The 144,179-nt window shown below is 46.3% G+C and overlaps 1 long non-coding RNA gene across 1 annotated transcript; it reads right to left on the reverse strand.

Moving 5' to 3' along the window:
- Positions 1-989: 989 nt before the first annotated feature.
- On the reverse strand, positions 990-101,595 carry LOC138664876 (uncharacterized). The gene is made up of 3 exons (XR_011318398.1): positions 101,548-101,595; positions 2,808-2,896; positions 990-1,143 (listed from the first exon to the last, which is right to left on the reverse strand). It is a non-coding gene; the product is annotated as an uncharacterized lncRNA (long non-coding RNA).
- Positions 101,596-144,179: the final 42,584 nt, after the last annotated feature.

Genomic DNA, 144,179 nt, shown 5'->3' on the forward strand with positions numbered 1-144,179 from the left:
TCCATCAGATCTTTAACCATGATTTATTCAAGCCAATCATTCCTCCATAGTTTGAAAAATGGTGTTGTATAGATGGAGATCATGAGGTGATTGTCAAAGTCTACAGTGGGATTAGAAGTAAGCATGCACATGTTTTCTATAACTAGAGGATGACTTTCTGAATTATTTTCTTCAGTAATTAGAAGAGACTTACGGCTCTGACAAAAATTAAGAGACCACTGCAAAATTGTCAGTTTGTCTGATTTTTCTTTTAATAGGTATATTTTTGAGTAAAGTGTAAAGTGTTCTTTTAGTCTATAAAGTACTGACAACATGTCTCCGAATTTCCAAGCAAGACATTTTGTTTGCTTTTTTCAGAAAAGGAGAAATGGTCCAAATTTTAAAAAAATCTAGTGCTTTCAGACCTCAAATAATGCAAAGAAAACAACATAATCATTTAGAAACAACAATACTAATGTTTTAATGCAGGAAGAGTTCAGAAATCAATAGTTTGTGGAATAACCATGATTTTTAATCACAGTTTTCATGCATCTTGGCATGCTTTCCACCATTCTTTCACACTGCTCCTGGCGCAAAAATGTAAGCAGTTCTTCTTTGTTTGATGGCTTCTGACTATCCATCATCCTCTTAATTATATTTCAGAGGTTTTCAACGAGGTTCAGGTCTGAATATTGGGCTGCCCATGACAGGTTTTGAAATCAACTTGACTCTTTACATGGATTGATCTCTATGAACTTACAGTTAGGTCCATATATATTTGGACAGAGACAACATTTTTCTAATTTTGGTTATAGACATTACCACAATGAATTTTAAGCAAAACAATTCAGATCCAGTTGAAGTTCAGACTTTCAGCTTTCATTTGAGGGTATCCACATTAAAATTGGATGAAGGGTTTAGGAATTTCAGCTCCTTAACATGTGCCACCCTGTTTTTAAAGGGACCAAAAGTAATTGGACAATTGACTCCAAGGCTATTTCATGGACAGGTGTGGGTAACCCCTTTGTTATGTCATTCTCATTTAAGCAGATAAAAGCCCTGGAGTTGATTTGAGGTGTGGTGCTTGTATTTGGAAGGTTTTGCTGTGAAGTAAACATGCAGTCAAAGGAGCTCTCCATGCAGTTGAAACAAGCCATCCTTAAGCTGCGAAAACAGAAAAAACCCATCCGAGAAATTGCTACAATATTAGGAGTGGCAAAATGTACCGCTTGGTACATCCTGAGAAAGAAAGAAAGCACTGGTGAACTCATCAATGCAAAAAGACCTGGGCGCCCACAGAAGACAACATTGGTCGATGATCACAGAATAATCTCCATGGTGAAGAGAAACCCCTTCACAACAGCCAACCAAGTGAACAACACTCTCCAGGAAGTCGGCGTATCAATATCCAAATCTACCATAAAGAGAAGACTGCATGAACGTAAATACAGAGGGTTCACTGCACGGTGCAAGCCACTCATAAGCATCAAGAAAAAAAAGGCTAGACTGGACTTTGCTAAAAAACATCTAAAAAAGCCAGCACAGTTCTGGAAGAATATTCTTTGGACAGATGAAACCAAGACCAACCTCTACCAGAATGATGGAAAGAGAAAAGTATGGCGGAGGCGTGGTACAGCTCATGATCCAATGCATACCACATCATCTGTAAAACACGGCGGAGTCAGTGTGATGGCTTGGGCATGCATGGCTGCCAGTGGCACTGGGTCACTAGTGTTTATTGATGATGTGACACAGGACAGAAGCAGCCGAATGAATTCTGAGGTATTCAGAGACATACTGTGTGCTCAGATCCAGCCAAATGCAGCAAAACTGATTGGTCATCATTTCATACTACAGATGGACAATGACCCAAAACATAAAGCCAAAGCAACCCAGGAGTTTACTAAAGCAAAGAAGTGGAATATTCTTGAATGGCCCAGTCAGTCACCTGATCTCAACCCAATTGAGCATGCATTTCACTTGTTAAAGACTAAACTTCAGACAGAAAGGCCCACAAACAAACAGCAACTGAAAACCACCGCAGTGAAGGCCTGACAGAACATCAAAAAGGAGGAAACACAGCGTCTGGTGACGTCCGTGAGTTTAAGACTTCAGGCAGTCATTGCCAACAAAGGGTTTTCAACCAAGTACAAAAAATGAACATTTTATTTAAAATATTTAATCTGTCCAATTACTTTTGGTCCCTTTGAAAACAGGGTGGCACATGTTAAGGAGCTGAAACTCCTAAACCCTTCATCCAATTTTAATGTGGATACCCTCAAAAGAAAGCTGAAAGTCTGAATTTCAACTGCATCTGAATTGTTATGTTTAAAATTAATTGTGGTAATGTCTATAACCAAAATTAGAAAAATGTTGTCTTTGTCCAAATATATATGGACCTAACTGTATGTACTGTAATGAACATTTATATGATCCCATGCCTGTAGGTTGTTAGTTTTGCTGTTTGAAACTTGTTATTGAAAATGCAATGAAAAAAATACTGAAAGCTAAACTTATGTTTTGCAGCATTCACTAATATCTCACATCCTCTACACATAAAAACAACAATATAAATGCATTGTTTTCTTATTTCTTAAGCAAAATCTGCTGTTTCCATGGTACCCCATCTCTTTCCTTTATTGTGCAAAGCACAAATGGATCCAGGGACTTTTACCAAGCCAGAAGGCCAAAAATGCTCTTTGGGTATCTAGAGGCCCCTAGTTACTTAATTAAATAGTAAATAACTACTTTCATTATTTCCAGTTAAAGTGGTTGTCCACTACTTTCTATTTTAGAAAGTAATCTAGTAAGTGCAAAAAAATACTCACCTCTGAACTCCCAGTTCTTTTTTGTACCGCTGGCCACTTTTCCTTATCCACTGTAGCCTGTTACCACCTGCAGCCTGTCATCAGTCATCCTGCAAAAAGAGAAGAGAGTGGCAGTAGAGCAGCGGTACTGATGAGCAGATCGATAGAGAGTTCACTAGGCCTGTTTTCATAATAAAAAGAGATGGAGAACTGATTTAAAGCTCTCATCTTCCACCTTTGTAAAAACTGTGTGAGAAATTGTCAAAAATTCACCTTCACTCCTGAGGACTGACTTCACTCTTGTATTCTTCATTGACCACCATACCAAGGATATACAGGTGCTTCTCACAAAATTTGAATATCTTCAAAAAGTTAATTTATTTCAGTTCTTCAATGCAAAAAGGGAAACTCATATATTATATAGAGTGATGACAAACAGAGCGATCTATTCCTGTGTTTATTTCTGTTAATGTTGATGATTATGGCTTACAGCCAATAAAAACCCAAAAGTCATTATCTCAGTAAATGAGAATATATTATGTTATGGAAGCCCAAGTTGCTTTGATAGCAGCCTTCAGCTCGTCTGTATTGTTGGGTCTTGTGTCTCTCATCTTCCTCTTGACAATACCCCATAGATTCCCTATGGGGTTAAGGTCAGGTGAGTTTGCTGGCTAATCAAGCACAGTGATACTGTTGTTTTAAACCAGGTATTGGTACTTTTGTTAGCCTGGACAGGTGTCAAGTTCTGCTGTAGTATGAAATTTCCATCTCCAAAAATCTTACTGGCACAGGGATGCATGAAGTGGTCTAAAATTTCCTGGTAGACAGCTGTGCTGACTTTGGTCTCAATAAAACACAGTGAACCTACACCAGCAGATGACATGGCTCCCCAAACCATCACTGATTGTGGAAACTTCACACTAGACCTCAAGCAGCTTGGATTGTGTGCCTCTCCACTCTTCCTCCAGATTCTGGGATCGTGATTTCCAAATGAAATGGAAAATTTACTTTCCTTGTGGAGTGTGTCAGTGACTGCCTTCTGGACATCTGTCAAGCTAGCAGTCTTCACAGTGATTGTGGAGGATACTGAAACAGACTAAGGCACTTTTTTGAATGCTTAGGAAGCCTTTTCAGATGTTCTTTTATTATTTTTTCTAATTTACAGAGATAATTATTATTATTATTATTATTATTATTATTTATTTATATAGCACCATTGATTCCATGGTGCTGTACGAGAGAAGGGGTTACATACAAGTTACAGATATCACTTACAGTAAGCAAACTAACAATTACAGACTGATACAGAGGGGTGAGGACCCTGCCCTTGCGGGCTTAAATTCTACAGGATGGTGGGGAAGGAGACAATAGGTTGAGGGTTGCAGGAGCTCCGGTGTTGGTGAGGCGGTAGCTTTTGTAGTGGTGAGGAGGCAGCGGGGTCAGTGCAGGCTGTAGGCTTTCCTGAAGAGGTGAGTTTTCAGGTTCAGTTTGAAGGAACCGAATGTGGTTGATAGTCAGACATGTTGGGGCAAAGAATTCCATGGGATGGGGGATATTCGGGAGACGTCTTGGAGGCAGTTGGGTGAGGAGCGAATAAGTGTGGAGGAGAGAAGAAGGTCTTGGGAGGACCGGAGATTACGTGATGGAAGATATCAGGAGATTAGTTCAGAGATATATGGAGGAGACAGGTTGTGGATGGCTTTGAAGGTTAGTATTAGTAATTTGAACTGGATACTCTGAGGGAATGGGAGCCAGTGAAGAGATTTGCAGAGGAGGGAAGCGGAGGAGTAGCAAGTAGAGAGATGAATTAGTCGGGCAGCAGAGTTAAGGATCGACTGGAGAGGTGCAAGGGTGTTAGCAGGGAGGCCACAGAAAAAGATATTGCAGTAGTCAAGGCGGGAGATGATGAGGGCATGCAAAAACATTTTAGTAGATTGACGGTTGAGGAAAGGATGGATTCTGGAGATATTTTTGAGCTGAAGGTGACAGGAGGTGGAAAAAGCTTGGCTGTGTGGTTTGAAGGACAGGGCAGAGTCAAGGTTTACTCCGAGACAGCGGACTTCTGGTACGGGGGAAAGCGTGATGTTGTTAATTGCGATAGATAGGTCAGGCAAGAAAGATCTATGAGATGGAGGAAAGATGATGAGTTCAGATTTGTCCACATTGAGTTTGAAGAAGCGAAAGGAGAAGAAGGAGGATATGGCTGATAGACACTCCGGGATTCTGGACAGCAGAGAGGTGATGTCTGGGCCAGAAAGGTAGATCTGAGTATCATCAGCATAAAGGTGGTACTGGAATCCATGGGACTTTATGAGTTGTCCCAGGTCAAGTGTATAGATTGAGAAGGGTAGGGGTCCTAGAACAGAGCCTTGGGGGACTCCAATAGAGAGAGGGTGGGATGAGGAGGTAGTGTGGGAGTGGGAGACGCTGTATGTGCAGTTGGAAAGGTATGAGGAGATCCAGGATAGGGCGAGGTCTTTGATGCAAAAGGAGGAGAGAGTCTGTAGTAGGAGGCAGTAGTCAATTGTGTCGAACGCAGAGGACAGGTCTCGAAGGAGGAGTACAGAGTATTGTTTGTTAGCTTTGGCTGTAAGTAGGTCTTTAGTAATTTTGGTCAGGGCTGTCTCAGTTGAGTGATGGGGGCGGAAACCAGAAGATTGTAGATTGTCAAAGAGCAAGTTAGATGAGAGGTGGGAGGAAAGTTCAGCATGGACGTGCTGCTCCAGGATATTGGAAGCGAATGGGAGCAGCGATATCCGCTAAGTCTTCTGGGTAATTTCGCAATGCATCGCCAGGAACGGAAGATGGCGGCAGGTGCGAGCGGCTGGGGGGACTACGGAGGGTGAGAATAGCAGGTTTTTTGCAGCATCAATAGTAAAAAGTTGGGGACACACAGGGTTAACAGCAGCGGTTACGTAGTGCCAGCATTAACCCTGTGTGAGCGGTGACTGGAGGGGAGTATGCGGGCGCCGGGCACTGACTGCGGGGAGTAAGGAGCGGCCATTTTCTTCCGGACTGTGCACGTCGCTGACTGGTCGTGGCTGTTTTGCCTCAACCAATCAGCGACTTGGATTTCCATGACAGACAGAGGCCGCGACCAATGAATATCCATGACAGACAGACAGAAGGACAGACAGACAGAAACACGGAAGTGACCCTTATACAATTATATAGTAGATGAGTTTCACTTTTTGTATTGAAGAACTGAAATAAATTAACTGTTTGATTATATCATAATTTTGTGAGAAACACCTGTATATGAATATGCATTGGAAAAGGGATCAAATAAGTAACCAATTGGGCCAAAATGTTGTGCTAATGTTACCGATCTTAAATCTGCTATTTGGGTTTTCATCAGATTGTACCTGTGCATATAGCTCACTACGTTCCAGAATAGCCCCCTCTTGTGGCAGAGGATTGGGTGATTTCTGTTACATATTTGGTAGACCTGTTCCAAGATAGTTCAGTTTTGATCCCCTTTTTACTCCCTCTCTCCCTTCTCTCTGCCTTTTCTGTTACTGAGTGATATTTTTGACATCCACCACATCAGAGCATCTTTGATGTTATTGCCTTCTTTGGTTCTGTTAATGTCAAATGACAAGGTTATGTTGTTTTAAGTAAAAAGTTTACTTGTTATTTTAGGTCTGATGTTCCTTTTGTCAAGACGCTTTTCTTGTGTACTTATGCTGCATTGTTAGGAGGCTGCTGTTGCTCCATTTCTACTTTGTTCAAAATACGTGGATTTTTTTTAAAGTGACATAATAGATTGAAAAAGATATCACATCACATCACCAACATGGTATATGTTTCACATAAAAATATGATTAAAACAATAGGTTATTTCCTGATGACACATTCCCTTTAACCCCTTCATGACCCAGCCTATTTTGACCTTAATGACCTGGCCATTATTTGCAATTCTGACCAGTGTCCCTTTATGAGGTAATAACTCAGGAACGCTTCAATGGATCCTAGCGGTTCTGAGATTGTTTCTTCATAACATATTGGGCTTCATGCTGGGTGGTAAAATCAGGTCGATAATTTTTGCGTTTATTTGTGAAAAAAAATGAAAATTTGGTGAAAATTTTGAAAATTTTGCAATTTTCACATTTTTATTCTGTTAAACTAGAGAGTTATGTGACACAAAATAGTTAATAAGTAACATTACCCTCATGTCTACTTTACATCAGCATAATTTTGGAAACAATTTTTTTTGCTAGGAAGTTATAAGGGTTAAAATTTGACCAGCGATTTCTCATTTTTACAACAAAATTTACAAAACCTTTTATTTAGGGACCACCTCACATTTGAAGTCAGTATGAGGGGTCTATATGGCTGAAAATACCCAAAAGTGACACCATTCTAAAAGCTTCACCCCTCAAGGTGCTCAAAACCACATTCAAGAAGTATATTAACCCTTCAGGTGCTTCACAGTAGCAGAAGCAACATGGAAGGAAAAAATTAACATTTAACTTTTTAGTCACAAAAATGATCTTCTAGCAACAATTTTTTTATTTTCCCAAGGGTAAAAGGAGAAACTGAACCCTGAAAGTTATTGTACAATTTGTCCTGAGTACACCGATACACGATATGTGGGGGGACCACTGTTTGGGCACACAACAGGGCATGGAAGGGAAGGAGCGCCATTTGACTTTTGAATGAAAAATTCGCTCCCCCACAAGTGACCCCATTTTGGAAAATAGACCCCCAAGGAACTTATCTAGATGCATAGTGAGCACTTTGAACCCACAGGTGCTTCACAAATTGATCCGTAAAAATGAAAAAGTACTTTTTTTTCACAAAAAAATTATTTTAGGCTCAATTTTTTAATTTTCACATGGGCAACAGGATAAAATGGATCCTAAAATTTGTTGGGCAATTTCTCTTGAGTACACCGATACCTCAAATCTGGGGGTGAACCACTGTTTGGGCACACGGCAAGGCTCGAAAGGGAAGGAGCACCATTTGACTTTTGAATGAAAAATTAGCTCCAATCGTTAGCGGACACCATGTCGCGTTTGGAGAGCCCCTGTGTGCCTAAAGATTGGAGCTCCCCCACAAGTGACCCCGTTTTGGAAACTAGACCCCCCAAGGAACTTATCTAGGTGCATAGTGAGCACTTTGAACCCCCAGGTGCTTCACAAATTGATCCGTAAACAAGAAAAAGTACTTTTTTTCAGAAAAAAATTCTTTTAGCCTCAATTTTTTCATTTTTACATGGGCAACAGGATAAAATTGATCCTAAAATTTGTTTGGCAATTTCTTCTGAGTACATCGATACCTCACATGATTGGGTAAACCACTGTTTGGGCACATGGCAGGGCTCGGAAGGGAGGGAGCGCCATTTCACTATTTGAATGAAAAATTAGCTCCAATCGTTAGCGGACACGATGTCGCGTTTGGAGAGCCACTGTGTGCCTAAATATTGGAGCTCCCCCACAAGTGACCCCATTTTGGAAACTAGACCTTCAAAGGAACTAATCTAGATGTGCAGTGAGCACTTTGAACCGCCAAGTGCTTCACAGAAGTTTATAACACAGAGCCATGAAAATAAAAAATCATTTTTCCTTCCTCAAAAATTATATTTTAGCCCGCAATTTTTTATTTTCACAAGTGTAACAGGAGAAATTGGACCCAAAAGTTGTTGTCCAGTTTGTCCTGAGTTCGCTGATACCCCATATGTGGGGGAACCTGTTGTGGATTCTGTTTTCGGGCTCCCTCCTGTGGTCGTGAATGGTACTTCAGCTGGTTCTGTCCATGGACTTTCTCTGATGCCTGTGGGTGTTTCTGAGTTTCCTTCCACAGGTGACGAGGCTAATTCGTTAGTGGGCTGCTCTATTTAACTCCACTTGGATCCTTGTCCGATGCCAGCTGTCAATGTTGTAGCATTGGTCTAGTTCGCTCCTGGATCTTCCTGGTTTCCTGTTTTCTCCAGCAGAAGCTAAGTTTCGCTTTGCTTTTTTCTTGTTTGCTATTTTTTCTGTCCAGCATGCTTATGTGAATTTTGCCTTGCTTGCTGGAAGCTCTGGGACGCAGAGGGGCGCCTCCGCTCCGTTAGTCGGTGCGGATGGTATTTTTCCCTGCACTCTCTGTGTGGCTTTTGTAGGGTTTTGTGCTGACTGCAAAGTGACCTTTTCTATCCTCTGTCTGTTTAGTAAGTCGGGCCTCTCTTTGCTAAATCTATTTCATCTCTGTGTTTGTGATTTCATCTTACTCACAGTCAATATACTGTATGTGGGGGGCTGCCTTTTCCTTTGGGGAATTTTCTCTGAGGCAAGATAGGCTTATTTTTCCTATCTCTAGGGCTAGCTAGTTCTGAGGCTGTGACGAGGCGCCTAGGTCATGATAGGAGCGCTCCACGGCTATTTCTAGTGTACGTGATAGGATTAGGGATTGCGGTCAGCAGAGGTTCCACTTCCCAGAGCTTGTCCTGTATTAATGTGTTATCAGGTCTTTTCTGGTGCTCTAACTACCAGGTCCACTATTAGTTCTAACCACCAGATCATAACAGTACAGCTGGCCAAAAGTATTGATGCATCTCAATAGAGGGATAAGTGAAGCTCTGAGACCATTTTTTTTTCTTTGCAGCGTGTTCTGTCTCACTTTTCCCCTTTACCTCTGGGTGGTTCAGAACACAGGTGTAGACATGGACATTCAAAGTCTGTCCTCTTGGATGGATAATCTCACTACAAGGGTACAAAACATTCAAGATTTTGTGGTTCAGAATCCGATGTCAGAGCCTAGGATTCCAATTCCTGATTTATTTTTTGGTGATAGATCTAAGTTCTTGAATTTCAAAAATAATTATAAATTGTTTCTAGCTTTGAAACCTCGCTCCTCAGGTGATCCTGCTCAACAAGTAAGGATCATTATTTCTTTGTTACGTGGTGACCCTCAAGACTGGGCATTTTCCCTTGCGCCAGGAGATCCGGCATTGCGTGATGTGGATGCGTTTTTTCCTGGCGCTCGGATTGCTTTATGACGAACCTAACTCTGTAGAGCATGCTGAGAAAACACTGTTGGCTCTGTGTCAGGGTCAGGATGAAGCAGAGATATATTGTCAGAAGTTTAGAAAGTGGTCTGTGCTCACTCAGTGGAATGAATGTGCCCTGGCAGCAATCTTCAGAAAGGGTCTCTCTGAAGCCTTAAAGATGTCATGGTGGGATTTCCCATGCCTGCTGGTCTGAATGAGTCTATGTCCTTGGCCATCCAGATCGATCGGCGCTTGCATGAGCGTAAAACTGTGCACCATTTGGCGGTACTATCTGAGCATGGGCCTGAGCCTATGCAGTGTGATAGAACTTTGACCAGAGCTGAACGGCAGGAACACAGACGTCGGAATGGGCTGTGTTTTTACTGTGGTGATTCCACTCATGCTATCTCCGATTGTCCTAAGCGCACTAAGCGGTTCGCTAGGTCTGCCACCATTGGTACTGTACAGTCAAAATTTCTATTGTCCGTTACACTGATTTGTTCTTTGTCTTCCTACTCTGTTATGGCATTTGTGGATTCAGGCGCTGCCCTGAATTTGATGGACTTGGAGTATGCTAGGCGCTGTGGTTTTTTCTTGGAGCCCTTGCAGCATCCTATTCCATTGAGAGGAATTGATGCTACGCCTTTGGCCAAGAATAAGCCTCAGTACTGGACCCAGTTGACCATGTGCATGGCTCCTGCACATCAGGAGGATATCCGTTTTTTGGTGTTACATAATCTGCATGATGTGGTCGTTTTAGGGTTACCATGGCTACAGGTCCATAATCCAGTATTGGACTGGAAATCTATGTCTGTGTCCAGCTGGGGTTGCCAGGGGGTACATGGTGATGTTCCATTTTTGTCAATTTCGTCCTCTACTCCTTCTGAAGTTCCGGAGTTTTTGTCGGATTATCAGGATGTATTTGATGAGCCCAAAGCCAGTGCCCTACCTCCTCATAGGGATTGCGATTGTGCAATTAATATGATTCCAGGTAGTAAGTTTCCTAAGGGCCGATTGTTCAATTTATCTGTGCCAGAACACGCCGCGTTGCGGAGTTATATAAAGGAATCCTTGGAGAAAGGCCATATTCGCCCATCGTCATCACCGTTGGGAGCAGGGTTCTTTTTTGTGGCCAAGAAGGATGGTTCTTTGAGACCTTGTATTGATTACCGCCTTCTTAATAAAATTACTGCCAAATTTCAGTATCCTTTGCCGTTGCTGTCCGACTTGTTTGCTCGTATTAAAGGGGCTAGTTGGTTTACCAAGATAGACCTTCAAGGGGCGTATAATCTTGTGCGTATTAAACGGGGCGATGAATGGAAAACAGCATTTAATACGCCCGAGGGCCATTTTGAGTACCTGGTGATGCCATTCGGGCTTTCCAATGCTCCATCAGTATTTCACTCCTTTATGCATGACATCTTCCGAGAGTACCTGGATAAATTCCTGATTGTGTATTTGGATGATATTTTGGTCTTTTCGGATGATTGGGAGTCTCATGTGAAGCAGGTCAGAATGGTGTTCCAGGTCCTTCGTGCTAATTCTTTGTTTGTGAAGGGGTCAAAGTGTCTCTTTGGAGTTCAGAAGGTTTCATTTTTGGGGTTCATTTTTTCCCCTTCTACTGTCGAGATGGACCCTGTTAAAGTCCAGGCCATTCATGATTGGACTCAGCCGTCATCTGTGAAGAGCCTGCAAAAGTTCCTGGGCTTTGCTAATTTTTATCGTCGCTTCATCGCTAATTTTTCTAGTGTTGCTAAACCGTTGACTGATTTGACCAAGAAGGGTGCTGATGTGGTCAATTGGTCTTCTGCGGCCGTGGATGCTTTTCAGGAATTGAAGCGTCGTTTTTCTTCTGCCCCTGTGCTGTGCCAGCCAGATGTTTCGCTCCCGTTTCAGGTTGAGGTTGATGCCTCTGAGATTGGAGCAGGGGCTGTTTTGTCGCAAAGAAGTTCTGATGGCTTGGGAATGAAGCCATGTGTTTTCTTTTCTAGAAAGTTTTCGCCTGCTGAGCGCAATTATGATGTTGGTAATCGAGAATTGTTGGCCATGAAGTGGGCATTCGAGGAGTGGCGTCATTGGCTTGAAGGAGCCAAGCATCGCGTTGTGGTCTTGACAGATCACAAAAATTTGACTTATCTTGAGTCTGCCAAACGGTTGAATCCGAGACAGGCTCGATGGGCGTTATTTTTCTCCCGTTTTGATTTTGTGGTTTCGTACCTTCCGGGCTCTAAGAATGTGAAGGCTGATGCCCTGTCAAGGAGTTTTGTGCCTGACTCTCCGGGTGTTTCTGAGCCGGCAGGTATTCTCAAAGAGGGGATAATTTTGTCTGCCATCTCCCTTGATTTGCGGCGGGTGCTGCAAAAATTTCAGGCTGATAGACCTGACCGTTGCCCAGCAGAGAAACTGTTTGTCCCTGATAAATGGACTAGCAGAGTTATCTCTGAGCATCATTGTTCGGTGTTGGCTGGGCATCCTGGAATCTTTGGTACCAGAGATTTGGTGGCTAGATCCTTTTGGTGGCCTTCTTTGTCACGGGATGTGCGTTCTTTTGTGCAGTCCTGTGGGACTTGTGCTCGAGCTAAGCCCTGCTGTTCTCGTGCTAGTGGGTTGCTTTTGCCCTTGCCTGTCCAGAAGAGGCCCTGGACGCATATTTCTATGGATTTTATTTCGGATCTCCCCGTCTCTCAAAAGATATCGGTCATTTGGGTGGTTTGTGATCGCTTTTCTAAGATGGTCCATTTGGCACCCTTGTCTAAATTGCCTTCCTCCTCTGATTTGGTGCCATTGTTTTTCCAGCATGTGGTTCGTTTACATGGCATTCCGGAGAACATCATTTCGGACAGAGGTTCTCAGTTTGTTTCGAGGTTTTGGCGATCCTTTTGTGCTAGGATGGGCATTGATTTGTCTTTTTCCTCGGCTTTCCATCCTCAGACAAATGGCCAAACCGAACGAACTAATCAGACGTTGGAAACATATCTGAGATGCTTTGTTTCTGCTGATCAGGATGATTGGGTGTCCTTTTTGCCATTGGCTGAGTTTGCCCTTAATAATCGGGCCAGCTCGGCTACTTTGGTTTCGCCGTTTTTCTGCAATTCTGGTTTCCATCCACGTTTCTCTTCCGGGCAGGTTGAGTCTTCGGACTGTCCTGGTGTAGATACTGTGGTGAATAGGTTGCAGCAGATTTGGACTCATGTGGTGGACAATTTGACATTGTCCCAGGAGAAGGCTCAATGTTTCGCTAACCGCCGGCGCTGTGTGGGTCCCCGACTTCGTGTTGGGGATTTAGTTTGGTTGTCGTCTCGTTATGTTCCTATGAAGGTTTCCTCTCCTAAGTTTAAGCCTCGTTTTATTGGTCCGTATAAAATTTCTGAGGTTATCAATCCTGTGTCATTTCGTTTGGCCCTTCCAGATTCTTTTGCCATCCATAATGTGTTCCATAGGTCGTTGTTGCGGAGATATGTGGCGCCTGTGGTTCCATCCGTTGACCCTCCTGCTCCGGTGTTGGTTGAGGGGGAGTTGGAGTATGTGGTGGAGAAGATTTTGGATTCTCGTATTTCGAGACAGAAACTCCAGTACTTGGTCAAGTGGAAGGGTTATGGTCAGGAGGATAATTCCTGGGTTTTTGCCTCTGATGTTCATGCGGCCGATCTGGTTCGTGCCTTTCATTTGGCTCATCCTGGTCGGCCTGGGGGCTCTCGTGAGGGTTCGGTGACCCCTCCTCAAGGGGGGGTACTGTTGTGGATTCTGTTTTCGGGCTCCCTCCTGTGGTCGTGAATGGTACTTCAGCTGGTTCTGTCCATGGACTTTCTCTGATGCCTGTGGGTGTTTCTGAGTTTCCTTCCACAGGTGACGAGGCTAATTCATTAGTGGGCTGCTCTATTTAACTCCACTTGGATCCTTGTCCGATGCCAGCTGTCAATGTTGTAGCATTGGTCTAGTTCGCTCCTGGATCTTCCTGGTTTCCTGTTTTCTCCAGCAGAAGCTAAGTTTCGCTTTGCTTTTTTCTTGTTTGCTATTTTTTCTGTCCAGCATGCTTATGTGAATTTTGCCTTGCTTGCTAGAAGCTCTGGGACGCAGAGGGGCGCCTCCGCTCCGTTAGTCGGTGCGGATGATATTTTTCCCTGCACTCTCTGTGTGGCTTTTGTAGGGTTTTGTGCTGACTGCAAAGTGACCTTTTCTATCCTCTGTCTGTTTAGTAAGTCGGGCCTCTCTTTGCTAAATCTATTTCATCTCTGTGTTTGTGATTTCATCTTACTCACAGTCAATATATGTGGGGGGCTGCCTTTTCCTTTGGGGAATTTTCTCTGAGGCAAGATAGGCTTATTTTTCCTATCTCTAGGGCTGGCTAGTTCTGAGGCTGTGACGAGGCACCTAGGTCATGATAGGAGCGCTCCACGGCTATTTCTAGTGTACGTGATAGGATTAGGGATTGCGGTCAGCAGAGGTTCCACTTCCCAGAGCTTGTCCTGTATTAATGTGTTATCAGGTCTTTTCTGGTGCTCTAACTACCAGGTCCACTATTAGTTCTAACCACCAGATCATAACAGGAACCACTGTTTGGTCACACGTTGGGGCTCGGAAGGGAAGTAATGACGTTTTGGAAAGCAGACTTTGATGGAATGGTCTGCAGGCATCATGTTAGGTTTGCAGAGCCCCTGATGTGCCTAAACAGTAGACACCCCCCACAAGTGACCCCATTTTGGAAACTAGACCCCCCAAGGAACTTATCTAGAGGTGTGGTTAGCACTTTGAACCCCAAAGTGCTTCACAGAATTTTATAACCCAGAGCCGTGAAAATAAAAAATCATTTTGTCCCGCAAAAATAATTATTTTAGCCCACATTTTTTTATTTTCCCAAGGGTAACAGGAGAAATTAGACCCCCAAAGTTGTTGGTGGCGCCATGTCGCATCTGGAGACCCCTGATGTGCCTAAACAGTTAAAACCCCTTAATTCTAACTCCAACACTAACCCCAACACACCCCTAACCCTAATCCCAACTCTAGCCACAACCCTAATCACAACCCTAACCCCAACACACCCCTAACCACAACCCTAACCCCAACACACCCCTAACCACAACCCTAACCCCAACACACCCCTAACCTTAATCCCAACCCTAACCCTAACCACAACCCTAACCCCAACACACCCCTAACCCTAATCCCAACCCTAACCATAACCCTAACCACAAGCCTAACCCTAACCCCAACACACCCCTAATCCTAATCTTAACCCTATTTCCAACCCTAATCCTAATTCCAACCCTAACTCTAATTCCAACCCTAACCCTAAAGCTATGTGCCCACGTTGCAAATTCGTGTGAGGATTTTTCCGCATCGTTTTTTTTGAAAAATCTGAAGGTAAAAGGCACTGCATTTTACCTGTGAATTTACCGGGGATTTCTAGTGTTTTTTGTGCGGATTTTACCTGCGGATTCCTATTGATGAACAGGTGTAAATCGCTGCTGAATCCGCACAAAGAATTGACATGCTGTGGAAAATACAACGAGCATTTCCGCGCTGTATTTTCTGCACCATGGGCACAGCGGATTTGGTTTTCCATAGGTTTACATGGTACTGTAAACGTGATGGAAAACTGCTACAAATCCGCAGCGGCCAATACACTGCGGATCCACAGCCAAATTCGCACCATGTGCACATAGCCTAATTCTAACCCTAACCCTAATTCTAACCCTAATTTCAACCCTAACCCTAACCCTAATTGCAACCCTAACCCTAATTGCAACCCTAACCCTAGTTCTAACCCTAACCCTAGTGGACAAATAAAAGTAAATATATTTTCTTTATTTAATTATGTTCCCTACCTATGGGGGTGATGAAGGGGGGTTATTTACTATATTTTTTATTTTGATCACTGTGATAGGGTCTATGACAGTGATTAAACTGTACCTGGAATGAATCTGCCGGCTGCCATTTTGGAAGATGGCAGCGCCCATGGAGAAGACAGACGGTAACCGGGAGGGACACCGGAGCTCGGTAGGTAAGGAGGTTGAGATCGGACCATGGGGGGAGCGGATGGGAGGACGGAGGGGAGCAGAGGACAGCAGAGGACAGGACAGAGAACGGAGGGGAGGAGATCAATGGCGTGGCGGGGGAGATCGTGGTCTCCAGCCATAGCCAATGATATTGCAGCATCGGCCATGGCTGGATTGTAATATTTCCCCAATTTTCATTGGTGAAATATTACGATTGCGCTGATTGAATAGTGAAAGTGAAACAGTCACTTTCAACAGCCAATAAGAGCGATCGTAGGAAGTTGCGAAGCCACCCTCTGGGCTGAAGTACCACTCCCCTCGTCCCTGCAGGTCGGGTGAAATTACAGTTAACCCTTTCACCCGACCTGCAGGAATGCGATCATTCAGTCACACAGCATATGCGTCACAGGTCAGATTGGCACCGACTTTCATTACGCATACGCTGTGTCACAGGTCGGGAAGCGGTTAAAGGGCAAGTCATTTATTTGTTTATTATTTTATTTGCAATCATTCCATTACTCTCATTAGTGTCTCAGGGCTGCAGTTCATTGTTCTCAAGTCCCTAGTCCCATTATGTGGATGAGTATTGTAGACCCAGTGGAGCCGTCACCACAGGGGGTCTCACATGCAGTCCCAGGTGATGGGCTTGGCATCAGGAAAATACTTCCACCAATGCACAGTTAGCTTTAGAGGGGGGTGTCCTGAAGGCAGGGCTAAATTCTGGAGGGGCGGCTTGGAGTTTGAGGAACTGTCCTAAGAACTGTTGTTTCTGGCAGAAGCTAGACACAGGTGCTACCATGGGGTATCCGTAGTCTGGATTTGAGGAACTATCCTAAGGACTATTTTTTTCGGCTGGAGTTGAATTCATGGGCTGTGGTCGTGGTATTTGTTGTCTGGATTTGAGGAACTATCCTAAGGGTTGCTGTTGTTGGCTGGAGCTAGATACCTGTGCTACGGTCATGGTATCATCTGGAGGAGCATTGACTGTGACAACAGACTATACTGGCTGGGACATACAAAAGCTGTGGCCCAACCAAAAGTTGGTGAGACAGCAGGTATCTCCTGGTACAGGGGCAATGGAACTACTGCCCCAGGGGTGGGGATCTTGTGGACTGGGTGCATTGCTTTGTGGCCACCTCGGGGGCGGACACTGACAGCTTGGAGCCCCTGTGCTAGAAATGTCCTGGGTCCCCCTCCTTTTATGGCAAAAAAGCTATATATTTATATATATAGCCACACACACATACATGTATATATCTTGCAGTCTCCTTTAACCCCTTCAAGTCGCGGCCCTTTTTCGTTTTTGCGTTTTCATTTTTCACTTCCCTCCTTCCCAGAGCCATAACTTTTTTATTTTTCCATCAATATGGTCATGTGAGAGCTTATTTTTTGCGGGATGAGTTGTACTTTTGAACAACACCATTGGTTTTACCATGCCTTTTACTAGAAAACGGGAAAAAAATTCCAAGTGCGGTGAAATTGCAAAAAAAAGTGCAATCCCACACTTGTTTTTTGTTTGGCTTTTTTGCTAGGTTCATTAAATGCTAAAACTAACCTGCCATTGTGATTCTCTAGGTCATTACGAGTTCATAGACATCTAACATGTCTAGGTTATTTTTTATCCAAGTGGTGAAAAAAAATTCCAAAGTTTGATTTAAAAAAAAAAAAAAAGTGCCATTTTCCGATACCCGAAGCGTCTCCATTTTTCATGATCTGGGGTCAGGTGAGGGCTTATTTTTTGCGTGCCGAGCTGACGTTTTTAATGATACCATTTTGGTGCAGATAAGTTTTTTTGATCGCCCGTTATTGCATTTTAATGCAATGTCGCGGCGACCAAAAAAATGTAATTCTGGCGTTTCGGATTTTTTTCTCGCTACGCTGTTTAGCGATCAGGTTAATGCTTTTCTTTTATTGATAGATCGGGCGATTCTGAACATGGCGATACCAAATACATGTAGGTTTTTTTTTTTTATTGTTTTATTTAGGATGGGGCGAAAGGGGGGTGATTTAAACTTTTATATTTTTTTCATATTTTTAAAAACATTTTTTTTTTACTTGTGCCATGCTTCAATAGCCTCCATGGGAGGCTAGAAGCTGGCATAGCCTGATCGGCTCTGCTACATAGCAGCGATCATCAGATCGCTGCTATGTAGCAGAAATGCAGGTGTGCTGTGAGCGCCGACCACAGGGATGCGCTCACAGCAGGCCTGCATCAGTAACCATAGAGGTCTCAAGGACCTCTATGGTTACCTTCCTGATGCATCGCCGACCCCCGATCATGTGACGGGGTCGGCGATGACATCATTTCCGGCCGCCCAGCCGGAAGCACCGGTTAAATGCCGCTGTCTGCGTTTGACAGCGGCATTTAACAGGTTAATAGCGGCGGGTGAATAGCTTTTTCACCCGCCGCTATTGCGTGCACATGTCAGCTGTACAAAACAGCTGACATGTCGCGACTTTGATGTGGGCTCACCACCGGAGCCCACATCAAAGGGGGAGACACGACATGCGCCGTACTATTACTGCGCATGTCGTGAAAGTGTTAATAGGTATATTGCTGTCCCTTACTACATGGTGCCCTCACTTGTTATGTACAGCTCTGTCCCTTAAATATTGAATTATAAGGAGCCCTGTTTTTATTACACATCATCCTCTCTTGTTAAATATATAATGCATGACGGCTGATGGAGCATGGAAAGCTTCTTTTCTAATGGAGGAGCTGATGGACTGGTCGTCTGGTCACTGGCTTCTCCATCAGGAGTCATTTTATATTCTAACAAGAGAAAGTATATTATTGCGTTATTTAGTGTAAATAAGCCTCTGACAGCAATCCGGGCCTTCAGCAGGTTCCCTGCTGCCATATTAACCCATCTGTGCCCCGCGATCACGCTGTTGGAGATCAATCAGAGATTGACAGTAGAAACTGAATGGTTAACAGCAGCAATAGGAGCTCAACTCTGGTCCCTTCAGTTAGAGGCAGATGCCTGCTGTGGAACATAACCAGCAGCTGCCATGTGTGGAAGGAGCTCAGCTCCTGAGACTCCTCCACACATGATTACTATAGGTATATAATTTTGTTCTAAGGGGATAAGTATTTTTTTTCCCAAATTAGAAACAGACATCATCAAATGCTGAATTATTTGACTTTTTTTTAGAAAGTTTTTTTTTAGAAAGTTTTAGGACTGCCTATCCTTCACATGGAGTTGAGGTTCTATTTGCTTTGGTGCCTTGCATATCATTATAATATTAGAGACGCCATTTAAGTTTTGAGATTAAAATATGAAATAAAATACATATAAATAGTTAATTCCTATTCAGTCAGAGGAAAAGAATATTTTATTTCCTTATGCAAAGAAGCACTAATGAAATGATGTAAATGACCCGTTACTGTCAGGTGATCACTAAAAGTTGCAATTGTATCATCTCCCGACATTAACGTTTCCGCCATGCACATCCACCCTCATATTTTAATTATACCTATCAGTTTACCAATGACTGCTGGTTTGCTCCAAATCAGAGCTAAGGAACGACTGCAGTATTATCAGTTCTCTAACCAGCTGTAATGATCGCTTTAGGAAATGTCATGTATTTCATCACTTCTCTCTGAATGCTTCCGTTCTCATTTTATTGGTAGCTGAACTGATCTAGGTTTTAACACAAGTTTTCTCTCTCACTTGATTTCTCTTCTGAAAGTAGAAAGTTGAACCTTTTGGAAAGAGTTAAAAGGGAAACTATTATTGAAATTCATTTTTAAGACCTATACTAATGTATACATTTTATAGTAAGGTTTACAGTGCCGTGACTGTGACTGAAACGATTGACCTCTGATGGGCTTCATGTGGGCTCTTTTCATTTTTCCACCTGATTTCCATAAGACAAATGCTATGTGCTTCTTTATGATGGGGAAAGATAGCTTCTTCCTCCTGGAAGGCTCTTGTTGCCTTCTGAATCCACATTGCAGGAGGATAGGCAGATCTGCGTCGATTTATGTCAGTCTTGATCCAAAGAGCGCTGAATTAAGATGCACCAAATGCAATGTCAGGCGAGCATCACCATTCGTAGAACAGAACCGTGCCTCTGCAGGTGGTGACTATAAGGTTTTATTTTTATTCCCTATAGGTCACTCTATAGGGAATTGAGATGAAGTTGTCCAAGTAGTGAGCAACCCCTTTAAAATCTCTGTCATGGTATTGAGGGATATAAACTTATGTAAAGCTAAGAAGATTTATAGTAGGGAGATATAGAGGCTTATGCTATTATAATAGTGCACATGCATTAGCAAACACAAGAATATCCTGGGTACATGTATACAGTATGTACTGTATAATGTATCATTTTTATCTTCTAGTCATCCTACTAGTATCACCTAGCCATGGTCCTCATATACCTTAATAGATCAAGACTGCAAACTTCTTTCCATGTCTATAAGACGCTTTTAGTGTATATATTGGAATAGGTATATAAGATAAAATGGAAAAAAATATATATTGCATATAGTGTGACAGGGTCATGTGAAACCCATAAATTTATCTCCAGCATGTTATGTGCTGAGGAGTTAATCGGCCATGACAGGGTTGCGTTTTTTTGCGAGTAGTTGTAAGAGATCGGTGGGATGACTGCCCACCATATCTCCACATGGTTTGGCAAGTTAAATATCCGGCCACTGAAATTTTTGGCTGTCTGTGTGTCTAGAGGAGAGAGGGCTCCAGAGTACTGTTTATGTGACACTGTGCTGAATTGAATTGCTGTACCTTGAGCGGGCAGATCCTCGCAGGAATGTGGACTCAGCTCTACATTATAGTTTGTTTTCCCATTTTTGCCAAAAAGGGCCATGCTTATTTTGTTGAACTCCACACTGGTTTATGCTCTGTTTAAATAAATCAGCTGATGAAACTTTCCTGTGTCTACCTCTGTGAGCAGCCAAGTGAGTAGCATTACCACAGTAGATATAGACATCTATAATATAACGCTGGGAGCGTCACTCTGTCCGAAGCCTCTATAGACTGCGCAAGCGCCGGCGCAGTCTGGGCCTCACAGAGCGACGCTCCCGGGAGATCGCGGTGTGCGTTCACACTGAACGCACACCGCGATCTCCACCGCAGAAGCAGGGACCGCCAGTAGGGTGAGTATCGGCCTATATTCACCTGTCCCCGTTCCATCGCTGAGCGCCGCCATCTTCCCGGTCTTCGGCCTGTGACCTTCAGTTCAGAGGGCGCGATGACGCGCTTAATGCACGCCGGCGCCGCCCTCTGACTGAACAGTCACGGCCAGGAGACCGGTAAGATGGCGGCGCTCAGCGATGGAACGCCGGACAGGTGAATATAGTAAGTGCTGGGGGGGCCTGAGCTGGCGGCGATACCGGCACCTGACCCCCACAGCGCGCCGGTGTCCCCGCCTGCTCAGGCCCCCCAGCACTCGGCGCCGAGCGGGTCAGAGGCAGTATGGGGACGCAGGATGGAGCAGCACATAAGGATGGGGACGCAGGATGGAGCAGCACATAAGGATGGGGACGCAGGATGGAGCAGCACATAAGGATGGGGACGCAGGATGGAGCAGCACATAAGGATGGGGACGCAGGATGGAGCAGCACATAAGGATGGGGACGCAGGATGGGAGCAGCACATAAGGATGGGGACGCAGGATGGAGCAGCACATAAGGATGGGGACGCAGGATGGAGCAGCACATAAGGATGGGGACGCAGGATGGAGCAGCACATAAGGATGGGGACGCAGGATGGGAGCAGCACATAAGGATGGGGACGCAGGATGGAGCAGCACATAAGGATGGGGACGCAGGATGGAGCAGCACATAAGGATGGGGACGCAGGATGGAGCAGCACATAAGGATGGGGACGCAGGATGGAGCAGCACATAAGGATGGGGACGCAGGATGGAGCAGCACATAAGGATGGGGACGCAGGATGGGAGCAGCACATAAGGATGGGGACGCAGGATGGAGCAGCACATAAGGATGGGGACGCAGGATGGAGCAGCACATAAGGATGGGGACGCAGGATGGAGCAGCACATAAGGATGGGGACGCAGGATGGAGCAGCACATAAGGATGGGGACGCAAGATGGAGCAGCACATAAGGATGGGGACGCAGGATGGAGCAGCACATAAGGATGGGGACGCAGGATGGAGCAGCACATAAGGATGGGGATGCAGGATGGAGCAGCACATAAGGATGGGGACGCAGGATGGAGCAGCACATAACAGGATGGGGACGCAGGATGGAGCAGCACATAAGGATGGGGACGCAGGATGGAGCAGCACATAAGGATGGGGACGCAGGATGGAGCAGCACATAACAGGATGTGGACGCAGGATGGAGCAGCACATAAGGATGGGGACGCAGGATGGGAGCAGCACATAAGGATGGGGACGCAGGATGGAGCAGCACATAAGGATGGGGACGCAGGATGGAGCAGCACATAAGGATGGGGACGCAGGATGCAGCATGAACATAAGGATGGGGACGCAGGTTGCAGCATGAACATAAGGATGGGGATGCAGGATGCAGCATGAACATAAGGATGGGGACGCAGGATGCAGCAGCACATAAGGATGGGGACGCAGGATGCAGCATGAACATAAGGATGGGGACGCAGGATGGGAGCAGCACATAAGGATGGGGACGCAGGATGCAGCAGCACATAAGGATTGGGACGCAGGATGCAGCATGAACATAAGGATGGGGACGCAGGATGGGAGCAGCACATAAGAATGGGGATGCAGGATGCAGCAGCACATAAGGATGTGGACGCAGGATGCAGCAGCACATAAGGATGGGGACGCAGGATGCAGTATGAACATAAGGATGGGGACGCAGGATGCAGCAGCACATAAGGATGGGGACGCAGGATGCAGCAGTACATAAGGATGGGGACGCAGGATGGAGCAGCACATAAGGATGGGGACGCAGGATGCAGCAGCACATAAGGATGGGGACGCAGGATGCAGCAGCACATAAGGATGGGGACGCAGGATGCAGCAGCACATAAGGATGGGGACGCAGGATGCAGCAGCACATAAGGATGGGGACGCAGGATGGAGCAGCACATAAAGATGGGGACGCAGGATGGGAGCAGCACATAAGGATGGGGACGCAGGATGGAGCAGCACATAAGGATGGGGACGCAGGATGCAGCAGCACATAAGGATGGGGACGCAGGATGCAGCAGCACATAAGGATGGGGACGCAGGATGGAGCAGCGCATGACAGGATGGGGACGCATGATGGAGCAGCGCATGACAGGATGGGGACGCAGGATGGAGCAGCACATGACAGGATGGGGATGCAGGATGGGAGCAGCGCATCACAGGATGGGAGCAGCGCATCACAGGATGGGGACGCAGGATGGGAGCAGCACATAAGGATGGGGACGCAGGATGGAGCAGCACATGACAGGATGGGAACGCAGGATGGAGCAGCACATGACAGGATGGGGACGCAGGATGGGAGCAGCGCATCACAGGATGGGAGCAGCGCATCACAGGATGGGGACGCAGGATGGGAGCAGCGCATGACAGGATGAGGACGCAGGATGGGAGCAGCGCATGACAGGAAGGGGAACGCAGGATGGAGCAGCACATGACAGGATGGGAACGCAGGATGGAGCAGCGCATGACAGGATGGGGACGCAGGATGGAGCAGCACATGACAGGATGGGGACGCAGGATGGAGCAGCGCATGACAGGATGGGGACGCAGGATGGAGCAGCACATACCAGGATGGAGACAATATACCAATATAAATGCTCGCCACCCGGGCGTAGAACGGGTTCAATAGCTAGTAAATATATATATATATATATATATATATAAAAATTGGAACAGCATCCAGTATTACCTTAAAGTGTGCAACGCTTTCCTGACCACTGAACTAGTGATCTCCAAACATAAGAGCAAAAAAAGGAAAACAGCACAAAAAGTAACTGAAGAAAAAGTAAAATTTAATGCCTGAACGGCGTGGCGACGTTTCGGATATACTATCCTTTTCAGGCATTAAATTTCACTTTTTTCTTCAGTTACTTTTTGTGCTGTTTTCCTTTTTTTGCTCATATATATATATATATATATATATATATATATATATATATATATATAATGTATACAGTATATATACCTTCATTTATTTTCTTCACGATATTTTTTTAACTGATATACTTATTCCTCTGTCTATGACCTTACTTCATTTATGTAGTTTCATTTTTAACCCTTATTGTTTTTTTGCCAACCGATTTGAAGAGGATGTTCAGTATCAATGAGTAATCTGCCACTGGGTCCATGTATGGATGTGGACTATGGAAAAAAGAATGGCTCTTGTGATTACTTAACCGGTTTCTCATCAGGATGGGATTTAGAGCTTGGGTGGATCGGGCTATCTGTGATCTGGTTAGCAACATACTGCACAACAAAATTATTATAAACTTTGATTAAAAGTCTGTAATGATTATATGAATTTTTAATATTTATTTCTAGATCATGGCACAAGATACTGACCATTGGGTATGGAAGAGAGACAAGAAGGTCATTCACAACTGGGCAATTCTATGGTTCAGGAGCTATAATAATTAATATTGCTCTCTTTGTAACACCATTGTCCATCCATGTAAGAGGGAAGGGGCTGAGAGCATCCACAGCCAGACAAAGGATGACTATGTAGCAGATTAGCACATTGTTAAGTCATAGTAAAGAACAGACATAATGCCAAAAGTTCCAGCTGTGTAAAGAAGTTCATGGGTGGTTTTCTGCGAATGGCATACAGTTTGGGAGCAGAGAGATCACAGCACAGTTGCTGTTGTAAGAAAATTGTAAATGGCATTGCTTGTAAATTGGAAATCCAAGGGTAACAAATACTGAGAATCACAGTGACATGCTGTGAGCCATATTCTAGTCAATATTAAGGTACCCCAAAAAAGTTTTTTTGTTGTGTCAATGTCCTGTTCATCAATTTTCTTCACACATATAACATTGCAATGTCCACCTCGTTATTACCTTTGGAAGGCAGAGTTGATATCTACTGGCCCAGTTGCTGGGGTACACAGAAACACCTTCTGCCCATTATTCTGAGTACTCAGTTATTTTTCTTTTTTTTTTAAATCCGTCATACATTTCCAGAGATATGGTCCTTTTTATTTAGTGCTATTAGTTATAGAGGTCACTAAAAGGGCATGGCTTAATAATACAAAGCGCATGCTAGAAATCCTGTGAACCATGCCTCGTGATTAAAAAAAATTAAATCACTAAATAAAAAGGCCCACATCTCTGGAACTGTATGGCATAGTGAAAAAAGCAAAGCGGAATACTCTAGGGAGAAACGGGAATGAAATAGGACTAAAGTTGGTCACTTTTGACCTGGTAACTGGTCCTCTTTAAGTGGCCCTTATTGTATATTAAATATTTAGAACTGACTTCTTGAAGCATGCCATTTTATTTTGCACCTTGCTCATACTTGAAACTCTGCACAAATCAGAACTATTCTAACTTTTTCTTTGTCTCTGATATAAATGCGGTGAACGTCTTGAAAATTTTCGATTGTGATTGGGACTAATCAAAATAAGCCAAACACAGGGCATTGTTATTAGATGTCAACACATCTACTACACTGTTCTTAACTGATTAGTGTTTTGGGAACTTTCTTTCTTAGAAAATCTTACCATTTGTGGTGCAGCTTTATTCCCGAACTAATGGGATCATAATTGTCCTAAGACACACCTGGTTATAGTAATAGTATCCGACTGCTTCTTAGAGACTACACTTTGAAAACCTCACAATTATACCTCTTTTTATCCTTGCATCTTAATTTATGAACATCTATGGTTTGATGTCTTTGCCTGTGTGGATTGGATGGGTTGTTACTGACATCTGGTGAGAATTTCATGTCAATAGGGCCCTCACTCCTCTTGGTTAGAGTTGAGCGACCTTGACCTTTTTAGAGTCGAGCCGGGTTTTGCGAAACCCGACTATGTCCAAAGTCGGGTCGAGTGAAATCGGCCGATTATGACGTAAAGTCGGGATCGACCGAAACACGAAACCCAATGCAAGTCAATGGGGCAGCATAGTCGGCAGTGAGTGGGGGCCAGGAAAACACCTAGAGTGGCCATTTTAATGTCAAAACCATCCATTCTTCTTAATGAAGCTTGTCAAGCGTAATTTACCTTATAATAATTGGAAGGCATTTGAAATTGGGGGTCATTTGGCTAAAGTTGTGGGGGGTAGGGCTGGTTCAAGTAATTAGTGGGCCCAGGAAATCTGGACCACGTCACGGCAGTGGAGCAGGGAGAGGTAAGTATTTCAACTTTGCAAGTGCTGTGAACCTGAGCAAGCAGGGGGGGCCCACTCGTTGGCATTGGCACTGGCACAGGGCCCCTCAAAGTACAGCGGTGTGTTTGCACGGCGGGGGCGCCTCCCACCGGCAGCAACACTTTTGCGTACTATGAGAGGCCCTGTGCCAGTGACGTCGCCAACTAGTATTCCTCCCCCCACCTGATGAAGGAACCTGCACTTTCATCTGCACCTTCCTCTTTGTCCCCGTGTAAGGTGGTATGGTATGCGGGAAGAGCAACCTGACTTTCAGCAGGGTCACAATGTTGTTGTGTAGCGTGCACGGGGAATGTTGCGTTATGGGTCAATGTACCAGCAGACTCATCTATCACTGGCTGGGCAATGGGCATGATGAAGTGGAAACACAGATATAGGCCCAAAGAAGAAAGTGGGCTAAATGCAGTTCAAAATTGGTAACACAGGAATAACCAGGGGGCATTGCAGTGGAGGACAACTGGAATGAGAGGCTGACACAGAGAGTAGGGCCAAATCAGTAAGTAGTCGAAATGCAGTTCAAAATTGGCAACCGTAGTAAACAGGCGGCACAGCTTTGTTCAGTGGAGGAGAACAGCAAGGAGTGGCAGACACCGATAGTAGGCCCCAACCCAACTAGTAGGCCAAATGCAGTCTAACATTAACAACTACTTAACGAGAGACTGAAAATGGTATTTCAGGACAGGAAACCAGGAGAACAGCAAGGAGTGGCAGACACCGATAGTAGGCCCCAAACCAACTAGTACGCCAAATGCAGTTGTTCCATTTAACCACAATTTAATGAGAGCCTGAAGATAGAAGCTCAGGAAAGGCAACCTGGGGAACACCTTGGACTGTAACACACCATCTCTCTCCACCCCATACCCATTTTGTAGGCCTAATGCTGTGTACTTTTCTACAACTACTAAACGAGAGTCGGAAGACCGAAGCAATGGCAAGGAAACCTGGGGAACACCTTGGAGTGTAACACACCATCTCTCTCCACCCCATACCCAATTTGTAGGCCTAATGCAGCCTACTTTCCGACACCTACTAAACGAGAGCATGAAGATCGAAGCTCAGGAAAGGCAACCTGGGGAACACCTTGGAGTGTAACACACCATCTCTCTCCACCCCATACCCATTTTGTAGGCCTAATGCTGTGTACTTTTCTACAACTACTAAACGAGAGTCGGAAGACCGAAGCAATGGCAAGGAAACCTGGGGAACACCTTGGAGTGTAACACACCATCTCTCTCCACCCCATACCCAATTTGTAGGCCTAATGCAGCCTACTTTCCGACACCTACTAAACGAGAGCATGAAGATCGAAGCTCAGGAAAGGCAACCTGGTGAAAACCTTGGAGTGTAACACAACCTGTCTCTACACCCCATACCAAATTTGTAGGCCTAATGCAGCGTAGTTTCCACCAACTACTAAACGAGAGCCGGAAGATCGAAGCTCATGAAAGGCAACCCGGGGAACACCTTGGAGTGTAACACAACCTCTCTCTACACCACGAAAGGGCTGATTCTTAGGAAGGAAGGCTGTTGTAAATAAGCATTGCGCGTCCGAGGGTGATTATATTCTTATTCGGTATCTACTCACCCTCGGACGCGCCATGCTTCTTGATTTGTAATTAATGTTTATTTGCAATGTGCTTTTGACTTACTCAATTATTTTTTTAATTATTGATTTTATTAAATTAATAGTTTAACATCTTATTGGAAATAATTTAAAGGAGACGCGACAGGACAACACTCGGTGGATGCCATATCTGTGTTAACAACTCCAAAAAACTTTCAGTTAACTTCTTGCAGGAGAAAGAAATTGTAGCTGTTGGACCTTTGTAGTACAGTTCCAGATATTTGTTGTGTGTTTGTTTTGATTGTTAAAATGTCTGCATTTGAGATCTCAACACGATCTTATTTTTTATAATCAAATTAATTTTTTTTATATTTAATGATGTTGGTTCAAGGGGTACACGGGCAGCAATAGACAGGTCAGTGGAGGCCTAGTGGAAGGAGTGACGGCAGACAGGCATCAAAGGCCTAACATTGGGCTGGCTGTAGGCAAGTTAAAATTGGTTCCAGGGGAACACGGCCATCAGTGGCCTGGTCAGTGTAGTTGTAGTTGAAAGAACGGGACGCAGACAGGCTTCGAAGGCCTAACATAATAACATAGGGCTGGCTGTAGGCAAGTTAAAATTGGTTCCAAGGGAACACGGCCATCAGTGGCCTGGTCAGTGTAGTTGTAGTTGAAAGAACGGGACGCAGACAGGCTTCGAAGGCCTAACATAACAAACTTGGGCTGGCTGTAGGCACTTTTAAATTTGTTCCAGGGGTACATGGGCAGCAGTGTATGGTCAGTGGAAGTCTAGTGGAAGGAGTGACCGCAGACAGGCTTCCAAGGCCTAACATAACAAACTTGGGCTGGCTGTAGGCACTTTTAAATTGGTTCCAGGGGTACACGGGCAGCAGTGGTCTGGTCAGTGGAAGTCTAGTGGAAGGAGTGATCGCAGACAGGCTTCCAAGGCCTAACATAACAAACTTGGGCTGGCTGTAGGCACTTTTAAATTGGTTCCAGGGGTACACGGGCAGCAGTGGTCTGGTCAGTGGAAGTCTAGTGGAAGGAGTGACCGCAGACAGGCTTCCAAGGCCTAACATAACAAACTTGGGCTGGCTGTAGGCACTTTTAAATTGGTTCCAGGGGTACACGGGCAGCAGTGGTCTGGTCAGTGGAAGTCTAGTGGAAGGAGTGACCGCAGACAGGCTTCCAAGGCCTAACATAACAAACTTGGGCTGGCTGTAGGCACTTTTAAATTGGTTCCAGGGGTACACGGGCAGCAGTGGTCTGGTCAGTGGAAGTCTAGTGGAAGGAGTGACCGCAGACAGGCTTCGAATGCCTAACATAACAAACTTGGGCTGGCTGTAGGCACTTTTAAATTGGTTCCAGGGGTACACGAGCAGCAGTGGTCTGGTCAGTGGAAGTCTAGTGGAAGGAGTGACCGCAGACAGGCTTCGAAGGCCTAACATAACAAACTTGGGCTGGCTGTAGGCACTTTTAAATTGGTTGCAGGGGTACACGGGCAGCAGTGGTCTGGTCAGTGGAAGTCTAGTGGAAGGAGTGACCGCAGACAGGCTTCGAAGGCCTAACATAACAAAATTGGGCTGGCTGTAGGCACTTTAAATTGGTTCCAGGGGTACATGGGCAGCAGTGTATGGTCAGTGGAAGTCTAGTGGAAGGAGTGACGGCAGACAGTCTTCGAAGGCCTAACATAACAAAATTGGGCTGACTGTAGGCACTTTTAAATTGGTTCCAGGGTAACACGGCCAGCAGTGGCCTGGTCAGTGTAGTAGTTGTAGAAAGAAGGGACCGCAGACAGGCTTCGAAGGCCTAACATAACAAAAATGTCAAAACAATGGTATTGTCAGTGCCAGGCATTGAAGGATGTCAGCGCCTAGACTACACATTGGTGAAGCTGTGAGAGATAATTTTGCTAGTGGTAGAGCACTGTTTGAGCTGGGGGGGGGAACTGTCTTGTGGCCGGCGGTACAGGCACAGGGCCCCTCATATTACAACGGTGTGTCTGACGTTGGGTGCGCACCACCACCGCCAGAGACACTTTATTGTACTATGAGGGACCCAGTGGCAGTGCCGTCGACCAAAAGCGGCCACACCCACCTCTTCAGACAAACAGCACTCTCAAGGGTCCAAGCGCAAAGTGGCGATAGCACGGCCCCGTGTGGGGAGTTTGGCCATTTCGTGAGGTGGAAACATGTCGTATGCTGGACAATCAGGTGAAGAAAATTACGAGATTGGAAAAGTCATTCAGAATAGTCCACAGGCAAGACCTTTTCATAGGAAAGCTAGGTGTCAGCCGGGCAGGGTGGGGCAAAAGATTTTGAAATCCAGTTGTGGTTCATTTTAATGAAGGTTAGATCATCTACATTTTGGGTAGCCAGACGAGTCCTTTTTTCTGTTAGTATTGAACCTGCAGCACTGAATACTCTTTCTGATAGGACACTAGCTGCCGGGCAAGCAAGCTCCTGCAATGCATATTCTGCCAATTCTGGCCAGGTGTCTAATTTGGATGCCCAGTAATCAAATGGGAATGACGGTTGAGGGAGAACGTCGATAAGGGATGAAAAATAGTTTGTAACCATACTGGACAAATGTTGTCTCCTGTCACTTTGAATTGATGCTGCAGTACCTGTCCTGTCTGCGGTCATAGAAAAATCACTCCACAACCTGGTCAGAAAACCCCTCTGGCCAACGCCACTTCTGATTTCTGCCCCTCTAACACCTCTGGTCTGCTGGCCCCTGGAGCTCGTGTGAGAACGATCACGGGCGCTGTGTGCAGGGAATGCCAGAAGCAAACGGTCAACAAGAGTTGATTGTTTTGTTGCTAATATTAGTTCCAAGTTCTCATGTGGCATAATATTTTGCAATTTGCCTTTATAGCGAGGATCAAGGAGGCAGGCCAACCAGTAATCGTCATCGTTCATCATTTTTGTAATGCGTGTGTCCCTTTTGAGGATACGCAAGGCATAATCCGCCATGTGGGCCAAAGTTCCCGTTGTCAAATCTGCGGTTGTGCTTGGTTGAGGGGCAGTTGCAGGCAAATCTACGTCACTTGTGTCCCTCAAAAAACCAGAACCCGGCCTTGCCACGCCACCAATTTCCCGTGCCCCCGGGAAAGCTTCCTCATTAAAAATATACTCATCCCCATCATCCTCCTCATCCTCCACCTCCTCTTCGCCCGGTACCTCGTCATGTACACTGCCCTGACCAGACAATCGCTGACTGTCATCAAGGCTTTCCTCTTCCTCTGGTGCAGACGCCTGATCCTTTATGTGCGTCAAACTTTGCATCAGCAGACGCATTAGGGGGATGCTCATGCTTATTATGGCGTTGTCTGCACTAACCAGCCGTGTGCATTCCTCAAAACACTGAAGGACTTGACACATGTCTTGAATCTTCGACCACTGCACACCTGACAACTCCATGTCTGCCATCCTACTGCCTGCCCGTGTATGTGTATCCTCCCACAAAAACATAACAGCCCGCCTCTGTTCGCACAGTCTCTGAAGCATGTGCAGTGTTGAGTTCCACCTTGTTGCAACGTCTATGATTAGGCGATGCTGGGGAAGGTTCAAAGAACGCTGATAGGTCTGCATACGGCTGGAGTGTACAGGCGAACGGCGGATATGTGCGCAAAGTCCACGCACTTTGAGGAGCAGGTCGGATAACCCCGGATAACTTTTCAGGAAGCACTGCACCACCAGGTTTAAGGTGTGAGCCAGGCAAGGAATGTGTTTCAGTTGGGAAAGGGAGATGGCAGCCATGAAATTCCTTCCGTTATCACTCACTACCTTGCCTGCCTCAAGATCTACAGTGCCCAGCCACGACTGCGTTTCTTGCTGCAAGAACTCGGACAGAACTTCCGCGGTGTGTCTATTGTCGCCCAAACACTTCATAGCCAATACAGCCTGCTGACGTATGCCAGTAGCTGCCCCATAATGGGAGACCTGGTGTGCAACAGTGGCAGGTGCGGATGGAGTGTTTGTGCGACTGCGGTCTGTGGACGAGCTCTTGCTTCTGCAGGAGGACGAGGAGGAGGAGGAGGAGGAGGGGGTGCGAACGGCTACAGACAACTGTTTACTAGACCGTGGGCTAGGCAGAACTGTCCCAAACTTGCTGTCCCCTGTGGACCCTGAATCCACCACATTTACCCAGTGTGCCGTGATGGACACGTAACGTCCCTGGCCATGCCTACTGGTCCATGCATCTGTTGTCAGGTGCACCTTTGTGCTCACAGATTGCCTGAGTGCATGGACGATGCGCTCTTTAACATGCTGGTGGAGGGCTGGGATGGCTTTTCTGGAAAAAAGTGTCGACTGGGTAGCTCGTAGCGTGATACAGCGTAGTCCATCAGGTCTTTGAAAGCTTCGCTTTCAACTAACCGGTAGGGCATCATCTCTAACGAGATTAGTCTAGCTATGTGGGCGTTCAAACCCTGTGTACGCGGATGCGAGGCTAAGTATTTCTTTTTTCTAACCATAGTCTCATGTAGGGTGAGCTGGACTGGAGAGCTGGAGATCGTGGAACTAGCGGGGGTGCCGGTGGACATGGCAGACTGAGAGACGGTGGGAGATGGTATTGTTGCCGCCGGTGCCCTAGATGCAGTGTTTCCTACTACGAAACTGGTGATTCCCTGACCCTGACTGCTTTGGCCTGGCAAAGATACCTGCACAGATACAGCAGGTGGTGCGCTAAATGGTGGTCCTACACTGCCGGAAGGGATGTTGCGTTGATGACTAGCTTCATTGGCCGAGGGTGCAACAACCTTAAGGGACGTTTGGTAGTTAGTCCAAGCTTTCAAATGCATGGTGGTTAAATGTCTATGCATGCAACTAGTATTGAGACTTTTCAGATTCTGACCTCTGCTTAAGGAAGTAGAACATTTTTGACAGATGACTTTGCGCTGATCAATTGGATGTTGTTTAAAAAAATGCCAGACTGCACTCTTTCTAGCATCGGATACCTTTTCAGGCATTGCAGACTGAGCTTTAACCGGATGGCCACGCTGTCCTCCACCAGGTTTTGGCTTTGCCACGCGTTTTGGGCAAGATACGGGCCCGGCAGATGGAACCTGTGGCGATGTTGATGCCTGCTGCGGCCCCTCCTCCTCCTCTGCTTCAGAACTGCTGCCGCCTGCACCCTGTTCCCCCAATGGCTGCCAATCGGGGTCAAGAACTGGGTCATCTAATAACTCTTCTTGTACCTCCTGCGCAACTTCGTCTGTGTCACCGTGTCGTTCGGTGGTATAGCGTTCGTGATGGGGCAACATAGTCTCATCAGGGTCTGATTCTTGATCAGCACCCTGCGAGGGCAATGTTGTGGTCTGAGTCAAAGGACCAGCATAGTAGTCTGGCTGTGGCTGTGCGTCAGTGCACTCCATGTCAGATTCAATTTGTAATGGGCATGGACTGTTAACTGCTTCACTTTCTAAGCCAGGGACGGTATGTGTAAAGAGCTCCATGGAGTAACCCGTTGTGTCGCCTGCTGCATTCTTCTCTGTTGTTGTTTTTGCTGAAGAGGACAAGGAAGTGACTTGTCCCTGACCGTGAACATCCACTAACGACGCGCTGCTTTTACTTTTACCAGTTTCACGAGAGGAGGCAAAAGAGCTAGAGGCTGAGTCAGCAAGATAAGCCAAAACTTGCTCTTGCTGCTCCGGCTTTAAAAGCGGTTTTCCTAATCCCAGAAAAGGGAGCGTTCGAGGCCTTGTGTAGCCGGACGACGAACCTGGCTCCACAGCTCCAGACTTAGGTGCAATATTTTTTTCCCCACGACCACCTGATGCTCCACCACTACCACTACCCTCATTACCAGCTGACAATGAACGCCCCCGGCCACGACCTCTTCCACTAGACTTCCTCATTGTTTTAAAAACGTAACCAAACTAACGTTATTTGTTGCAGTCACACAACTTACACGGTGAGCTATAACTTCAGTATGATTTAGCTACCCCTTTACAGGTTGGTGAGACCACAGCGAAAATCAGGCCCAATGTTACACACTCTTTTTTTGGTGGCTGCAAATTAGAGAGATGCCCCACACGCAGGACTGTCACTGAAGCACAAATGTTAATATTAATGTCACACTATTATTTTTTTTTTTATTTTTATTTTTTTCAGGAACACTTTAGAAACCCCCCCAAAAAAAAAAATAGATTTTTGCAGGGAGAATTTAGAAAACAAATGTAACAAACTATATGCTTTCTATGGGCCACTGAGTGAGAGATGACGCACACAGGAATCAGGAGTGGCACACAAGCCCAGAGGCCAATATTTTTCTACCAATGATTGATGGAGTTATTTTCTCTGGTAGATTTTGGAACCCAAATCAAGGAAAAAAAATATAGGCTTTCTATGGACCACAATTGGAGAGAGAGAGAGAGAGAGAGAGAGAGAGATGGCACACCCAGGAGTCAAGACTGGCACACAAGCAGAAAGGCCAATATTAATCTCCCACTGTTTTTTTTGTTTGTTTTTTTTTTTTTTTTTTCAGGGAGACTTTAGAAAAAAAAATAATAAAAAAAATATGATTTTATCAGGAAGAATTTAGAAACCAAATAAAATAAAATGATTTTTTCAGGGAGAATTTATAAAAAAAATAAAAACAAAAATAGGCGTTCTATGGCCCACTGACTGAGAGATGACGCACACAGGAGTCAGGAGTGGCACACAAGCCCAGAGGCCAATATTTTTCTACCAATGATTGATGTAGTTATTTTCTCTGGTAGATTTTGGAACCCAAATCAAGGAAAAAAAATATAGGCTTTCTATGGACCACAATTGGAGAGAGAGAGAGAGAGAGAGATGGCACACCCAGGAGTCAAGACTGGCACACAAGCAGAAAGGCCAATATTAATCTCCCACTGTTTTTTTTGTTTGCTTTTTTTTTTTTTTTTTCAGGGAGACTTTAGAAAAAAAAATAATAAAAAAAATATGATTTTATCAGGAAGAATTTAGAAACCAAATAAAATAAAATGATTTTTTCAGGGAGAATTTATAAAACAAATAAAAACAAAAATAGGCGTTCTATGGCCCACTGACTGAGAGATGACGCACACAGGAGTCAGGAGTGGCACACAAGCCCAGAGGCCAATATTTTTCTACCAATGATTGATGTAGTTATTTTCTCTGGTAGATTTTAGAACCCAAATCAAGGAAAAAAAATATAGGCTTTCTATGGACCACAATTGGAGAGAGAGAGAGAGAGAGAGAGAGAGATGGCACACCCAGGAGTCAAGACTGGCACACAAGCAGAAAGGCCAATATTAATCTCCCACTGTTTTTTTTGGTTGTTTTTTTTTTTTTTTTTTCAGGGAGACTTTAGAAAAAAAAATAATAAAAAAAATATGATTTTATCAGGAAGAATTTAGAAACCAAATAAAATAAAATGATTTTTTCAGGGAGAATTTATAAAACAAATAAAACCAAAAATAGGCGTTCTATGGCCCACTGACTGAGAGATGACGCACCCAGGAGTCAAGACTGGCACACAAGCAGAAAGGCCAATATTAATCTCCCACTGTTTTTTTTTTTTTTTTTTTTTTTTCAGGGAGACTTTAGAAAAAAAAATAATAAAAAAAATATGATTTTATCAGGAAGAATTTAGAAACCAAATAAAATAAAATGATTTTTTCAGGGAGAATTTATAAAACAAATAAAAACAAAAATAGGCGTTCTATGGCCCACTGACTGAGAGATGACGCACACAGGAGTCAGGAGTGGCACACAAGCCCAGAGGCCAATATTTTTCTACCAATGATTGATGTAGTTATTTTCTCTGGTAGATTTTAGAACCCAAATCAAGGAAAAAAAATATAGGCTTTCTATGGACCACAATTGGAGAGAGAGAGAGAGAGAGAGAGAGAGAGATGGCACACCCAGGAGTCAAGACTGGCACACAAGCAGAAAGGCCAATATTAATCTCCCACTGTTTTTTTTGGTTGTTTTTTTTTTTTTTTTTTCAGGGAGACTTTAGAAAAAAAAATAATAAAAAAAATATGATTTTATCAGGAAGAATTTAGAAACCAAATAAAATAAAATGATTTTTTCAGGGAGAATTTATAAAACAAATAAAACCAAAAATAGGCGTTCTATGGCCCACTGACTGAGAGATGACGCACCCAGGAGTCAAGACTGGCACACAAGCAGAAAGGCCAATATTAATCTCCCACTGTTTTTTTTTTTTTTTTTTTTTTTTCAGGGAGACTTTAGAAAAAAAAATAATAAAAAAAATATGATTTTATCAGGAAGAATTTAGAAACCAAATAAAATAAAATGATTTTTTCAGGGAGAATTTATAAAACAAATAAAAACAAAAATAGGCGTTCTATGGCCCACTGACTGAGAGATGACGCACACAGGAGTCAGGAGTGGCACACAAGCCCAGAGGCCAATATTTTTCTACCAATGATTGATGTAGTTATTTTCTCTGGTAGATTTTAGAACCCAAATCAAGGAAAAAAAATATAGGCTTTCTATGGACCACAATTGGAGAGAGAGAGAGAGAGAGAGAGAGAGAGATGGCACACCCAGGAGTCAAGACTGGCACACAAGCAGAAAGGCCAATATTAATCTCCCACTGTTTTTTTTGGTTGTTTTTTTTTTTTTTTTTTCAGGGAGACTTTAGAAAAAAAAATAATAAAAAAAATATGATTTTATCAGGAAGAATTTAGAAACCAAATAAAATAAAATGATTTTTTCAGGGAGAATTTATAAAACAAATAAAACCAAAAATAGGCGTTCTATGGCCCACTGACTGAGAGATGACGCACCCAGGAGTCAAGACTGGCACACAAGCAGAAAGGCCAATATTAATCTCCCACTGTTTTTTTTTTTTTTTTTTTTTTTTTCAGGGAGACTTTAGAAAAAAAAATAATAAAAAAAATATGATTTTATCAGGAAGAATTTAGAAACCAAATAAAATAAAATGATTTTTTCAGGGAGAATTTAGAAAACAAATAAAACCAAAAATAGGCGTTCTATGGCCCACTGACTGAGAGAGAGAGAGAGATGGAACGCTTAGTACTGGCACACAAGCCCAAAGGGCAATATTAGTCTCCCTTTTTTTTTCCAGGGAGAATTTCTAAAACCCAAAAAAAAAAAAAAATAGGCTTTCTATGGCCCACTATTTGTGAGAGAGATGGCACGCTCAGGACTGGCACAGATGGCACGCTCAGGACTGGCACAGAAGCCCAGAGGCCAATATTAATCTCCCTTTTTTTCTGGGAGAATTTATAAAACCAAAAAAATATTTAAATAGGCTTTCTATGGCCCACTATTTGTGAGAGAGATGGCACGCTCAGGACTGGCACAGATGGCACGCTCACAACTGGCACACAAGCCCAGAGGCCAATATTAATCTCCCTTTTTTCAGGGAAAATTTATAAAACCAAAAAAAAAATTAAATAGGCTTTCTATGGCCCACTATTTGTGAGAGAGATGGCACGCTCAGGACTGGCACAGATGGCACGCTCACAACTGGCACACAAGCCCAGAGGCCAATATTAATCTCCCTTTTTTCAGGGAAAATTTATAAAACCAAAAAAAAAATTAAATAGGCTTTCTATGGCCCACTATTTGTGAGAGAGATGGCACGCTCAGGACTGGCACAGATGGCACGCTCACAACTGGCACACAAGCCCAGAGGCCAATATTAATCTCCCTTTTTTTCAGGGAGAATTTATAAAACCAAAAAAAAAATTAAATAGGCTTTCTATGGCCCACTATTTGTGAGAGAGATGGCACGCTCAGGGCTGGCACAGATGGCACGCTCAGGACTGGCACACAAGCCCAGAGGCCAATATTAATCTCCCTTTTTTTCAGGGAGAATTTATAAAACCCAAAAAAAAATAAAATAGGCTTTCTATGGCCCACTATTTGTGAGAGAGATGGCACACTCAGGACTGGCACACAAGCCCAAAGGCCAATATTAATCTCCCACTGTATTTTTATCAGGGAGAATTTATACACCCCACAAAAAAAAATACAGAAAAATGAAAAGGCTTTCTATGGCCCACTATGTGAGAGAGATGGCACACACAGGGATGGCACTCTAGCAGAAATGCCAAATTGCCAATCTTAATCTCCCACCAAAAAAAAAAAAAAAAAAAAAAAACAGGGAATGTCCTACAATTACTATCTCCCTGCCTGCAGTAATCTCAGCCAGGTATGGCAGGCAGCTACTATCTCCCTGCCTGCAGTAATCTCAGCCAGGTATGGCAGGCAGCAATAAGGAGTGGACTGATGCACAAATGAAATAAAAAGTGTGGACAAACAAAAAAGATAGCTGTGCAGAAAGGAAGGAACAAGAGGATTTGTGCTTTGAAAAAAGCAGTTGGTTTGCACAGCGGCGTACACACAGCAATGCAGCTATCAGGGAGCCTTCTAGGGCAGCCCAATGAGCTACAGCGCTGAGGGGAAAAAAAAAAAAAAAAAAACTTCCACTGTCCCTGCACACCGAGGGTGGTGTTGGACAGTGCAAATCGCTGCAGCACAAGCGGTTTTGTGGTTAATGGACCCTGCCTAACGCTATCCCTGCTTCTGACAAAGCGGCAGCAACCTCTCCCTAAGCTCAGATCAGCAGCAGTAAGATGGCGGTCGGCGGGAACGCCTCTTTATAGCCCCTGTGACGTCGCAGACAGCAAGCCAATCACTGCAATGCCCTTCTCTAAGATGGTGGGGACCAGGACCTATGTCATCACGCTGCCCACACTCTGCGTTTACCTTCATTGGCTGAGAAATGGCGCTTTTCGCGTCATTGAAACGCGACTTTGGCGCGAAAGTCGCGTACCGCATGGCCGACCCCGCACAGGGGTCGGATCGGGTTTCATGAAACCCCGACTTAGCCAAAAGTCGGCGACTTTTGAAAATGTTCGACCCGTTTCGCTCAACCCTACTCTTGGTATCTATTTTGAACTGTGTTTTTGTTATGCTGTAATGTCTATTGTCTGTACAAGTCCCCTCTATAATTTGTAAAGCGCTGCGGAATATGTTGGCGCTATATAAATAAAATTATTATTATTATTATTATTAATATTAATAGCACCTTTAGAAATATATTTACTTAGAAAATTGGTGACACATTCAATACTTATTTCATCCACTGTAGATAGGAGTTTCATTACTATCTAACCCTACATGTAACAGTAAAGTTTGCTTTTCAGCTGAACTAAACTAGCAAGTGTGCTGTCCATGGTGCTGAATATAAGATACTCAGTAAGAATCGCAAACATAACATTTGGAATGTTGTGAAGTTCTACTGGAAAATGATGAACTCCCCAGGGGTCATCCTTGTGGGTGTAGTGACAATTCAAAACAAACACCTAGAATACTGTGTGTGAATCACAATTTTTCTGTGATTATACCTTGAACTCCTGGTGTGAGTGATAACGACATGCGTTACCCAGAGCTACAATGCACATTTCAAACTACAGATTCCGATAAATTTATCTCATAAGTAAATTATTTTTTTTATTCAACATATGCAGTGCTTACAGTATATTTACATAAAAAGTTGGAAGGTTTCAATATTTTTAAAGAGGTTGTCCACTACATTAGCATTGATGACCTATCCTTAGGATAGGTTATCAAGTTCTGATTTGTTGGAATCTGACACCCTGACAATGCTACTATTGGTGTTGGCGGCATTGACTGCCGGCTGGAAATACTCACTTGCGGAGCTGGCCATATTCTTATATTCTTACAGACTCATTCTTGATGAGCGCTCAAAATACTCAGTCTTATTGGGAACGGCCACAGCACACACGGGATAGATTTATCCAACCCAAATTTCCATATCAAATGGTGCCCAACGTGGGGCATGAATGAAACACACGGCGACCCCGCTGACCGGAGAGACGGAGGTGTTGGCCACGGCCTTGGTTCACGGGACGGAGACTGCGCAGCTCCATAAGTAAAGTAAGAAAATGTTATCATCTTACCTGAAAGTCCCCTGTGCCCAGTCCGGGTCTATACCTATTGCCGGTCAGGTGTGGTCACCACCGTATTCCCAGGTAGTGTAAAAAGTCCAAAGCCTGTACCCAAAACCCTGGGATCAAGGTGTCTGCTGTGTGCCGTGTTTGTGTTCTGTGTTTGTGTAAGATCCGGGAGACAGTTGGATGGAACAGTGACTGTTTGTGGTTGCTGGGTAACAGACCGCAGGAGGTCAAATCGCTCGATAAGTTATTGCAGGATTCCCGTGCATAGGAGGAACAGGTAGTTCCGGGGCAGGTGGCTCCATATCCAGGCACGGGTAGTGATAACTTAGAGGGCTACTGCAGATTCCCGTAGTGCCGGCTATCCAGTTAGGATGACGGACCGGGGTGGTAGATATCCCGCCTGCTGTGTTTCTCACTCAGGCGGCCCGGGCACAGGTGTGTTCAGTGCGATTGGCAGTAGTCTGTTCCCAGCGCAACCTGCACGTGTCACAGAATGATTAAATGGGCATCTCCGGGACGTCTGTATCTGTTTCTGTTTGTGTCACGTAGGCTGCTTTAAGAGCATATAATTGTATAGAGAGGTTTTTTTTTCTCTTCCTTTTTTTCCTTTTCCACGCCGCAAGCAGAGATATATGCATTGTAAATCACACAGTCATATGGTTTTTTTTTGCATATATCTGGCTATGGTATAGCATTTATTTGAAGAGGTGAAACTAAATGATATCTATCATTTTTGATGTGACATACGTGATTTTTTTGGTAAAACAAGCAGCTGCTTATAAAAAGGGGAAGTGTGTCTCTGACTGCATTTGAGCGCAGAGTTCAGGAAAAAAAAAAGGGAGAGGAGAAGTCGTTTTAATTTTTATTTTTTTATTTTTATTACTCTTTTGAAGGGTTTTTTCCTTCTGTCCTTCTGTCTTTGTTGCATTTTGAAGTTTTTAGACTTTTTTTAAAGTTTTTCAAAGTTTCTTTTCTTTTCTGCCTCTTCACTTTTTTGTTTAAAAGGTTTTTTTTTCCTTATCTGTAAAGATCCTGAGTTTTGGATCGTGTACTGAGTTTTTTATGTTTTTTTTTATGTTTTGATTTCAACATATTGCACCAATTTTTGGAAGTGTTCGTTTCTTTTTTTTATTTTATTATTTTTTTTTGTGTTTTTATATACCCATTTGTTTGAAGTTTTTTGTTGTGTTTTTTTTTTTGTTTTTCTTTTTGCAATGGGAAATAAGGTGGCCAAGCAACAGGAGGGTTTTTTACTTCCTGATGAGAAAACGGCCCTTGAGATAGTGGCAGAACACGAAGGTGTTAAGTACGTGAAGAATTTTAGAAGGTATAAAGTATGCGAAATTCATAAGAACGGCAGAATTCAAGCTGCAGAATGGCATGACGTGGAAAGGAAAATAAGGGAAGTTAGCTGATGTTACATTGCTCAATGCTGATACCTGGTATACAGTAGCAGCAGAGCTTACATCGTTTAGGTGGTACAGAGAGATACAGAGAGATGTGAGCAAACCAGGAAGTGATTTTTGTGTGTATAAGATGGGAGATATTGGATCTGCGCAGTCTGCTCTCAGCAGATTCCATGGTATAGGGAGTTTTTTGCACAGTATGTGGTGCGCCCCGCCCAACCTTTGTACATGGAGTTGGCGCTGTTGCTCTGACCATGCAGTCTCAGGCTGCATCTGCCATCAAAGAAGAGGGAATTTTCTTCTTGTCTTTCTCCTCCATCTTTCTTCTCTCTATCTTCCTTTTTCTCTGTCACTTTTTCTCTCCTCCTTCTCTCTCTCTCTTTTCCTCTCCCTCTCTCTCTCCTCTACACATCTTCTCCTCCTCCTCTCTCTCCTCCACACCTCCCATCTTCTCCTCCCTCCTTCTACATCACACTCCACACCTCCTCCTTCTCTTTCACCACACCCTTTGCCTCTCTCTCTCTCCTCCCTCTGTTCTCCTCCCTCCTTCTACATCACACTCCACACCTCCTCCTTCTCTTTCACCACACCCCTTGCCTCCCTCTCTCTCTCCCCCTTCTCTAAACCACCCATCTTTTGCTCTATCAGCTCCCCTCCCTCCCTCTTCACCCCCGCACGTCCCGCCTTCTGCGCACCTTACATCTCTACCTCCTTCTTTTCCTCTGCACCATGTATCTCTTCCTGTTTCACACTCTCCTTCTCCTGCTTTGTTGCCTGCTGGGCAGATGCCAGATTCAAGCAGTGAGGTGTCTCTGTATCCGGTGCTCACAGCACAAGGCACATTCTATGTTCCCAATACAGCCCAGCCTCTGACAGTCATGGTATCGGGGGAGGAAGGTGGAGATCCCCCGGTAGAAGGCACCCCCCAAGCTACAGACACATCAGGCAGCAGACAGCTCAGCCCTGGGTGCAGAGGGGGGAGGACTGATATCATCATCATCATCATCATCTGTTGATAATGTGCAACTTCAGCACCGGTCAGAGCTGCCTACATTCACATCAACATAAAGCTATAAGCCTAGTCCACCACAGCTTCAGCAGGGGGGGGGAGACATCCTCACACAAAAAGGCAACTTCTAAGGGCAAAATCAGCCAGTGTATGACCCCAGCACATGCTATCACAACTATTCCTCTGATGAAGATGAAGAGGGAACATCATACATGCTGTCCGGTACTAGGAAAAGAAACCCACAAGCATCAAGAATGCAGGGGCAGATAGAGGCACCACCATTACATATGTGCACTTTAAGTCAGGTGACAATCTTCCAGACCCAGGGATGCATCCCATGCCATTTTACTGAAGAATGTAGCAGAACCAGCGAACATATATAGCCACCTGGAATGATCTCTGGGCCATAAATGGAACTGAAAAACAGGTGATGCACTCTGGCCAATCATGAAGGAACAATTCAAACTTCCAGCAGAATTAGATGTACACGCTTGGGAGTCAGGGCCACAGCTAATTGAACAGCTCAGAGTGTGAGCCAAAGGTAGATTGGCAGGACAAGCCCTCAGCTTACATGACATGAGCCAAGACAAGACAGAGTCTGTAAAGATGTTTCATGGCAGAGTAATGGAAGTATTCCAGGACTTGGGCTTCACCATTTATCACCAGATACACACACAAATGTTGGCACAGGCCTTTGTGCATGGACTGAGACAGCCAATCAGGAAATCACTGATAGTGGCTAGGCCCGAGAACAGGTCAATAGCAGTGCACTGACCCAGCAAAACGGGTTATGTGCACCTGGGAGACTGTTTATTGCCAATTGTCGCCAAAACTGCTGCCATTATAGCGGCACAAAGAGCGCAAAGAAGGAAACGGGTGCCGTGCTGCTGAGAATGCCGGAAGGGGAGCCAGAGGTGAAGACGCTGCAAAGTGCCGAACGACACACTGGAAGAACCGCTGCAGACTCCGGAGAGGAGACACCAACCTCAATAAGGTTAGCAAAGGGGAGAAGCTATGTCAAAGCAGGGGGAAGAAGTGGCGGCAGATGCAGCCGCAGCCCCTGTAATGCCCCAAGACCTTGGGTTGGATGCAGCCACCGGTCTCATGGCACCCCCGGGCCTCGCCATGGAGGCACCTGCAGGCCCCATCTCACGACCGCAGCTTCAATCAGCAGGCCAGACCCTGCTGCCGCTACAGTGCCCATCATGCCGTTGTCCACAGTAGCCAAAGGGATTGAGTCCCAACCAGGAGTGCAGAAGACAGCCCTTCTCATGGTGACCACTGACCTGGAAGTGCAACCACCCTACAAAGACAGAAGTGTCAAGTGTTGCAACTGTGGCAAGTTTAGCCATTTCCGGAACCAGTGCAGAGCACCCATGCAACCCAAGAGTTAGTCCAGAGAAACAGGTCAAGGAAGAAGTACAGAAAACAGTGAAGTACCCCGTCCAAGCCAGGTCTGCAAGACACTACGCTCCTGACATGTAAAACCCCGTCTGCAGGACCAATACCTCAAATTGCCCTGAAAGTGGATGGCGTTGTCAGATCTTTTCTTCTGCACACTGGTGCAGCCAGAAGTGTGATGAGACCTGTGGAACTCGCTGATCCCACCTGCCTATCAGAATCCTCTGTGTCTCGCATGGGCATTGATGGTCAAGTCAGATATTCTCAGCTTACAAAGCCTCTGAGCGTGTGCACTCAGCCAGGACACTCTATCCTGTCCCAGTTTGTGGTGTCAAGAACCTGCCACTCAACCTGCTGGGAGTGGACCTACTGCAGAAGCTGAAGGCAACCACAGTGTTCCAGGAAGATGGGACCATGACACTTTCTTCATCCCTGACCCAAGAGGAATCATGGTCATGCTGGCGGCCCTACAAGAACCTCAAACAACCGACGGAGGCCTACCTAAGGAGGTACTGGACGTAGTACCAGAAAGTTTATGGTCTAAGGGACCTCAGGACATGGGAAAACCTCAAGTTGCCCCAGTACGGGTGTCACTCAAGCCAGGTACCCCGTACCCTCGTAAGGCCCAGGCCAGGCCTAGAGTCAAGCTGCCTCTGACCAACTGAAGATCTAACTGGAAAGAGGAATCATTGTTCCTTGCACATCGCCTTGCAATACCCCTGTCAAGAAAAAGATTGCAAAGGAGAGCCAGCCAAGTTCAAAATGGTACATGACCTGAGAGATGTGAATTACGCCACGGTGTTTAAAACTCCAATTGTGCCGAATCCACACACTCTGCTCTCAAAATGTGCCTTCCACAGCAAAAGTGTTCACAGTGACCGACCTGGCTAATGCTTTCTCCAGTGTTCACTTCATCCAGAAGACCAGTACCTATTTGCCTTAACGCACCAGGGGGGACAGCACACATGAACAGTTATGCCACAGCGGGCCCAGAACAGCCCTTCACAGCTCAGCAAAACAATGTCCACAGTCCTCACCAACTGGGTCACAGAACATGCAGAAGTAACCCTGCTACAATACATGGACGATCTGCTCCTTTGTGCAGTTGACATTAACACATGTAAAGCCCATTCCTTGTCTCTCCTACTCTACCTGGCGGAGCAGCACTGCAAGGTCTCAAAGAACCAAGTACAGTGGTGTCTGAAGAGAGTTACGTTCCAGAGACACTGTATTGCTCACCAGACGAAACATCTGACAGATAACCGGAAGACCAGAGTGGAGAAGATGGTTCCTCAAACAACTCCAAGGGCACTAAAGGCCTTCCTTGGTCTAGTTTCGTATTGCAGAGCCTGGATCCCTGATGCTTCAGTCCTAATGCAGCCTCTGTATGACTGTGTCAACATAAACCCGTTCCTCCTGACTGATGCAGCCTTCAGCTCATTCAAGAAGTTAAAGACTCTGTAGTCTCAGCGCCAGCACTAGGCTTACATGACTACGAGAAGCCATTCTTCCGTCTCTACCTGATGAAAAAAGAAGGCCTTGCTACTGGAGTCCTGACACAGCTTCAGGGGGGAAAGCCGAGACCTTTGGGTTAATTTTCAGCTTGCTTGGATCCAGTTACAAGGGAAGCCCCCTCCTGCATGAGAGCAGCATTTGCAGCACCGGCCCTCCTGGACAAGACTGCTGACATCATTCTTGGATTGCAGATTGGAAATCCTAGCTCCGCATGACATCTCAGAAATCTTCAACCAAACCCAGCCAAAACATCTCTTCACCGCCAGGCATCTTCGTCTCCAGATGCACAGTCCTCAACCCGTCCACTCTACTCCCACTCCCAAGGGGGAATACAGATATGGACCCTCAGATCAAAATTCTGATCAAAAATCTGCATGATACCTTCCGCAGGGATCTGGATTTGCTCTGGATGGATGACCATGATTGCTTCAGCATCATGCAACAGGAAACAGCAGGACTACCCAAGGTGGCAGAAGAGCCACTGACCAACCCAGAGTTGATCCTCTATGTGGATGGTTCCAGATTTGCTGATGATGAAGGGAGATTCCAGACAGGATGTGCAGAGACCAGCAGTCAAGAGATCCTGTGATGCAGAAGTCTGCCGCCTAGTCTGTCAGCTCAGGAAGCAGAACTGATAGCGCTGACGAAGGCCTACCAGATTGCAGAAGGCAAAACTGCGAACACATACACCGATTCAAGGTACTCGCATGGCATAGCACACGACTCTGGACCCGTCTGGACTGCAAGAGACCTCATCACAGCAAGCAGAACAACCATAAAGCATCATAGAGCCATCAAGGACCTGCTGGTTGCACTCCAACTTCCAAAAAATGGTGGCAGTACTAAAAGTCAAAGCACATGGAAAATTGAACGCAGTAGAAGCACAGGGTAACAACATGGCGGATATAGCAGCCAAAGAAGCAGCCAAAGGAAGGCAAAATGGAGAAGTGGGAGAGGTCGCAGAGCCGAACGGCTACTACATGATGACTGAAGACAAGAAACCTGACCAGATAACGTCCTGGGATCTGCTCAAAAAGCTGCAAGAGCAAGCCCCAAAAAAGGACAAGAAGGAATGCTGGATGCGGAAGGGAGCAACACATGAAGAAGGAAGGGTATACGCAATGGACTACAAAACCCTGTTTACCCCGCCCTGTTTATCCCAAAGCATGTATCCTATGGTGGTCCAGTGGGCACAGGCGGCCACACACAGATCAAAGACACAGATGAATGATCTGATTGGTGCTTACTGGTTCGCTCCAGGGATCTCCACCCTAACAGCCAAGTTCACTAGCAGCTGTCTGACCTGTGGCAAATGCAACCCTGGAAGAATGGAGAAAGTTCCCACACATCATCTTGCCAGCCCGCTGTACCCCTTCCAGAGGATCCAGATCCAGATAGACCACATCCAGATGCCGCTAAGTGGAGGTTTTGAATATGCCCTTGTGGTCTTGGACGTGTTCTCAGGATGGCCAGAAGTTTTTCCCAGTGAGGAACCAGTCAGCAAAGACTACTGCAAAGAGACTACCCTCAGAGATGAGATACGCAGATATGGGGTCCCAGAAGTGATAGGCAGTGACCAGGGACCCGCATTCACAGCAAATCTCACACAGGAGATCTGGTCAGCAGTAGGGTCAGATTTAGGCCTACACACTTCTTACAATCCCCAGTGTAGCGAGAAAATGGATAGACTGAATGGGACCCTTAAGAACAGGATGTTGAAAGTTGCCCAAGAGACACGCAAACCATGGCATGAGACCCTCCCAATCACACTAATCAGTGTTAGGCACACTTCCAGAGGCCCAGAAAAGCTGTCACCATATGAAATTTTGTTTGGGTCTAGTCCCAGGTTGGGGGTATTCTTTCCCTCAGCAGCTGACTATGTAATATGATACTTTGTCTGCTTATGTAATTGAACTCACCAAGAAACTTGCTAACATCCAATCTCGAGTTTTTTCTTCATTGCCAGATCCAGATTCAGTGTCCGGTACGCACTCCTTGAAGCCAGGAGACTGGGTGTTGGTGAAAAAAGTTTGTAAGGAGAACACCACTCGATCCCAGATCTGATGGTCCTGTCCAAGTGCCGCTGATGACACCAACCTCTGTGAAGCTGGAGGGAAGACCCACTTGGATCCACGCATCGCATTGCAAAAAGCTCCCCGACCAGAAGTTGACACCCAAGCCAGAACGATGTTGTGGATGCCCTGCCTGACCGAATAGATGACCTACCTGATAAAGAATACACTACACATGCTATTGACTTAGTGTACCGTCACACAGTGCAATTTTCATCGCTACAACGGTACGATCCGTGACGCTCCAGCATCGTAAAAATATCGCTCCAGCGTCGTAGACTGCTGTCACACTTTGCAATCTACGACGCTGGAGCGATAATTTTATGACGTATGTACGATGTAGAAGCCATTGGTTACTATGCGCACATCGTATACGATATATGTTACACCATGCGATCATGCCGCCACAGCGGGACACTAGACGACGAAAGAAAGTTTCAAACGATCTGCTACGACGTACGATTCTCAGCGGGGTCCCTGATCGCAGGAGCGTGTCAGACACTGCGATATCGTAACTAGAGTTGAGCGACCTTGACCTTTTTAGAGTCGAGCCGGGTTTTGCGAAACCCGACTATGTCCAAAGTCGGGTCGAGTGAAATCGGCCGATTATGACGTAAAGTCGGGATCGACCGAAACACGAAACCCAATGCAAGTCAATGGGGCAGCATAGTCGGCAGTGAGTGGGGGCCAGGAAAACACCTAGAGTGCCCATTTTAATGTCAAAACCATCCATTCTTCTTAATGAAGCTTGTCAAGCGTAATTTACCTTATAATAATTGGAAGGCATTTGAAATTGGGGGTCATTTGGCTAAAGTTGTGGGGGGTAGGGCTGGTTCAAGTAATTAGTGGGCCCAGGAAATCTGGACCACGTCACGGCAGTGGAGCAGGGAGAGGTAAGTATTTCAACTTTGCAAGTGCTGTGAACCTGAGCAAGCAGGGGGGGCCCACTCGTTGGCATTGGCACTGGCACAGGGCCCCTCAAAGTACAGCGGTGTGTTTGCACGGCGGGGGCGCCTCCCACCGGCAGCAACACTTTTGCGTACTATGAGAGGCCCTGTGCCAGTGACGTCGCCAACTAGTATTCCTCCCCCCACCTGATGAAGGAACCTGCACTTTCATCTGCACCTTCCTCTTTGTCCCCGTGTAAGGTGGTATGGTATGCGGGAAGAGCAACCTGACTTTCAGCAGGGTCACAATGTTGTTGTGTAGCGTGCACAGGGAATGTTGCGTTATGGGTCAATGTACCAGCAGACTCATCTATCACTGGCTGGGCAATGGGCACGATGAAGTGGAAACACAGATATAGGCCCAAAGAAGAAAGTGGGCTAAATGCAGTTCAAAATTGGTAACACAGGAATAACCAGGGGGCATTGCAGTGGAGGACAACTGGAATGAGAGGCTGACACAGAGAGTAGGGCCAAATCAGTAAGTAGTCGAAATGCAGTTCAAAATTGGCAACCGTAGTAAACAGGCGGCACAGCTTTGTTCAGTGGAGGAGAACAGCAAGGAGTGGCAGACACCGATAGTAGGCCCCAACCCAACTAGTAGGCCAAATGCAGTCTAACATTAACAACTACTTAACGAGAGCCTGAAAATGGAATTTCAGGACAGGAAACCAGGAGAACAGCAAGGAGTGGCAGACACCGATAGTAGGCCCCAAACCAACTAGTACGCCAAATGCAGTTGTTCCATTTAACCACAATTTAATGAGAGCCTGAAGATAGAAGCTCAGGAAAGGCAACCTGGGGAACACCTTGGAGTGTAACACACCATCTCTCTCCACCCCATACCCAATTTGTAGGCCTAATGCAGCCTACTTTCCGACACCTACTAAACGAGAGCATGAAGATCGAAGCTCAGGAAAGGCAACCTGGGGAACACCTTGGAGTGGATCACACCATCTCTCTACACCCCATACCCATTTTTTAGGCCTAATGCAGTGTACTTTTCTACAACTACTAAACGAGAGTCGGAAGACCGAAGCAATGGCAAGGAAACCTGGGGAACACCTTGGAGTGTAACACACCATCTCTCTCCACCCCATTCCCCATTTTTTAGGCCTAATGCAGCCTACTTTCCGACACCTACTAAACGAGAGCATGAAGATCGAAGCTCAGGAAAGGCAACCTGGGGAACACCTTGGAGTGTAACACACCATCTCTCTCCACCCCATACCCATTTTGTAGGCCTAATGCAGCGTACTTTTCTACAACTACTAAACGAGAGCATGAAGATCGAAGCTCAGGAAAGGCAACCTGGTGAAAACCTTGGAGTGTAACACAACCTGTCTCTACACCCCATACCAAATTTGTAGGCCTAATGCAGCGTAGTTTCCACCAACTACTAAACGAGAGCCGGAAGATCGAAGCTCATGAAAGGCAACCCGGGGAACACCTTAGTGTAACACAACCTCTCTCTACACCACGAAAGGGCTGATTCATAGGAAGGAAGGCTGTTGTAAATAAGCATTGCGCGTCCGAGGGTGATTATATTCTTATTCGGTATCTACTCACCCTCGGACGCGCCATGCTTCTTGATTTGTAATTAATGTTTATTTGCAATGTGCTTTTGACTTACTCAATTAATTTTTTAATTATTGATTTTATTAAATTAGTAGTTTAACATCTTATTGGAAATAATTTAAAGGAGACGCGACAGGACAACACTCGGTGGATGCCATATCTGTGTTAACAACTCCAAAAAACTTTCAGTTAACTTCTTGCAGGAGAAAGAAATTGTAGCTGTTGGACCTTTGTAGTACAGTTCCAGATATTTGATGTGTGTTTGTTTTGATTGTTAAAATGTCTGCATTTGAGATCTCAACACGATCTTATTTTTTATAATCAAATTAATTTTTAAAATATTTTATTAGGTTGGTTCAAGGGGTACACGGGCCGCAGTAGACAGGTCAGTGGAGGCCTAGTGGAAGGAGGGACCGCAGATGCGCCACTGTTTCACCCATACACAATTAGTAGGCCTAATGCAGCGTAGTTTCCAACAGCTACTAAACGAGAGCCGGAAGATCGAAGCTCAGGAAAGGCAACCTGGGGAACACCTTGGAGTGTAACACAACCTCTCTCTACACCACGGAAGGGCTGATTCATAGGAAGGAAGGCTGTTTTAAATAAGCATTGCGCGTCCGAGGGTGATTATATTCTTATTCGGTATCTACTCACCCTCGGACGCGCCATGCTTCTTGATTTGTAATTAATGTTTATTTGCAATGTGCTTTTGACTTACTCAATTAATTTTTTAATTATTGATTTTATTAAATTAGTAGTTTAACATCTTATTGGAAATAATTTAAAGGAGACGCGACAGGACAACACTCGGTGGATGCCATATCTGTGTTAACAACTCCAAAAAACTTTCAGTTAACTTCTTGCAGGAGAAAGAAATTGTAGCTGTTGGACCTTTGTAGTACAGTTCCAGATATTTGATGTGTGTTTGTTTTGATTGTTAAAATGTCTGCATTTGAGATCTCAACACGATCTTATTTTTTATAATCAAATTAATTTTTAAAATATTTTATTAGGTTGGTTCAAGGGGTACACGGGCCGCAGTAGACAGGTCAGTGGAGGCCTAGTGGAAGGAGGGACCGCAGATGCGCCACTGTTTCACCCATACACAATTAGTAGGCCTAATGCAGCGTAGTTTCCAACAGCTACTAAACGAGAGCCGGAAGATCGAAGCTCAGGAAAGGCAACCTGGGGAACACCTTGGAGTGTAACACAACCTCTCTCTACACCACGGAAGGGCTGATTCATAGGAAGGAAGGCTGTTTTAAATAAGCATTGCGCGTCCGAGGGTGATTATATTCTTATTCGGTATCTACTCACCCTCGGACGCGCCATGCTTCTTGATTTGTAATTAATGTTTATTTGCAATGTGCTTTTGACTTACTCAATTAATTTTTTAATTATTGATTTTATTAAATTAGTAGTTTAACATCTTATTGGAAATAATTTAAAGGAGACGCGACAGGACAACACTCGGTGGATGCCATATCTGTGTTAACAACTCCAAAAAACTTTCAGTTAACTTCTTGCAGGAGAAAGAAATTGTAGCTGTTGGACCTTTGTAGTACAGTTCCAGATATTTGATGTGTGTTTGTTTTGATTGTTAAAATGTCTGCATTTGAGATCTCAACACGATCTTATTTTTTATAATCAAATTAATTTTTAAAATATTTTATTAGGTTGGTTCAAGGGGTACACGGGCCGCAGTAGACAGGTCAGTGGAGGCCTAGTGGAAGGAGTGACGGCAGACAGGCATCAAAGGCCTAACATTGGGCTGGCTGTAGGCAAGTTAAAATTGGTTCCAGGGGAACACGGCCATCAGTGGCCTGGTCAGTGTAGTTGTAGTTGAAAGAACGGGACGCAGACAGGCTTCGAAGGCCTAACATAATAACATAGGGCTGGCTGTAGGCAAGTTAAAATTGGTTCCAGGGGAACACGGCCATCAGTGGCCTGGTCAGTGTAGTTGTAGTTGAAAGAACGGGACGCAGACAGGCTTCGAAGGCCTAACATAACAAACTTGGGCTGGCTGTAGGCACTTTTAAATTGGTTCCAGGGGTACACGGGCAGCAGTGGTCTGGTCAGTGGAAGGAGTGACCGCAGACAGGCTTCCAAGGCCTAACATAACAAACTTGGGCTGGCTGTAGGCACTTTTAAATTGGTTCCAGGGGTACACGGGCAGCAGTGGTCTGGTCAGTGGAAGGAGTGACCGCAGACAGGCTTCCAAGGCCTAACATAACAAACTTGGGCTGGCTGTAGGCACTTTTAAATTGGTTCCAGGGGTACACGGGCAGCAGTGGTCTGGTCAGTGGAAGGAGTGACCGCAGACAGGCTTCCAAGGCCTAACATAACAAACTTGGGCTGGCTGTAGGCACTTTTAAATTGGTTCCAGGGGTACACGGGCAGCAGTGGTCTGGTCAGTGGAAGGAGTGACCGCAGACAGGCTTCCAAGGCCTAACATAACAAACTTGGGCTGGCTGTAGGCACTTTTAAATTGGTTCCAGGGGTACACGGGCAGCAGTGGTCTGGTCAGTGGAAGGAGTGACCGCAGACAGGCTTCCAAGGCCTAACATAACAAACTTGGGCTGGCTGTAGGCACTTTTAAATTGGTTCCAGGGGTACACGGGCAGCAGTGGTCTGGTCAGTGGAAGGAGTGACCGCAGACAGGCTTCCAAGGCCTAACATAACAAACTTGGGCTGGCTGTAGGCACTTTTAAATTGGTTCCAGGGGTACACGGGCAGCAGTGGTCTGGTCAGTGGAAGTCTAGTGGAAGGAGTGACCGCAGACAGGCTTCCAAGGCCTAACATAACAAACTTGGGCTGGCTGTAGGCACTTTTAAATTGGTTCCAGGGGTACACGGGCAGCAGTGGTCTGGTCAGTGGAAGTCTAGTGGAAGGAGTGACCGCAGACAGGCTTCCAAGGCCTAACATAACAAACTTGGGCTGGCTGTAGGCACTTTTAAATTGGTTCCAGGGGTACATGGGCAGCAGTGGTCTGGTCAGTGGAAGTCTAGTGGAAGGAGTGACCGCAGACAGGCTTCCAAGGCCTAACATAACAAACTTGGGCTGGCTGTAGGCACTTTTAAATTGGTTCCAGGGGTACACGGGCAGCAGTGGTCTGGTCAGTGGAAGGAGTGACCGCAGACAGGCTTCCAAGGCCTAACATAACAAACTTGGGCTGGCTGTAGGCACTTTTAAATTGGTTCCAGGGGTACACGGGCAGCAGTGGTCTGGTCAGTGGAAGTCTAGTGGAAGGAGTGACCGCAGACAGGCTTCCAAGGCCTAACATAACAAACTTGGGCTGGCTGTAGGCACTTTTAAATTGGTTCCAGGGGTACACGGGCAGCAGTGGTCTGGTCAGTGGAAGGAGTGACCGCAGACAGGCTTCCAAGGCCTAACATAACAAACTTGGGCTGGCTGTAGGCACTTTTAAATTGGTTCCAGGGGTACCCGGGCAGCAGTGGTCTGGTCAGTGGAAGTCTAGTGGAAGGAGTGACCGCAGACAGGCTTCCAAGGCCTAACATAACAAACTTGGGCTGGCTGTAGGCACTTTTAAATTGGTTCCAGGGGTACACGGGCAGCAGTGGTCTGGTCAGTGGAAGTCTAGTGGAAGGAGTGACCGCAGACAGGCTTCCAAGGCCTAACATAACAAAATTGGGCTGACTGTAGGCACTTTTAAATTGGTTCCAGGGTAACGCGGCCAGCAGTGGCCTGGTCAGTGTAGTAGTTGTAGAAAGAAGGGACCGCAGACAGGCTTCGAAGGCCTAACATAACAAAAATGTCAAAACAATGGTATTGTCAGTGCCAGGCATTGAAGGATGTCAGCGCCTAGACTACACATTGGTGAAGCTGTGAGAGATAATTTTGCTAGTGGTAGAGCACTGTTTGAGCTGGGGGGGGGGGAACTGTCTTGTGGCCGGCGGTACAGGCACAGGGCCCCTCATATTACAACGGTGTGTCTGACGTTGGGTGCGCACCACCACCGCCAGAGACACTTTATTGTACTATGAGGGACCCAGTGGCAGTGCCGTCGACCAAAAGCGGCCACACCCACCTCTTCAGACAAACAGCACTCTCAAGGGTCCAAGCGCAAAGTGTCGATAGCACGGCCCCGTGTGGGGAGTTTGGCCATTTCGTGAGGTGGAAACATGTCGTATGCTGGACAATCAGGTGAAGAAAATTACGAGATTGGAAAAGTCATTCAGAATAGTCCACAGGCAAGACCTTTTCATAGGAAAGCTAGGTGTCAGCCGGGCAGGGTGGGGCAAAAGATTTTGAAATCCAGTTGTGGTTCATTTTAATGAAGGTTAGATCATCTACATTTTGGGTAGCCAGACGAGTCCTTTTTTCTGTTAGTATTGAACCTGCAGCACTGAATACTCTTTCTGATAGGACACTAGCTGCCGGGCAAGCAAGCTCCTGCAATGCATATTCTGCCAATTCTGGCCAGGTGTCTAATTTGGATGCCCAGTAATCAAATGGGAATGACGGTTGAGGGAGAACGTCGATAAGGGATGAAAAATAGTTTGTAACCATACTGGACAAATGTTGTCTCCTGTCACTTTGAATTGATGCTGCAGTACCTGTCCTGTCTGCGGTCATAGAAAAATCACTCCACAACCTGGTCAGAAAACCCCTCTGGCCAACGCCACTTCTGATTTCTGCCCCTCTAACACCTCTGGTCTGCTGGCCCCTGGAGCTCGTGTGAGAACGATCACGGGCGCTGTGTGCAGGGAATGCCAGAAGCAAACGGTCAACAAGAGTTGATTGTTTTGTTGCTAATATTAGTTCCAAGTTCTCATGTGGCATAATATTTTGCAATTTGCCTTTATAGCGAGGATCAAGGAGGCAGGCCAACCAGTAATCGTCATCGTTCATCATTTTTGTAATGCGTGTGTCCCTTTTGAGGATACGCAAGGCATAATCCGCCATGTGGGCCAAAGTTCCCGTTGTCAAATCTGCGGTTGTGCTTGGTTGAGGGGCAGTTGCAGGCAAATCTACGTCACTTGTGTCCCTCAAAAAACCAGAACCCGGCCTTGCCACGCCACCAATTTCCCGTGCCCCCGGGAAAGCTTCCTCATTAAAAATATACTCATCCCCATCATCCTCCTCATCCTCCACCTCCTCTTCGCCCGGTACCTCGTCATGTACACTGCCCTGACCAGACAATCGCTGACTGTCATCAAGGCTTTCCTCTTCCTCTGGTGCAGACGCCTGATCCTTTATGTGCGTCAAACTTTGCATCAGCAGACGCATTAGGGGGATGCTCATGCTTATTATGGCGTTGTCTGCACTAACCAGCCGTGTGCATTCCTCAAAACACTGAAGGACTTGACACATGTCTTGAATCTTCGACCACTGCACACCTGACAACTCCATGTCTGCCATCCTACTGCCTGCCCGTGTATGTGTATCCTCCCACAAAAACATTACAGCCCTCCTCTGTTCGCACAGTCTCTGAAGCACGTGCAGTGTTGAGTTCCACCTTGTTGCAACGTCTATGATTAGGCGATGCTGGGGAAGGTTCAAAGAACGCTGATAGGTCTGCATACGGCTGGAGTGTACAGGCGAACGGCGGATATGTGCGCAAAGTCCACGCACTTTGAGGAGCAGATCGGATAACCCCGGATAACTTTTCAGGAAGTACTGCACCACCAGGTTTAAGGTGTGAGCCAGGCAAGGAATGTGTTTCAGTTGGGAAAGGGAGATGGCAGCCATGAAATTCCTTCCGTTATCACTCACTACCTTGCCTGCCTCAAGATCTACAGTGCCCAGCCACGACTGCGTTTCTTGCTGCAAGAACTCGGACAGAACTTCCGCGGTGTGTCTATTGTCGCCCAAACACTTCATAGCCAATACAGCCTGCTGACGTATGCCAGTAGCTGCCCCATAATGGGAGACCTGGTGTGCAACTGTGGCAGGTGCGGATGGAGTGTTTGTGCGACTGCGGTCTGTGGACGAGCTCTTGCTTCTGCAGGAGGACGAGGAGGAGGAGGAGGAGGAGGGGGTGCGAACGGCTACAGACAACTGTTTACTAGACCGTGGGCTAGGCAGAACTGTCCCAAACTTGCTGTCCCCTGTGGACCCTGAATCCACCACATTTACCCAGTGTGCCGTGATGGACACGTAACGTCCCTGGCCATGCCTACTGGTCCATGCATCTGTTGTCAGGTGCACCTTTGTGCTCACAGATTGCCTGAGTGCATGGACGATGCGCTCTTTAACATGCTGGTGGAGGGCTGGGATGGCTTTTCTGGAAAAAAAGTGTCGACTGGGTAGCTCGTAGCGTGGTACAGCGTAGTCCATCAGGTCTTTGAACGCTTCGCTTTCAACTAACCGGTAGGGCATCATCTCTAACGAGATTAGTCTAGCTATGTGGGCGTTCAAACCCTGTGTACGCGGATGCGAGGCTAAGTATTTCCTTTTTCTAACCATAGTCTCATGTAGGGTGAGCTGGACTGGAGAGCTGGAGATCGTGGAACTAGCGGGGGTGCCGGTGGACATGGCAGACTGAGAGACGGTGGGAGATGGTATTGTTGCCGCCGGTGCCCTAGATGCAGTGTTTCCTACTACGAAACTGGTGATTCCCTGACCCTGACTGCTTTGGCCTGGCAAAGATACCTGCACAGATACAGCAGGTGGTGCGCTAAATGGTGGTCCTACACTGCCGGAAGGGATGTTGCGTTGATGACTAGCTTCATTGGCCGAGGGTGCAACAACCTTAAGGGACGTTTGGTAGTTAGTCCAAGCTTTCAAATGCATGGTGGTTAAATGTCTATGCATGCAACTAGTATTGAGACTTTTCAGATTCTGACCTCTGCTTAAGGAAGTAGAACATTTTTGACAGATGACTTTGCGCTGATCAATTGGATGTTGTTTAAAAAAATGCCAGACTGCACTCTTTCTAGCATCGGATACCTTTTCAGGCATTGCAGACTGAGCTTTAACCGGATGGCCACGCTGTCCTCCACCAGGTTTTGGCTTTGCCACGCGTTTTGGGCAAGATACGGGCCCGGCAGATGGAACCTGTGGCGATGTTGATGCCTGCTGCGGCCCCTCCTCCTCCTCTGCTTCAGAACTGCTGCCGCCTGCACCCTGTTCCCCCAATGGCTGCCAATCGGGGTCAAGAACTGGGTCATCTAATAACTCTTCTTGTACCTCCTGCGCAACTTCGTCTGTGTCACCGTGTCGTTCGGTGGTATAGCGTTCGTGATGGGGCAACATAGTCTCATCAGGGTCTGATTCTTGATCAGCACCCTGCGAGGGCAATGTTGTGGTCTGAGTCAAAGGACCAGCATAGTAGTCTGGCTGTGGCTGTGCGTCAGTGCACTCCATGTCAGATTCAATTTGTAATGGGCATGGACTGTTAACTGCTTCACTTTCTAAGCCAGGGACGGTATGTGTAAAGAGCTCCATGGAGTAACCCGTTGTGTCGCCTGCTGCATTCTTCTCTTTTGTTGTTTTTGCTGAAGAGGACAAGGAAGTGACTTGTCCCTGACCGTGAACATCCACTAACGACGCGCTGCTTTTACTTTTACCAGTTTCACGAGAGGAGGCAAAAGAGCTAGAGGCTGAGTCAGCAAGATAAGCCAAAACTTGCTCTTGCTGCTCCGGCTTTAAAAGCGGTTTTCCTAATCCCAGAAAAGGGAGCGTTCGAGGCCTTGTGTAGCCGGACGACGAACCTGGCTCCACAGCTCCAGACTTAGGTGCAATATTTTTTTCCCCACGACCACCTGATGCTCCACCACTACCACTACCCTCATTACCAGCTGACAATGAACGCCCCCGGCCACGACCTCTTCCACTAGACTTCCTCATTGTTTTAAAAACGTAACCAAACTAACGTTATTTGTTGCAGTCACACAACTTACACGGTGAGCTATAACTTCAGTATGATTTAGCTACCCCTTTACAGGTTGGTGAGACCACAGCGAAAATCAGGGCCAATGTTACACACTCTTTTTTTGGTGGCTGCAAATTAGAGAGATGCCCCACACGCAGGACTGTCACTGAAGCACAAATGTTAATATTAATGTCACACTATTATTTTTTTTTTATTTTTTTTTTTTTCAGGAACACTTTAGAAACCGCAAAAAAAAAAAAATAGATTTTTGCAGGGAGAATTTAGAAAACAAATGTAACAAACTATATGCTTTCTATGGGCCACTGAGTGAGAGATGACGCACACAGGAATCAGGAGTGGCACACAAGCCCAGAGGCCAATATTTTTCTACCAATGATTGATGGAGTTATTTTCTCTGGTAGATTTTTGAACCCAAATCAAGGAAAAAAAATATAGGCTTTCTATGGACCACAATTGGAGAGAGAGAGAGAGAGAGAGAGAGAGAGAGAGAGAGAGAGATGGCACACCCAGGAGTCAAGACTGGCACACAAGCAGAAAGGCCAATATTAATCTCCCAATTTTTTGGGGGGTTTGTTTTTTTTTTTTTTTTTTCAGGGAGACTTTAGAAAAAAAAATAATAAAAAAAATATGATTTTATCAGGAAGAATTTAGAAACCAAATAAAATAAAATGATTTTTTCAGGGAGAATTTAGAAAACAAATAAAAACAAAAATAGGCGTTCTATGGCCCACTGACTGAGAGATGACGCACACAGGAGTCAGGAGTGGCACACAAGCCCAGAGGCCAATATTTTTCTACCAATGATTGATGTAGTTATTTTCTCTGGTAGATTTTTGAACCCAAATCAAGGAAAAAAAATATAGGCTTTCTATGGACCACAATTGGAGAGAGAGAGAGAGAGAGAGAGAGAGAGAGAGATGGCACACCCAGGAGTCAAGACTGGCACACAAGCAGAAAGGCCAATATTAATCTCCCAATTTTTTTTTGGGTTTGTTTTTTTTTTTTTTTTTTCAGGGAGACTTTAGAAAAAAAAATAATAAAAAAAATATGATTTTATCAGGAAGAATTTAGAAACCAAATAAAATAAAATGATTTTTTCAGGGAGAATTTAGAAAACAAATAAAAACAAAAATAGGCGTTCTATGGCCCACTGACTGAGAGATGACGCACACAGGAGTCAGGAGTGGCACACAAGCCCAGAGGCCAATATTTTTCTACCAATGATTGATGTAGTTATTTTCTCTGGTAGATTTTTGAACCCAAATCAAGGAAAAAAAATATAGGCTTTCTATGGACCACAATTGGAGAGAGAGAGAGAGAGAGAGAGAGAGAGAGAGAGATGGCACACCCAGGAGTCAAGACTGGCACACAAGCAGAAAGGCCAATATTAATCTCCCAATTTTTTTTTGGGTTTGTTTTTTTTTTTTTTTTTTCAGGGAGACTTTAGAAAAAAAAATAATAAAAAAAATATGATTTTATCAGGAAGAATTTAGAAACCAAATAAAATAAAATGATTTTTTCAGGGAGAATTTAGAAAACAAATAAAAACAAAAATAGGCGTTCTATGGCCCACTGACTGAGAGATGACGCACACAGGAGTCAGGAGTGGCACACAAGCCCAGAGGCCAATATTTTTCTACCAATGATTGATGTAGTTATTTTCTCTGGTAGATTTTTGAACCCAAATCAAGGAAAAAAAATATAGGCTTTCTATGGACCACAATTGGAGAGAGAGAGAGAGAGAGAGAGAGAGAGACAGATGGCACACCCAGGAGTCAAGACTGGCACACAAGCAGAAAGGCCAATATTAATCTCCCACTGTTTTTTTTGGTTGTTTTTTTTTTTTTTTTTTCAGTGAGACTTTAGAAAAAAAAAAAATAAAAAAAATATGATTTTATCAGGAAGAATTTAGAAACCAAATAAAATAAAATTATTTTTTCAGGGAGAATTTAGAAAACAAATAAAACCAAAAATAGGCGTTCTATGGCCCACTGACTGAGAGAGAGAGAGAGATGGAACGCTTAGTACTGGCACACAAGCCCAAAGGGCAATATTAATCTCCCTTTTTTTTTCAGGGAGAATTTCTAAAACCCCAAAAAAAAAAAAAATAGGCTTTCTATGGCCCACTATTTGTGAGAGAGATGGGACGCTCAGGACTGGCACAGATGGCACGCTCAGGACTGGCACAGAAGCCCAGAGGCCAATATTAATCTCCCTTTTTTTCTGGGAGAATTTATAAAACCAAAAAAATATTTAAATAGGCTTTCTATGGCCCACTATTTGTGAGAGAGATGGCACGCTCAGGACTGGCACAGATGGCACGCTCACAACTGGCACACAAGCCCAGAGGCCAATATTAATCTCCCTTTTTTTCAGGGAGAATTTATAAAACCAAAAAAAAAAATTAAATAGGCTTTCTATGGCCCACTATTTGTGAGAGAGATGGCACGCTCAGGACTGGCACAGATGGCACGCTCACAACTGGCACACAAGCCCAGAGGCCAATATTAATCTCCCTTTTTTCAGGGAAAATTTATAAAACCAAAAAAAAAATTAAATAGGCTTTCTATGGCCCACTATTTGTGAGAGAGATGGCACGCTCACAACTGGCACAGATGGCACGCTCACAACTGGCACACAAGCCCAGAGGCCAATATTAATCTCCCTTTTTTCAGGGAAAATTTATAAAACCAAAAAAAAAATTAAATAGGCTTTCTATGGCCCACTATTTGTGAGAGAGATGGCACGCTCAGGACTGGCACAGATGGCACGCTCACAACTGGCACACAAGCCCAGAGGCCAATATTAATCTCCCTTTTTTTCAGGGAGAATTTATAAAACCAAAAAAATAAATTAAATAGGCTTTCTATGGCCCACTATTTGTGAGAGAGATGGCACGCTCAGGGCTGGCACAGATGGCACGCTCACAACTGGCACACAAGCCCAGAGGCCAATATTAATCTCCCTTTTTTCAGGGAAAATTTATAAAACCAAAAAAAAAATTAAATAGGCTTTCTATGGCCCACTATTTGTGAGAGAGATGGCACGCTCAGGACTGGCACAGATGGCACGCTCACAACTGGCACACAAGCCCAGAGGCCAATATTAATCTCCCTTTTTTTCAGGGAGAATTTATAAAACCAAAAAAAAAATTAAATAGGCTTTCTATGGCCCACTATTTGTGAGAGAGATGGCACGCTCAGGGCTGGCACAGATGGCACGCTCAGGACTGGCACACAAGCCCAGAGGCCAATATTAATCTCCCTTTTTTTCAGGGAGAATTTATAAAACCCAAAAAAAAATAAAATAGGCTTTCTATGGCCCACTATTTGTGAGACAGATGGCACACTCAGGACTGGCACACAAGCCCAAAGGCTAATATTAATCTCCCACTGTATTTTTATCAGGGAGAATTTATACACCCCACAAAAAAAAATACAGAAAAATGAAAAGGCTTTCTATGGCCCACTATGTGAGAGAGATGGCACACACAGGGATGGCACTCTAGCAGAAATGCCAAATTGCCAATCTTAATCTCCCACCAAAAAAAAAAAAAAACAGGGAATGTCCTACAATTACTATCTCCCTGCCTGCAGTAATCTCAGCCAGGTATGGCAGGCAGCAATAAGGAGTGGACTGATGCACAAATCAATTAAAAAGTGTGGACAAACAAAAAAGATAGCTGTGCAGAAAGGAAGGAACAAGAGGATTTGTGCTTTGAAAAAAGCAGTTGGTTTGCACAGCGGCGTACACACAGCAATGCAGCTATCAGGGAGCCTTCTAGGGCAGCCCAATGAGCTACAGCGCTGAGGGGGAAAAAAAAAAAAAAAAACTTCCACTGTCCCTGCACACCGAGGGTGGTGTTGGACAGTGCAAATCGCTGCAGCACAAGCGGTTTTGTGGTTAATGGACCCTGCCTAACGCTATCCCTGCTTCTGACAAAGCGGCAGCAACCTCTCCCTAAGCTCAGATCAGCAGCAGTAAGATGGCGGTCGGCGGGAACGCCTCTTTATAGCCCCTGTGACGTCGCAGACAGCAAGCCAATCACTGCAATGCCCTTCTCAAAGATGGTGGGGACCAGGACCTATGTCATCACGCTGCCCACACTCTGCGTTTACCTTCATTGGCTGAGAAATGGCGCTTTTCGCGTCATTGAAACGCGACTTTGGCGCGAAAGTCGCGTACCGCATGGCCGACCCCGCACAGGGGTCGGATCGGGTTTCATGAAACCCCGACTTAGCCAAAAGTCGGCGACTTTTGAAAATGTTCGACCCGTTTCGCTCAACCCTAATCGTAACTATATCGCTCGAACGTCACGAATCGTGCCGTCGTAGCGATCAAAATTGCACTGTGTGACGGTACCCTAAGAGACTGATTGCAACTAACCCCCGTTAGGGACAGATCTCCTGATCGCCCATTTGCGAAAAGTCTGTACGGTGTAGGGCTTGCGTCAGTTCGCCGGCAGCACAAAAGAGTTGCAGCGCTTTGGGACAGGAGGCTAGGTTTAGGGCAAGTGATATCTAAGGGGGGCTTGTGATAGAAATATTTATTTCATGTAGATTTCACTTGCATGTATACTCCTCTATAATCATATAAACGCAAATATATCTATATACACTATAATCAATTGCTTAAAATGGCTGACATAAACTGATATAAGCCAGACAGACAGTGTTAGGACTGGCGGAACGCACCAAGACAGATGGTATAGATGCGTTCGCAGTCCGGGGTCCACCGTGCAGGTGAAAACCTGCTGCTAGCAATTAGCAGACTATATGGCGGTACACTAGAGTATACACGCGTGGGTTAACCTCACCCAGCGTGAAAGAAGCAATCCTGTTAAGGCACAGGACCGCGGTACCGCACCTAAAGCGCGAGCAAGTAGTCAGCGAACTCAACCCCAACTGGGATTGAAGTCCGATTAGACCCTTGCTGGCGCAACACCGCAACTGGGTGTGAAATGAAACAGAAGAGCATGCAGTGCCGCACTGACGAACGCCACTAACCACCCAGGCTTGGGTAAGGAAAGCACAGAGGAAGTGCACGGCGCCGTACTGGCGGTCACAGCAACTGGACGCTATAATGTGTGACTAGTGCTGTAGGATAAGTCGGGCGCTAGGTAGCAGCCATACACCTTCCGCGAACAGTCATACTATAGGGTAGGGGTATCCAAGGACGACTTGCACTCACAACATACACACATTAGCAATTGTTTGACAATACTAGCGCATGGCCGTGCGGTCATGCGCAGTTTATATAGCAGCAGCACAGGAAGTGGCCACAGCACTTTTGCCCTTCTAGGACCTGCCAAGAGGACCAATGGAATGTGCTGCAGAGCCTGAGCACATGACCCTCGATCTCCAACGGGAGACCTTACGCTGGGCATGCTCAGTACGTGCAGACAAGGACTTAGTCCCAGAGAAGTCCGCTCGCTGCTGACCAGCACAGACTTTAATAGCAGAGACTGGAGAAGCAGCAGTAACTCTCAGAACAGAGTGAGAATGAGCAAGACGCTGGGACTGACGTCCTTGCTGAGCAGACTCCACTGCGGCTGGACAAGAATGGGAGACCGCAGCGGAGGTGGCTCGAGATTCCCCCTGTGCAGAAGCGGGAACTCGACCCCTAACAGACAGTTCGGTGTTTTCCACCCAAAAAGCAGAAGAACTCCAGATGTATTAAGTGCTGATGAGTTGTCTCAACTTTGTCCCAGATGCAGAGAACTTCATTTTAGTTGCTTAATCAGCAGTCATATGTGCATTAATCACAATATTCCATATATATTCAGATAACCAATAACAGAGGAGCTAGACAATATGTTAATTAACTAACCACCCCTAACCACTCCTTTCTATTTGCAATTATAAAACTATGTATCAGGAAATAAAGGATCAGTATTGATGGAATGCTTTCCTGTCACAATCGTGTACAGACTCATTCTTGATGAGCGCTCAAAATACTCAGTCTTATTGGGAACGGCCACAGCACACACGGGATAGATTTATCCAACCAAAATTTCCATATCAAGGGTACTTCATATCCACTTTATTTTCAAATGAAAAGGGGGCATATATGCAGTTTTCTACCGCTGCCACTACAAGAAGACGGAGTAGCTCTGCAAGTGAGTTTTTCAGGCCAGCAACACTGATATAAGCTGATTGGTGGGGTGCCAGGTGTCAGAACGCGACCAATTAGACATTGATGACTAAGTCTGTTATCATATAGTGACCTTGATTCCAAGTCTGTAATACAGCCCAGAGCAGTATTCATAATTCTGCTTGGTGTCATTAACTTTTTAGTGCAGCAGTTCGGAGTTGGATTTTCCTCAGACAATTTTTGATTTATACAGTTGCTGAAACATTACGCTGGAAACATGGGTTAATAATTTTTTTTATACAGCAAATGAGGATATTGCAGTACTGTCTCGTAGGACAACTTGTGATTAACCTATAGTTAGGGAATACTTTCCAAAAAATTAAATGTCTATATAAAGTGTTGTCATCAAAAAATGGTCTAGAATTTGAATAAGGTTTTTGTGCTAATTGTATTTTTTTTAAAATGTTGTCAGTTAATTTTTTTCCAAATCAAAAAATTAAAAATAAAAAGTAGAACTTTTGTAGTTTTCTCGCTGGCTACTGGGATTTTTTTATGCTCTTACTTACTGTTCTTACAGGAAATCTACATGTAGATTAGTCAAAATCAAAAGACTCTTACCCCACTTTTGTATTAGAGCATCTGATATGCATGTGCAAAAGTGAAGAGAGGGTAGCAGGATCGGCTGATTGGTGGATCATCTGTTATCAGCTGTGTATAGTGGTGTTATCTGTCATTTTAACCCTGCCTCTGATAATCATGAGCATGCTGAAAGCTCTTCCTAAAATAAAGCTAAAATAGTCCTAGAGCCAGGTACAACATTATTAATTTTGCTTTTTTTTTATAAAGAGCATAATATGAAAAAAGAGCATTTTTTTTCATTACTTGTAACATAAAAACCTGACTTAAACAATAAGTCATTCATTGATGACACATTTCCTTTGACATGGATCCAAAAGCCTGAATAAGGAAAGAAATGGGTGTCAAATATTTTGATCTGGACATTCTTTTCGATTGTACAGTAACATAAAAGTGTTAAAAGTGAAAGGAAGCATCACAAATAAATTTGTTTGCAGTGTTAAATAACAAAAGAGGTTATATTATTTACCCTCTTCAAAAAAAACTCTATCTAGATATAACTTTTAAAATGCATGACAAAGGTTCCTATCTTTCTTGATTGCTCGTTTTTAGTGTTGAGCATTCCGATACCGCAAGTATCGGGTATCGGCCGATACTTGCGGTATCGGAATTCCGATACCGAGTTCCGATATTTTTGTGATATCGGGAATCGGTATCGGATCCATATTAATGTGTAAAATAAAGAATTAAAATAAAAAATATTGATATACTTACATCTCCGGAGGCCCCTGGACATCACCGCTGGTAACCGGCAGCCTTCTGTGCTTAAAATGCGCGCGTTTAGGGACTTCCATGACGTCACAGCTTCTGATTGGTCGCGTGCTGCTCATGTGACTGCCACGCGACCAATCAGAAGCCGCGACGTCATTCTCAGGCCCTAAACTCCTCATTCTAGGAATTTAGGACCTGAGAATGACGTCGCGGCTTCTGATTGGTCGCGTGGCGGTCACATGAGCGGCACGCGACCAATCAGAAGCCGCGACGTCATTCTCAGGTCCTAAACGCGCTCATTTTAAGCAAAGAAGGCTGCCGGTTACCAGCGGTGATGTCCAGGGGCCTCCGGAGAGGTAATTATATCAATATTTTTTATTTTAATTCTTTATTTTACACATTAATATGGATCCCAGGGCCTGAAGGAGAGTTTCCTCTCCTTCAGACCCTGGGAACCATCAGGATACCTTCCGATACTTGGTGTCCCATTGACTTGTATTGGTATCGGATATCGGTATCGGCGATATCCGATACTTTTCGGGTATCGGCCGATACTATCCGATACCGATACTTTCAAGTATCGGACGGTATCGCTCAACACTACTCGTTTTGCTTTCTTTTGCAGATATATGTGTACGTGTCAAGAAAGAAGATGATTAACAGGTGCCTTCCCTAAAGAAATCAATGAAATGTGCAACAAAGAACTCCTCCCATAGAACCATTAGAATAAAGATTTATTCCAAGCCGCAACTTGAAGGATCCAAGACTCCTTCAATTTCTACCTCACCTGTGGACTCCCATATAGTACGTGGAATTGAAAGCTAACAGTTCATCAATAACTCATGTCAATAAATAATGCATAACAGCCAAACCATAAAATATTCTCTCTTTTATTATGATACCGGAATGCTCTTAAGCTGAGTCCCTGGGCAGATGGAGATAGAAATCACTGACTCACGGTTTCTTCTTCCAGACAGATAAAGCTTCTGTGAGTTTTAGAAGTCTCCAAAGGGATTCCCTTCACAGAAGGGAATTTCATCAAGTCCTTCTTTAATATCAAAATTGATGATAAAATGACATTTCTTGAAAGATTACTAGGTACTCAAATAAGGACTGTCAATTGCTAACATCGAAAAAAATCAATTAAAAAATATATCAATGCTTTATAAGAGCTTGCCCAAAAATTAATATATTGTATAGATTTGAGGCAAGAGAAGATGCAGTTAATCCTTTGGCTTGACAGCCAGTTTCTGCCTTTATTGTAGTGTTACAGGAGTCATGAGCTGTTTTTTTGGTGGCAACGTGTTATTTTTCTCAGTGGCACTATTTTGGGGTACATATAGCTTATTAACATATTTTTATTAACACTGATGTGAAGGAATATACAGAAAACAGCAATTCTTCCTCCATTTTATTTAATTGAAAATGTTATGCTATTCTGCATAAAGTGTTGACTTTATTCTGTGGGTGAGCATGATTATAGCAGTACCACATTTCTATGTTTTTATTTGCTTTTTTATTACTTTTTTTACAATTAATATGCTCTTTGCCATATTCTGGGAGACATACCGTAAGTTTCACATTTTCAGCAAGCGGAGCTATATGGAGGCTTATTTTTTGCATGACAACTTCAAGCTGTAGTTTTTATTCTTACCATTTTATGGTATTGGCAACTTTTTGATCACTTCACTAGGGTTGAGCGAAACGGGTCGTTCATTTTCAAAAGTCGCCGACTTTTGGCAAAGTCGGGTTTCATGAAACCCGATCCGACCCCTGTGCGGGGTCGGCCATGCGGTACGCGACTTTCGCGCCAAAGTTGCGTTACAATGACGCGAAAAGCGCCATTTCTCAGCCAATGAAGGTAAACGCAGAGTGTGGGCAGCGTGATGACATAGGTCCTGGTCCCCACCATCTTAGAGAAGGGCATTGCAGTGATTGGCTTGCTGTCTGCGGCGTCACAGGGGCTATAAAGGGGCGTTCCCGCCGACCGCCATGTTACTGCTGCTGATCTGAGCTTAGGGAGAGGTTGCTGCCGCTTCGTCAGAAGCAGGGATAGCGTTAGGCAGGGTCCATTAACCACCAAACCGCTTGTGCTGTAGCGATTTCCACTGCCCAACACCACCTTCAGTGTGCAGGGACAGTGGAAGCTACATTTTTTTTTTTCCTCAGCGCTGTAGCTCATTGGGCTGCCCTAGAAGGCTCCCTGATAGCTGCATTGCTGTGTGTACGCCGCTGTGCAAACCAACTGCTTTTTTCAAAGCACAAATCCTCTTGTTCCTTCCTTTCTGCACAGCTATCTTTTTGGTTTGTACACACTTTTTATTTAATTTGTGCATCAGTCCACTCCTTATTGCTGCCTGCCATACCTGGCTGAGATTACTGCAGGGAGATAGTAATTGAAGGACACTCCATGTTTTTTTTTTTTTTTTTGTGGGAGATTAAGATTGACATTTCTGCTAGAGTGCCATCCCTGTCTGTGTCATCTCTCACTCAGTGGGCCATAGAAAGCCTATTTATTTTTTTGCTTGATTTGGGTTATAAAATCTACCTGAAAAAATCACTACATCAATCAGTGGGAGAAAAATATTGGCCTCAGGGCTTGTGTGCCACTCTTGACTCCTGTGTGCATCATCACTCACTCAGTGGGCCATAGAAAGCCTATTTATTTTTTTGCTTGATTTTGGTTCTAAAATCTACCTGAAAAAATCACTACATCAATCAGTGGGAGAAAAATATTGGCCTCAGGGCTTGTGTGCCACTCCTAACTCCTGTGTGCATCATCACTCACTCAGTGGGCCATAGAAAGCCCATTTTTTTTTTTTTTTGCTTTATTTGGGTTCTAAATTCTACCTGAAAAAATCAATAAATCAATCAGTGGGAGATTAATATTAGCCTTTGGGCTTGTGTGCCAGTCCTAAGTGTGCCATCTCTCTCTCTCAGATAGTGGGCCATAGAAAGCCTATTTATTTTTTTTTTTTTATTGGGTTTATAAATTTTCCCTGGAAAATAAAAAAAAAGTGGGAGATTAATATTGGTCTCTGGGCTTGTGTGCCAGTCCTGAGCGTGCCATCTCTCTCACAAATAGTGGGCCATAGAAAGCCTATTTATTTTTTTTTTTTTGGTTTTATAAATTCTCCCTTAAAAAAAAAGGGAGATTAATATTGGCCTTTGGGCTTGTGTGCCAGTCCTAAGCGTGCCATCTCTCTCTGTCTCTCAGATAGTGGGCCATAGAAAGCCTATTTATTATTTTTTTTATTGGGTTTATAAATTTTCCCTGGAACAAAAAAAAAAAAGTGGGAGATAAATATTGGCCTCTGGGCTTGTGTGCCACTCCTGACTCCTGTGTGCGTCATCTCTCACTCAGTGGGCCATAGAAAGCCTTTTTTTGTTTTATTTGTTTTCTAAATTCTCCCTGAAAAAATCATTTTATTTTCTTTGGTTTCTAAATTCTTCCTGAAAAAATCATTTTATTCTATTTTTTTTTTCCTAAAGTCTCCCTGAAAAAAACAAAAAACAAAAACAAATCAGTGGGAGATTAATATTGCCCTTTCTGCTTGTGTGCCAGTCTTGACTCCTGGGTGTGCCATCTCTCTCTCTCTCTCCAATTGTGGGCCATAGAAAGCCTATTATTTTTTTTAGCTTGATTTGAGTTCCAAAATCTACCTGAAAAAATCACTACATCAATCAGTGGGAGATAAATATTGGCCTCTGGGCTTGTGTGCCACTCCTGACTCCTGTGTGCGTCATCTCTCACTCAGTGGGCCATAGAAAGCCTTTTTTTGTTTTATTTGTTTTCTAAATTCTCCCTGAAAAAATCATTTTATTTTCTTTGGTTTCTAAATTCTTCCTGAAAAAATCATTTTATTCTATTTTTTTTTTCCTAAAGTCTCCCAGAAAAAAAAAAAACAAAAAAACAAATCAGTGGGAGATTAATATTGCCCTTTCTGCTTGTGTGCCAGTCTTGACTCCTGGGTGTGCCATCTCTCTCTCTCTCTCCAATTGTGGGCCATAGAAAGCCTATTATTTTTTTAGCTTGATTTGGGTTCCAAAATCTACATGAAAAAATCACTACATCAATCAGTGGGAGATAAATATTGGCCTCTGGGCTTGTGTGCCACTCCTGACTCCTGTGTGCGTCATCTCTCACTCAGTGGGCCATAGAAAGCCTTTTTTTGTTTTATTTGTTTTCTAAATTCTCCCTGAAAAAATCATTTTATTTTATTTGGTTCCTAAATTCTTCCTGAAAAAATCATTTTATTCTATTTTTTTTTTCCTAAAGTCTCCCTGAAAAAAAACAAAAAAAAACAAATCAGTGGGAGATTAATATTGCCCTTTCTGCTTGTGTGCCAGTCTTGACTCCTGGGTGTGCCATCTCTCTCTCTCTCCAATTGTGGGCCATAGAAAGCCTATTATTTTTTTTAGCTTGATTTAGGTTCCAAAATCTACCTGAAAAAATCACTACATCAATCAGTGGGAGATAAATATTGGCCTCTGGGCTTGTGTGCCACTCCTGACTCCTGTGTGCGTCATCTCTCACTCAGTGGGCCATAGAAAGCCTTTTTTTGTTTTATTTGTTTTCTAAATTCTCCCTGAAAAAATCATTTTATTTTATTTGGTTTCTAAATTCTTCCTGAAAAAATCATTTTATTCTATTATTTTTTTTTTCTAAAGTCTCCCTTAAAAAAAAAAAAAAATCAAATCAGTGGGAGATTAATATTTACATTTGTGCTTCAGTGACAGTCCTGCGTGTGTGGCATCTCTCTCATTTGTTGCCACCAACAACAGAGTGTGTAACATTGTGCCTGATTTTCGTTGTGGTCTCACTCACCTGTAAAGGGGTAGCTAAATCATACTGAAGTTATAGCTCACCGTGTAATTTGTGTGACAGCAACAAATACCATTAGTTTGTTTACGTTTTTAAAACAATGAGGAAGTATGGTGGAAGAGGTCGTGGCCGGGGGCGTTCATTGTCAGCTGGTAATGAGGGTAGTGGTAGTGGTGGAGCATCAGCTGGTCGTGGGAAAAAAAATATTGCACCTAAGTCTGGAGCTGTGGAGCCAGGTTCGTCGTCTGGCTACACAAGGCCTCGAACGCTCCCTTTTCTGGGAGTAGGAAAACCGCTTTTAAAGCCGGAGCAGCAAGAGCAAGTTTTGGCTTATCTTGCTGACTCAGCCTCTAGCTCTTTTGCCTCCTCTCATGAAACTGGTAAATGTCAAAGCAGCGCGTCGTTAGTGGATGTTCACGGTCAGGGACAAGTCGCTTCCTTGTCCTCTTCAGCAAAAACAACAACAGAGAAGAATGCAGCAGGCGACACAACGGGTTACTCCATGGAGCTCTTTACACATACCGTCCCTGGCTTAGAAAGTGAAGCAGTTAACAGTCCATGCCCATTACAAGTTGAATCTGACATGGAGTGCACTGATGCACAGCCACAGCCAGACTACTATGCTGGTCCTTTGACTCAGACCACAACATTGCCCTCGCAGGGTGCTGGTCAAGAATCAGACCCTGATGAGACTATGTTGCCCCATCACGAACGCTATACCACCGACCGACACGGTGACACAGACGAAGTTGCACACGAGCTACAAGAAGAGGTAATAGATGACCCAGTTCTTGACCCCGATTGGCAGCCATTGGGGGAACAGGGTGCAGGCGGCAGCAGTTCTGAAGCGGAGAAGGAGGGGCCGCAGCAGGCATCAACATCGCAACAGGTTCCATCTGCCGGGCCCGTATCTTGCCCAAAACGCGTGGCAAAGCCAAAACCTGTTGGAGGACAGCGTGGCCATCCGGTTAAAGCTCAGTCTGCAATGCCTGAAAAGGTATCCGATGCTAGAAAGAGTGCAGTCTGGCATTTTTTTAAACAACATCCAATTGATCAGCGCAAAGTCATCTGTCAAAAATGTTCAACTACCTTAAGCAGAGGACAGAATCTGAAAAGTCTCAATACAAGTTGCATGCATAGACATTTAACCACCATGCATTTGCAAGCCTGGACTAACTACCTAACGTCCCTTAAGGTTGTAGCACCCTCGGCCAATGAAGCTAGTCAGCAACGCAACATCCCTTCCGGCAGTGTAGGGCCACCATTTTCCGCACCACCTGCAGTATCTGTGCAGGTTTCTTTGCCAGGCCAAAGCAGTCAGGGTCAGGGAATCACCAGTTTCGTAGTAGGAAACACTGCATCTAGGGCACCGGTGGCAACAATACCATCTCCCACCGTCTCTCAGTCTGCCATGTCCACCGGCACCCCCGCTAGTTCCACGATCTCCAGCTCTCCAGTCCAGCTCACCCTACATGAGACTATGGTTAGAAAAAGGAAGTACTTAGCCTTGCATCCGCGTACACAGGGTTTGAACGCACACATAGCTAGACTAATCTCGTTAGAGATGATGCCCTACCGGTTAGTTGAAAGCGAAGCTTTCAGAGCCCTGATGGACTACGCTGTACCACGCTACGAGCTACCCAGTCGACACTTTTTTTCCAGAAAAGCCATCCCAGCCCTCCACCAGCATGTTAAAGAGCGCATCGTCCATGCACTCAGGCAATCTGTGAGCACAAAGGTGCACCTGACAACAGATGCATGGACCAGTAGGCATGGCCAGGGACGTTACGTGTCCATCACGGCACACTGGGTAAATGTGGTGGATGCAGGGTCCACAGGGGACAGCAAGTTTGGGACAGTTCTGCCTAGCCCACGGTCTAGGAAACAATTGGCTGTAGCCGTTCGCACCCCCTCCTCCTCCTCTTCGTCCTCCTGCAGAAGCGAGAGCTCGTCCACAGACCGCAGTCGCACAACCACTCCATCCGCAGCTGCCACTGTTGCACACCAGGTCTCCCATTATGGGGCAGCTACTGGCAAACGTCAGCAGGCTGTATTGGCTATGAAGTGTTTGGGCGACAACAGACACACCGCGGAAGTTCTGTCCGAGTTCTTGCAGAAAGAAACGCAGTCGTGGCTGGGCACTGTAGATCTTGAGGCAGGCAAGGTAGTGAGTGATAACGGAAGGAATTTCATGGCTGCCATCTCCCATTCCCAACTGAAACACATTCCTTGCCTGGCTCACACCTTAAACCTGGTGGTGCAGTGCTTCCTGAAAAGTTATCCGGGGTTATCCGACCTGCTCCTCAAAGTGCGTGGACTTTGCTCACATATCCGCCGTTCGCCCGTACACTCCAGCCGTATGCAGACCTATCAGCGTTCTTTGAACCTTCCCCAGCATCGCCTAATCATAGACGTTGCAACAAGGTGGAACTCAACACTGCACATGCTTCAGAGACTGTGTGAACAGAGGCGGGCTGTTATGTTTTTGTGGGAGGATACACATACACGGGCAGGCAGTAGGATGGCAGACATTGAGTTGTCAGGTGTGCAGTGGTCGAAGATTCAAGACATGTGTCAAGTCCTTCAGTGTTTTGAGGAATGCACACGGCTGGTTAGTGCAGACAACGCCATAATAAGCATGAGCATCCCCCTAAAGCGTCTGCTGATGCAAAGTTTGACGCACATAAAGGATCAGGCGTCTGCAGCTGAGGAAGAGGAAAGCCTTGATGACAGTCAGCCATTGTATGGCCAGGGCAGTGTACAGGACGAGGTAGCGGGTGAAGAGGAGGAGGAGGACGAGGAGGATGATGGGGATGATTATATTTTTAATGAGGAAGCTTTTCCGGGGCCACTGGAAATTGGTGGCGCGGCAAGGCCGGGTTCTGGTTTTTTGAGGGACACAAGTGACGTGGATTTGCCTGAAACTGCCCCTCAACCAAGCACAACCGCAGATTTGAGAACTGGAACTTTGGCCCACATGGCGGATTATGCCTTACGTATCCTCAAAAGGGACACACGCATAACTAAAATGATGAATGATGATGATTACTGGTTGGCCTGCCTCCTTGATCCTCGCTATAAAGGCAAATTGCAAAATATAATGCCACATGAGAACTTGGAACTAATATTAGCAACCAAACAATCAACTCTTGTTGACCGTTTGCTTCTGGCATTCCCTGCACACAGCGCCCGTGATCGTTCTCACACGAGCTGCAGGGGCCAGCAGACCAGAGGAGTTAGAGGGGCAGAAATCAGAAGTGGCGTTGGCCAGAGGGGTTTTCTGACCAGGTTGTGGAGTGATTTTGCTATGACCGCAGACAGGACAGGTACTGCAGCATCAATTCAAAGTGACAGGAGACAACATTTGTCCAGTATGGTTACAAACTATTTTTCATCCCTTATCGATGTTCTCCCTCAACCGTCATTCCCATTTGATTACTGGGCATCAAAATTAGACACCTGGCCAGAATTGGCAGAATGTGCATTGCAGGAGCTTGCTTGCCCGGCAGCTAGTGTCCTATCAGAAAGAGTATTCAGTGCTGCAGGTTCAATACTAACAGAAAAAAGGACTCGTCTGGCTACCCAAAATGTAGATGATCTAACCTTCATTAAAATGAACCACAACTGGATTTCGAAATCTTTTGCCCCACCTTGCCCGGCTGACACCTAGCTTTCCTATGAAAAGGTCTTGCCTGTGGACTATTCTGAATGCCTTTTCCAATCTCGTAATTTTCTGCACCTGATTGTCCAGCATACGACATGTTTACACCTCACTAAATGGCCAAACTCCCCACACGGGGCCGTGGTATCGACACTTGGCGACAGCACCCGTGAGAGTGCAGTTTGTCTGAAGAGGTGGGTGAGCCCGCTTTTGGTCGACGGCACTGCCACTGGGTCCCTCCTAGTACAATAAAGTGTCTCTGGCGGTGGTGGTGCGCACCCAACGTCAGACACACCGTTGTAATATGAGGGGCCCTGGGCCTGTACCGCCGGCCACAAGACAGTTTCCCCCCACCCCAGCTCAAACAGTGCTCTACCACTTGCAAAATTATCTCACAGCTCCACCAATGTTTAGTCTATGCGCTGACATCCTTCAATGCCTGCCACTGACAATACCATTGTATTGACATTTTTGTTATGTTAGGCCTTCGATGCCTGTCTGTGGTCACTCCTTCCACTAGGCCTCCACTGACCACACCACTGCTGCCCGTGTACCCCTGTAACCAATTTAAAATTGCCTACAGCCATGTGTTATTATTTTAGGCCTTCGATGCCTGTCTGCGGTGACTCCTTCCACTAGGCCTCCACTGACCACACCACTGCTGCCCGTGTACCCCTGTAACCAATTTAAAATTGCCTACAGCCATGTGTTATTATTTTAGGCCTTCGATGCCTGTCTGCGGTCACTCCTTCCACTAGGCCTCCACTGACCACACCACTGCTGCCCGTGTACCCCTGGAACCAGTTTAAAATTGCCTACAGCCATGTGTTATTATTTTAGGCCTTTGATGCCTGTCTGCGGTCACTCCTTTCACTAGGCCTCCACTGACCACACCACTGCTGCCCGTGTACCCCTGGAACCAATTTAAAATTGCCTACAGCCATGTGTTATTATTTTAGGCCTTCGATGCCTGTCTGCGGTCACTCCTTCCACTAGGCCTCCACTGACCACACCACTGCTGCCCGTGTACCCCTGGAACCAATTTAAAATTGCCTACAGCCATGTGTTATTATTTTAGGCCTTCGATGCCTGTCTGCGGTCACTCCTTCCACTAGGCCTCCACTGACCACACCACTGCTGCCCGTGTACCCCTGGAACCAATTTAAAATTGCCTACAGCCATGTGTTATTATTTTAGGCCTTCGATGCCTGTCTGCGGTCACTCCTTCCACTAGGCCTCCACTGACCACACCACTGCTGCCCGTGTACCCCTGGAACCAATTTAAAATTGCCTACAGCCATGTGTTATTATTTTAGGCCTTCGATGCCCGTCTGCGGTCACTCCTTCCACTAGGCCTCCACTGACCACACCACTGCTGCCCGTGTACCCCTGGAACCAATTTAAAATTGCCTACAGCCATGTGTTATTATTTTAGGCCTTCGATGCCTGTCTGCGGTCACTCCTTCCACTAGGCCTCCACTGACCACACCACTGCTGCCCGTGTACCCCTGGAACCAATTTAAAATTGCCTACAGCCATGTGTTATTATTTTAGGCCTTCGATGCCTGTCTGCGGTCACTCCTTGTCACTCCTTCCACTAGACCTCCACTGACCACACCACTGCTGCCCGTGTACCCCTGGAACCAATTTAAAATTGCCTACAGCCATGTGTTATTATTTTAGGCCTTCGATGCCTGTCTGCGGTCACTCCTTCCACTAGGCCTCCACTGACCACACCACTGCTGCCCGTGTACCCCTGGAACCAATTTAAAATTGCCTACAGCCATGTGTTATTATTTTAGGCCTTCGATGCCTGTCTGCGGTCACTCCTTCCACTAGGCCTCCACTGACCACACCACTGCTGCCCGTGTACCCCTGGAACCAATTTAAAATTGCCTACAGCCATGTGTTATTATTTTAGGCCTTCGATGCCTGTCTGCGGTCACTCCTTCCACTAGGCCTCCACTGACCACACCACTGCTGCCCGTGTACCCCTGGAACCAATTTAAAATTGCCTACAGCCATGTGTTATTATTTTAGGCCTTCGATGCCCGTCTGCGGTCACTCCTTCCACTAGGCCTCCACTGACCACACCACTGCTGCCCGTGTACCCCTGGAACCAATTTAAAATTGCCTACAGCCATGTGTTATTATTTTAGGCCTTCGATGCCTGTCTGCGGTCACTCCTTCCACTAGGCCTCCACTGACCACACCACTGCTGCCCGTGTACCCCTGGAACCAATTTAAAATTGCCTACAGCCATGTGTTATTATTTTAGGCCTTCGATGCCTGTCTGCGGTCACTCCTTCCACTAGGCCTCCACTGACCACACCACTGCTGCCCGTGTACCCCTGGAACCAATTTAAAATTGCCTACAGCCATGTGTTATTATTTTAGGCCTTCGATGCCTGTCTGCGGTCACTCCTTCCACTAGGCCTCCACTGACCACACCACTGCTGCCCGTGTACCCCTGGAACCAATTTAAAATTGCCTACAGCCATGTGTTATTATTTTAGGCCTTCGATGCCTGTCTGCGGTCACTCCTTCCACTAGGCCTCCACTGACCACACCACTGCTGCCCGTGTACCCCTGGAACCAATTTAAAATTGCCTACAGCCATGTGTTATTATTTTAGGCCTTCGATGCCTGTCTGCGGTCACTCCTTCCACTAGGCCTCCACTGACCACAACACTGCTGCCCGTGTACCCCTGGAACCAATTTAAAATTGCCTACAGCCATGTGTTATTATTTTAGGCCTTCGATGCCTGTCTGCGGTCACTCCTTCCACTAGGCCTCCACTGACCACACCACTGCTGCCCGTGTACCCCTGGAACCAATTTAAAATTGCCTACAGCCATGTGTTATTATTTTAGGCCTTCGATGCCCGTCTGCGGTCACTCCTTCCACTAGGCCTCCACTGACCACACCACTGCTGCCCGTGTACCCCTGGAACCAATTTAAAATTGCCTACAGCCATGTGTTATTATTTTAGGCCTTCGATGCCTGTCTGCGGTCACTCCTTCCACTAGGCCTCCACTGACCACACCACTGCTGCCCGTGTACCCCTGGAACCAATTTAAAATTGCCTACAGCCATGTGTTATTATTTTAGGCCTTCGATGCCTGTCTGCGGTCACTCCTTGTCACTCCTTCCACTAGACCTCCACTGACCACACCACTGCTGCCCGTGTACCCCTGGAACCAATTTAAAATTGCCTACAGCCATGTGTTATTATTTTAGGCCTTCGATGCCTGTCTGCGGTCACTCCTTCCACTAGGCCTCCACTGACCACACCACTGCTGCCCGTGTACCCCTGGAACCAATTTAAAATTGCCTACAGCCATGTGTTATTATTTTAGGCCTTCGATGCCTGTCTGCGGTCACTCCTTCCACTAGGCCTCCACTGACCACACCACTGCTGCCCGTGTACCCCTGGAACCAATTTAAAATTGCCTACAGCCATGTGTTATTATTTTAGGCCTTCGATGCCTGTCTGCGGTCACTCCTTCCACTAGGCCTCCACTGACCACACCACTGCTGCCCGTGTACCCCTGGAACCAATTTAAAATTGCCTACAGCCATGTGTTATTATTTTAGGCCTTCGATGCCCGTCTGCGGTCACTCCTTCCACTAGGCCTCCACTGACCACACCACTGCTGCCCGTGTACCCCTGGAACCAATTTAAAATTGCCTACAGCCATGTGTTATTATTTTAGGCCTTCGATGCCTGTCTGCGGTCACTCCTTCCACTAGGCCTCCACTGACCACACCACTGCTGCCCGTGTACCCCTGGAACCAATTTAAAATTGCCTACAGCCATGTGTTATTATTTTAGGCCTTCGATGCCTGTCTGCGGTCACTCCTTCCACTAGGCCTCCACTGACCACACCACTGCTGCCCGTGTACCCCTGGAACCAATTTAAAATTGCCTACAGCCATGTGTTATTATTTTAGGCCTTCGATGCCTGTCTGCGGTCACTCCTTCCACTAGGCCTCCACTGACCACACCACTGCTGCCCGTGTACCCCTGGAACCAATTTAAAATTGCCTACAGCCATGTGTTATTATTTTAGGCCTTCGATGCCTGTCTGCGGTCACTCCTTCCACTAGGCCTCCACTGACCACACCACTGCTGCCCGTGTACCCCTGGAACCAATTTAAAATTGCCTACAGCCATGTGTTATTATTTTAGGCCTTCGATGCCTGTCTGCGGTCAATCCTTCCACTAGGCCTCCACTGACCACACCACTGCTGCCCGTGTACCCCTGGAACCAACATCAGAAAATATAAAAATAAGTATTTTGCTTATAAAAAAGAAAATACTGGAGAGATATCAAATGCAGACATTTTAACATTAAAAACAAACACATATAACAAAAATCTGGTACAGTACTAAAAATGGCCACCAGCTACAATAACTTTCTCCTGCAAGTAGTTAACTGAAAGGTTTTTTCAATTTTAAACACAGATATGGCATCCACCGAGTGTTGTCCTGTCGCGTCTTCTTTATATTATTGCCAAGAAGATGCAAAACAATGAAAATAATAAAATCATTATTTACCAAAAAAATAGAGTAAGTCAAAACCACATTGCAAATAAACATTCATTACAAATAAAGAAGCAGGGCGCGTCCGAGGGTGAGTATATACCTAATAAGAATATAATCACCCTCGGACGCGCCCTGCTTCTTTCCGACAGCCTTCCTTCCTAAGAATCAGCCCTTCCGTGGTGTAGAGAGAGGGTTTGTTACACTCCAAGGTGTTCCCCAGGTTGCCTTTCCTGAGCTTCGATCTTCCGGCTCTCGTTTAGTAGTTGTTGGAAACTACGCTGCATTGGGCCTACAAATTGGGTATGGGGTGTAGAGAGATGGTGTGTTCCACTCCAAGGTGTTCCCCAGGTTGCCTTTCCTGAGCTTCGATCTTCCGGCTCTCGTTTAGTAGTTGTTGGAAACTACGCTGCATTAGGCCTACAAATTGGGTATGGGGTGTAGAGAGATGGTGTGTTCCACTGTAGAGAGATGGTGTGTTCCACTCCAAGGTGTTCCCCAGGTTTCCTCGCCAATGCTTCGATCATCATGCTCTCGTTTAGTAGTTGTTGGAAACTACGCTGCATTAGGCCTACAAATTGGGTATGGGGTGTAGAGAGATGGTGTGTTCCACTCCAAGGTGTTCCCCAGGTTTCCTCTCCAGTGCTTCGATCTTCATGCTCTCGTTTAGTAGTTGTTGGAAACTACGCTGCATTAGGCCTACAAATTGGGTATGGGGTGTAGAGAGATGGTGTGTTACACTCCAAGGTGTTCCCCAGGTTTCCTCTCCATTGCTTCGATCTTCCGGCTCTCGTTTAGTAGTTGTTGGAAACTACGCTGCATTAGGCCTACAAATTGGGTATGGGGTGTAGAGAGATGGTGTGTTACACTCCAAGGTGTTCCCCAGGTTTCCTCTCCATTGCTTCGATCTTCCGGCTCTCGTTTAGTAGTTGTTGGAAACTACGCTGCATTAGGCCTACAAATTGGGTATGGGGTGTATAGAGATGGTGTGTTACACTCCAAGGTGTTCCCCAGGTTTCCTCTCCATTGCTTCGATCTTCCGGCTCTCGTTTAGTAGTTGTTGGAAACTACGCTGCATTGGGCCTACAAATTGGGTATGGGGTGTAGAGAGATGGTGTGTTCCACTCCAAGGTGTTCTCCAGGTTGCCTTTCCTGAGCTTCGATCTTCCGGCTCTCGTTTAGTAGTTGTTGGAAACTACTCTGCATTAGGCCTACAAATTGGGTATGGGGTGTAGAGAGATGGTGTGTTCCACTGTAGAGAGATGGTGTGTTCCACTCCAAGGTGTTCCCCAGGTTTCCTCGCCAATGCTTCGATCATCATGCTCTCGTTTAGTAGTTGTTGGAAACTACGCTGCATTAGGCCTACAAATTGGGTATGGGGTGTAGAGAGATGGTGTGTTCCACTCCAAGGTGTTCCCCAGGTTTCCTCGCCAATGCTTCGATCATCATGCTCTCGTTTAGTAGTTGTTGGAAACTACGCTGCATTAGACCTACAAATTGGGTATGGGGTGTAGAGAGATGGTGTGTTCCACTCCAAGGTGTTCTCCAGGTTGCCTTTCCTGAACTTCTATCTTCAGGCTCTCATTAAATTGTGGTTAAACGGAACAACTGCATTTGGCGTACTAGTTGGTTTGGGGCCTACTATCGGTGTCTGCCGCTCCTTGCTGTTCTCCTGGTTTCCTGTCCTGAAATTCCGTTTTCAGGCGCTCGTTAAGTAGTTGTTAATGTTAGACTGCATTTGGCCTACTAGTTGGGTTGGGGCCTACTATCGGTGTCTGCCACTCCTTGCTGTTCTCCTCCACTGAACAAAGCTGTGCCGCCTGTTTACTACTGTTGCCAATTTTGAACTGCATTTCGACTACTTACTGATTTGGGCCTACTCTCTGTGTCAGCCTCTCATTCCAGTTGTCCTCCACTGCAATGCCCCCTGATTAGTCCTGTGTTACCAATTTTGAACTGCATTTAGCCCACTTTATTGTTTGGGCCTATATCTGTGTTTCCTCCTCATCCTGCCCATTGCCCAGCCAGTGATAGATGAGTCTGCTGGTACATTGACCCATAACGCAACATTTCCCGTGCACGCTACACTGCAAGATTGTGACCCTGCTGAAAGTCAGGTCCCCCTTCCCGCATACCATACCACCTTACACGGGGACAAACAGGAAGGTGCAGATGAAAGTGCAGGTTCCTTCATCAGGTGGGGGGAGGAATACTAGTTGGCGACGTCACTGGCACAGGGCCTCTCATGGTACGCAAAAGTGTTGCTGCCGGTGGGAGGCGCCCCCGCCGTGCAAACACACCGCTGTACTTTGAGGGGCCCTGTGCCAGTGCCAATGCCAACGAGTGGGCCCCCCCTGCTTGCTCAGGTTCACAGCACTTGCAAAGTTGAAATACTTACCTCTCCCTGCTCCACTGCCGTGACGTGGTCCAGATTTCCTGGGCCCACTAATTACTTGAACCAGCCCTACCCACCACAACTTTAGCCAAATGACCCCCAATTTCAAATGCCTTCCAATTATTATAAGGTAAATTACGCTTGACAAGCTTCATTAAGAAGAATGGATGGTTATGACATTAAAATGGGCACTCTAGGTGTTTTCCTGGCCCCCACTCACTGCCGACTATGCTGCCCCATTGACTTGCATTGGGTTTCGTGTTTCGGTCGATCCCGACTTTACGTCATAATCGGCCGATTTCACTCGAGCCGACTTTTGAGATAGTCGGGTTTCGCGAAACCCGGCTCGACTCTAAAAAGGTCAAGGTCGCTCAACTCTACACTTCACTATTACACTCTTAGGGAGGGAAAATGAACATAAAAACTATATTTCTATATTTTGTTATTTTTCCTAAACACCGCTGACCATTAGGTGTAATTGTCATGCAATCTTTGTCAACCCTATCATGACAGTACCAAATTTGTATAATTTTATGTTTTGCTACTTTTGCAAATGACGTTTTAAGAAAAAATCTTTTGTTTTGGTCATCATATTCTGATAACCATTTTTTTTACTGGACAAGCTGTGCTTTTATATGGCATCATTTTTGAGTATGTACAACTTTTTGATCACTTTTTAATTCTTTTTCTTAGTATTAGGCATAAGCAAAAAAATATTGGAATTGTTTTTAAATTGTATTCTCACCGTGCAGTATGTTTGATACACTACCATTCGAAAGTTTAGGGTCACCCAGATAATTTTGTGTTTTCCATGAAAACTCACACTTTTATTAATCAAATGAGTTGCCAAATGAATTGAAAATCTAGTCCAGACATTGACAAGGTTCGAAAAAAAGATTTTTATGTGAAATAATGATTTTCTCCTTCAAACTTTGCTTTCGTCAAAGAATGCTCCCTTTGCAGCAATTACAGCATTGCAGACCTTTGGCATTCTAGCAGTTAATTTGCTGACGTAATCTGGAGAAATTTCCCCCCATGCTTCCAGAAGCCCCTCCCACAAGTTGGTTTGGCTTGATGGGAACTTTTTGCGTACCATACGGTCAAGCTGCTCCCGCAACAGCTCAATGGGGTTGAGATCTGGTGACTGCGCTGGCCACTCCAATACAGATAGAATACCAGCGGCCTGCTTCTTCCCTAAATAGTTCTTGCATAATTTGGAGGTGTGCTTTGGGTCATTGTCCTGTTGTAAATCATAAATTACTCAAAAAAAACAAAATTTTATTAAATATATTTTTTAAAAGGACACCAACCTGTGGCTATACCAAACACCACAAAAAAAAAACACTGTGAAAAAAAGCTAGTGAGGACAACTAGGAATACCCTAATAATCATCTACGTTGTGGTCTGCCTGGCGGCGGGGGTTGGCACCCTAGGGGATAACGTTATGGCGCCTCCGCTCCACGTCGGCTCGCCCTAGGGTCCCTAGAAGGCCCTCAAAATACTTTGGGCCCCTCTACCCTCACAATCGTGTACTAAAGGACCCCTACGGACTATACATAGACCAACCTACGTCTAGGGAATCCTATACCCCCCAGCGTGATTTAAAAACAGAATAGAACACATGTGGACAAAGGCATATGGCAGAAAATATTTTACAATTCAGCCCGCTATTTGGTACTTGTATAATTGCGTGGCTTTCTAAAAAGATCAAGATAATCTGTAGGTGCTACTTGTTTTTAATGAGATAACAGCCACTCCCATACATGTCGGCAGATACCAAGCTTGGTTATTAATAATTCATTAGATAATATCAAAAGACCCAGCGTATGGAGTTGATTATTGGCTTATCAATCTCTGATTAAATCCCCTTTGGGATGTATATCATCATCAGCACCCCTGGTTATACCAGATCAAAAAATACACTCCATTTCATACCCTTAGAGTCACAAGCAGCGTAACCGTCAAGTTCCATAAGGAATATCATACAATACTATGACGTCGCATTAGGTACTCATCGTGGGGTTAGAATGCCATCCGCCTTGTCCCTGTGTAGCCTCAACGCGTTTCGCCCCTCTGGCTCATCAGGAGGCTCGATCCCATGTGTCTAGATGGTTGATAATTCTTAGGAACACTGATGTATTTACCTCATTTTTAAACCGGACCGCCAGAGCGTCCTGCGCGTGTACTTCCTGTTTCGGGACCGGAAGTTACGTCATGTATGCTGACTCCCATACGGCAACAGGGATATCTGAGTGCGCTTGCTCAGTATGTAACGCTGAAAATATCCCTGCGTTCCACCGGGAACAAGCGGCGTCTGCCCACCAATGCTCAAGGGGTGTTATTTAGACGCCCTCTATCTACGTATTTCCTGTTCTCAGACCAGATTCTGGAACGCACGGGATATTCTCCTCCTGTCCCCGATGTCTAGTGCGCCTGCTCGCGGTGGAGCGCTATATTCCTCTCTGCGTTCCACCTCGTATTAATTGCGCATGCCCATACCATATACCATAATTGGTTGGAGGATCGTTAACATGGTGACATTTGCCTACACATTAACTGCATGCCCTCCGATATTAAAAGCTGGGGATCTACGTGATATCCCTCTTACTTATTTTAACACTTTATTCTCCCTATTGCGCTCAATTCTTATGGCGCCAAATTCAAGAGGTACTTCTGGTACCCGCCATCATATATTTCTCGGACCATGCTGTCACCTGATTCAGCATCTTATCACGGTCAATCGGAGAACACACCAAAGGTTTATAGATGAACCTGGTAGATCTAATAGACCTTTAGCCCGTACGGGGTCATAAGTTATATGTATAGTATATATTATATAGGACAGCTCAATATTACGGCCACAGGTCAATGAGGATTTTTATCATTTCAGATTTGTGCATACTTATCTATGCGTCCCCCTATAAATAGAGGGCCAGTATCAGTTGAGAGAAGGTCCAGGTCCCTATGATTAGGTACCTATATATATATATATCTCAATTCAATTCTGATGGACACATTTCAAGGGCCAAGGAACTACAGAAAGCAAGTGAATGACTGTTGTTCGTTTAGTCCCTTTGGGGACATAGTATCCATTCTAAACGTCCATTCACATTCCCTCTGCAGAATCACCTTATCCAGATCTCCCCCTCTGGGGTTAGGTTTAACTATTTCAATGATGGCAAATTTTATGTTCAACGGATCATCAGTGTGTTGTAGTCTCATGTGTCGTGCCAGGGACGTATCCCTCCCATTTCTGATGTCTCCTAGGTGTTCCCCTACCCTCCTGCGAAATTCCCTTTTAGTTTTTCCGATGTAATCCTTGGGGCAGGGGCATGTGGCCATATAGACTACACCTACGGATTTACAGTTCGAGAAATCACGCTGATAGAAGGTTTTATGTGTTGAAGAACTCGTGAAAGATTTATTAGGTCTCATCCACCTACACATCTGGCACCCCCCGCACCGATAGAAGCCACACGGTTTTCTCCCCAACCAAGAGCCCTCAGCGGTTGGCCTTATGTAGTGGCTATGGACTAAACTGTCCTTTAGGGATTTTCCCTTCCTAAAGGTGATGTCAGGGTGTGTCTTTAAAATATCCCTGAGGTCTGGGTCCATCATGAGTATATCCCAATGTTTATTGATGGCCTCTCTTACCCTTTGATGTTGATGGTCATATGTGCCTATGATCCTAATGACCTCCTCGTTATTCCCTCGGGTTTCTTGTTTGTGTAGGAGCTGTTGTCTGTCCGTATTGGCCGCAAATTGATATGCTGTGTTTATCACATGTGACGGATAGTTTTTTTCCTTAAATCTAAACCTCATGTCAGCAGCCTGGCTGTGAAAAGTACCGGTTTCAGAGCAATTCCGCCTCAGCCTCAGCCTCAGCCTCAGCCTCAGCCTCAAGAACTGGGTAGGGGAACACCTAGGAGACATCAGAAATGGGAGGGATACGTCCCTGGCACGACACATGAGACTACAACACACTGATGATCCGTTGAACATAAAATTTGCCATCATTGAAATAGTTAAACCTAACCCCAGAGGGGGAGATCTGGATAAGGTGATTCTGCAGAGGGAATGTGAATGGACGTTTAGAATGGATACTATGTCCCCAAAGGGACTAAACGAACAACAGTCATTCACTTGCTTTCTGTAGTTCCTTGGCCCTTGAAATATGTCCATCAGAATTGAATTGAGATATATATATATATAGGTACCTAATCATAGGGACCTGGACCTTCTCTCAACTGATACTGGCCCTCTATTTATAGGGGGACGCATAGATAAGTATGCACAAATCTGAAATGATAAAAATCCTCATTGACCTGTGGCCGTAATATTGAGCTGTCCTATATAATATATACTATACATATAACTTATGACCCCGTACGGGCTAAAGGTCTATTAGATCTACCAGGTTCATCTATAAAACTTTGGTATGTTCTCCGATTGACCGTGATAAGATGCTGAATCAGGTGACAGCATGGTCCGAGAAATATATGATGGCGGGTACCAGAAGTACCTCTTGAATTTGGCGCCATAAGAATTGAGCGCAATAGGGAGAATAAAGTGTTAAAATAAGTAAGAGGGATATCACGTAGATCCCCAGCTTTTAATATCGGAGGGCATGCAGTTAATGTGTAGGCAAATGTCACCATGTTAACGATCCTCCAACCAATTATGGTATATGGTATGGGCATGCGCAATTAATACGAGGTGGAACGCAGAGAGGAATATAGCGCTCCACCGCGAGCAGGCGCACTAGACATCGGGGACAGGAGGAGAATATCCCGTGCATTCCAGAATCTGGTCTGAGAACAGGAAATACGTAGATAGAGGGCGTCTAAATAACACCCCTTGAGCATTGGTGGGCAGACGCCGCTTGTTCCCGGTGGAACGCAGGGATATTTTCAGCGTTCCATACTGAGCAAGCGCACTCAGATATCCCTGTTGCCGTATGGGAGTCAGCATACATGACGTAACTTCCGGTCCCGAAACAGGAAGTACACGCGCAGGACGCTCTGGCGGTCCGGTTTAAAAATGAGGTAAATACATCAGTGTTCCTAAGAATTATCAACCATCTAGACACATGGGATCGAGCCTCCTGATGAGCCAGAGGGGCGAAACGCGTTGAGGCTACACAGGGACAAGGCGGATGGCATTCTAACCCCACGATGAGTACCTAATGCGACGTCATAGTATTGTATGATATTCCTTATGGAACTTGACGGTTACGCTGCTTGTGACTCTAATGGTATGAAATGGAGTGTATTTTTTGATCTGGTATAACCAGGGGTGCTGATGATGATATACATCCCAAAGGGGATTTAATCAGAGATTGATAAGCCAATAATCAACTCCATATGCTGGGTCTTTTGATATTATCTAATGAATTATTAATAACCAAGCTTGGTATCTGCCGACATGTATGGGAGTGGCTGTTATCTCATTAAAAACAAGTAGCACCTACAGATTATCTTGATCTTTTTAGAAAGCCACGCAATTATACAAGTACCAAATAGCGGGCTGAATTGTAAAATATTTTCTGCCATATGCCTTTGTCCACATGTGTTCTATTCTGTTTTTAAATCACGCTGAGGGGTATAGGATTCCCTAGACGTAGGTTGGTCTATGTATAGTCCGTAGGGGTCCTTTAGTACACGATTGTGTGGGTAGAGGGGCCCAAAGTATTTTGAGGGCCTTCTAGGGACCCTAGGGCGAGCCGACGTGGAGCGGAGGCGCCATAACGTTATCCCCTAGGGTGCCAACCCCCGCCGCCAGGCAGACCACAACGTAGATGATTATTAGGGTATTCCTAGTTGTCCTCACTAGCTTTTTTTCACAGTGTTTTTTTTTGTGGTGTTTGGTATAGCCACAGGTTGGTGGCCTTTTAAAAAATATATTGAATAAAATTTTGTTTTTTTTGAGTAATTTATGATTTTCAAGAACGCCTACTCTAAAAATATTTATTTATTTAAATTTTGCAAAATTCATTGTCCTGTTGTAGGATGAAATTGACTCCATTCAAGCACTGTCCACAGGGTATGGCATGGTATTGCAAAATGGAGTGATAGCCTTCCTTATTCAAAATCCCTTTTACCTTGTACAAATCTCCCACTTTACCAGCACCAAAGCAACCCCATACTATCACATTACCTCCACCATGCTTGACAGATGGCGTCAGGCACTCTTCCAGCATCTTTTCAGTTTTTCTGCGTTTCACAATGTTTCTTCTGTGTGATCCAAACACCTCAAACTTGGATTTGTCTGTCCTTAACACTTTTTTCCAATCTTCCTCTGTCCAATGTCTGTTCTTTTGCCCATATTAATCTTTTCCTTTTATTAGCCAGTCTCAGATATGGCTTTTTCTTTGCCACTCTGCCCTGAAGGCCAGCATCTCGGAGTCGCCTATTCAATGTAGACGTTAAGGCCACATTCACACGTTGCTTTTTGTCCCGCGGGTTTTCCCGCAGCGGATTTGATAAATCTGCAGGGCAAACCCGCTGCGGTTATCCCTGCAGATTTATCGCGGTTTGTCCTGCGGGTTCCGCTGCGGGTTCCGCTGCGGGATTTACCCCTTCTATTGATGCTGCATATGCAGCAATATGCAGCATCAATAGTAATGTTAAAAATAATAAAATCATGATATACTCACCCTCTGACGTCCCGATCTCCTCGGCGCTGCAGGCGGCGGTCCGGTTCCAAAGATGCTGTGCGACCAGGACCTTCGGTGACGTCACGGTCATGTGACCGCGACGTCACCGAAGGTCCTGGTCGCATAGCAAACCTGAGACCGGACGGCCGCGTGCAGCGCTGAGACTTCAGAGGTAAGTATAACATGATTTTTTATTTTCATTCTTTTTTTTTAATACAAATATGGTTCCCGGGGCCTGGAGGAGAGTCTCCTCTCCTCCACCCCGGGTATAACCCGCACATTATCCGCATTACTTCCCGCATGGTGTGCACAGCCCCATGTGGGAAGTAAGCGGATCAATGCATTTCTATGGGTGCAGAATCGCTGCGATTCTGCACAAAGAAGTGACATGGTCCTTCTTTTTTTCCGCAATTCTGCACGGTTTTTTTCGGGTTTTTCCGCATCATGTGCACTGCGGTTTCTGTTTTCCATAGGGTAACATTGTACTGTACCCTGCATGGAAAACAGCTGCGGACCCGCAGCGGCAAAATCGCCGCGGTTCCGCAGTAAAAACCGCATAGTGTGAACATGGCCTAACACTGGCGTTTTGCGTGTACTATTTATTGAAGCTGCCAGTTAAGGACCTGTGAAGCGTCGATTTCTCAAACTACAGACTCTAATGTACTTGTCTTGTTGCTCAGTTGTGCAGCGCGGCCTCCCACTTCTCTTTCTACTCTGGTTAGACCCTGTTTGTGCTCTCCTCTGAAAGGAGTAGTACACACCGTTGTAGGAAATCTTCAATTTCTTGGCAAATTCTCGCATTGAATAGCCTTCATTTCTAAGAACAAGAATAGACTGTCGAGTTTCACATGAAAGTTCTTTTTTTCTGGCCATTTTGAGAGTTTAATGCAGGGGTCCCCAACTCCAGGCCTCGAGGGCCGTGAACAGTGCAGGTTTTCAGGATTTCTTTAGTATTGCATCGGTGGTAATGTGATCATCTGCACAGGTGATGATTCCAACCCCTGTGCAATACTAAGGAAATCCTGAAAACCTGCACTGTTGGCGGCCCTCGAGGCCTGGAGTTGGGGACCACTGGTTTAATGGAACCAACAAATGTAATACTCCAGATTCTCAACTTGCTCAAAGGAAGGTCAGGTTTATAGGTTCTCTAATCATCCAAACTGTTTTCAGCTGTGCTAACATACTTGCACAAGGGTTTTCAAGGGTATCTTAACCATCCATTAGCCTTCTTACACAGTTAGCAAACACAAAGTACCATAAGAACAATGGAATGATGGTTGTTGGAAATGGGCCTCTCTACACCTATGAAGATATTGCATTACAAACCAGACGTTTGCAGCTAAAATAGTCATTTACCACATTAACGATATATAGTGTGTATTTCAGAATCATTTATTGTTAGCTTCATTGGAAAAAAAACTACTTTTCTTTCAAAAATATGGAAATTTCTAAGTGACCCTAAACGATTGAACGGCAGTGTATGTTAACTTTATTTTGCATGTCTATAGGATTAGGGTGATACCCAATCTATACTTTTTTGTTTTACCACATTTTCACAAAAAAATTCACTTTAAAAAATTGATTTTTTGGGGGGGTCATCATATTGTAAAAGCCCTTACTTTATCATTATTCTGTTTACACAACTGTATGAGAGCTTTTTTTCATGACAATCCATACATTTTTTTTGTATACTTTTAGGATAAATATGACTTTATGATCACTTTTTATTTATTTTTTTTTGAGCCAAGATTAACAAAAACAGCAGTTATGGCAATTCAGCGCCCCAGGGTCCTGGTCGTCACAGTTTTATTGCTTTCCTCTCGGGGAGAGTGATACTACGTTTGGAGGCAAAGAAGGATAACTGCATCCAGGTATCACAAACATGCAACAAATTTTACACTCCAGACCACCAGGGGGATCTTCTGCTCCTATTTATTAGGTCACTCCCCATATATATATATAACTGGTAGTCTGTAGGGAAAGTAAGTCAGTTCCAGACAGGAGTCAGTTCCTGGCAGAGCTCCAGTCAGGAGCTCTGTTAGGGAGTTCCAGACCAGAGTCTGAGGAGGATGGATGGTTAAAGGAGCTGTGCATGCCCTCAGAGCTGCAGCTCCCAGAAAGAGACATTCAGAAGGCAGAACTGTATTGCAGCGAGCGTGCAAGGAAAGCAAAGCAAACCAGAGGATACCAGAAGGGGACCAGTAGCCGGAACACCGAGGGTGTAAGGACCTCTATGCCTTATTTCAGAGACCGGCAGGACAGCTAATTGCAGGTTACCTGTCCGCCCCAACACCCAGGAAGCAAGGTGGCACCCATCCGAGGCTGGGGTGTGCTAGAGTCCCTATAAACAGCCTCAAGCCACCAGTCATACAGTTATTGTCCTATCCTATACGGGGGACAGAGAGAGCGAAACATCGCAACTGTGAGACCCTTATGTGAAGCCATAGGCAGTAAGGGACTACACCACTAAAGCGCAATGGAAGGCTATTGATTTCCACCTGGACAAGGGGACTCTGGACTTGCCTCCAAACTGGCTGGACTCTGCCTGCCCTGTGATCTGGTGCCCTGGACTGTGGAAGTTGAAGTCTTCAGTAAAGGTAAAGAGACTTTAACCTTGTATCCTCGTTCTTCTCTGCGCCTCTCACCATACCACCATCTACACACTGGGAAGCCCTGGGGACATACTTCACCTGTGGGAAGGTATACCTTCTAGCTGCCATAACATCACCCCAACGGAACCCTTAAAGCAGCATCGGTCTCCCTGACCGAATACCACAGGTGGCGTCACGAACATAAACTCTATCCCTTTCCCTTTTACACAGACGTCCCAGGGCCACAGGCTGGGTCAGCCACCGTGACATCCCCCTGTGAACCACAGGACCCGGTACCGAATACCCCACGGCCCCATGGGGGCGATCCAGCAACATTTTTCATTTATTTGTTTCATGGCATTCCATGTTTGTGATGAAAAATAACATACCGTATATACTCGAGTATAAGCCGACCCGAGTATAAGCTGAGACCCCTAATTTTGCCACAAAAAACTGGGAAAACTTAATGACTCGAGTATAAGCCTAGGGTGGAAAATGCAGCAGCTACTGGTAAATTTCAAAAATAAAAATAGATACCAATAAAAGTAAAATTAATTGAGATATCAGTAGTTTAAGTGTTTTTGAATATCCATATTGATTCAGGAGCCCCATATACATGTAATGCTCCATACAGTTTATGATGGGCCCCATAAGATGCTAAATATTAAAATATGCCCCATATAATGCAGCACAAATGTTGATTATGGCCACATAAGATGCTCCATACAGACATTTGCCCTATACAATGCTGCACAAATGTTGATTATGGCCCCATAAGATGCTCCATATAGACATTAGCCCCATATAATGCTCCACAAATGCTGATTATGGCCCCATAAGATGCTCCATATACACATTTGCCCCATATAATGCTCCACAAATGCTGATTATGGCCTCATAAGATGCTCCATAGACACATTTGCCCCATATAATGCTCCCCAAATGTTGATTATGGCCCCATAAGATGCTCCATAGAGATATTTGCCCCATATAATGCTGCACATGGCTTCATAAGATGCTCAATACAGATATTTGACCCATATAATGCTGTACATGGCCCCATAGAGTTATTTGGCCCATATAATGCTACACATGGTCTCATGAGATGCTCCATACAGATATTTGACCCATATAATGCTGCACATGGCCCCGTACAGATAGTTGCCCCATATAATGCTGCACATGGCCCCATACAGATATTTCCCCCATAAAATGCTGCACATGGCCCCATACAAATATTTGCCCCATATAATGCTGCACATAGCCCCATAGAGATATTTGCCCCATATCATTCTGCACTTGGCCCCATAAGATGCTCCATACAGGTATTTGCCCCATATAATGCTGCACATGGCCCCATACAGATATTTGCCCCATATAATGCTGCACATGGCCCCATACAGATATTTGCCCCATATAATGCTGCACATGCTGCACAGACATTTGCCCCATATGCTGTTCCTGCGATTTAAAAAAAAAATGACATACTCACCTCTCAGGCCCTGGGCACTTGCTATATTCACCGGTCTGCGTTCCACCGACGGCCACCGCTGTGTCTTCCCTGGCCTGTGCACTGACATTCAGGCAGAGGGCGGCGCGCACACTAATTGCGTCATCGCGCCCTCTGACCTGAGCAGATGACGGGGAAGACTCAGCAGCGGCTATCGGTGGAAAGCAGACAGGTGAATATCGCGCACTGCGTTATACTCACCTGCTCCTGGCGCGGTGCAGTCCCTGGTTCTCCAGCGCCGGCATCTTCTTGCTGTATTAAGTGGTCACATGGTACCACTCATTACAGTAATGAATATGCAGCTCCACCCCTATGGGAGTGGAGCCGGGTCCATATTCATTACTGTAATGAGCGGTACCATGTGACCACTCAATACAGCAAGAAGCTGCCAGCACCCGGAGAACCAGGGACGTGCAGGGACCGCGCCAGGAGCAGGTGAGTATGATTAGACAGCTGCTGCTCCCCCTCCCCTGCCAACCTCTGGGTATGACTCGAGTATAAGCTGAGAGGGGCAATTTCAGCCTGAAAAAATGGGCTGAAATTCTCGGCTTATACTTGAGTATATACGGTAGATTTTTTTTCCCAAAAAGTATTTGTTACTTTAATTAAACTGTGATTTTATGTTTTTCATTTTTGTTAACATTGAAAACATTTTTTCCATTTTTTTAGAATGTTTACTAGTTTCACAAGTTGACTTGAACCTGCAATCCTTTGATCACATTGATAATACACTGTATAACTTATATGTACCAAGGTGCATTATCCAAACTATCAGTGTTTGACTGACAGTTAGCCTATCAGGACGTCACTACCAGGATCTAATACAGACCTGGGCAAGATGCGGCCCGCGGGCCGCATCCGGCCCGCCTGATGATTTTAAACGGCCCGGCACCGCTCCAGCCGCCAGACGCTTCTGAGCAGCCCATGATTAAGATGGCCGCCGGAGTGCATTGGTCATTTGATTGCACCCTGCCATACCCACTGACTCCGCCCGCTGTGTGATGCGTTGATCATATGGGGCCCCATGTGATCTTGCATCGGCGGTCAGGGCGGCGGTCAGGGCGGCGGTCAGGGCGACGCTGGTGGGCGGGGCGGTGCTCACTGGCCGGCCCTGTACATCACGTGCGTACGTCACTCCAGCACCGCGCGAGATGTGCTGCGGTGAAAGTTGCTGGCTGGCGGTCTCCTTCGGGTGAGGGTGAGTATCCGCGCGGTCGGGGGGAGAGGGGGTCCCTGTGTTGCTGGGGAGTGTGAGGGAGGGGGACTACTACATGGGGCTACCGCGGCTATCACATACTGGGGGTGCAGGGCAGGGGGGATTGCTATCAGTGGGGATCATCTACAAGGGATGGCTACATTAAGGGATACTACATATTGGGGCCCAATACTACCTAAAGTGCGGGATATCACACACTGGGGGGGGGGCAGGGCAGGGGGATTGCTATCAGTGGGGATCATCTACAAGGGATGGCTACATTAAGGGATACTACATATTGGGGCCCAATACTACCTAAAGTGCGGGATATCACACACTGGGGGGGGGGCAGGGCAGGGGGATTGCTATCAGTGGGGATCATCTACAATGGATGGGTACATTAAGGGATACTACATATTGGGGGCTACATGGAGAATACTACCTAAAGTGGGGGATATCACATACTGGGGAGGGGGGAGTTTAACATACTGTTTGTTTATGAAAAGATAGAATATGACATATGTATACTATTGGGTAAAAATTAGTTAATTATATTAGTCCGGCCCTCTAAAACCATCCCAATTTCTCATGCGGCCCCATGGCAAAATTAATTGCCCACCCCTGATCTAATAGGATAAGGAATATGGCAGACACGGAGGCCATTATTACGCCTCCGTTTGCCAAAGCAACTCATCAGAACCCCACAATCTCACTGTGGAGGTATTGATGGACTGACAAAAGGAGCGATCTCGCTTTGTCAAATTCCTCATATTCCAATTCCACTATTGATAATGCCATTTGAGGGGTTAGAGTTCTAGGGTTGGAGCTCGCTCCAGTCCCAGCATACACAGCAAGAGCACTCCTGTGTGTTGAAACAGCTTCAGCTGCAGATGCTGTGCCTGTGCCATACCTGAAACATAACTGTAAGCCTGATTGCATGCAACCCCTTACAATCTGAACCTAGAGTTATGCCCATTTGCAACAAGTGACATTCAGCAAAGAGGCACCCAATAAACGTAGCATACTGACTCAGTCTGCTGCCATCCAGCAGGTTCTATGGTGGACCTGGATGATGGTGATGAGAACATTTTTGAAAATACATTTCTTCAACAATTCAATCAAACCAGAGTTAAAGTCGGGAATCGGAATTAGTTTTTCTTTGTTGTGTGTTACAAAGACAAAGTGATATGCAAGAATTCCTACCATGGAGAATATGGATGCTGTTTTCTACAGCTGAGTGGTAGATATTATGTTAACTTTTGCCAACTAATAGAAATAAGAACATTTTATTCTTGACAGATTTTCGTCATGAATTCTCATCTGTTGTTTCTACTATGCACCACCAGCGAGGCATACCATTTTCAAAGTTCAATTCATGACAATAAGGATAGGGCACAATGCCATGTCAGGAGTGCCAATCTATAGATTGGTTATGATGAATTCAGCAGTTGAACTCTCATCAATCAGAAATTTAGAACACATTTCAGCAATATGCCATAAAAAGAGCTGTTCAATAGAGTTGAGCGACTTTTACTTTTTTAGGATCGAGTTGGGTTTCGTGAAACCCGACTTTGTCAAAAGTCAGGTCGGGTGAAATCGGCCAATTATTGCGAAAAGTCGGGGGCCGACCGAAACACGAATCCCAATGCAAGTCAATGGGGAATCAAAGTCGGCGGTGAGTGGAGGACAGGAAAACACCTACAGTGCCCATTTTAATGCCAAAAACATCAATTCTTATTTATTAAGCTTGTCAATCTTAATTTACTTTATATTAATAGTTAGGCATTGAAAACACGGGGTCATTTGGCTTAAGTTGTGAGGGGGTAGGGCTGGCTCAAGATTTTCGTGGGCGCAGGAAACGCGGAATAGGTCACGGCAGTGGAGCAGGGAGAGGTAAGTATTTCAACTTTGCAAGTTCTGTGATCCTGAGCAAGCAGGGAGGGCCCACTAGTTGGCACTGGCACAGGGCCCCTCATAGTACGGCGGTGTGTTTGACGGCGGGTGGCGCCTCCCACTGCCAGAGACACTTTTGCGTACTATGAGGGGCCCTGTGCCAGTGCCAATGAGAATGCCCCCCCACCTGATGAAGGAACCTGCACTTTCATCTGCACCTTCCTCTTTGTCCCCGAGTAAGGTATTATAGTAAGCGGGACGGGGAACCTGACTTTCAGCATGGTCAGATTTTGGCTGTTTAGAGTGCAAGGGGAATGTAGTGGTCTGGGTCAATGTACCAGCAGACTCATCTAGCAATGGCTGGGCAATGGGCAGGATGAGGAGGAAACACAGATATAGGCCCAAAATAAAAAAAGTAGGCTAAATGCAGTTCAAAATTGGTAACAGGACTAAACAGGTGGCATTGCTTTGTTCAGTGGAGGACAATTGTAACGAGTGGCTCAGACACAGTTAGTAGGCCCAAAATAACAAAAGTAGGCTAAATGCAGTTCAAAATTGGTAACAGGACTGAACAGGTGGCATAGCTTTGTTAAGTGGAGGACAATTGTAATGAGTGGCGCAGACACAGGTAGTAGGCCCAAAATAAAAAAGTAGGCTAAATGCAGTTCAAAATTGGTAACAGGAGTGTTACGTGTTACGGAACCACTCAGCACCCAGAATATGTTGTGCAGTTATATGTATGTATAATAGGTTCCATGTGAGATGCATTTCCCTAATGCACCAGCCCACAGGCTGCGCCCCTGGGCAGAGGGGACATGATATTCCTCTTTTGTCTACCCCCTCACCTTTGTAATTCCCACAGTAAATATCGGCAGGCTCCGGCCACCTGCGGCTATTGTAATGTATGTCTGGCCTGCTGCTTTTCTATTAGCCTGCCCATTGTATCTGTGTTATATATTCTGTGTCCTGTGAGTAAAATGTTGTTATACTGGAAATATGTGGAGACGCAGTGATCTTTTATATGCGCCCCTGTAATCAAGGAATTCCAGCCAGCGTCCTTCATTCTGACTCCAGCCAAAGCAGAGTGGACCTCCTGGAACACGGGGTGGTACTGAAAGAGGTACTCCAACACGGCAGACCCCGTTACACTGGCGGCAGCAGTGAGATGTGATACCCAGTCTACAGGAGGAAAGGAATGAATGGAAAACAACTACCAGAAGTTAAAGAGGACTACATTAAAAGATCTGGTGGAAGCCCGAGGGTTAATCGCCAGCAACAAAACACAAGCGGATTTGATAGCAGCCATCATGGAACACGACAGTGCAGCGCCCCCCAATGTGAACGTGGAGGAGACTGAATTCCAGAGGGAGGTAAAGAACAGACTGGCGTTCTATGGCCCAAACCCTGCAGTAGAGATCATACGAGAGGTGATGGCTGATGTGCGTACTGATCTGAAGGAAGAGATGGCCGAGCGGACCAGGATAGAGCTAGCCAAGATGGAGTTGGAAGAGCTGACCAAAGTGGAGCTGGCCAAGATGGAGAGTCAGTGAGCTGGGGGAGCACTGGCCTTCGACCAGGTACCTTCAACAGTAAGCCACAAAAAAATCCAGTATAATGCCGTCCGACAGTTGGGGGAGGCAGAGGAATACATTGATCGCTTTCTGCAGGACTTTGAGCGGCAGTGTGCCCTTCATCAAGTGAAGCCAGAGGAACGAGTTCAGATTCTGGCCAGCAAGCTGACAGGCCGGGCAGCGGACGCCTATCGCACGGTACCTGATAAGGACTGCATGGACTATGAGCGGATCAAAGAAGTGATCTTGGCCCGGTATGCGCTGACATCAGAGGCATACCGCCAAAAGTTCCGCGGACTTATAAAACGAGTAACCGATACCCATGCTGAATGGGCCTGTAAATTACGGCGGTCACTGCTTCAGTGGGTACAAGGGAGCCAAGCAACCTATAATGTCGCCGATTGTGATAACCCCAGGGTTATCCGCATGTTCCACGTGAATATGCTGAAGCCCTACCGGGAGCGCCCTGAAGAGGTAGTGGCCATCTGTGCACCTGAAGTAGAGGATTTAGCCAGACTTCCCTTGCCGGACGTCTTAGGGGAATGGACTCAGTATAAAACATGGGACCAGGTACACTTGGGTGAAGACCTAGGCCCTCGGGAGAGACAGCAGGCGGAGGAGTTGTTGAGGCAGCGACAGAGGATGTTTTCGGGGAGACCAGGGTACACTCGCCTGGCACAACACAAGGTTGAGACCCAGGATCAGACCCCTCTGCGACAAAACCCCTTCTGCCTCCCTGAGTCTGTACGAGAGGGGATGCAACAAGAGATACAAGAGATGTTGCGTTTAGGGGTCTTTGAAAAGTCAGATAGTCCCTGGGCAACCCCCGTAGTGTTAGTGCCCAAGAAGGATGGGACTACACGGTTTTGTGTAGACTATGGTAAGTTCAATGAGAAAACAGTGACGGATGCATATCCCATGCCGCGTGTAGATGAGTTGTTAGACCGGCTGGCGGGGGCAAAGTATTTGACCACCATCGATCTATGCAAAGGCTACTGGCAGATTCTCCTTAGTCCTGACTAGGACTAAGTTAGGGCACACGGGATGCGTGTGTTCTCATCTTAGTTGACTGCTGCCAAATTGGATGTGAAGTATTACGGCCGGAGAAATCAGGACACAAATGCAAGCAATTGTCTCTCAAAGTTTTCTGGTTCTTTATTCGTCGGACCGCTCTTTTTATGGAAAAATTGGGCAGTCTCAGCACATTACATCATGGGTTTTTCCAACTTAACACTTATCAGAAAACTCTTTTGATCTTACATGTTCTATGTTATTATCTTTATTACTATAGTACCATAATTCTAATGATTATTACTTTTAATCCATTTCTGTACCGTTATCGCCCTAATGGCGCCTTTGGGTCAAGCTGACATCTGTCTATGCACGTATTCTACTTATCTTTGGTTTATTTGGGATCAATTCACCTTCGTGCAGATACATTTACTCTCGATAAGACTAGGGGATTTACACGGATCTTGGTACATCCTGGTACAGAGTAATCAACAGAATTTAGTCTTGTGACAGTGAATCAGAAAACCTTAAAGCTACACAAGTCTAATGTTAAGCAAAGCGTCCATATTGGTTTGATTTAAGTATATCTTCATATGCCATATATTCTCCCCTTAACAGTCCCCCCTTTGGAGATATGCAAAATCAAAACTCTGATCTCGTCGAGCCTATCGATCTGCTCCTTTGCGCCTAATCTGAAGCCTATCTAACTAACTAACCTTCACCGTATAGACGAGACGGTCCATCTCTAGTAGATGGACCCCCTCCTAACGGACTTTGCACAGGAGGAGTCAGATCCTAGTCCCTCCCTCATCGGTTTGCTTCAGGCAGATGTATTCCGGGGGATGTGGATCCTCTCATGGTTTTTACAGCAGCTTCTTTCATCTAGGGGATCTTTGAAATCAGCATGTATGGTCATCATCACTTTGGTTTCCATGGTCCTCATCATCATTTTCTTAAGACATGTAGCTATGCAGGTAGAGAATTAAGGCTTAATACAGTTAAAACAGATAGAATAGCTATTGTAAACTTAATGGGTCAATATGTGCCTTTATGGTATCCCCAGTGTATTTTATAAACCGTTGTTGATTATAGTATAGGTAGTTTATCCACTGTATGTTCTTATTTATGGGAATGGTGGGTTTAAGCCCAACTGCTGTCTTGTTCCTGGCTTTGAATCTATCAGTTACCCCCTGTGTGCCCCAGTCACTTTCACCAGTGTGCCACCCAACAAGTGACCAATCCTCACAGTTTGAACCTTCCCCTGTTTCAGCAGTGGGACACAGATGAATTGTGTGTTTAGCCAGATGTCAAACTGTGCCATGGGGCCTGGGCATTCTACTATGAGGCAATAGTCAAATTGATATGTTACTCTTGGGGTGGAGATATTATACCAAAATGTCACTATACCCTTCTCATGAGTGACTACCCCTTGGTGACTGGCTACCCCTTGGACTAGGTGAAGGATAAGTGTCAGACGGATGAAGAGTGGCAGCCGCCACTGGATTCTGGATCTGGCATCTCCTTGCAGTAGGAAGTGTGGACCCATGGACTGCTGTGGTAGTAGGCAGGACTTGGAACGGGCTGTCATCTCTAGGTTTGAACCTCTTGGTGATGAGGAATCAGTCATCAGGCAGGATCTGGTGGACACCTTCTAGGTCCTCAGGATCTGGGATGGATGGAACTTGAGAACAAATTTAGTCACATGCCTTATTTAACAATAAACTTAGTCTGCATATAGACAACTGTAGTTAGAAAAGGTATAATCCTAAACTGGGAATATTAGTAGGGTCCTATAGTGCTGAGTTTGTAGGACCTGCTAGTGTGTGTGTGTGCACATGCGTATGTGAGACCTAAGGGAAAGACTAAAACTCCTTATGCTATAGCTCCACTGTTTCCTGTCTAGCATTAAGTATGTAGGGTCATTTGTTCGAGGCCTTCAATTTCCCTTGTTCCTCCTTAGGCGTGTTTCATCGGTGTGGCTCCATCTTGGTCCCTTTTCTTCTTCTCTTCTTTGGATGCTTGCTTCTGGAATGTTAGGACATCTTTTTCCAGGGATAGCCCTTTTTCCCTCCGTTTCTGGATCCATATTAGAGTACAGATGAGATGTTTCTGTGTCAAGTAGTATCATTGCTGCTTCTTTTGCTGTTGCTTCAGTTAGTCTGCTGCCCACTGCTTCCCTTGAGGTGTCTCCAGTGTGTGTGCGTCTTCACCTTTTACCACCGCAACTCTTCCAGGCATCAACGAGGACTCCATTCGTTCTTGTATGGCTTTGGCTGTCTCAGACCGGCGTTCCATTAGCCATGATGAAGTCTCTTTCCCTCCAGATTGGTCGTGGCTGTGTGTTGAATGGACCTGTTGCATGCTTCTATCAAGGCCCGCAGCCCTGCCTTTGGGTGGAGACAGTGGTTTTGCTGGCAGCAGGAATCTTCTGTAACTACTGCTATACCAGTGTGCGAACGGCCTTCTTGGTCTGCATACCTTGGTCAAACCACAAAGAGCGTCAGGTCAGGATCTTCCAGAGGTCTTCTTGTCTCATGACAGCGAGACAATCGCGTTGAGCCATTTCAGAGTCGACTACCTCTTCCACTGATGTGTCCGAGATGTGATCTTCACCTTCTCCCCCCTTGGCAGAGGTAGGAGAGTAGCTGGATTATGAACAGCACATCTGGAGACAGTGACGTTGAGCAGAATAGGGCATTGCAGACGTAGCAGGTGCTATGGCAGACAGGTGCTATGGGCCAGGATCTTCAACTGGTGACCCATAATGATGTCAGAAGCCTTGTCCAGTACAGGTGGGTTGCAACGTGGTTCTCATGCAGGTTGGGACTCCACGGGCCACTGGGTTAAGAGTAGTACCCAGGAGGGCGTTGTCTCCTTCCGTGATGCTGTATCAGGACTCCAGTTGCATGGCTTGCTTCTCCATGATACAACAGGCAGAACAGTTTGTTATAGTCTGGCAGTCCTAGAGCAGGAGAGGATGTGAGTGCAGATTAGCATGTCAAACCCACCGATGGCTTCCTTGGATGAACTGAAATGAGTGTCCTTGAGGCATGTGTAGAGGCATCAAGGCTCCAGAGATGGCAGGAAACTAGTCCAATGAAGGACTGTAGCTGTGTTGGCTTGGCTGCCAGGATGTAGCATAAGGTATTCCGTCTACATATATAGTTGGATAGAAAGTAGGGCTATTTGGGTTGGTCATCTGACAGTCAGAACAAGTCTCACGATATTCTGCATTCTGCGTTTGACAGCTGGTACATGTCCAGTCGTCGGGAATGTATATGGGCGGTATCAATGACTGTTATGCAGATGTTGCAACTGACACATTTTCTGTAGGCGACTGTTTGCCATAAAATTCAGTATCCTTGTGTCATATTCCTCTCTCCATGCCTGTCTTCTGACTTTCTTTACCATCTTATAAAATTCTTCAGGGTCCTGTAGGATTTCATAATATCTAAGCCTAGGACCCTGCTCTCTACTCATTAACACATTCTTCCATACCTTCTTATCTAATCCTCCCCCCTTTGGGGTTGGAGGGTTCTTTTTAACATGCGTTTTCTTTCCCTGCTCCCCTATGGGTCGTGTCTGTCTTATGTGTGTTGACTGACTACTCCCACCCATTCTATCATCTGAATTCTGAGTGCGTCTGAGGGACATGTGTGTCTATCTCTTGAGACAAGTTCCCACGGGGTTTTGAACAGTTGGCTATGTGACTGTGAAAGCTGTATGTACTCCTTATGTCAAAGGAAAGGAGTCTTCAGTGATATTGCGATGTCTAGTATTTCGAACACAGTGATATAGGAAGTTAGCTAACAATTACCACCACGGTATTTAACAATTCTTCTATACCCCGAAAATGCGTAGTCTAAAAATGCCAGATAAATTGCTAGAATATCTGCTTCCACAACACTTTCACTTTAACAAAAATCATTTCAAAAACCATCTCACAGAAAAATGCAGTGACATTAGTCAAACATTAACTAAAGAGTAACAATGGACTTCGGATCTCACAATACCAGAGATATCTGTACAAGTAAAAGCAATTACCATTCAAGGAATTTTCTTCCTACATGAACACATTTAACAACTAACTTTACAATTCTAAAGTATGCAAAACAAAACCGGTTAACTAATTCTCTAATCTCACAACATATATATACAGAATGAATTCAAAACTTTAACCATATGTTAGTACGCCTCCTGTCGGCAAACCATATACCATACAAACAGACAAAAGACAGCTTAACCTAGCACTGATGTCAGATACTGCGAATTCCTGACAACAAAACACTTCACAATTTATCAATCTATATGCCAGCCTGATCTGTAGAGATAAAAAGTCTGTACCTGGGCAGAACACACTTTAGGTAGACAGGGAGACAGCAATCACTCAGTCACATCAATACGGTAATTGTAATTACCCTTCCACCCTTATAGAATAATACCTATGAACTTACGCTGCAGCCAAAACATCATCACCATAGCCAGGTGATCTCCGGTGGGCATCCGCAAGAAGTCACCAACCACTTAGAGGTTGTAAAATCACTCAGAGTAATCAATCCGCTACTCCCACTTGCCCACTGGGAGAGACACAGTTCAGACTTCAAGCTGAGAGCAGGACCGGAACCAGAGTGACAGTGAAATTGCTCAGTACGTCTCCCTATCTTTGTCAGGCTGGCTGAGGTAGTATCACATATGCAAACAAACAAAACAGCAAAGCAGAGAGTCAAAAGCAAAAACAGATAAGGCAGACAATTAAGGAAATCGTGACCAGGGTGGGTTTTTGGTGCTAGGACTTGTCAGAACGGTCACTATGTCCGAGTCTGACAGCCGACTGACCTTTATCTCGGCACAGAAACACTGGAGGGTTATAGGTAAGATGAATAATTTTCTTACCTAATAGGAGGTGAGTAGTGTATAATAGCCATGATCCGTCAAACTCAATCTGACAGGTGCCCCGCCCCTATCAAAGTGTATCAAAATGTGTAACCCCTCCCCTCCCCTTGTCTGACGGCTGGTATCCAGCTGTCCCTCCTTGTTTGATTCCCCCTTTTGATATAGTTTAATATAGTTTAATTTGTTGTAGTTTTGATATTATTCCCGTATTTTGTGGAATAACACATGTTTATAATTATAGCCTAGTCGTGTATTTATTTTACACGTGGTTTATAACACCTTTCTCATTTGTTTTATAATAGATTTTATACGTAGCCCCGAGTTTGATTCTGTAAGCTTTTGTTTTATTCACAGTGTATCCATATAGTGAATAGGGCTGATGTTTCTGTATGCAATCCTACATCCTGTTATGTGAAAAGTATTCTCAAACACTAACTAAATGGTGAACATTACCTAAATTAGGTTAACTGTGGGTCAGAGGTTTATAGCACCTAGGTCAAGCAATTGTTGTTGTATTTGCGTACCCCATAAATGTTTATTCTCACAAACAGAAAAGTTATTGTGTCCTGAAGATGGCATCTGAGGTTATTTGTTTTTTGTATTAGCTTTCTCAGAAAACAGCTGTGTTATCTGAGGGTCAGATATTTTTGTACAAACTCATGCTGTTTGGTGATCTTTGTGAAGCAGAACTTTGTTTTATAACACATTTGTACTTGTATTGTACCTGAATTGATATTTGCTTTCTCTTTTTTGTGTCCTGAAGATGGCATCTGCAAAGTTATTTGTTATCTACTGAGGCCATTGCAAGTTGTGTTTATTCACATTGTAGCAGGTTTTATCCTTGTGGCTGCCTTATATACACAGAAGAGATATGCACCAATGTCACAACACAAGTTATAATTAGTGTTGAGCATTCCGATACCGCAAGTATCGGGTATCGGCCGATACTTGCGGTATCGGAATTCCGATACCGAGATCCGATATTTTTGTGATATCGGGTATCGGTATCGGAAGTGTAAAATAAAGAATTAAAATAAAAAATATTGTTATATTCACCTCTCCGGCGGCCCCTGGACATCAGCGGGAGGATCCGGCGTCCGGCACGGCTTCTTTCTTCAAAATGCGCGCCTTCAGGACCTGTGGAATGACGTCCCGGCTTCTGATTGGTCGCGTGCCGCCCATGTGACCGCCACGCGACCAATCAGAAGCCGCGACGTCATTCCTCAGCTAAAGTCCTAGAATGAGCGCCTTCTAGGACCTGAGGAATGACGTCGCGGCTTCTGATTAGTCGCGTGGCGGTCACATGGGCGGCACGCGACCAATCAGAAGCCGGGACGTCATTCCACAGGTCCTGAAGGCGCGCATTTTGAAGAAAGAAGCCGTGCCGGACGCCGGATCCTCCCGCTGATGTCCAGGGGCCGCCGGAGAGGTGAATATAACAATATTTTTTATTTTAATTCTTTATTTTACACTTTAATATGGATCCCAGGGCCTGAAGGAGAGTTTCCTCTCCTTCAGACCCTGGGATCCATGAGGATACATTCCGATACTTGATGTCCCATTGACTTGTATTGGTATCGGATATCGGTATCGGCGATATCCGATATTTTTCGGGTATCGGCCGATACTATCCGATACCGATACTTTCAAGTATCGGACGGTATCGCTCAACACTAGTTATAATATGACCCAATGTTACAACACAAGTAAAACCAAAGACACGATATTGTAAAAAATTTAAAAAGATTTATTTCTCACAATAAAACAGCATCTCAAAGACATTTCATTACTATAAAAATTCATACAGAATATAAAAAGTAAAAACATTAAAATAGTACAATGAACAATTACACTTCTTACAAAATAATTAATATAGCGTTACAAGGCGTGTACAGCATTTATCCAGTACATTCTTTACATCGTGAGCCACATGGTTTGCAGCATCGGTAGAGACCTTTTTTTAGGTAGCAGAGTTCCACGTGTGGTACCTAATGACGGGGAATGTAAAGATTGAATTGTACGGGGAACCGCCGCTAACTTCAACGGTGTAGATACAGAGCGTGTCTCACTGTTGGTAATTTTTAATTCATCTAAAAGCTTCCTAGTAGCGGGGTTACCCACAACTGTAGACGGCATATTTAGTTCGGCCATAGCCTGCATAAATGAATCCCAACCCGGTGGTAAATTTCTACTGTTCAGAGCATGACTCTGCGTTGTACTACGTACCAAATCCAGTAAGTTAGACCCTGGTATTACGGATCCTTTGAAAATAAATTCAGCATTATTATTCCATGCTGTGACATTTTTATTCTGCAGCAGCCTGTTTAGTAAAAATTCAGCATTCTTTTTATATCTTTGGTTTATATGTCCGACAATTTCAGCGATCTCATGATTTTTATCAGAGTCGGTATTTGGCAATTGCTGCTGACCAGGATCAGGAGGGCTAACGAGATTTAAAGCCGTTACTTCTTTTGAGCTGTGCCTCGTATGTACCAAGTAGCGTTGTAGCACAGCGCTATACATTTTAATTTTCACATCATCGGGAATGTCACGACGCTGTAAAATGTCGCTAATCTCACCATCAAGGCGCCGAATAACACTGTCGCGTATGTTATCTGTAGTACCGGGTCTTAGTTTGTCTAGCTCCTGTTTGGGGACTAGATACATTTTCGCTGTATGCTCCATTATCTTCCGGCGATCAGGCTTGTTATTATTGGGATTGCAAAAGCTAAAAGAGGACCGATAAACCCGCCGGCCTGTTTTAGTAGGCGCTTCTTTTTCTTTATGGGCTGAGACCTGTCGCTCAGGGTTCTTATAGCTTTACGCCACTTCTTTAATATACCTTTTTGGCGCTCTTTCAGCGGAATCCTGCCTTTTAAGATATTTAATGCAATCTCGCCTATGGCTGTAATTAAATCATTGCTTGCATCGCGCAAAATAGACTTTCTGACAGCGGGGGTTGCTTTCACTAGGGTTTTTAAGAGAGCCCAGTTACGCCGGAGCCTCTCAGACATCTTTACATCACAACGACCACAGCGTAGAATGTCTGATACCTGGTAAAATTCACTTTTTAGAAGTTTTTTTCTTCTGAACATAGACAGCGGGCAGCGCGGGTGGAAACAACCCAGTCCTTAAACGCAGATCCTCAGGAGTATTAGCTCTCAAATCTACAAGCAAATACCCGTAAGGCTCCCGCGTGGCATCCTCAAAAGCTTCTAGGAAAAAACGTGTTTTTCCGGGATACATCTGACGAGCTAGAGTTAAAATTTGTAATTTATCTCGGGGGTTGTTAAAAAGCACCATGTACTTTGTGTTTAAATTTATCGTACGGCTTTTCTTGCCCTGACAAAATATGTTTTGCACCAGGTAGAAAATGCTGAGATTTCTGTGGTGCACATACTTGGTAAAGGCTTTTTCTATCTCACAATTCTCACTAGCACTCTCCATGAGATCATCAACAATCGCCAAATTCACCTTCTCCGGTGGGAATAATTCGTCATCTACGAATGTATTCGGCAGACCCTCCACAAATCTGGCGTGGGGAAAAGAGAGAGAGATTTCATCATATAGTTTTTGCCAACACGAATAAAACCATACAATATTATCAGGTTTCTGAGAAAAATTAGCTTCAATATTATATAGCAGCTGTTTTACAAAATAGCTCTTTCCAGAATTAGACGGGCCTGCTAGAATGCACGAGAACGGGTGTTGCAGACGCGTATCCATCACAATACTCGACTAATACCCAAAAGGTAATGTTGTGAAATCGTCTAATAGTCGCCGCTTTGTATAAACGCACTTTTGTGTTTTGCGTAATGGCCTTGTTTCAATATCCCAGTACTTTTTATTTCTCACAATGGACGCCTGCTGTACGACAATACGTTTCTGAGTTTCTGCGGCAGAATTGCGCGGGTAGTCCAGAACTAGATCTTTCAGACTGTTGAAATTAATAGATTGAGAGTTACCAACATTTAGTGTTATCCCCTTAACTTTTAAGACAGTTTTACCGGTGTTGAGTTTGTAGCCGTAAGTTTTGGGGCCCGCGGATACAAATTCTGTGATGTGTGTACCATCGGGTATTTCACTGGTCAGCTCCCCCAGGTAATCGCCTAAAGGCGGTTGCCACTCACCATCTCTCTGTACAAAAATAACTGAGTCTGTGTCGTGATAAAGGCACCTCTCCTGCAGCCGGTCCAGCAGCGAATAGAGCTCTAACCGAGCATACGCTGTTGTAAAACACGCTATAAAAATGTTTGTGTTTTTGTTGAGTGTGTGGTGGCCTTTTGCATATTTCCAGTTAATGGTTGCGGTGTCATCATCAAGGAAATGTAACATCGAAATGTCATAGTAAGGCAGGAACAAATACTTAAAAAGCTCATCTGGATCCCTAACAATGCTGGTACATGATAGATTAGATCTCTGAGCAAACTTTCCCCATAAAGAATTTAAGAAAAGCTTGGAGATCTGGCGCTTAGCAGGATTGACAGCTATATTTTCAGGCCGTAATTGGACACCTTCTTTTTCAAGAAAAGAGTCAATGTACTGCCGTTTCTTGGCGTCATCAGTGCACCAGCTAGGATAACCAGAGGCTTCCTGCTTATCCCTAAGATGTAATTTAATGTAAGGCGCAAACAGATCATCAGTGGTTTTAGGAAAATGCCATATTTCATAGATGTGAGCGATCCGATACCCTTTTTCTATCGCCATCTCGAGCTCTATAGTGCACCAGGTGCCTGTCAGCGCCCGTTCTTCATCACTGTGGGCACAAATATCTGCCTGGGAATTTGCAGCGCATGTGTAGCAAAGGGAAAACATTAATTTTTTGTTGAGTTTTACCGGTAGAACTGGAAAAAATAAATCTCTCGGCGGGTAGACCTTGACTCTAGCAATGCCAAAGTATTTTTTAATGAATCCAAAATTGTCGTAGATGATGTCTGGATGGCCTACAGGGTATGTTTTAGTTTTGTTTACAAAGGGGTACAGACTGGTGAAATCGTAGTAGTGTAAAGTCTCCCCTTCTTCCAGATGGTGATAGAGCTTAATGGCGTTAGTTCGCCCGCCATAAAGCGCATCACGGGGGTCTAAAGGAGCGGGGAATTCCATCTGACGAAGAAATGTTTGAAGGTTAGAATCATTTTCAACCATTTCATTCCACTCATGTTCCCACATCAGTCTTACTGTGTACCCGCAACACTGTAAGTAACGCTTTTTAGCTAAAAAGGTGTAATATAACTGGCCGTAGGACGTGCTTGTGACCTTATTTGTGTCATTTTCATTATAGCACACGGGACAACCGTGGTAAAAACACCCCTGAAATTCAAAGGCTATGTGCTGGCCGCTAACATAGGCATAGCCATCTAGAAAATACTTCCCGACCTGTTTTTCACCGCCTCTCAAAGCGTGCTGTATGTCGATGTTCTCAGAGTGGGCTACATACATGAGCCACTGTATAGCGGGTGTCGAGTAGCGCTTTTTTGCCTTGTGATAATTATCACCAGGTAAAATGGCGATTGTCTTTTTTGGAAGAAATTTAAACCGGTACATTGTCATACACACCGAGGCCAGGGTGATGAGCTGAAAAGGATCAACACACCTGCTCACTACAATCCTTTGCTTTTGACGCTTACAGTATTTTTTAACATTTTTCTGGGTCATCTGCATAATACGCTCTCTATAGATCGCGCAGGCGTGTCTCAAAATTTCAACATCTTGTTTGCAATAAGATTTTAGCTCGGCCTTGAAGTCAAAAGTTGTATTTACCTGTGTCTCATACCACTCCAGGAACTCTACCTTCTCACCAGGTGACATGTACTCCACCCCATAATATTTTACATCAGGTATGGGACCTACATAGTTTTGGTTTTCTCGGGTATTGAAAAAGTGTGGAAAATGTCCTTTGCCTCCTGAAAAGCCCATGGCCTGTGGTAATTTACTGAGTTTCATGGGGATAAAATTTAGAGAGTCTATGAACCTTATAGACAAATCGGGTAGCGACACACACAAGAGACGACCACCTTGGGTTATCAACTGTACTTGTAGTTTTTCAGAAATCAGTTCCTTAACAATAAAGTATGCATCATATCTTCCACCATTGTGGGCAATAAATGTATGATCTGAAAATTTACCGCTTGTAAAGAACTGTACAAAGTCATGTGTACAGGTATCGCCCTCAAACTCCCAGGAGGGGTGGCCATACAGCGTTGTAGCATAAATGTAATTCGGGATGTGCGTGCCTGTCTCCTGCATACATTCAAAATCATAAAAGATATAACAGTCTGACTCATCCTGTGCTACATACTTCCGCATGTAACAAAGATGGGCATCGAATTTATTTATATGTCTGCGACATACAGGACAGCGCAAACCATTACATTTATGCTCTGTTTCACTATTTCTGGGGACAAAAAGGTTGCATTTATCACAAAATGTTTTAAGTCTGCAGAATGCCGGGTCGGCTAACCCCAATTGTTTGTGATAATCTAAGCACACGCTCGAGCGGCAATAAACTCTGCAAACAGGACATCTGGGCTGTTGGTCGGCACCGCTTTCTATGCAATTCTCTCTCTGACAGGCTTTACAAAAATACTGACAGGAATGATTGTTTTTGTGGTGAAACACTGAATTGCAGAGCTCACAAAAGTACTTAGCGCCGATAAAACCCTTCATATTTTTGATACCGTAGTAGTGATTATCATGGAACAATATGAATACAATATGGGCAGCACGGTGGCGCAGTGGTTAGCACAGCAGCCTTGCAGCGCTGGGGTCCTGGGTTCTAATCCCACCCAGGACAACATCTGCAAAGAGTTTGTATGTTCTCTCCGTGTTTGCGTGGGTTTCCTCCGGGCACTCCGGTTTCCTCCCACATTCCAAAGACATACTGATAGGGAATCTAGATTGTGAGCCCCATCTGGGACAGTGATGATAATGTGTGCAAAATGTAAAGCGCTGCGGAATATGTTAGCGCTATATAAAAATAAAGATTATTATTAGATTATTATGAATACGGTTTTGCCAATAGCTGTATTACCGCTCTCAAAGTAACGCCAATCGCCCTGACTATAGTACAGTACTTTAATGGTGACCCCCAAATATTTTTCAAATGCAGGGATGTCGCTAAAACTCACTAATTGATCATCAGGGATGCCCAGTGCTGCGTGTATGTTTTTAGAGCGGTTCAGTAAAACACCATCACTGACATCCGTGTCGTCCATCAGGGCGCACACACTGGCAGCCAAACACAGATTTGACTTGTAATTGTTAAAATCATACAGCCATTGTCTCTTTTGTTAAATGATCTGACTGCTCGCTATAGATTTCAAGCGCCTTTTTACACCACCGCGTCGGTTTTTAATAATGGTGACGACTAGCTTTAGCGAATTGGATGATATGCATTCACTGTTACTTTGAAGTGCGCGGGCAACAGCATTTAAAAAAGATTCGGAATTAAAATCTTCACGGGTTTGTTTTGTAGTGAAAATAGGATCTAAAGTATCACCGGCATCAAACCTTAACTGTACAAAGTCGCCAGGTTCAATGTCCCTGATGATTCTATCCAGTAATGCCTGAATGCCTTCATGAACAATATTCAAGCCCTCTTCAAATGACCGTACACGCTCCAAATTTACAAATCTAAAATGATCTGTATGTATATGACCATTGAAATTGCGGAGGGCCCTTTCATGATGATGGATGTGTTGCAAAAATACTGTATGATCGGGGCGCCGCACATTACCAGCAGCGTCAGCGTCTGCGGATTGTGAATTTTGTGTAGATGCCTGTGCGGCATCTGCAGAGCTGCCTGGACTATGTGAGTGCTGTTCTGACTCTTGTGACGACATCTGTGGTGACTGTAGAGGCATTGCAGGACACATGGCACCACGGCGCCTCCTAGAGCATAGCGCCCGTCTAGCGCTGACCAACAATTTTAGAGCCCTCTTTATAACTCTAGCCCTATTATACCTGGGTAGTGTTAGTTTAGGCGGTTTATGCATGCCGTAGCCGACCATATCTAGTCATAATGGGGTCGCTGTAGTTGTTATCTCGCCATCCAGCAGCAGGCTCCGAAGTGCGTATAGTTTGGACTTATTAGCCTGTGTTGGGTTTTGTGTTAATAATAATTTTTCAAAAGTATCGCAAAAAAACATTATTTTGGGGACCCAGCGTTTGTAGCGTAAGTAGCGGCCGATGTGTTCCTGAAATACAAGCATTTCAACGGGGCCCCAGCTGCGGGATTCATGCTGCAGATCTATAGCTGGCGCATGAATCCGTGGCTTTTTACACACCTTAAGCTCTTTACACCCCTTAACATCAGCCGGCCGCGACCTCTTTGACCGTTTCTTAACATTAACATAGTTAGATACACAGACATGAGATATGTCACCCAAATTAGAGGATCCTGAGGGTCCGGCCCCAGAGGCATTAGCAGGCCCCGTTACACATGGCGCTGACGGTTGCATAGTGTGGGACATACGTATAATGAGCGGTTCTATGGATGGTTGCTTACCATCAGCGAGCTGATCAATCTCGCGATCATACTCTTCACGACTCATCGTGGCTGTTGCACCCACGGCGCAGGATGCGGTTGGTGACTCTGTAACATGTTTTGTTTTCCGCTTATGTTTTCGGGGTGCATCGAGCACTTCTGGATATAGTGGCGCGGGGTCATTCACACGGATTGTCGATGGCTGACCGGTACTTGAATGGGGTATTTCACGATGGTCCGACGGTACAGGGTTTCCTGCGTCCTGCACCACGCAGATCGGTGATAGCGGATATGCTCTAACAGAACCATTAGCCGTCTGTATCGCCGGCCACGCTTGTGCTGCGCCATTCTCGGTGATCTGTAGCGGCTGTAGAGGTGCTGGAGGTGTTTTTCTCATGACTTTGTGCTTAGCTGTAGGAAAGATTATACATGTGTCAGATATGTGCGAGACCGTCGCAGGCCGCTGCGCATAGCTGCAGGAAAGATTATACGTGTGCCAGATATGTGTGAGACCGACGCAGGCCGCTGCGCTTAGCTGCAGGATAGATTATACATGTGTCAGATATGTGGGGGCCATGGATCTCAATGATGAAGCACGTGCATCATTGACTGTACAGAGACTGTGCATGTATACCAAAATATACACTTACGGGATAGCGATGTGTGGTGAATGATTGCCGTGGCGTCTTCTGCAGCTTCTGCGATGCTCTCCATTAGCTCCGGTATATTCTCTTTTGTGAAAATTCTTCTAGGCTTCAGTTTACAAGCTATAAATAAAGATACAGGCCTTAGTAGAGGCGTGGTGGATTTTCGCAGAGCGGTTGTGCAAAAAAAACTTTTCATACGATTCTCACCTCTCCCTTTTTTGCCCGCCGGTCCGAGCTGTTTTTTAGGTGCTCTAGAATCAGGGCTGTTTCTCGGCGTGGGGGTCTGGTACATCAGTTCCTCAACAGGCGGCTGATTGTGTTCCGTGGTGGTTGGTTCTGGAAACATGTCGACATCTGTAAAGAATTAATATATATATTTACACGTCTAAATACTTAAAAGCTATATACACACACACACACATACATACACAGCAGTCACACAACGCACCTATGATGCCTTGAGTCAAATCCCACACAGCAGCGACACCTGCATTAGTGTTACTATACTCAGCTCCAGGTGTATCACACTCCAGAGTAGGCACGCTGAAGCCGTTTAAAAAATCATCGCTATAGTTGCTGATAAATTCATCTACAGCATCGGGGGTGTTCCTGGTAAATTCATCTAGATTATCGGGGATGGTCCTGATTAATTCATCTTAAACAAGAAAGAATAAACAATATAAAGATAATATATAAAAACAGCCCTTAGTTAGAATGGGACACTAACAGATACATGTATATAAATCTTGAAACATACCTATTACCGAATCCGCAACTTGACTGGAAAAAGCCGAAAAATGTTGGGATTCCATCTAAAATAAATTATCTGTGTAAATTTTATGCGCAATCTATATTATCCACACACCACTACTCGTCAAACTCAATTATATACCCCAACAAATAAACTGCTCCCCGTGTATAAGTATTCTTATACTAAGCAAATCATGGGTAATACGGCTAAGTCTTTCTATATTAATTATGCGCCACAAATATGATTTATGCGGTAAAACTATATTACACAGCCCCACTAAATATACCGCTACTGTATAAATATGACTATAAATATGTCTATGTTAAACAACACACATGTAGTAAGTAAACGCTGCAGGCGCTAGTTAGGGCGTATTGACAGTTATTAACTACTGTATTACATAAATTATGTTATAATAGTTGCCCGCGGATAAGTCTTTCTATATTAATTATGTACCACAGAATATGTTTTATGCAGTAAAACTATATTATACAACGATACTAAATATGCAGCTATCCTCCAGTATAAAACTAACTTATTAGACAAATAACACCCTTAATTATGGTTTTAGAGATGCATAGTTAAATATAATTAAGCATTTGCGAATAATAACACAACTGTCTTATATACTTACATTTAGAATAGCTTGCTTTTTTTAGTCTGGTCGGACTTCTGGTGGTTGTCTGATGTACTTAGTGGGCCAGCCACCTGTATTTATCCTGAGTGTCAGAAACCAGCTCACCTGTTAACACCCAGAAACACACCCAGTTACGCCCCACCACACGCCTGCTGTTAACACCCAGAACACAACCATACATGCAATTAATGCATGCATTAACTCACGCATGATATATCCGGATTAAAACAGGAATTTTTATACAGCTGAATTTCTGAAAGAAGCAGGCTGTTGATTAACGAACCACAATCATTTTAATCAATCATGACGTCTAAATCGTATGATGCCATATTAGAAAAACAATATTTTACATGCCGCGCACCCGGCTCATTCTCGGGTATTGACAAATTATTTAGATCTGCAAGAGCACGCGGTATAAAGAAATCTGATGTTATTGCCTGGTTAAATAAGCAAGACACCTACACGCTACACAAGCCTGCTAGAAAACGCTTTTTGACAAATAAAATTTACGTCTCGGCCATTGATGCGCAGTGGCAGGCGGATCTCGTAAGTTTAATTGACTATTCAAGGGAAAATGATAATGTCAAATACATCCTGACGGTGATTGATGTTCTATCGAGATACGCATGGTGCGTAGCCTTGACAAACAAGACAGGCGCTAGTGTCGCCAGATCGTTCGAATTAATATTTCAAAATGATAAGCGCATACCGAAGAAACTGCAGACGGATCGCGGCAAAGAATTTATAAATTCATCACTCAAACAGCTATGTAATACGTACAATATTCATCACTATTTTACAAACAATTATGTAAAAGCCGCTATGGTCGAGCGTTTTAATCGCACATTAAAAACCCGTATGTGGCGCTATCTTACGCATCATAATACCTTTAGGTATATTGATATTTTACCGGATTTGCTGCATAGCTACAACCATACGTACCACTCAACGATCCGCTGTAGTCCCGCGTCTGTGTCAGAGAGAAACGTGATGCAAATCTGGCGCAATATTTACAGTTCTACTATTACTAATAAACCGATTAAACCGTCTTTAACGGTCGGCTCTCATGTGAGAATATCGCGCTATAAATCGACCTTCTGTAAGGGCTATGAGAAGACGTACAGCGATGAGATTTTTTTAATCACCGGCGTCTCCAATAAATTTCATAAACCCCTTTATAAAATCAGTGATTTAGCCGGAGAGCCTGTAGAGGGGTCATTTTATAAGGAAGAGCTGCAAAAAATACCTATGGATGAGGATCGTGTCTACAGAGTAGAAAAGATTTTGAGAAAAAAACGTGTCAGGGGTGTGAGTCATTGCTTTGTCAAATGGCTGGGCTACCCCGAAAAATTCAATAGTTGGATCCCGGCCTCGGAGTTGACAGATATATAACCATGGAAGCGGGCTCATTTTTCGTGACATTACCCAGTAATTCGTCAATTAAAATCTACCCTGAAAACACAATATCGGAGTACAATACCAAGTTAGCGCGGGCCGTTCATCTTTCGGCAGATTATGAGGTTGCGTTAACGGAAATACAGTACCCCCATACGTGGAACACGTTTGATGCTTTTGAAGGGAGCTTCTACGCGGCTAAACACGGCGAACCTTTAGTACAGTATCACATAAAATCAGGATTTTACTCGTCCATTCCTAAGCTAGTTGGCGCGGTCAATGCCCGAATAGAAGCGCTGTATTTATCTACGCCTGCCTACAGAATACGGTATGATGAGCTACGCCGCGAGGTGATCCTGACCGACCCATCCCCTATACAGTTTACTCTGGGTACTAAGTTAAAATTTATTTTCGGCCTGCAGACCGTCGATGACTCCCCCGTTGCTTTAATGCCATGGAATCGCCGCTTTTACCCCGATTCAAAGGCTGGTTTTTATTCGCTTTTTGTATACACTGATATAATTCAGCATCAACTTGTAGGTGACAGTTACGTTCAACTGCTACGAACCGTAGAAGTTAGCGGCGATGATAATGATATTGTCACGGTGCGCTACTCACGGCCCGATTACATACCGCTGTGCAAGCAACACTTTGACTCCATAAACATTACAGTCATGTCGGACCAGGGAACGCCGGTTAAATTCAGATACGGCAAGTGTATAGTGCGATTACATTTTAGACCTCGCCAGCATTGACACGATAAAATGCTGTCTCAAAGGGTGTATGGAGATCCTGCTGTTTATGCCCGCTACTATACTGCACAGTCGGGGCACGGTCTAGAGGGATTCCGCGGGAGCGAGTACATGTATGGCTCTGGACTGGCAGGACTATTTAAAGGTTTATTTCGTCGCGCCGTGCCGCTTTTCAGAAAAGGCTTAGAATTAGTAAAACCACACGTTCGGACGGCTGCCCGGAACATCGCTGCAGATGCCGTGACATCCGCATCGACTGCCCTTATGAAAAGGATAAATACGCCAACCCATCAAGACGGCTCTGGGATAATCTATGTCGCTAAAAAGCCCAAAAAAGAAAGCGCCGCGTTTGCCCTCCTTTACCGCCGATGCTCATGAATAAAACTACATCCAAGAGACGCCCCCGTCAGAAACGAGTAAGACGCTCTGCGGACGACATCTTCTAATCAGTTACCATGGCTTTCCTGCATGACGCTTCTGTAGAGTGCGCAAAATCTGAACTGGATATTTTTGCCGTACCACCAACTCAAACAAGTATCGAGAAATCTCTATTTGTAGAAGTACAGCCTGTTGCTGCTCTGTCAGACAATGGACCGTTGGAGTTTTACATATCTGGTAGTGGTGATTATTATTATGATCTGAACAACACGCTACTGTACATAAGCTGTCGCATCGTGAAGCAGGATAATACGGCCATCGCCGATGGTGCGCGTGTGGCGCTCATAAACTACCCTCTAGCCACTCTTTTTAACCAGGTCGATATTACTCTGGGAGACCGACTTATCTCACAATCGGACAATCTCTACAGCTATAGAGCCTACATAGAGACCCTTTTAAATTACAGTTCACAGACGCTGGCATCGCAATTTACAGCCGGTTTGTTCTATAAAGACACTGCGGGGCATCATAATGACAGGCGCCTGGATGGCGCAAATGCGGGATTTATCAAAAGAGCCAGTGCCGCCTCTCGCTCAAAACCCATCGACCTTTTGGGACCCATATTTGGGGATATATTTAACCAGCCAAAGTTAATATTGAACGGCCTTGACCTTAAGGTCAAACTGTCAAGAAATAAGGATACTTTCTGCCTCATGTTCGCAGAAGCCGAGCCGCTGAAGGTACAAATCTCGCAGGCGGCTCTCTATGTGAAAAGAGTGCAGGTATCACCGGCTGTCCGAATCGGCCACAGCCAGGCCCTCCTAGCAGCAACAGCCAAGTACGCTGTTGACCGAACATGCCTGAAAGTGTACAGCATCGCCGCAGGGACACGGATCACGAACCACGAGAACCTCTTCCTAGGACAGATACCAAAAACTGTTATATTGGGGTTTGTAGATAATGAGGGCTTCAGCGGTTCTTATACAAAAAACCCGTTGGACTTTCACCACTACCACGTCAATCACGCGGCATTATATCTGGATGGTCAGCAGATACCCGCGAGGCCTTATAATCCTAATTTTAATGCTGATTTAGCCATCAGAGAATATATGGCGCTTGCCCATATATCGGGCAAGCAAAAGGCTGATTGTGCCATGGCGATAGATCGTGAAGAATTTATGGCTGGCTTCACGCTATTTGCTTTTGATTTATCGCCTGATCAAGAGCCTGGAGGCCATTTCTCGCTCATTAAAACAGGTAATCTGCGTGCTGAAGTCCGCTTTGCGATAGCGACACCCCACACGATAAATATGATTGTCTTTGCAGTCAACCACACCATTCTGGAAATTAATAACAGGCGAGAGATCTTGTACGATTTTAATTAAGCAACGATGGACAGTCTGCAGCTTACAGTTGTAGCGCGGTCCGATAATTATACAGACCGCATATTCGCCGGTGTGTTTCCGTGTGATTTGCTTCCGGAAGAAAGAGTGACTCAGAGACCCGCGGCATATATTGTGAATACAGACCCGGCAAATCAAGCTGGTCGCCACTGGATATTAATCGTACTCTGCGACGATAAGACGGGCATATTTTTTGACAGTTACGGCTTCCGTGCGGATAATATTATCTTTCCACGCGCTTTTGTGACATTCCTGAACAAGAATTGTTATTCTTATTGTTATCAGAGCGCACAAATTCAAGATTTGTATAGCAGTGTATGCGGTCATTATTGCATATATGTATTATACCATATAGCGCGAGGCTTTCCATTTAAGAAGATTTTACAAAATTTTACGTCTGACATGCAGAATAATGATCGAGCCGTATCAGATTTTGTGACATCAAGATTTTCAGGCGCCGTTATTTGTTCATCGTGTCGTTATCAGATACAGCAAAGATGCATTTGTCAGCATCATGCTGTTAGCTAACTTAAAATTTGAGCTGTTGTTTTATCGTGAGAAATAAATCTTTTAAATTTTTTTTTTTACAATATCATGTCTTTGGTTTTTATTCGTATAAAACACGCCGCTTCTTACTTGTGTTGTAACATTGGGTCATATTATAACTTGTGTTGTGACATTGGTGCATATCTCTTCTGTGTATATAAGGCAGCCACAAGGATAAAACCTGCTACAATGTGAATAAACACAACTTGCAATGGCCTCAGTAGATAACAAATAACTTTGCAGATGCCATCTTCAGGACACAAAAAAGAGAAAGCAAATATCAATTCAGGTACAATACAAGTACAAATGTGTTATAAAACAAAGTTCTGCTTCACAAAGATCACCAAACAGCATGAGTTTGTACAAAAATATCTGACCCTCAGATAACACAGCTGTTTTCTGAGAAAGCTAATACAAAAAACAAATAACCTCAGATGCCATCTTCAGGACACAATAACTTTTCTGTTTGTGAGAATAAACATTTATGGGGTACGCAAATACAACAACAATTGCTTGACCTAGGTGCTATAAACCTCTGACCCACAGTTAACCTAATTTAGGTAATGTTCACCATTTAGTTAGTGTTTGAGAATACTTTTCACATAACAGGATGTAGGATTGCATACAGAAACATCAGCCCTATTCACTATATGGATACACTGTGAATAAAACAAAAGCTTACAGAATCAAACTCGGGGCTACGTATAAAATCTATTATAAAACAAATGAGAAAGGTGTTATAAACCACGTGTAAAATAAATACACGACTAGGCTATAATTATAAACATGTGTTATTCCACAAAATACGGGAATAATATCAAAACTACAACAAATTAAACTATATTAAACTATATCAAAAGGGGAAATCAAACAAGGAGGGACAGCTGGATACCAGCCGTCAGACAAGGGGAGGGGAGGGGTTACACATTTTGATACACTTTGATAGGGGCGGGGCACCTGTCAGATTGAGTTTGACGGATCATGGCTATTATACACTACTGAGGTGCACTTCTCCACCCTCGAGTGGTCCGGTCCAAGATTGGAGGTCTTCTTCGCGGCTGGTCAGGTTCGAACTTTCGTCCTAGTCCCACATTCAGACGCCAAATGTTAGGGCACACGGGATGCGTGTGTTCTCATCTTAGTTGTCTGCTGCCAAATTGGATGTGAAGTATTACGGCCGGAGAAATCAGGACACAAATGCAAGCAATTGTCTCTCAAAGTTTTCTGGTTCTTTATTCGTCGGACCGCTCTTTTTATGGAAAAATTGGGCAGTCTCAGCACATTACATCATGGGTTTTTCCAACTTAACACTTATCAGAAAACTCTTTTGATCTTACATGTTCTATGTTATTATCTTTATTACTATAGTACCATAATTCTAATGATTATTACTTTTAATCCATTTCTGTACCGTTATCGCCCTAATGGCGCCTTTGGGTCAAGCTGACATCTGTCTATGCACGTTTTCCACTTATCTTTGGTTTATTGGGGATCAATTCACCTTCGTGCAGATACATTTACTCTCGATAAGACTAGGGGATTTACACGGATCTTGGTACATCCTGGTACAGAGTAATCAACAGAATTTAGTCTTGTGACAGTGAATCAGAAAACCTTAAAGCTACACAAGTCTAATGTTAAGCAAAGCGTCCATATTGGTTTGATTTAAGTATATCTTCATATGCCATATATTCTCCCCTTAACAGGTTGAGCGACTTTTACTTTTTTAGGGTCGAGTCAGGTTTCGTGAAACCCGACTATCTCAAAAGTCGAGTCGAGTGAAATCGGCCGATTATCGTGAAAAGTCGGGGATCGACCGAAACACGAAACCCAATGCAAGTCAATGGGGAAGCATAGTCGGCAGTGAGTGGAGGCCAGGAAAAAACATCCATTCTTGGTACTGAAGCTTGTCAATCTTAATTTACCTTATAATAATAGTTAGGCATTGGACATTGGAGGTCATTTGGCTAAAGTTGTGGGGGGTATGGCTGGGTCAAGCATTTAGTGGGCCCAGGAAACGTGGACCACGTCACGGCAGTGGAGCAGGGAGAGATAAGTATTTCAACTTTGCAAGTGCTGTGATCCTGAGCAAGCAGGGGGGGGGCCACTCGTTCACATGGGCACTGGCACAGGGCCTCTCAAAGTACGGCGGTGTGTTTGCACGGCGGGGGCGCTTCCCACCGGCAGCGACACTTTTGCGTACTATGAGGGGCCCTGTGCCAGTGACGTCGCCAACGAGTATCCCCCCCACCTGATGAAGGAACCTGCACTTTCATCTGCACCTTCCTCTTTGTCCCTGTGTAAGGTGGTATAGTATGCGGGAAGGGGAACTTCACTTTCAGCAGAGTCAGAATCTGGCTGTGTAGCGTGCAAGGGGAATGTAGCAGTCTGGGTCAATGTACCAGCAGAGTCATCTAGCACTGTCTGGGCAATGGGCAGGATGAGGAGGAAACACAGATATAGTCCCAAAAACAAAAGTAGGCTAAAAGCAGTTCAAAATTGGTAACAGGACTAGTGTTGAGCATTCCGATACCGCAAGTATCGGGTATCGGCCGATATTTGCGGTATCGGAATTCCGATACCGAATTCCGATACTTCCCGTGTATCGGATACCGGAATCAGAAGTTCCCAGAATTCAAACAGAATGCAGCAGCCAATGAGGAATGATTGGAAGTGTGGGCACATCCTGTTTAGCATGGTGGGCATGTAAGTACTGGCAAGGCTGTGATTGGCTGCTGAAATGATGTCACTCTGCACTATAAAAAACGCTGCCGCCATTTTGCGCTCACTCTGCTGTGATTTCAGTTAGGGACAGGACGCTGTGTTCTAACTGAGGGCCAGTTGAGCTAGCTAATTGCTTTATTTTCCTTTCCAAAGGCTAATTTAGCAAAACGCTGTGTGTTCTTCACTGTTCACCTTGCTCTTGCCTTGCAGCGCTGTTTTAACAGCGTTCTGCAAGGTCTCTGTGTGTGTGTGTGTGTGCAGTTCACTCTGTAGTCTGTGTGCAGCCATATACCCGGTTGTATTCAGCTCAGGGGGGTTCACACTGCCTCACACAGTTGTCCTTTTTTGCTCATAGTGCAGCCTGCTGCACATTTTTTCTCAAATTTCCTATTAGTGTTTTTCCACCCGTCTCCAGCTAAATTGTGGAAAAACACTACATAGGATAACCTAGAGGGGGTTTTTTGGGCCTTGCAGCGCCGTTTACGGCTGTCTGCACGGTCTCCGTGTGAGCCCAGCTCGCCCTGTAGTCTGTGTGCAGCCATAGCCCTTTGGATTCAGCTCAGGGTTCGTTACTGGCTCATACCTTGAGAAAAATTTTCCTTTTTTTCAAATAGTGCAGCCTGTTTAAAAATTTAAAAAAAAATTCCCTATTAGTGTTTTTCCACCCGTCTCCAGCTAAATAGTGGAAAAACACTACATAGGATAACCTAGAGGGGGTTTATTGGGCCTTGCAGCGCCGTTTACGGCTGTCTGCACGGTCTCTGTGTGAGCGCAGCTCGCCCTGTAGTCTGTGTGCAGCTATAGCCGGTTGGATTCAGCTCAGGGTGCGTTACTGCCTCATACCTTGAAAAACAATTTCCTTTTTTTCAAATAGTGCAGCCTGTTTAAAATTTAAAAAAAAAATTCCTATTAGTGTCTTTCCACCCGTCTCCAGCTAAATAGTGGAAAAACACTACATAGGATAACCTAGAGGAGGGTTTTTTGGCCTTGCAGCGCCGTTTACGGCTGTCTGCACGGTCTCTGTGTGAGCGCAGCTCGCCCTGTAGTCTGTGTGCAGCCATAGCCGGTTGGATTCAGCTCAGGGTGCGTTACTGCCTCATACCTTGAAAAACAATTTCCTTTTTTTCAAATAGTGCAGCCTGTTTAAAATTTAAAAAAAAAAATTCCTATTAGTGTCTTTCCACCCGTCTCCAGCTAAATAGTGGAAAAACACTACATAGGATAACCTAGAGGAGGGTTTTTTGGCCTTGCAGCGCCGTTTACGGCTGTCTGCACGGTCTCCGTGTGATTTAAACTAGCTCTGTAGCCCGATCTGCACAAAAAAAAAAGTAAAGTTCACCAAACACAACTTAACACTTGTGTAGGCCACATTTGAAAAATAATAAAGTTTAGTCCACACTTTACAACATTAGTGTTTCTTACACCTGTTAGAAGGAGCATTTCAGGAATAAGCACGCTAAGGCCTTAGTACTTTTCTGCTTATCTTTATCTGTCAACCAAGATGAAGAGGGCAGGGAGTAAGGCACGTGGGCGTGGGCGCGGAGCAGGGAGAGGAGCAGGGAGAGGACGTGGTGATTCTGTGCCTGCTGCGGGCGCCGGTGACTCGTCGTCACTCAGTTTCAGCAGGGAACAGTCCTTCATGCGCAGCTTTGTCGGAGAGCGCCGTGCACCGCTGCTGCGTGAAGACCAAATTGAAGCCGTTGTCGGGTGGATGGCAGCTAACGCCTCGGCATCGACTTCAGTTAGTGCCACATCCTCTCAGGCACAGAGCACTGGAGAGCAGCCATCTGTCTCTTCAACACCTGCCAAATTGGCCAGGCAGTCAGAGAGCCCAGGACAGGAGCCGTCTCTACTTCTGTTCTCTGAATCTCTTGGCTTGGAAACAGGGGGCCAGCCAAGCAGCATTGGAGAAATGGAAGAAGAGGCAGTGTGCAGTGATGCCCAACAGCTTTTTCTCTCTGACTCTGAAGAGGCAGGTGGGCCAGTGCCTCCGGTGACCACAGCGCAGTACGCATCTGATGATGAAACTCAGGTGCCGCTTTCTGATGCGTACTGTGCTACCGAGACTACCCAGGAGGAGCAGTTGGTGGCAGAGGGTAGTGGAGATGATGAGGTCCTTGACACATCGTGGCGTGAGGAACAGGAAGGTGGTGGGAGCAGCTCTGAGGAAGAGCTTCCCCTTACGGGCCAAAGAGGGAGAGGGAGGGGGAAGACTGCGGAGCCTGTAGCTTCCACTTTGGCACCCGTTAGGAGCCTGTCTCTTTCCAAAGCCAAAAAGGGCGCTCCCAAGACTTGCAGTGCCTGGTCCTTTTTTGACACAGTTGCAGATGACATTTGTTTTGTCAAATGCAAGCTGTGTCATCAGAAAGTAAAAAGAGGTAAAAGTGTCAGCAACCTCAATACCACAAATATGTGGAAACATGTGCGGACCAGGCACGCGGTGGAGTTACAGAAACACAGTGAAGACGTAGGCCAACCAACAGCGGCAGCTACCACCTCTTCATCTCGTGTTGCCTCTTCCTCCACTGTTGTCCAGAGACCTAGTGTAATTCCACCCACAGCACCACCTTCCCAGTCATCCTCACACTCCCAGTCTACTCTACAGCCATCGGTAGTACAGGCATGGGAGAAAAGGCGGGCATTCTCGGCCAACCACCCCCGAGCACAGGCTCTGAATGCAGGCATTGCCAAACTGTTGTCCCTGGAAATGCTCTCGTTCAGGCTGGTGGAGACTGACAGCTTCCGTGACTTGATGGCATTGGCAGTCCCACAGTACAAGGTGCCCAGCCGCTTTTACTTCAGCAGGCAGGCTGTCCCTGCCCTGCACAGGCATGTTGAGGCAAACATAAAACATGCGCTACTGAACGCCGTCAGTAGCAAGGTCCACCTCACCACCGATGCGTGGACCAGTCAGCATGGACAGGGGCGATATGTTTCCCTCACTGCCCATTGGGTTAATGTTGTTGAGCCAGGTACAGATCGTGCGAGTGGCGCAGGACGTGTCCTGCCCACTCCAAGGATTGCAGGAATCCAGTCTGTACGCATCGACTCCTCCTCTTACACCAGTTCCTCAGATTCCTCTCTGCAGGATCCGTCACAGTCCACCTCCACATGGACCCGTGAACGTTTACCTATGACCGACATGAGCACAGCCGTGGCCAAACGTCAGCAGGCCGTCTTGAAACTAGTTTCATTGGGGCATCGAAGCCACACAGCGCAGGAGCTCTGGAATGCCATCAAGCAGGAGAGCGATGTGTGGTTACTGCCAGCGAATCTCCAGCCAGGCATGGTAGTGTGTGACAATGGCCGAAATCTGGTGGCAGCTTTGGCCCTTGGCAACCTCACTCACATCCCATGTCTGGCACATGTGCTCAATTTGGTTGTGCAGAGTTTTCTGAGGGACTATCCGGATCTTGATGCCCTGCTGCACAAGGTCCGCCTAGAGTGTGCTCACTTGCGGCGTTCCAGCTTGGCCAGATCCCACATTGCTGCTCTGCAGCGCCGATTCCGCCTTCTGGAACACCGCATCATATGTGACCTACCTACCCGGTGGAATTCCACGTTACATATGTTGGAGCGGTTGTGTGAGCAGCAGCAAGCAGTTATGGAGTACCAGCTGCATCAGGCGCAAAGAAGTCGCAGTCAGCGCCGATCAGACTTCACAACCACAGAGTGGGCCACTATGAAGGACGTCTGCCAGGTTTTGCGTCCTTTTGATTATTCCACGCGGATGGCAAGTGCAGATGATGCACTAGTCAGCATGACTGTCCCCCTTATCTGCCTGCTTCAGCAAACTTTGCAAGGGTTAAGGGATGATGTTGTGGAAGAGGTGGAGGATGAGGAGTCACCTTTTCCATCAGCTTCTGGAGAGTCAGCGCCACGTGGTTCCTCACAAAGGGGTACGCAGGGGCCAATTTGTGAGGAGGATGAGGAGGAGTCAATGGAGGAGGAAGAGCTCCGTCCAGAGGAGGGAGCGACACAATTGTCCAGTGGTCAGTGTGTACAGCGAGGGTGGGGTGATGACGAGCGGGCAGAGATCATGTCTCAAGCAGGGGACAGCGTTTCTGGGCCAGTTGGCACTCTGCAGCACATGGTGGATTTCATGCTGCAGTGCCTGAGAAACGACCGCCGCATCGACCACATTCTCAACATGCCTGATTATTGGGTGTTCACCCTCCTCGATCCTCGCTACCGGGACAACGTCCAAAACCTCATCCCTGCGTTGACCCGGGAGCGTAAATTGCGGGAGTACCACGACACACTGGTGAATTCCATCATCTTCTCCTGTCCAACTGAGAGGAGTGCTGCTAGTGCTTTACAAAGCAGCTCAGTGCGTCGAGGCAGTGGGGGAGGCTCTGCCCAAAGAGGGAGCAGAAGCAGTGCCTCTGCCCAAGGCAAGCCCAGTATGGCACAACTCTGGCACACTTTTGTGTGCCCGCCCCAAATGTCTACACCATCACCGGCGGCTCCAGTCAGCAGGAGGCAACGGTTCCGTCAGATGGTGACAGACTACATGGCTTGCCCTCTTACTGTACTCCCAGACGGCTCTTCCCCGTTCAAGTTTTGGGTCTCTAAGCTGGATACATGGCCAGAGCTAAGCCAGTATGCATTGGAGGTGCTGGCTTGCCCTGCGGCTAGTGTCTTATCGGAACGTGTCTTTAGTGCCGAAGGTGGTGTACTAACAGACCGTCGCATGCGACTATCCTCCGATAACGTTGACCGGCTTACTTTCCTGAAAATGAACCAGGCCTGGATCTCGCAGGAATTTGCCACTCCTCTGCCTGATTAAGTAATTGGGTGTCATCCAAGCCTCCTGCTGTGTTCATCTTTCTACCACCTGAACTGCTATTCCTGGGCTCCAACACCGCCAGTTGCGGCTCAGAAGTGCAGGCTGCACAGTAAAAACATACGACCCAGTGTTATTGGGTTTCAGTAACGTCAGCTGATCCCCAGCTGTGTAGCCGGCAATGTGTCCTGCGATCGCCACGCTGGCACAACAACCTAAATGTAAGGGAACCTGTCCCCCCCCCCCCGTCGTTTGTTACTGAAAGAGCCACCTTGTGCAGCAGTAATGCTGCACAAGGAAAAGGTAGCTCTTTTTTTTTAGCTCCTTGCACACGCAGAACTTAACACTTATAAAATGTGTTCACTGATACCGTTATACTGTCCCGGAGCTGGGACTTTCCTTCGCAATGTGACGCAGCACAGCCGTCATTCCTACCCCCTTGGTGCCATGTGCTGCCTCCTCAGCATTGTTTTAAGCTGTCACGGAGCCTGCGCTGTTCTGTTATCCCTTGGGCATGCCCTATTTGCGCTGCCTGTCTTCTGACATAATTTGGTGTCAGGCTGGCTGCGCCTGTGCGGCCGCGCTGCCCGAGATCCCGCCTCGCTGTGTCTTCTGATTGAGTCACACTGCGGGCCTGGGATCCATGGCCATGCGCAGTGCATATCTTCCCCTCGGGCTCTCGCTCATTTCCCTCCGCCTTCTTTAGACTGTGCGCCGTCAGCTGATCCCTAATAGCATGCCACGGCCGTGACACCGCACAGTCTGAAGAAGAGGGAAGGAGGGGAGTGAGAGTCGAGGATATGCACTGTGCATGTCCATGGTTCCAAGGCCCGCAGTGGGATTACGTTGGACGAGACTGCGAGGTGGGATCTGGAGCAGAGTGGACGCACAGGCAGTAACAGCCTGACACCAAATTATGTTAGAAGACAGGCAGCGCTAATTGGGCATGGCCAAGGGCTAACAGAACAGCGCAGGCTCCGTGACAGCTTAAAACAACGCTGAGGAGGCAGCGCACGGCACCAAGGGGATAGGAATGTCAGCTGTGCTGTGTCCCATTACGAAGGAAATTCGCACCTCCGGGACGGTTTAACGGTATAAGGGGACACATTTTTAGTGTTTACTTCGGTGTTTGCAAGGAGCATAATTAAAAGAACCACCTTTTCCTTTTGCATCGTTAGTGCTGCACAAGATGGCTCTTTCAGCTACAAACGTCTTGGGGGGGGGGTTAAAGGTTCCCTTTCAACTTGCTCCAATCAGGCTTCGGCCTACACTCTGTTCCTCTGCTCCTCCTGCTGTCCCTGGGCTCTAACACCGCCAGTTGGTGCCTGGAAGTGCTGTGTGCACAGTCAACAGTCGCTCCTCTGTTATTGGGGTTCAGTAACGTCAGCTGATCCCCAGCTGTGTGTGCGGCAATACCTCCAATCTGCTCCTCCTGCTGTCCCTGGGCTCTAACACCGCCAGTTGGTGCCTGGAAGTGCTGTGTGCACAGTCAACAGTCGCTCCTCTGTTATTGGGGTTCAGTAACGTCAGCTGATCCCCAGCTGTGTATCTGGCAACGTGTCATGCGACCGCCACGCTGGCACAACTAAAATGTAAGGGGACCTGTCCCCCCCCCCCCTAGGCGTTTGTTACTGAAAGAGCCACCATGTGCAGCACTAATACTGCACAAGGGAAAGGTCGCTCTTGAAATTATGCTCCTTGCAAACGCTGAACTACACACTCATGTAATGTGTCCCCTCACACCGTCCAACCGTCCCGGAGGTGGGACTTTCCTTTGTAATGTGACGCAGCACAGCCGTCATTGCTACCCCCTTGGCACCGTGCGCTGCCTCCTTAGCGTTGTTTGATTCCGTCATGGACCCTGCGCTGTTATGTTATCCCTTGGCCATGCACAGTTTGCGCTGCCCGTCCTCTGACATCATTTGTTGTCGTCCTGGCTGCGCCTGTGCGTCCACGCTGCCCGAAATCACACCTCGCAGTGTCGTCTAATGTGATCCCACAGTGGGCCTGGTATCCATGGCCATGCGCAGTGCATATACTAGCCTCTCACTCCCCTTCTTCACGCTTCTTCAGACTAGGCGGCGTCAGCTGATCCCTAATAGCATGCCACGGCCGTGACGCCGCACAGTCTGAAGAAGCAGGAAGGAGGTGAGTGAGAGGCGATGATATGCACTGCGCATGCCCATGGATCCCTGGCCCGCAGTGGGACTACATTAGATGACACTGCAAGGTTGGATCTAGGGCAGCTTGGACGCACAGGCACTGCCAGCCTGAGACCTACATGATGTCAGAAGACGGGCACCGCTAACTGTGCATGGCCAAGGGATAACATTACAGCGCGGGCTCCGTGACAGAACCAAACAACGTTGAGGAGGTGGCGCCCGGCACCAAGGGGGTTGGAATGACGGCTGTGCTGTGTCACATTACAAAGGAAAGTCCCACTTCCGGGATGGTTTGACGGTGTGAGGGGACACATTATATGAGTGTGTACTTCAGCGTTTGCAAGGAGCATAATTTTTGGAGCCACCATTTTCCATGTGCAGTATTACTGCTGTACAAGATGGCTCTTTCAGCAACAAATGCCTGGGGGGGGGGGGGTTAAAGGTTCCCTTTCAACTTGCTCCACTGCAGGCTTCGGCCTACACTCTGCTCCTCTTTGATTCCCTGGGTTTCAACACTGTCAGTTGCCACCTGGAAGTGTTGTCTACACAGAAAAAACACTAGGTGATGTGTCAGTGGGGTTCAGCACCGCCAGCTGTTCCCCTGCTGTGTAGTCGGCAACGTGTCCAGCACAAGCCACGCTGGCACAACAGAACAAAAGCTGCCACCAGTGCAGGCTTCGGCCTACACTCTGCTCCTCTCCTCCTCCTGCTGACCCTGGGCTCAAACACCGCTAGTTTTTGCCCGGAAGTGCTAGCTGCACAGAGAAAAACACCAGCCAATGTGTTAGTGGGGTTCAGCACCGCCAGCTGTTCCCCTGCTGTGTAGCCGGCAACGTGACCTGCAAATGCCACGCAGGCACATGAACTGAAATTAAAGGGAACCTGGCCCCACCCCCCCAGGTGTTTCTATGTATAACAGCCACCTAGTACAGCAGTACTGCTGCATTTGTACAAGGTGGCTGACTTTTTCTCCTTGCCCACGTGGAACTCAACACGTACAAAATGTGTCTCATTGAGACCATTCCACTGTCCCTGAGGTGTGACTTTCCTTTTTAATGATACGCAGCACCCCCCTTGGTAGCGTTTCCCGTCTTTTGTCATCATGGTTAGCTGGCTGCGCCTGTGCATCCGCCCTGCTATAAACAACGCCCCTCGTTGTCATATTTATTTTGTCAGCGAGGGTGTGGTTTATGGGCACGAGCAGTGCATATGTTCGCCTGTCTTAACTCATCTCCTTCCGCCTTCTTCAGACTGTGCGGCCTCCTGGCCGTGGTAGGCGATAAGGGATCAGCTGAGGCCGCCCAGTCTGAAGCAGGTGTAAGGACATGTGTGAGCGGCAAACCTATTTACTGCACAAGGCCACGAATCCCAGCCACGCAGTGTGATTTTTTGAAAACACACTGTGGGTCTGGGATTCATGTCCATCGCTAACCGCTACGGCCGACATGAAATGAGGTCAGAAGACAGGAAGCGCTCACAGCGCATGGCCAAGGGATCACAATAGCGCAGACTCCTGTACAGCAAATAACAACGCTCAGGAATCTGCGCCCAGTACCTAGGTGCAAATTTTGACACCTGTGCTGCGTCTCCTTAAAAAGACAAGTCACGCCTCCACTACTGTTTGACAGTATAATGGGCTAAATAGTGTACGTGTTTTATTCAGCGTGTGCAAGGAGCAAACTAAATAGAGCAACCTTTTACTTGTGCAGCATTAATGCTGCACAAGGTGTGGCTCTTGTACCTTGCAACACCTGAGGGGGGTTAAAGGTAACCTTTGAAATTGGTTCAACTAGGCTTCGGCCTACACTCTGCTCCTCTCCTCCTCCTGCTGACCCTGGGCTCTAACACCGCCAGTTTTTGCCCGGACATGCTATCTGCACAGAGAAAAACACCAGTCAATGTGTCAGTGGGGTTCAGCAACGCCAGCTGTTCCCCTGCTGTGTAGCTTGCATCGTGTCCAGCACAAGCCACGCTGGCACAACCGACCAAAAGCTGCCAACAGTGCAGGCTTCGGCCTACACATTGCTCCTCTCCTCCTCCTGCTGACCCTGGGCTCGAACACCGCCAGTTTTTGCCCGGACATGCGAGCTGCACAGAGAAAAACACCAGTCAATGTGTCAGTGGGGTTCAGCAACGCCAGCTGTTCCCCCGCTGTGTAGCCGGCATCGTGTCCAGCACAAGCCACGCTGGCACAACTGACCAAAAGCTGCCACCAGTGCAGGCTTCGGCCTACACTCTGCTCCTCTCCTCCTCCTGCTGACCCTGGGCTCTAACACCGCCAGTTTTTGCCCGGACATGCGATCTGCACAGAGAAAAACACCAGTCAATGTGTCAGTGGGGTTGAGCAACGCCAGCTGTTCCCCTGCTGTGTAGCTTGCATCGTGTCCAGCACAAGCCACGCTGGCACAACCGACCAAAAGCTGCCAACAGTGCAGGCTTCGGCCTACACATTGCTCCTCTCCTCCTCCTGCTGACCCTGGGCTCGAACACCGCTAGTTTTTGCCCGGACATGCGAGCTGCACAGAGAAAAACACCAGTCAATGTGTCAGTGGGGTTCAGCAACGCCAGCTGTTCCCCCGCTGTGTAGCCGGCATCGTGTCCAGCACAAGCCACGCTGGCACAACTGACCAAAAGCTGCCACCAGTGCAGGCTTCGGCCTACACTCTGCTCCTCTCCTCCTCCTGCTGACCCTGGGCTCAAACACCTCCAGTTTCTGCCCGGAAGTGCTAGCTGCACAGAGAAAAACACCAGCCAATGTGTCAGTGGGGTTCAGCACCGCCAGCTGTTCCCCCGCTGTGTAGCCGGCATCGTGTCCAGCACAAGCCACGCTGGCACAACTGACCAAAAGCTGCCACCAGTGCAGGCTTCGGCCTACACTCTGCTCCTCTCCTCCTCCTGCTGACCCTGGGCTCAAACACCTCCAGTTTCTGCCCGGAAGTGCTAGCTGCACAGAGAAAAACACCAGCCAATGTGTCAGTGGGGTTCAGCACCGCCAGCTGTTCCCCTGCTGTGTAGCCGGCAACGTGACCTGCAAACGCCACGCAGGCACATGAACTGAAATTAAAGGGAACCTGGCCCCACCCCCCCAGGTGTTTCTATGTATAACAGCCACCTTGTACAGCAGTACTGCTGCATTTGTACAAGGTGGCTGACTTTTTCTCCTTGCCCACGTGGAACTCAACACGTACAAAATGTGTCTCATTAGAGACCATTCCACTGTCCCTGAGGTGTGACTTTCCTTTCTAATGACACGCAGCACCCCCATTGTTAGCGCTGCCCGTCTTCTGACATCATTGGTTGGCTGGCTGTGCCTGTGCGTCCGCCCTGCCCGACACAACGCCCCTGGTTGTCTCATATATTTTGACTGCAAGGGTGTGATTGATGGGCACGAGGAGTGCATATGTTCCCCTGTCTTCACTCCCCTCCTTCCGCCTTCTTCTGACTGTGCGGCCTCATGGCCGCGGCATGCGATAAGGGATCAGCTGAGGCCGCCCAGTCTGAAGCAGGTGTAAGGACATGTGTGAGCGGCGGACATATTTACTGCACAAGGCCACGAATCCCAGCACCGCAGTGTGACTTTAGGAAAAGGCACTGTGGGTCTGGGATTTATGGCCATCGTTAACCGCACCGGCCAACATGAAATGAGGTCATGAGACGGCCTGCACTAACAGGGTATTGCCAAGGGATAACACAAGAGCGCAGTTTCCTGTACTGCAAATAACAATGGTAAGGAATCTGCGCCCAGCACCTAGGTGTAAATTTGTACACCTGTGCTGCGTCTCCTTAAAAAGACAAGTCACGCCTCCACTACTGTTTGACAGTATAATGGGCTAAATAGTGTACGTGTTTTATTCAGCGTGTGCAAGGAGCAAAATTAAGAGAGCAACCTTTGACTTGTGCATCATTAATGCAGTTCAAGGTGCGGCTCTTGTACCTTGCAACACCTGAGGGGGGGTTAAAGGTTACCTTTGAAATTGGTTCAACTAGGCTTCGGCCTACACTCTGCTCCTCTCCTCCTCCTGCTGACCCTGGGCTATAACACCGCCAGTTGTAGCCTGGAAGTGCTAGCTGCACAGAGAAAAACACCAGCCAATGTGTTAGTGGGGTTCAGCACCGCCAGCTGTTCCCCTGCTGTGTAGCCGACATCGTGTCCAGCACAAGCCACGCTGGCACAACCGACCAAAAGCTGCCACCAGTGCAGGCTTCGGCCTACACTCTGCTCCTCTCCTCCTCCTGCTGACCCTGGGCTCAAACACTGCCAGTTTCTGCCCGGACATGCTAGCTGCACAGAGAAAAACACCCACCATTGTGTCAGTGGGGTTCAGCACCGCCAGCTGTTCCCCCGCTGTGTAGCCGGCATCGTGTCCAGCACAAGCCACGCTGGCACAACTGACCAAAAGCTGCCACCAGTGCAGGCTTCGGCCTACACTCTGCTCCTCTCCTCCTCCTGCTGACCCTGGGCTAAAACACCTCCAGTTTCTGCCCGGAAGTGCTAGCTGCACAGAGAAAAACACCAGCCAATGTGTCAGTGGGGTTCAGCACCGCCAGCTGTTCCCCTGCTGTGTAGCCGGCAACGTGACCTGCAAACGCCACGCAGGCACATGAACTGAAATTAAAGGGAACCTGGCCCCACCCCCCCAGGTGTTTCTATGTATAACAGCCACCTTGTACAGCAGTACTGCTGCATTTGTACAAGGTGGCTAACTTTTTCTCCTTGCCCACGTGGAACTCAACACGTACAAAATGTGTCTCATTAGAGACCATTCCACTGTCCCTGAGGTGTGACTTTCCTTTCTAATGACACGCAGCACCCCCATTGTTAGCGCTGCCCGTCTTCTGACATCATTGGTTGGCTGGCTGTGCCTGTGCGTCCGCCCTGCCCGACACAACGCCCCTCGTTGTCTCATATATTTTGACTGCGAGGGTGTGATTGATGGGCACGAGCAGTGCATATGTTCCCCTGTCTTCACTCCCCTCCTTCCGCCTTCTTCTGACTGTGCGGCCTCATGGCCGCGGCATGCGATAAGGGATCAGCTGAGGCCGCCCAGTCTGAAGCAGGTGTAAGGACATGTGTGAGCGGCGGACATATTTACTGCACAAGGCCACGAATCCCAGCACCGCAGTGTGACTTTAGGAAAAGGCACTGTGGGTCTGGGATTTATGGCCATCGTTAACCGCACCGGCCAACATGAAATGAGGTCATGAGACGGCCTGCACTAACAGGGTATTGCCAAGGGATAACACAAGAGCGCAGTTTCCTGTACTGCAAATAACAACGGTAAGGAATCTGCGCCCAGCACCTAGGTGTAAATTTGTACACCTGTGCTGCGTCTCCTTAAAAAGACAAGTCACGCCTCCACTACTGTTTGACAGTATAATGGGCTAAATAGTGTACGTGTTTTATTCAGCGTGTGCAAGGAGCAAAATTAAGAGAGCAACCTTTGACTTGTGCATCATTAATGCAGTTCAAGGTGTGGCTCTTGTACCTTGCAACACCTGAGGGGGGGTTAAAGGTTACCTTTGAAATTAGTTCAACTAGGCTTCGGCCTACACTCTGCTCCTCTCCTCCTCCTGCTGACCCTGGGCAATAACACCGCCAGTTGTAGCCTGGAAGTGCTAGCTGCACAGAGAAAAACACCAGCCAATGTGTTAGTGGGGTTCAGCACCGCCAGCTGTTCCCCTGCTGTGTAGCCGACATCGTGTCCAGCACAAGCAACGCTGGCACAACCGACCAAAAGCTGCCACCAGTGCAGGCTTCGGCCTACACTCTGCTCCTCTCCTCCTCCTGCTGACCCTGGGCTCACACACCGCCAGTTTCTGCCCGGACATGCTAGCTGCACAGAGAAAAACATCCACCATTGTGTCAGTGGGGTTCAGCACCGCCAGCTGTTCCCCCGCTGTGTAGCCGGCATCGTGTCCAGCACAAGCCACGCTGGCACAACTGACCAAAAGCTGCCACCAGTGCAGGCTTCGGCCTACACTCTGCTCCTCTCCTCCTCCTGCTGACCCTGGGCTCAAACACCTCCAGTTTCTGCCCGGAAGTGCTAGCTGCACAGAGAAAAACACCAGCCAATGTGTCAGTGGGGTTCAGCACCGCCAGCTGTTCCCCTGCTGTGTAGCCGGCAACGTGACCTGCAAACGCCACGCAGGCACATGAACTGAAATTAAAGGGAACCTGGCCCCACCCCCCCAGGTGTTTCTATGTATAACAGCCACCTTGTACAGCAGTACTGCTGCATTTGTACAAGGTGGCTGACTTTTTCTCCTTGCCCACGTGGAACTCAACACGTACAAAATGTGTCTCATTAGAGACCATTCCACTGTCCCTGAGGTGTGACTTTCCTTTCTAATGATACGCAGCACCCCCCTTGGTAGCGCTGCCCATCTTCTGACATCATTGGTTGGCTGCCTGTGCCTGTGCGTCCGCCCTGCCTGAAACAATGCTCCTCGTTGTCTTACTTATTTTGACTGCGAGGGTGTGATTGATGGGCACGAGCAGTGCATATCTTCGCCTGTCTTAACTCATCTCCTTCCGCCTTCTTCAGACTGTGCAGCCTCATGGCCGCGGCATGCGAGAAGGGAACAGCAGAGGCCGCCCAGTCTGAAGCAGGTGTAAGGACGTGTGTGAGCGGCCAAAATATTTACTGCTCAAGGCCACAAATCCCAGCACCGCAGTGTGACTTTATGAAAAGGCACTGTGGGTCTGGGATTTATGGCCATCGTTAACCGCACCGGCCAACATGAAATGAGGTCATAAGACGGGCAGCTCTAACAGGGCATTGCCAAGGGATAACACAAGAGCGCAGACTCCTGTACAGCAAATAACAACGCTCAGGAAGCTGCGCCAAGCACCAAGGCGTTATTTGGGACACCTGTGCTGTGTCTCCTTAAAAAGCCAAGTCACGCATCCACTACAGTTTGACTGTAGAATGGGCTAAATTGTGTACGTCTTTCATTCAGCGTGTGCAAGTAGACAAATTAATAGAGCAACCTTTCACTTGTGCAGCATTAATACTGCACAAGGTGTGTCTCTTGTAGTTTGTAACACCTGAGGGGGGGTTAAAGGTTTCCTTTGAAATTGGTTCAACTAGGCTTCGGCCTACACTCTGCTCCTCTCCTCCTCCTCCTGCTTCACCACGGGCTCTAACATCGCAAGTTTTTGCCCGCAAGTGCTAGTTGCACAGAGAAAAACACCCGCCATTGTGTTAGTGGGGTTCAGCAACGCCAGCTGTTCCCACACTGTGTAGCCGGCAAAGTGTCCTGCAAACGCAACGCTGACACAAAGCTGCCTCCAGTGCAGGCTTCGGCCTACACTCTGCTCCCCCTGCTTACCCTTTGCTCCAGCACCGCTAGTTGGGGCTCTAGGAAGACAATCTTTAATAGGCAACGCATCTGGGTTCCAGCACCGCCAGCTGGTTCTCGGCAGTGTTTTTGTCACTGGTACTCCCTCGTGCCAAACCTGGTTCCAGCACCGTCAGCTGTTTCCGGGTAGTGTCAAGCTCACTGAGACGCCTATGCTTGCCCCGTCGTGTTGCGGTCGGGTTAGCCAACTCCAGGGTGCCTCCAGTTTAGGAGCTTCCTATGTGGGCTGCGTGAACTGGTAGTCAAGGCTGGTTCTGTAGTGCCAGTAGGCCCAGCTCCCCCTGTAGGACTGTTGGCGTTCGGTAACTGCGGCTGCCTCGCGGCCTAGCTGTTCTCTCCTCTCCTGTGGGCCTTGGGGTCCACCACCTGGTTCCAGCACCGTCAGCTGGTTCCGGGCCGAGCCTTTGGCTTAGGTGCCTCCTCCTGGGTATCCGAGTTCCGCCAACGTCAGGCGGTCCTTGGTAGTGCTTTTAAGCGCGGGCACCTACAGCTTAGTAACCGGGTTCCAGCACCGCCAGCTGGTCCTCGGTCGTGCCATTGGCTCTTGCACACTGGGGCAACGCATCTGGGTTCCAGCCCCGCCAGCTGGTTCTCGGCAGTGTTCTTGACACAGGTACTCCCTCGTGCCAAGCCTGGTTTCAGCACCGTCAGCTGTTTCCGGGTTGTGTCAAACTCGCTGAGACGCCTATGCTTGCCCCGTCGTGGTGCGGTCGGGTTAGCCAACTCCAGGGTGCCTCCAGTTTAGGAGCTTCCTATGTGGGCTGCGTGAACTGGTAGTCAAGGCTGGTTCTGTAGTGCCAGTAGGCCCAGCTCCCCCTGTAGGACTGTTGGGGTTCGGTAACTGCGGCTGCCTCGCGGCCTAGCTGTTCTCTCCTCTCCTGTGGGCCTTGGGGTCCACCACCTGGTTCCAGCACCGTCAGCTGGTTCCGGGCCGAGCCTTTGGCTTAGGTGCCTCCTCCTGGGTATCCGAGTTCCGCCAATGTCAGGCGGTCCTTGGTAGTGCTTTTAAGCGCGGGCACCTACAGCTTAGTAACCGGGTTCCAGCACCGCCAGCTGGTCCTCGGTCGTGCCATTGGCTCTTGCACACTGGGGCAACGCATCTGGGTTCCAGCCCCGCCAGCTGGTTCTCGGCAGTGTTCTTGACACAGGTACTCCCTCGTGCCAAGCCTGGTTTCAGCACCGTCAGCTGTTTCCGGGTTGTGTCAAACTCGCTGAGACGCCTATGCTTGCCCCGTCGTGGTGCGGTCGGGTTAGCCAACTCCAGGGTGCCTCCAGTTTAGGAGCTTCCTATGTGGGCTGCGTGAACTGGTAGTCAAGGCTGGTTCTGTAGTGCCAGTAGGCCCAGCTCCCCCTGTAGGACTGTTGGGGTTCGGTAACTGCGGCTGCCTCGCGGCCTAGCTGTTCTCTCCTCTCCTGTGGGCCTTGGGGTCCACCACCTGGTTCCAGCACCGTCAGCTGGTTCCGGGCCGAGCCTTTGGCTTAGGTGCCTCCTCCTGGGTATCCGAGTTCCGCCAACGTCAGGCGGTCCTTGGTAGTGCTTTTAAGCGCGGGCACCTACAGCTTAGTAACCGGGTTCCAGCACCGCCAGCTGGTCCTCGGTCGTGCCATTGGCTCTTGCACACTGGGGCAACGCATCTGGGTTCCAGCCCCGCCAGCTGGTTCTCGGCAGTGTTCTTGACACAGGTACTCCCTCGTGCCAAGCCTGGTTTCAGCACCGTCAGCTGTTTCCGGGTTGTGTCAAGCTCACTGAGACGCCTATGCTTGCCCCGTCGTGGTGCGGTCGGGTTAGCCAACTCCAGGGTGCCTCCAGTTTAGGAGCTTCCTATGTGGGCTGCGTGAACTGGTAGTCAAGGCTGGTTCTGTAGTGCCAGTAGGCCCAGCTCCCCCTGTAGGACTGTTGGCGTTCGGTAACTGCGGCTGCCTTGCAGCCTAGCTGTTCTCTCCTCTCCTGTGGGCCTTGGGGTCCACCACCTGGTTCCAGCACCGTCAGCTGGTTCCGGGCCGAGCCTTTGGCTTAGGTGCCTCCTCCTGGGTATCTGAGTTCCGCCAACGTCAGGCGGTCCTTGGTAGTGCTTTTAAGCGCGGGCACCTACAGCTTAGTAACCGGGTTCCAGCACCGTCAGCTGGTCCTCGGTCGTGCCATTGGCTCTTGCACACTGGGGCAACGCATTTGGGTTCCAGCACCGCCAGCTGGTTCTCGGCAGTGTTTTTGTCACAGGTACTCCCTCGTGCCAAACCTGGTTTCAGCACCGTCAGCTGTTTCCGGGTTGTGTCAAACTCGCTGAGACGCCTATGCTTGCCCCGTCGTGGTGCGGTCGGGTTAGCCAACTCCAGGGTGCCTCCAGTTTAGGAGCTTCCTATGTGGGCTGCGTGAATTGGTAGTCAAGGCTGGTTCTGTAGTGCCAGTAGGCCCAGCTCCCCCTGTAGGACTGTTGGGGTTCGGTAACTGCGGCTGCCTCGCGGCCTAGCTGTTCTCTCCTCTCCTGTGGGCCTTCGGGTCCACCACCTGGTTCCAGCACCGTCAGCTGGTTCCAGGCCGAGCCTTTGGCTTAGGTGCCTCCTCCTGGGTATCCGAGTTCCGCCAACGTCAGGCGGTCCTTGGTAGTGCTTTTAAGCGCGGGCACCTACAGCTTAGTAACCGGGTTCCAGCACCGTCAGCTGGTCCTCGGTCGTGCCATTGGCTCTTGCACACTGGGGCAACGCATCTGGGTTCCAGCACCGCCAGCTGGTTCTCGGCAGTGTTTTTGTCACAGGTACTCCCTCGTGCCAAACCTGGTTTCAGCACCGTCAGCTGTTTCCGGGTTGTGTCAAACTCGCTGAGACGCCTATGCTTGCCCCGTCGTGGTGCGGTCGGGTTAGCCAACTCCAGGGTGCCTCCAGTTTAGGAGCTTCCTATGTGGGCTGCGTGAACTGGTAGTCAAGGCTGGTTCTGTAGTGCCAGTAGGCCCAGCTCCCCCTGTAGGACTGTTGGGGTTCGGTAACTGCGGCTGCCTCGCGGCCTAGCTGTTCTCTCCTCTCCTGTGGGCCTTGGGGTCCACCACCTGGTTCCAGCACCGTCAGCTGGTTCCAGGCCGAGCCTTTGGCTTAGGTTCCTCCTCCTGGGTATCCGAGTTCCGCCAACGTCAGGCGGTCCTTGGTAGTGCTTTTAAGCGCGGGCACCTACAGCTTAGTAACCGGGTTCCAGCACCGTCAGCTGGTCCTCGGTCGTGCCATTGGCTCTTGCACACTGGGGCAACGCATCTGGGTTCCAGCACCGCCAGCTGGTTCTCGGCAGTGTTTTTGTCACAGGTACTCCCTCGTGCCAAACCTGGTTTCAGCACCGTCAGCTGTTTCCGGGTTGTGTCAAACTCGCTGAGACGCCTATGCTTGCCCAGTCGTGGTGCGGTCGGGTTAGCCAACTCCAGGGTGCCTCCAGTTTAGGAGCTTCCTATGTGGGCTGCGTGAACTGGTAGTCAAGGCTGGTTCTGTAGTGCCAGTAGGCCCAGCTCCCCCTGTAGGACTGTTGGGGTTCGGTAACTGCGGCTGCCTCGCGGCCTAGCTGTTCTCTCCTCTCCTGTGGGCCTTGGGGTCCACCACCTGGTTCCAGCACCGTCAGCTGGTTCTCGGCAGTGTCTTTTGCTCTTGTACCTTCTGCTCCCCATCCTGGTTCCAGTACCGTCAGCTGATTCCGGGCAGAGCCTTTGGCTTAGGTGCCTCCTTCTGGGTATCCAAGTTCCACCAACGTCAGGTGGTCCTTGGTAGTGCTTTCGGGCACGGGTACCTCCTGCTTAGTAACCGGGTTCCAGTAACGTCAGCTGGTCCTCGGTAGTTCCATAGGCTCTTGAACCTTCGGGTAGCCATCCGAGTTCCAGTTCCATCATCAGGTTCTTGGCATTTTCTCAGCCTTCTTGTACCTTCTGCTACATTTCCAAGTTGAAGACCCTAAAGTCGACGACCCGGAAGACCACCCCGATGACGACGACGACGACCCGGAAGACCACCCCGATGACGACGGCGGAGACGACGACGGCGGAGACGACGACGGCTGAGACGACGACGGCGGAGATGACGACACTGGAGACGACGACCCTGGAGACGACGACCCTGGAGACGACGACATGGAAGACCGAGAAGCAGAAGAACAAGAGGCTGCAGAACAAAGAGCAGAAGAACATTAAGCATAAGACTTAATATCAGAGCAAAAGATATTATCTAAATTATATGCAGAAGAAGACTAAGCAGTGTATGGGGGTGAGTCCGTTCCTCCTCGTGGTGCCCCTGGATAAAGCCTGATGCTGCAGGACTGAACGCGGACAAATGTAACTTTTGTGACTGGCAGAACGGAAGGTGTAATCTTCCAACTTTTATAGATAACAACTACGGGAATGCCTGTCACAAATGACAATATGATGAAGAAGTAGAATAGGAAGAATAATAACAGTGAAATAAAAAGAATATGTAGAATAGGAAGAATAATAATAGTTGAATAAAATGAATATGAAGAATGTAATAAAAAAAAAAAAAAGGTAAAGGATGAAGAAGAAGATGAATAAGGTGAAGAAGAAGTTGATGTCAAAGATGCTGATGATGATGAAGATGAAAGTGTGGGAAAAGAAAAAAAAAAAAAAGAAAAAAAAGAAGGGGAAGGGCGTGGAATAGTGAAACATCAATATCTGACAAAATAAAAAAAAAAATTTACATAGTCAATATCTTTGTCACTCCGAACGTCTTAAAAAAAACCAAAAAACATGCTATTCTATTTGATTGGGATAAACCTCTATGACTTTAATGTCTCCGCCACCTCCCCAAATACATCCGGAATTATTCTTAGTTGTTTTCCTTCATGTAGAATGAACCTACAAGGCAAGAAAGGGTTTATTTTAATTCCGATATTTTGGTCCTATTGACTTGCATTGGGATCGGGTATCGGTATCGGCGATATCCGATATTTTTTGAATATCGGCCGATCCTATCCGATACCGATACTTTCCGATATCGGAAGGTATCGCTCAACACTAAATAGGACTAAACAGGTGGCATTGTTTTGTTCAGTGGAGGACAACTATAATGAGAGGCTGACACAGTGAGTAGGCCCAAATCAGTAAGTAGTCTAAATGCAGTTCAAAATTGGTAACAGTAGTAAACAGGCGGCACTGCTTTGTACAGAGGAGGAGAACAGCAAGGAGCGTCAGACACCGTTAGTAGGCCCCAACCCAACAAGTAGGCCAAATGCAGTGTAATATTAACAACTACTTAACGAGAGCCTGAAAACGGAAGTTCAGGACAGGAAACCAGGAGAACAGCAAGGAGCGGCAGAAACCGTTAGTAGGTCCCAACCCAACTAGTAGGCCAAATGCAGTTGTTCCATTTAACTATTTAACAAGAGCCTGAAGATAGAAGCTCAGGAAAGGCAACCAGGAGAACACCTTGGAGCGGCAGACACTGTTAGTGGACCCCAAACAAAGTAGTAGCCCCCCTGCATTTGTTCCATTTAGCAACTATTTAACAAGAGCCTGAAGATAGCAGCTCAGGAAAGGCAACCAGGAGAACACCTTGGAGTGGCAGACACTGTTAGTAGGCTCCAACCAAACTAGTAGCCCAACTGCAGTTGTTCCATTTAACAACTATTTAACAAGAGCCTGAAGATAGAAGCTCAGGAAAGGCAACCAGGAGAACACCTTGGAGCCGCAGACACTGTTAGTATGCCCCAACCAAACCAGTAGCCCCACTGCAGTTGTTCCATTTAACAACTATTTAACAAGAGCCTGAAGATAGAAGCTCAGGAAAGGCAACCAGGAGAACACCTTGGAGCCGCAGACACTGTTAGTAGGCCCCAACCAAGCTAGTAGCCCCCCTGCAGTTGTTCCATTTAACAACTATTTAACAAGAGCCTGAATATAGAAGCTCAGGAAAGGCAACCAGGAGAACACCTTGGAGCTGCAGACCCTGTTAGTAGGCCCCAACCAAACTAGTAGCCCCCATGCAGTTGTTCCATTTAACAACTATTTAACAAGAGCCTGAAGATAGAAGCTCAGGAAAGGCAACCAGGAGAACACCTTGGAGCGGCAGACACTGTTAGTAGGCCCCAAACAAACTAGTAGCCCCACTGCAGTTTTAAAATTTCAATAGGCTGAAAACCTGATAATTGCAGGTCATTTTTATTAAGAGGACAGCTGTATTGAGTGACGTAGCCAGACACTGCTAGTAAGCCTTACACCACAAAGTTGGCTCGATGCAGGTTTAAAAAAGGTTACATGGGTCAGTATTGGTATGGTCAGTGGAGGACAATTGGAAGGAGGGACCGCAGACAGACTTAGTAGGCCTAACATAAATAAAAGTATCCTCAATGCAGTTTCAATTATCTTGCAGGGGTACAGGCAGCATTGGTGTGGTCAGCGGAGGACTATTGGAAGGAGGGACCGCAGACAGACTTAGTAGGCCTAAAATGAAAAAATGTGGCTCTATGCACTTTTATTTAGGTTCCAGGGGTACACAGGCAGCATTGGTGTGGTCAGCGGAGGACATTTGGAAGGAGGGACCGCAGACAGATTTAGTAGGCCTAAAATAAAAAAAGGTGGCTCTATGCACTTTTAAATAGGTTCCAGGGGTTACACAGGCAGCGTTGGTGTGGTCAGTGGAGGACAATTGGAAGGTGGGACCGCAGACAGACTTAGTAAGCCTAAAATAAAAAAAGTAGGCTCTATGCACTTTTAAATAGGTTCCAGGGGTACACAGTCAGCATTGGTGTGGTCAGCGGAGGACTATTGGAAGGAGGAACCGCAGACAGACTTAGTAGGCCTAAAATAAAAAAAAAGTAGGCTCTATGCACTTTTAAATAGGTTCCAGGGGTACACAGGCAGCATTGGTGTGGTCAGCGGAGGACAATTGGAAGGAGGGACCGCAGACAGATTTAGTAGGCCTAAAATAAAAAAATGTGGCTCTATGCACTTTTAAATAGGTTCCAGGGGTACACAGGCAGCATTGGTGTGGTCAGTGGAGGACAATTGGAAGGTGGGACCGCAGACAGACTTAGTAGGCCTAACATAAAAAAAATTTGGCTCAATGCAGTTTCAATTATCTTGCAGGGGTACACAGGCAGCGTTGGTTTGGTCAGCGGAGGACTATTGGAAGGAGGGACCTCAGACAGACTTAGTAAGCCTAAGATAAAAAAAAGTAGGCTCTATGCACTTTTAAATAGGTTCCAGGGGTACACAGTCAGCATTGGTGTGGTCAGCGGAGGACTATTGGAAGGAGGAACCGCAGACAGACTTAGTAGGCCTAAAATTAAAAAAAGTAGGCTCTATGCACTTTTAAATAGGTTCCAGGGGTACACAGGCAGCATTGGTGTGGTCAGCGGAGTACAATTGGAAGGAGGGACCACAGACAGACTTAGTAGGCCTAAAATAAAAAAAGGTGTCTCTATGCACTTTTAAATAGGTTCCAGGGGTACACAGTCAGCATTGGTGTGGTCAGCGGAGGACTATTGGAAGGAGGAACCGCAGACAGACTTAGTAGGCCAAACATAAAAAAAGTAGGCTCAATGCAGTTTCAATTATCTTGCAGGGGTACACAGGCAGCACTGTTGTGGTCAGGGGAGGACTATTGGCAGGAGGGACCACAGACAGACTTAGTAGGCCTAACATAAAAAAAATAGGCTCAATGCAGTTTCAATTATCTTGCAAGGGTACACAGGCAGCATAGGTGTGGTCAGCGGAGGACTATTGGAAGGAGGGACCGCAGACAGACTTAGTAGGCCTAAAATAAAAAAAGTGGCTCTATGCACTTTTAAATAGGTTCCAGGGGTACACAGGCAGCATTGGTGTGGTCAGCGGGGGACTATTGGAAGGAGGGACCGCAGACAGACTTAGTAGGCCTAAAATAAAAAAAGGTGGCTCTATGCACTTTTAAATAGGTTCCAGTGGTACACAGGCAGCATTGGTGTGGTCAGTGGGGGACTATTGGAAGGAGGGACCGCAAACAGACTTAGTAGGCCTAAAATTAACAAAAAAGTGGCTCTATGCACTTTTAAATAGGTTCCAGGGGTACACAGGCAGCATTGGTGTGGTCAGCAGAGGACTATTGGAAGGAGGGACAGCAGACAGACTTTAGAAGGCCTAACATAAAAAAGTAGGCTCAATGCAGTTTCAATTATCTTGCAGGGGTACACAGGCAGCATTGGTGTGGTCAGTGGAGGACAATTGGAAGGAGTGTCTGACACAGTTAGTACTCCAAAATAAAACATAGATGTTAATGTCTCGCAAAAAAACATTCAGACATTGTTATTTGGCACAAAGTATTTACTGGTGTAAATGTAGGACAGGGCCACTGAATATTTTAAGTAGCATCATACATGTCAACAAATTTGTATTGTCAGTGCCAGGCATAGAAGGATTTCACTGCATAGCAGTGACAGATAATTTTGCAAGTGGTAGAGCACGGTGTGAGCTGGGGGGTGGGGTGTTGTGAATTCTGCTCTTGGGCTCCCTCCGGTGGTTATGAGTGGTTGTGCTGCGGTAGTTGGATCGCAGTATTTATCAGGTGTATCCATTTTTTGCAATTTGGGCTGGGCTATTTAAGTCCTGCTTTATCCTTTAGTCAGTGCCAGTTGTCCATTGTTTTTGGAGGATTCACATCCATACTTGGTCTCTCCTGGTCTGCTGTTCATTTCTTCAAAGATAAGTTCTGGCCTTGATTTTGCTGTCCACCTGCTGTGGACCTTATAGTCTGTGCATTTTCTTGTTTTGTTTTGTCCAGCTTTGTCTGTGAAGGATTTTTTGCAGCCTAGCTGTGTCTCTGGAGATGCAGATGTACCCTCCATGTCTTTAGTCAGATGTGGTGTTTTGTATTTTCTGTGGTGGATATTTTGTAGTGTTTTAATACTGACCGCATAGTACTCTGTCCTATTCTTCCTTTTTAGCTAGTATGGCCTCCTATGCTAAATCCTGATTTCATGTCTGCGTATGTTATTTCCCTCTCCTTTCACAGTCAATATTTGTGAGCGGCTGTCTATCCTTTGGGGATTTTCTCTGAGGCAAGATAGTTTTCCGTTTCTGTCTTTAGGGGTAGTTAGTTCTTAGGCTGTGTCGAGGGGTCTAGGGAGTGTTAGGTACCCCCCACGGCTACTTCTAGTTGCGCTGCTAGTTCAGGGCTTGTGGTCAGTAAAGGTACCACCTTCTCCAGAGTACGTCTCATGCTGCTCCTAGGCCACCAGATCATAACAGTGGGGCGCACTCTCTCGTGCCCGGCGGTACTGGCCCAAGGACCCTCATGTTACAACGGTGTGTCTGACGTTGGGTGCGTGCCACCACCGCCAGAGACACTTCATTGTACTATGAGGAACCCGGCGCCAGTGCCGTCGGCCAAAAGTGGGCACACCCACCTCTTCAGACAAACGGCACTCTCAAAGGTGCTTTTGCCAAGTGGCAAAACCACGGCCACGTGGGGGGAATCAGCCCATTTAGGGAGGTGTAAACATGTCGTATGCTGGACATACAGCAGCTGCACATGGAGAAATTGGAACACTCAGTTAGACCAGTCCAAAAGCAAGACCTTTTTAAAGGAAAGCTAGGTGTCAGCCGGGAAAGGTGGGGCAAAATAATTAGAAATCCATGAGTGGTTCATTTTAATGAAGGTTAGATCATCAACATTTTGGGTAGCCAGACGAGTCCTTTTTTCAGTCAGTATTGAACCAGCAGCACTGAATACTCTTTCTGATAGCACACTAGCTGCTGGGCAAGCGAGCTCCTGCAATGCATATTCAGACAATTCAGGCCAGGTGTCTATTTTGGATGCCCAGTAATCAAATGGAAATGACGAGTGAGGAAGAACATCAATAGGAGAGGAAAAATAGTTAGTGACCATACTGGACAAATGTTGTCTCCTGTCACTTTGAATTGATGCTGCGGTACCTGTCCTGTCGGCGGTCATTGCGAAATCACTCCACAACCTGGTCAGAAAACCCCTCTGTCCAACGCCACTTCTGATTTGTGCACCTCTAACACCTCTGCTCTGTTGCCCCCTGCAGCTCATATGAGAACCCTCACCGGCGCTGTGTGCTGGGAATGCCTGAATCAAACGGTCAACAAGAGTTGCTTGTTTGGTTGCCAATATTTGTTCAAGGTTCTCATGTGACATGATGTTTTGCAGTTTCCCCTTATAGCGTGGATCCAGGAGGCAGGCCAACCAGTAATCGTCATCGGTCATCATTTTTATAATGTGGGGGTCCATTTTTAGGATACGCAAGGCATAATCCGCCATGTGGGCCAATGTTCCAGTTGTCAATTCACTGCTTGTGCTGGGTTGAGGAGCACTTTCGGGCAAATCAACGTCATTTGCCTCCCTCAAAAACCCTGAACCTGGCCTTGCAACGCCACCAGTTTCTATTGCCCCTGAGAAGCTTCCTCATCCAAAAAATACTCATCCCCATCATCCTCCTCTTTCTCCTCCTCTTCGCCCTCCACCTCGTCCAGTAGACTTCCCTGACCAGACAATGGCTGACTGTCATCATGGCTTCCCTCGTCCTCAGCTGCAGACGCCTGCTCCTTTATGTGCGTCACACTTTGCATCAGCAGACGCATTAGGGGGATACTTATGCTTATTATGGCATTGTTTTCACTAACCAGCCA

Source organism: Ranitomeya imitator, chromosome 2 (assembly GCF_032444005.1).
Source record: "Ranitomeya imitator isolate aRanImi1 chromosome 2, aRanImi1.pri, whole genome shotgun sequence".
Lineage (NCBI taxonomy): Eukaryota > Metazoa > Chordata > Amphibia > Anura > Dendrobatidae > Ranitomeya > Ranitomeya imitator.